This window comes from Parus major, chromosome 4 (assembly GCF_001522545.3).
Source record: "Parus major isolate Abel chromosome 4, Parus_major1.1, whole genome shotgun sequence".
Lineage (NCBI taxonomy): Eukaryota > Metazoa > Chordata > Aves > Passeriformes > Paridae > Parus > Parus major.
Genome location: NC_031771.1, coordinates 63,284,726 through 63,427,157, shown reverse-complemented (window position 1 = coordinate 63,427,157; position 142,432 = coordinate 63,284,726). Strand labels below are relative to the sequence as shown.

The 142,432-nt window shown below is 42.3% G+C and overlaps 5 protein-coding genes and 4 long non-coding RNA genes across 18 annotated transcripts in view; 6 read left to right on the top strand and 3 right to left on the bottom strand.

Annotated features, from left to right (window-relative positions):
• LOC107202900 overlaps positions 1-2,165 on the top strand; it is a 4,909-nt gene extending 2,744 nt beyond the window's left edge. The window contains exon 4 of the long non-coding RNA XR_001520902.2: positions 1,287-2,165. This is a non-coding gene — a long non-coding RNA (uncharacterized LOC107202900). The remainder of the gene's footprint in view (positions 1-1,286) is intronic.
• Positions 2,166-4,667: 2,502 nt separating this feature from the next.
• Positions 4,668-7,029, top strand: CD8A (CD8a molecule). The gene is made up of 4 exons (XM_015623933.3): positions 4,668-4,822; positions 5,386-5,748; positions 6,336-6,425; positions 6,877-7,029. Exons 1-4 carry the CDS (start codon positions 4,777-4,779, stop codon positions 7,020-7,022), a joined length of 645 nt encoding a protein of 214 aa, XP_015479419.2. The 5' UTR covers positions 4,668-4,776; the 3' UTR covers positions 7,023-7,029.
• Positions 7,030-12,588: 5,559 nt separating this feature from the next.
• RMND5A (required for meiotic nuclear division 5 homolog A) lies at positions 12,589-37,902 on the bottom strand. The gene is made up of 9 exons (XM_015623930.1): positions 37,649-37,902; positions 32,989-33,131; positions 26,638-26,772; positions 26,369-26,469; positions 21,542-21,708; positions 20,690-20,855; positions 18,023-18,125; positions 15,820-15,974; positions 12,589-14,324 (listed from the first exon to the last, which is right to left on the bottom strand). The coding sequence occupies exons 1-9, from the start codon at positions 37,788-37,790 to the stop codon at positions 14,261-14,263; spliced, it is 1,176 nt and encodes a 391-aa protein (XP_015479416.1). The 5' UTR covers positions 37,791-37,902; the 3' UTR covers positions 12,589-14,260.
• A 127-nt stretch (positions 37,903-38,029) lies between these two features.
• LOC117244267 lies at positions 38,030-40,553 on the top strand. Its single transcript, XR_004497018.1, has 2 exons — positions 38,030-38,188; positions 39,491-40,553. It is a non-coding gene; the product is annotated as an uncharacterized LOC117244267 (long non-coding RNA).
• A 2,158-nt stretch (positions 40,554-42,711) lies between these two features.
• LOC107202897 (charged multivesicular body protein 3) lies at positions 42,712-77,492 on the top strand. Of its 7 annotated transcripts, XM_015623928.2 has the most exons (8): positions 42,875-43,355; positions 43,691-43,946; positions 46,024-46,163; positions 67,954-68,014; positions 71,380-71,559; positions 73,958-74,079; positions 75,859-75,973; positions 76,959-77,492. In XM_015623928.2, the coding sequence occupies exons 2-8, from the start codon at positions 43,721-43,723 to the stop codon at positions 77,096-77,098; spliced, it is 984 nt and encodes a 327-aa protein (XP_015479414.1). In that variant the 5' UTR covers positions 42,875-43,355; positions 43,691-43,720; the 3' UTR covers positions 77,099-77,492. The 7 variants fall into 7 exon arrangements, with proteins under 7 accessions (XP_033369679.1, XP_033369678.1, XP_015479411.1 ...); XM_015623927.2 differs by lacking the exons at positions 42,875-43,355; positions 43,691-43,946; positions 46,024-46,163 and adding an exon at positions 63,165-63,295 and having other exon boundaries at positions 76,959-77,491; XM_033513786.1 differs by lacking the exons at positions 42,875-43,355; positions 43,691-43,946; positions 46,024-46,163 and adding an exon at positions 66,462-67,604.
• LOC117244269 lies at positions 60,576-61,972 on the top strand. The gene is made up of 2 exons (XR_004497019.1): positions 60,576-61,036; positions 61,651-61,972. It is a non-coding gene; the product is annotated as an uncharacterized LOC117244269 (long non-coding RNA).
• A 1,850-nt stretch (positions 77,493-79,342) lies between the features above and the next one.
• On the bottom strand, positions 79,343-108,537 carry KDM3A (lysine demethylase 3A). The gene is made up of 26 exons (XM_015623923.3): positions 108,520-108,537; positions 107,810-107,998; positions 105,174-105,323; positions 102,924-103,034; positions 101,333-101,435; positions 100,603-100,727; positions 100,061-100,133; positions 99,895-99,983; positions 97,594-97,745; positions 96,034-96,605; positions 94,590-94,791; positions 92,998-93,212; positions 90,236-90,388; positions 89,924-90,019; positions 89,468-89,595; positions 87,672-87,858; positions 86,923-87,092; positions 85,914-86,150; positions 85,347-85,518; positions 84,326-84,416; positions 83,644-83,774; positions 82,664-82,783; positions 82,438-82,577; positions 80,513-80,689; positions 80,297-80,431; positions 79,343-80,087 (listed from the first exon to the last, which is right to left on the bottom strand). The coding sequence occupies exons 2-26, from the start codon at positions 107,978-107,980 to the stop codon at positions 80,007-80,009; spliced, it is 3,981 nt and encodes a 1,326-aa protein (XP_015479409.1). The 5' UTR covers positions 107,981-107,998; positions 108,520-108,537; the 3' UTR covers positions 79,343-80,006.
• A 17,284-nt stretch (positions 108,538-125,821) lies between these two features.
• Positions 125,822-142,432, top strand: part of REEP1 (receptor accessory protein 1) — a 65,389-nt gene continuing 48,778 nt past the window's right edge. Inside the window, exon 1 of one of the 4 annotated variants that reach the window (XM_015624238.3) lies at positions 125,822-125,986. In XM_015624238.3, coding sequence (XP_015479724.1) covers positions 125,955-125,986 — 32 coding nt within the window. In that variant the 5' untranslated portion in view covers positions 125,822-125,954. Of the gene's footprint in view, positions 125,987-126,007; positions 126,169-142,432 lie in introns of those variants that run through there. The other 3 variants (XM_015624239.3, XM_015624240.3, XM_015624241.3) reach the window with 3 other exon arrangements.
• Positions 129,977-142,432, bottom strand: part of LOC117244266 — a 41,477-nt gene continuing 29,021 nt past the window's right edge. The window contains exon 2 of the long non-coding RNA XR_004497017.1: positions 129,977-130,188. This is a non-coding gene — a long non-coding RNA (uncharacterized LOC117244266). The remainder of the gene's footprint in view (positions 130,189-142,432) is intronic.

Below are 142,432 nucleotides of genomic sequence, written 5' to 3'. Positions count from 1 at the left end.
TTGCCAAGAAACTTTGGAACAGCATGTTCACACCTCTGGAGCCTCATTCTTTGCCAATCAAAGCATCTTTAAAATCAGATAAATTCCTGTTCCTTGTTATATATCCATGGGGTTTTTAGTACAAGAGGTAACTGCCACTTAGTTCTCCAAATTAATACCGACCTTCCCCAACATTAGTAGGAAATGGATCCCTACAAATTTATTTTTCTTTTAAAGGCAGGTTGCATTTTTTTAAACTCTCTGTTAAATGGAACAGACAGTCATTTTCACAGGGGATATTTATTACACCCAGTGCTTTCCTCGTCTGCTTTTCCAGGGGAGAAATGATAAGGAAGAGCTCTTCGAGCGACCTTGTTCAGCAGAATGTTTGCATTTCTCATTTATCTCAACCCCCTCTGCCAGCTCTGTGCAGGGATGTTCTGTCCTTGTGGGGAGAAAAACACCCTGCAGAGCGCTCCCACTTTGCCCTGATGCAGTGGTTTTAATACAGGGGCCTCAGGAAATCACTTCCTCAAGGATGGCTCTCCTTCAGCAGCCCTAAACTTGACAGAGCTCTGGTTTTAGCTATTGTACCATATTCCAGTTTTGATTTAGAGAGGAAATTCCTGCTGCTCTGAGCAGCTCCTGCTTAGTGAAAGGAAGCTCTTTGGAAGTTAACAGCACAATTCACTCCCTTAAAGAGCACCCCAGGATCTGGCCTGCGATCATTGCTGGCAGCAGAAGGATTCATTTTCCACCACCAATTAATCCTCCCTGAAAAGGGGTGCCAAATCCCCAACTCATCAGATCAGCATAAAACTCCCAGTTGATGGGGACAGTCATTTCTATCATTTTGGGTGCACACTGGCTGTCTAGAAAGCCTCTTTTCAAACTTCTCTGCAGGCAACACGTTGCAGCAAGAAAAAGTCTCTCTGAACTGATAAGACCCTGTCTAATTAAAAAAACACTCTGCAAACCCTGAGCTCTTCTTTCTTCATTCCTTTTGGAATGTAGAGGAAGGCTTAATGAGAGGACAGGAGTGATCAGAAGTCAGAGGTAAATTTAAAAAGCCCACTTTATTTTTTAATCAATGTTAGATTTGACCACCAGTGTATCTTGTGACACAACCTTCTTTGGTCAGTCACTGCTTGAAATGGTGGCAGATCATTCACTTGCACAAACAGGATTTAGGAACACTTTGCAGCCTTCTCTGGGAGTTCCCTGGCTACAGCCCAAGGCTAAAGGAGCTTGAATTGCCTTCTTGCTCCTCTCCCACCTGAGTAAACCAAACTCACTTCTCTCTCCAGACCTGCAAACGGAAAGCCCCCCATGAAACCCAGGACACCAAACTAACACAGATCAGCATCTGCTCCTTCTGGCTTCTGGATCTTCTCCTGGGAGCTGTCAGCACAGAAATCCATCTCCCACATTATCCACAATGCCACTGCACCTCACCCACTCTGCCCTGACAGATTTGAAGAGACAAGAGGGAGCACAGACAAGAAGCAGCACTTCCCTGGGAACTGTAAAGCACAACTCCTTCCAAACCCCAAGCTTCTCTGGGCAATTCCTAAGGCCAAAGGCCACCTCTGTTCCCAGGGCACAGGCACAAGAACCAGACCAGTCCAGGTGCTGACATGCCTCAGTGAGGAGCTGATGAGAAATAAGGACGTGAGCTGGACCTTTGCTCAAGGCTGTGTGCAATTTCCTCCCAAAACGCAGCCAGAGGTGGAATTTGCTGCACAAAGAAATAATTATCCCCACCCAACACATCTTGTTGTGGTGCCTCCCTACTAGGGCTTTTACTGTTTCATGTAATGGAATGCAAGACTACACTGAGAAGCTAAATATGGATTAAAGGGCCTTACTTTTGAGGTTTTTACAGTTCTGGGGGCTAAGGTTCACTGTTGCCCTCACACTGTCCTTGTTCTGCTGCTACCCCCAATCCACCTATTTCTGCAGGAGTTTGGCCTGAGTAAGGAAAGTGGGATTTGCTTTCTTTCTGAGGGAAATGCCTGAGTGATTTAAAAAAATAAATAAATCTTTGTCACTTGTTTTGGTTAAGCAAAATATTTAACATGTTGATATTCTGGGGACATGTTATGGACTACTGTAAATTCTGTTTTTTTCAGATCTGTATTTCATGTAAATATTTCCTTAGTATACTTAAAATTTAAGAACTGAGACATAAAATAAAATTCTTCTAGTCAGATTCATGACCATTATTTCATTCTTTCTTCAGTTCCTTCACAAAAGCTAAAATCCTTCAGGAAGGTAATAAACAAGGGGTTGAAAATGTCTTGGCTAAGGCAAAAGCCAGTGATTTATACACCATTCTGAACTTTAGGGTGCAGACTTCAGCTTCCAGCTTAGCACAGTCTAAAATCATCTAAAGGTATCTTCCCAGGGATTTGCTGATGGGCCCAGTAACACTCCCACATCCCAGGAAACTACCAAGAAGGCGCCTGAGATAAAGAGTCTGGAATTCTTGTCACAGGGCTGATAAAAACCTGGCAAAAAAAAAAGAATGGAAGAAACTTTTTGATAGTCTCCTCCTCTGTAAACAAGATGGGAAGGAGAGAAAATCAGAGAAAAACAAAAACTTACTTGTTTGTAAGAATTAAAAAAAAATAAAAAATGGGACTAGGTAAGCGTATCTAAACAATAGTGGGAAAGTACTGGACGACAACTCCACAGAACTACACAAATTATGAAGAAAAAAAATAACAGAAAAGCCCCAACATTGAGGCCATGAGATCAATTTAATTATTGGATGGTCTTGAGTTAGTGTAAGCTAAAAATTTTCACTTAAAAAGGTATTACTCAAAATGTTTCTGCTAAAAAGCTATAGGTCTTTCCTCATATTCTCATATCCACTTTTTCACATCACACAACACACCACACTCCTGTAGCCCAGGCACAAGTGCAGTGTGCTCCTGCTCTGGGACTGACCCACACACACAAATCCTCTTCCAACAGATGAAGAAATGGAAGCAGGATCTGTTTGCTTTGGGAATTTTTATTTGGTTCAGAGGGCTTGTTTGCTATTTCAGAACACACCTGATCATTTTTAAGTCCAGTGCCAAACTCAGGAGGCTCTGGGATGGCTCCTGCCTCCCTCAACACATCTTCACACAGATCCTCCAGCCCACACTCTGCAGGGCACAGCTCACACAGCATCAGTGACCCTCACACATCTCAGCAGCAGCTTTCCCCACTCACCAACACACTTTGATGGCCAGTGACATAAACACAGTTCCTAAACCATTTTCCATAACTCAGCTGTCAGTAGCAGCACAAACAGCAGCACCTGTATTCTGACAGACCCAGGAACCAAGAGGCTTCTTGGCAAAGTGTTAGTAAAAAAAAAAAATAAAAGAAATTAAACCAAAAACTTTACACAGAAAGATAATCAACAAGAAAGGCTGTGTGTGCAAAGTTCCAGGAAACATCAGCCATTCCCCCGTGCCAGGGTCACCCAGAGGCAGCAGCAAGGGCCCTCTCCACTGGAGCACACCACAGGGCAGGACGGAAGGAACCTGTGGTGAGGCAAAAGAACCACAAGTAGATAAAACAAAGAAGCAAATCACAAATTCTGGACTGGAAACTCATTTATTCAGAAATTCTTTTTTTTCCTCAATATTTTGCCGTGGATGCCAAGAATTGTCATTTTACCCAAGAGGGTCCTGATGACATCACATCCCCCCAAAGAGAGACACAGCCTCCCAAGCCAAGGTAAAAAAAAATAATCTCAATGTGCTTCACTGTCCCCAAGGACAGACACACCAGGAGAAGATGGCTGGGTCATCTCATGCTCTGAGTAGCAGCCCCAATAGCAACGGCATCAAACTCAGCAGTGCCTGGCCTCTGACAGACCAAGGAAGAAAAGGAGATTCTTTGCAAAGCTGTAATAAAAAAAACCCTCACACAGAAAAGAAATCAACAGGAAAGTCAATTAGAAAGAAAGAAATCAAGCACCAGCCCAGCCCCTGGCACTCTAGTGAAATGCTTCTTTCCATGCATGCAAAGGTCCAGGAAGCATCACCCATTCCCATGTGCAAGTGGTCAGTTGGAGGCAGCAGCAAGGGCCCTCTCTGGTGAAGTATAAAAGGGTTTTTTTAAAGAGCAGAATACCCTGTGGTTAAAGAACAGAACCACAAGTTTTAAAGACAAAGAAAAGGCAACACTCACTTGTGCAAGGGGCAGTCTCAACAGGTCCCAGTTCCTAGACCAGCAACCTTGCATGAAAAGGCTTTTGCTGTGCAATAGCCATGAAGAACGGAACAAAGTGCAATGAGAACAATAAAGACTCATCTGTGTGCCAGAAACCTGTGCTTGAAGACAGACAATACATGTGGATCTACACCATGAGCACCTGTGTCACTGTGGCTCTGCCATGCACATGACACTCCATGAATGTGCTCAGGAGAAAGAGGCAGAATCCCTGCCAAGAAAAATGTTCTAAAGCCTGCACCAAAGGATGGGGCTGGTCTGTATCTTCTGCACAGAAGCTGTGGGGAGGGAGCAGCAGGCTGTGGTGGCTGATCCTACCTCAACCATGAGCAGCACCTCTCTGGATCTCTAGGGAAGCCATCCAGAAAAAAAATCCTTGAGGCATTCTAAGAAATGATGAGGTTAAAGGGACCCAGATTCTGGACTTGAACGGAATGCATCCTGATGTTGGGGTCCTGCTGACATCACATCCTCCCCAAAGAGTGACACAACCTCCCAAGCCAAGTGACAAAGATCATCTCAGCTCTGCTGCACCAGCCCCAAGCACAGACACCCCAGGAGAAGATGGACACGTCTCCTGCCCTGCTCCTGCTGCTGGCTCTGAGATTCTGTGAGTACGGACACGGGGCTGTGCAGCCCCTTCACCGGGAGGGAAAAGCAAAACCCTTCCATGGAATCCAATGCATTGGCTGAAATAATTAAGGCGGTAAAAAACAAACCAAAAAGGCTGACTTGGAGCTGTGCTCAGTGAGTTGGGAAGGAAAGGCGGCATCAGCCCAGCCAGCAAAGGGCAGCCAGAGGGGTGGCTGCAGCACCACCTGCACTGGGAAGGGAGATTGATCCGATGAGCGCCTCTGGGAGGAGGGAGAAGGGTGGGAGTAAAGGGGCCCTGCAAGAAGTGCAAAGGCAGTCACTTGAGAGAAGCTGGGAAGGTGTAATGTCCCTGAGAAGGTGCTGGAAGGGCTGCACCCATCTTTAAAGCCCGTGTGGCTGATTGCTGAGCACCCTCCATGCACCATCCCAGCAAGGACTCCAAGAAAACCTTCACACCATCCACACAGCGTGGCCCTCCCTTTCCATTTCTCCTTCCAGCCCATGGACAGGGAGGGAGCTTTCCTCAGAGAACCCTTTGACTCTTCCCAAGTGGTTGCAGCAAGGATTTCTCTCCTGCAGGCTGCCCTGGGATTTTTGGACAGTCACTTCAGATAAAGGTCACATCTCCCAAGGACATCAACCAGCTCCGGGTGGGACAGAAGCTGGAGCTGGAGTGTCAGACTTACAAGGACAGTGGTGCATTCTGGATCCACCAGGACAAGAGTGGGGCCCTTCACGCCATAGTCTTCATCAATTCCATTTCTCGAGTCACATTTCAGGGGAATCAGAAACAGTCATCTCGATTTGAGGCGAGCAAACACAACACAATCTATCATTTGGCAGTGAAATCTTTCACGCCGCAGGACCAGGGGAAATATTTCTGCGTGATGAATTTCAACCAAATGCTGCAGTTCAGCCCTGGCCAGCCTGTCTTCCTTCCAGGTCAGCAACACCTTCACCCAACCTCACTCAGTCCTGCCAAAATGCCCAGCACCTCCTGCCCGTGCCCTTTTCAACCAGCCATCCCTCCCACAAACCCCATTTCCCTGCTTGCTTGCCCAAGGCATCCTGTACCCAACCCACTGGTCCCCCTGCCAGAGGCTCCCTGCTTCCCACCTCTCCTCCTGGACTGCCCCTGCCCAAAGGCAAACATGTTTGGGCAGACCCAGCATCATCTCCCCATCCCCACTGCTCCAGCCCACCCATGTGCTCTGAAGGGAGAAGACTAAAGCCAAGTCCACCACCATCCTCTCCTTCCTCAGCACACACAGCTCCCAAAAGTATTACCAAGCTCAGGGGGCTCAGGCTTTGTGAGGATGGTGTCAGAAAGTGAGAAACAAGGAGGCTGCAGCTCCCTCTTGGCTCTTGGGAGACCCCATCCAAACTTGGCTCCAGGAAGTTCCCCCAGAGCTGAGGCCTTTGCTGTGCACAGGAACAGCTGTGTCCAGGCAGGAGAGCAGAAGGGCAGCAGAGATCTGTTTTATTCTATTTCCCTGAATTCATGCTGAATTCATCCATTTCACTTACAGCCACCACTGTAGGAGAACCCACCACCCAGTGGGGCATCACCGAAAAGGATTTGTTCCTGAAGTCACCAGATCCAGGTAGCCTGAATGCAGGTAGGAAGAGGGGAAGAGCTAGACCCTTGTCCACTGATAGCAAGGAGAATCCTGCAGATATTTCAGGATGGGGGGAGAGTGAAAATCCATAAAGCTTTAGCAGAGTTGGTAGGATTACATTCCATTATTTCATCTCCCATAGGAAAGGCTAAGGATGATGTAAAAAGCATGAGCAGATCCCATGCCTGGGCACACCAGAAACAGGGGGAGGGAGGGTAAAGCCTCAGGGCCCAGGTCTGCTTTTAGCTTCATCAGAGGACACAGGAAAACATTAGGACATGTGTCCTCCAGTTCCCAGGAAAATGCTGGCAGCAGTAGAACATCACTGCAGGCCCAGGGGAAGCTCTGTGCCTCAGGCACACCAGGCAGGGGCCTGAGCAGCTCCCCTGGCTCTACCAGAACTGTAACACCAGCTGTGAGCACCTGCTGGACCTTTTCTCCATTCCTGCAGGCAGCAGAATAGAGGAAGACCTGAATTACTTCTGTCTTGTCTTCATCTGGGTCCCCTTGGCAGGCCTCTGTCTCCTGCTCCTCCAGCTCATGGCTGTCACCAGGATGGTGATGTGTCGACGTAAGGTTCACCACAACCCCCTCTAGATGTACCTCCAGCCTGAAACCACAGCCCTGTCCCTCAGGGAGATTGATGTTCTGGCTACTTTGGGAGGTGTGGGATAACCAGGACACAGTGCAAGAGAAGGATCCCTGTTACAGCCACTGTCTGGGTATCTTCTAATAAATCATCTTTACAATTTCAGACTTTCCCTCCCACTCCAGCTCTTTCCAATGATTTTGTACAAAGGAGTTTCAATGATCTGACTGCAGCATCAGGGGCTCTTTCCCAACAAAAGGCCATGTGTTATGCATGGGAAGCATTGCCTTGAAAATGTATTTTCTCTAGTCAATGTCGTTGAATGTGACAAAATTCAAAATTCACGTGACAAAAACCAAAATTTAACATATGAACATTGAACAGAAAGCTGTTCAGAAAACTGAGCAAATGCATTCTTCTGTGTTGCAATCTCTGTAAGCTTTGTTTTTCTTCCAAATTAAATTACTATGTCCTGACCCAGAGATTAATTATTTATTGCCCGTTCTACTGCTTGGGACAATCCTGTGGGGAGAAACAGGACATGGGCATTTAAATTCAAAAAAGCATTTCAATAATATGAACACATGTACAACAACTGCATGGAATCCTAATGAAAGATAAAGAGAGGAAGAAAAAAAAACAACCCAAGCAATAAAAAATACATATATTTGGGCATTATTACCTGACATTACTAATAGTGATGCTCCACCGTGCACTGCTGCACTAATACCCCACTCCTGAAGCAATATTGATCCAGGCAAGATTGAAGCAGTAAAGAACTGGGAGTAGGAAATCTTTGGAGTTCTTTCACCATTTTGTTGGGTTTGCTTGTTGGTGCTTTATCTGCAGTCTTTTATTTGCATGTTTTCAACCTCTAAAAAAGAATTACAACACTGACAGTGGTAATTGTCCCCCTGAACACAGCTCCAAATCCATTGCACAGTGGAATCCTCCCATTTTTGGCTTCTAGTACCACTGTAACAGATATCATGAGTTAGCATAGGCCTATAAGGGAAAGGAGTTCAAAAGCAAATCCAGCTCTCCACCTGGGGATTTTCTGTGAGATCCTATCTGTTCGTGGACTGGTGTCCATCCCAAGATACTTACACTGAGTGTAAGTGGTTTTCTATCACTGAGCTCCTTATATTTTAGTATGTTTTACAAATACACCCAGTACACTGTCCGGAACTGCTCTGATTCCATCTGTGCTGCAAAAGCAGCACAATCCTCTCTGCAGCAGGTCAGAATGCTGGGAGGGCCAGAACAGCTTGAGGTGAGCACCAAAACAAACCCTTTTGTAGTGACTGCCCCAGTTTCTCACTGAATTCCCCAAAAATGACCAACTTCACCACAGAATCCTCCAGCAGAGGCAGTGACCCAACACAGCTCTCCAAAGCAACGCTGATTTGCCTTTGCCAGCTCCTCCTTACACAGAGTTCCTTGGTCAGCTTGTGCTCCAGCAAAGCTCAGCTGCACCCAGCACTGCACCTTGGATTTAAACCCATGGTTCAAAAGAGCCTGTAAAGTTTTCCACAATATTCTTTATAATCCATTTACAATCTGGATTTTCTTTAGAACACCTTTGCACTCCTACTACTAAGGTACCAGCAGAATGCAAAACCAAAACTGCATCTTTTGCACTAAAATATTAAGAAGCAATTGCAAGTATCAGGGCAGCAGTGAGAAGGGAACATGCCAAGAGCACCTCCAGCCCTGCATGCATACACCTCTAGCAGATCATGCAAGTTCAGGGCAAACTGGCTGGGTTTGTGGTTGAGTGGCAATGTCTGGGCAAGGAGCCTGGACCGCTGCTTGCACCAATAAAAAGAGGAGGATTGGCTGAGCTGGAGCGCAGAGAAGCAGCTCAAGGGTGCTTGTTTGTGCATGCAGGAAGCTGCTGCTGGGCAGGCCCTACAGATCTGACAGCTTTTGGTTACAGCACATGGAAGAGGCTCTAGTTCCACAGTGAGCTGAGCAGCAGGCAGAGGCACAGGCTGACACAGAACAAACTGGAGTCTGGCATATGGAATGACTTTCATAGAGGAGGAGAAGGAATGCTTTTGTTCAGAGGTTGACAGTTACCTAATTGCACACTTGCTCCAAACTAATAACGGAGTAGCTCATAACTCAGAATCTGATGGGCTAAAGACAAACAACACAGGAGTTAACACTTAATGGTGGGGAGAGCAAGAGCTGTTGAACAATTTAAGCATAACCTCAACTAATAAAGGAAAAAAAAAGAGTACAAGATGATCACTGAAAGCCTGTGAAGATGAGGAAGGCATCAGATGCCCCCAAAACACAGAACATCCACAATTTGCTGATAAACCCCTGCTTTTAGCCCATACAAAGCTTCAGTTATTCAGTGAACTTTTCTGAGTGAGAAAGGATTTTGATAAATAAACTCCAGATACACAGTACAGCCAAGATGACCCCACCAGAATCTGCAACTGGACTGGTCAGTTAAAGTCACTTTGTCTGTCCAAGCCTGTACTTGACAGATGACCTGTCACAGGGAAGTAACCTAAGCTCCTCCCAGACTCCTCAGATTAATTCTGTGGTGCATTTTGTGCAAGTACTTGGAAGCCACCCCCAAAACCATCCCCTTGCTGTTGCTTCTGCAGCATTCAAGACAGAAAAGCAAATTAAAGCAGGGAAAAAAGAAGAGAAACCTCTGGAAGAACAGCAAATAGGCAGTGAAACATGACCTTCCTGTAAGCAGGTTTCTTCCTTCTGATTAATCTGACATCAAATGTGTTTGACACACAGAGTCAGCACAATCTAATCACCAGATTCCCATTCTGAGTTGTGCTGAATAAATTGAATAAGTGTAAATTTTTGTCACAGGAGATCAACCACATCTGTTTGTGTTCCACATTCCTGGAAACCTCCCACATAACTTAGAAACCTTGGGAAATACGAGATTTGCTCTCGTTTCTGAGGAGAAAGAATTGTCAGTCAAAATAGCTACGTTCATATATATTTATTTCCTCTCCCCACGGGTAAATGTCTCATGGATGATGCTCAAGACTTGAACTGAAACATTATTTGCACCTTCCCCATCCCCTTTTTTCTCTAGCCAAAGGAGAAGTCCTAGCCATAACCTGACAATAAGAAGAAAGAAACCAACAGCAGCGTCACCAACTCTGAAAATAAACACAAGGCAGAGGAAATGCAGGAGAAAAAGGGATCTCCTTTTAAAGGCTGAACTCAGGGAAGGTTTGCTCACTGCAGCCTGGGTCACAGCACCCACCAGCTTCAGCTCTGAATCTGTGTTCCAGTCTGCACAGCTGTTTTAAAACACCCTCCAGAAAGTGAAAAGTTCTGAAGTGGAATAGGAACCGGACAACACTTCCAGGGCTTTTGTGTTTGAATACACAAATACAGCTTCCTGTAAAAATTAGTACAAGTTAGTGTGATCTGAAACACCAGTTCCTATAGCCAGACCCAGCATGACTCAGTAAGAGCTTACAGGAGGCTGTCAACAGCTCCAGTTCCTCTATTTCTCTACAGGGCTGCTAATTTAATGCAAACTTGAAGTCATAAAGATTAAATCACTCATCTCACGTATGTACATTTTTGTAAACCACTCTTCTTTTTTACATATTAAGCCTTGAATTAAATTCAGAGTAGTGATATACCACCACATTGCAGCTTTACTCACTATAAATCACTGCTGCCAAACTATTATTTTTAATCTCTAATTCCAAAAGCTTCTTTCCCTGTACTTCAGTCCCTGCTATTCACAAAAGGAAAGGAGTAAGGGCTGGGATAGATTAAGGACCATGTTATCCCTCCCTGGCCAAGAGACAAATCAACCTCTGAAGTGATAAGCACAGAAAGAAAAACTGTATCTTGCAGTGAGCAAACAAACCTTGCAAGGAAAATCTAACCCAAACTTACTGCCTTTAACTTGGCAAGTTGGCTCCAAGAGATAAGTAACTTCAACTTTGAATTTCAGCAACAGCCATCCTGTAAAGTGTCAAGAAGAAAGATTGAAAGCAACAGGATGGATACACGTCTAAGCTAACACAGATCAGAAGCTCTGACTCATTACTGGTAACATACAGCATCCACTTCAGCTTCTCCACACGTTAATTAACCTCACAGAGAGGAGACTGAAATCAATAGTGTTTCCACAGAGGAACACTGCTTTTAGGAGGGAAGATTATTAGCTGGTCCATGCCTAGTTGCAATGTGCAGTGCTGAGGTCACAGCAGGAAACGACTTAATTAAAAAATCCTTCAGAGAGCAAACATCCAGAGTACTAACAGCAGATGAGGACATGAACTTTCTGGAAATGACAACCAAAAATGTACAATACCTTTGAAGTTTAAAAAGGCTATGTGCTACTTTCCTTTCCTACTCTTTTGAAGTTTTGATAATGCTTTGTAACACAAGTCAGCACAAGAACATATCGCAATACATTTCCCATTTCAGGCATTCACAAAAATAAAATTCAAGTCTATTGTCAGAGATTGAACTGACACTATGAACAAGCCTCTGCTATGAAAATCAAGTTTATAAACATCCATTACCTTCAGAGGACCCTTAAGTTAAACTTTATATGAGCATGGTCAAAAAATTCTTGACTTGATGCCCATCCACCCCACTAACAGGTACACTTGCTCAGAGCTACTGTTCTGACAGTTTGCAAAGGGGAGAAGCACCAGCTGCCAGCCCAGCACAGCCCAAGGAGTGGCACGGTGATCTGGTTACAGACACAAACATGCTGAGCATCTTCACTTCCTGCAGCATGAAAGGCACTTGGGACACACAGGGCTACTTTGGGGACTAGTTCAAGGCTTCACAATCTGCTCCAAAAATGTCATAGAGACAGATATCACTGTAGCTTCAAAATCAAACACTTATTTTACTGTGGATATTCCCACCTTGATAGGGACAGTGCACACACAGCAGATGCCAATTATACTTGAAGTATGGAAACCACAGTTTTATTCACTTTTCCCCTGCAAGCATGTTCTCCAGTTACCAGAAGCATAGCAGGCACTAGCAGGAGAGAACCCACATCACTTCACAGGGCAACCTGGATTATTTGTGCCAACCAAATTGCAGAACTGCTTCCCAAATGCCCAGCACAGCCTGCTGTTGGGGTGAGCACGCACGCTCACAGTACTGAACCATGAGCATCATCTGTTGGTGGAGCTGCACAACTGCAGCAAGGATTTTTAAGTCAATGTCCAGGCAGGGAAAGAATCATCTGGTGAAAAGAGCTTTTGAATTATCTATGGATCCATAAGATGCACTAGTTAAGGTGATATTTAATAACCAAGGTGAATTTGCACCCAATTTCCATTTAATAACTGTTTCATCATTGGGCTCTAAGCTATCCATGTTTACTGGTGTTCACACCAGAGCTAAAATACCATCATGTAACAGAGGAAGAGGCAGCACTCATACTTCAGGCTGGTTGTGTGAGGGTTTGTTATTATTGGCTGCATTTTTTGGGTTTTTAATTACTTCATATGCCCTTTCTTATAGATTCAAAGCATTAAGCAATTCCAGTCAGAAAAAAATATTAAAAGCAATTTCAGCAAGACTAGGAAACCTACATGGAAAATAATATCCTCACCCGTTTATTGTTGATTTTACCACTTGGTAACGCGGCTGTTTGGAACTCAGTGTGAATACAATGTAAATTTTGCAGAAAATCACACACCTGTATTTTTTCACATGTATCAAATACATCTGACATTTAAAATTTGTGTGCCTTGACTCGCTCCTCACTTTATAATGTCTCTGTAGGTTTTCCATTGTCACTGATCCCATAAGAGTCCAACTCAGTCTCTCCAGTCAGGTACAAATTCCAGACAAATTCAAAAGGTGTAGATTTCCCAAAGACGGTCTTCTCTGTAGTGCATTGTGCTAGTGCATTCAACCAGTGTGCCAGTGTTCAACCAGACAAGCTTGGGGTTGGTTGGTTGTTGTTTTTTAACTACACAATACAGAAATATAATTTTACATGTAGCTTTGCATGCCTTATGGCTGCTTGCCCTACTATAGGACAGTGCAATAAATACAAATATATGCACACTAAAAAAGATTTAACTGCCATGATCTATGTCTCCTTTATGAGTACAAATTTACCTAGTCAACAATATGACAAATTTAGCAGAGAAAGTGGCAATGGCAGTAATATTCTACTACAAAAACAAGGCTAGAAGCAGTGTTCTCAAGCTACAGAAAACTTGCTACCTCCTAATATATGATGTAGGGCCCAGTTCTGCCAAGTGCAGAGTCATGATCAGTAGATTGCATCAGAACATGCTTTTCCCCCCATTTAACAATGAATACTTCTACAATTTATTTGGTTTTGATAACTGTTTATAAATAGCACACTATAATGACTAGTAAACTATACAGCAACATGACAGTTATAGCCTAATCCTGAATACAAAGTTCAAAGAACATGACTACAAAGGCCAGAGAGCAAATGTCATCAACTAAAAGCATTTCCACTTCAGAATTTATTGAATGGTCTCTTACACAAACACTTTTCCATCATGAAACCAGAGGAACAGGATTTCCTATTCTCTCTCTGCCCCAGTAGTAGATTAGCCACACATCACCCTTATAAATTAGTGATGGATTTCAACAGGTAGCCCCTTGGGGCTATATATTTTATATACTTTATATATATGCACATTTACTTTGAATTCTATGTAAAAGTTGAAAAAATGTTTAAAAGAAAAACTCAGAATATATCACAGCATTTTCAGCGAAAAAAATACAAATTAGTTTTATAACGACTATTCAATTTATCAAACTTTTTTTTTCTGAAGTATTTACCTTTAATTATGTACACATTACAGGAAATAAAACTTTGTCCACAAACATTCTCTAAGATGACAGTTATCAATAAAATGATAGAATAATAGCAGGAAGAATATTAAACAAATGGGGGTGATCAATTTCTGCTTTTAAAAAGTAAAAATTCACCATATAATTAAGTACAAAAACCTGCATTGAATGACAGCTGCTGGTGTAGTAACTTGATCAGGTATGGAGACCAAGAGTATAGTAAAGCCCTATGGTAATAATATTTCTGTAGCATTTCCACTTGGTATGTATATACTAAATGTTGGCAAAGTTTCTGTAGCATTAGCTTATACAAACATAGGAGTCCTCAGTCTGCTGCATAAAAGGGAACAAGTGTGTTTTAATTCTCCTGAAATGCACCTGAAATCCAGAGTGTCACTTACAAACTGCATAATGAAACTTTTCTTCAGAAAAATATCTGTTTGGCATCTCCAGGGCTCTGTTCCATTGGACAATAGGGGCATTTTAATCTGGGGACAAAGACAATGTGTTAGAATTAGGGCAATGTGTGACAACAGAGCATTAAAGGTACTGAGTTTTCCCCCTGTAGCAGGAAACAACTGCACTCTTAAGCCACAAAATTTTACTTGGCTCCATTAGAAGTCAGGTTTAGCTGAGAGAGAACTTACCATGCTTTTCCTTCTAGTTATAGTCTCCCACCCTTCACCCACAAACCCCTGAATTACTAGATTATCATAAAGAGCAACTTCTCTGTAGTTACTATTTCTGGTTCTGGATTTGCTTGTTCCATTTTAGAATCACAGAATGGTTTGGGTTGGAAGGGACCTTAAGGACCATCTCATTCCAACCTCACTGCCATGGGCAGGGACACTTTCCACTAGACCAGGTTGCCTGGAGCCCCATCCAGCCTGATCTTGCAGAAATTTTAAATCAGTTAGCAGCTTTCACTGTGGCTTCCTCAATATCGAGTTCATTTTAGTGTCTGTCTCCCAAAATGCTGTGATTTTCCAACCCACTTAGGTCAGCTCCTGCAGGTTATGACTGAAGGGTCAACCTGGTCTCCCTGTTGAGGTCTCCATTCATACAATCCACCAACTTACAATATTTCTTCTTTTCAAAGAAATTGATTCTTTTCTCAAGTATTGATCCTTTTTGTCCCCCATCTCCTATATTTGGGCATTTTACCTTCTCCCCCCAGCCCTCCAGAGTTAATATTGTCAGAACTGTGCTGCCAGTAAAACTGATCAATGAAAGCACTAGGAATGAGTTATCAGGGACAGGAATGATGTAGTAGCACATTTACTGCTTAAAATGGCTAAAGTCACCCACAAAGGCATCCCTTAAGGCTTTTCTAACAGAGCACAGAATGCAAACATCACTTGACATTTTCATTCATAGCCTCACTTATTTTCACACTGGATTTCCCAGAATGACTTACAGCTCTAAATTAAGCTGACAGCCTCCACAGAAGCTGTATATATTCATTCCAAATAACCACTGTTCTTCCTCAAAAAAAATCTCTATAGATTTCTCTCTCCCATTTCCTGTGCCCCAAAAGCCTGAAGCACCCCACAGATATCTAAGGAGGAGTTTTTCCACAGTTACATTTCCCCTCCTTGCTCAATTACTAAGCCATATTTCCCTCAGAGGTTTAATTTTATTTTTCAAGAGATTTTTCATGCATTACTAACCTTGCTCCCAAGGAAAAACTGTGTGTGTAAAACCTTCCAGATTGAATTTAAGACAACACAATGGTGGTTACAATGTGAAAAATTACTCTGCTCACTGCATTCCTTCATACAAGCTCACTTTCAACATCAGAGGGTTTATTATGCTTTTCTCCAGTGCATCAACCCAGCTTACCCAGCTTTCAAGCCATTCTCCACGATTAACAAGCTTCCACCAACCACCTAATTATGGACTCAGTTTTCCCAAAACACAACATTCTAGACTTAAGATGTGTCCTTGTCTGTATGTTGTTAGAGATAAAAGAATGGTACTTACTTGCTGCCATTAAACATTTTATTCAAAGCATCTCTGGATATAATATGACCACAGACTAATTTCATAGGTGGATTATTATCTGTTGTTTGCTGACGAAGGATGGGACAGGCAAATATTGAATGATACCAGCACTTTTTACCGAGGTCTACTTCAATCTGTGGAAGAAATTAACATAAAAATTTATCTTGGGAAATTACATTTCCAGATAATATCCCTTTAGGTCATGGTCCTTACTTAATAGCTTTCACAATTCAGCTGTGAAAGCAACAAAATCCATTGTGTGGATGCCTGACAATTTGCTGGACATAAATACTTAATTGTGATCTTAAAATGGTTATTTATTGGGGATGGAGAGTAACAACAACACAGCATATTCTGCCAAGGGACAAGTGCAAATTGTGTTGCAGATCTATGCCCTAGCAGGAAAACTGAGCTGGTGACCCATCAAGACTTTCTGGAAATCATTGGCTGGGAAATTAAAAATTTACAGATTTCATTTTAGGGGGAAATTAAAAAAAAAAGAGAAAAACCCTTGTATTGATTATATTCATGTTCTACAGATTCTTAAAAGGCTCTACCAACACCTTTGTGTCACATAAATAAAAAAGTGTATCACAAGCACTTATTTTCAGTACCAACACAAGATATGTGCAGCACAACTCTTGCCATGAGGACAAAATTATTTCATAAAGGGACATATAACAGAGAAGAACAGGTCTGTGACTTTAGTAACTAAGAACTGCAAAAATCACACCCTGTGTACCTAAAGCACCTGGCTCTGACCAGTCCTCTGTTTCAAAGGTTTAACCTTCAACAAAACCTGACAATGTGACCTTTTGATGTCTTAATCTGGTACTTAATCTGTCTTTGCACAATGAAAATAAGGGTTCCCAGCCCCATACTGCCTTAGCAGAACACACCAGAGACCCTTCAGTTTAGAAAATGCCAGGAGACAAACATGTATTATTAACTGATTTGCATCAGACAGCAATCTTTTTCCAAATGCTCCCTAGGAATCCATTCCTGGCTGGACAGCAAGGCAGGAATCTGTCACACTTGGAGGTTACACTCTCAGCATTACAGAAAACACAGCTGGGAGAAAACTCAATACTCATCCTTACTCTATAAATGAATCTCTTCCAGCTGCAATTGAAGAGGCTAACTCAGTTCATGCCCAGTTTGCACTAAATAAGTTTTCTTTCCAAATCAGGAGCAGGTCACTGGAGAGCTGCTCACACTCGGTAAGAGCTATAAAGGGAAACTGGGGTTTCATAACAACTGAACTTCAATTCAACTGATATAAATGAGATGTGCTGGAAGCATAATGCACTGGATCCCAATTCCTGTGTCCCCAGATGCAGCACTAATTCTTTCATCTCCTGTCTGCCTGATAAAGAGCCAGTGCAAAGCAAGCCCTGGACTGAGCTCAAGCCTTGCAAGTGGAAGTGAGTGTTCCTCTGTGGGATCCATTTTCTTTCCAGTTATACAGAAACATCTCTGGGTAAGTGGATGGTGAGAGCATCAGTTTCTTTAAGGTCATTTATCAAAGACCTTTTCAATGCAAAAGCAGACAAGTGAAAGGGGGAGCAACAAACAAAACTGAGAGGTACAAATCTGATGGACAGAAATAATAGAGATAATAACAAGAAACAACCATGACAGGTCATCAAGAAACTGCAACCAAACCCAGACTTTGGAACAGATACAAATCTAAACCCAAGGGTCTCTGAGGAGAGGGGGTCAATAGAACTATATTAACTGTAGGAGGAAAGTGCAGGGGAAGGAGACTGCGGAAGAACAGCTGGACAATGGTTAGGAGGGCCATGCTGTAATTTGGGATCCACAAGCATGTGCTTGCCTGTGAATCTGGAGTTTGTGCTTTCACTGGCAAATGTCAATCATTTCCAGCCAAGGAGAAGAAAGAGATCTTGGCTGTCTGTACTTATGTTTTAGGTGAGTTCTGTGTGGGAGCTGCTGAGGGCAGTGCAGTGTCTGGGGCAGCCTGTGTGGCTGGTTGGGTCAGTGTCTAGCTGTGTGGGGGTGTCTGTGAGCCCCAGGGCCTATGCAGCAAAGAGCCCCAAGCCCCAGAGCTGCTGGAGGTGGTGGCTATGTAAAACATCCCATAACATGCAGCACAAAAGAAACCTGAAAACAGCATTTGCCACTAGAAATCTGCCCCAGGGATAGCTCAGCACCCACTCACCGGGAGTTCGTCCTTCTGGTTCCAAACCCCTGTGCACTGCCTTTGCTCAATAACTGCCTTGATATTGATTAGAGCTGGTAATGCTACACAACCTGCCGAAAAACTGCAGAAAAAGGACACGTTCAGAAAAGGTGCATGTTAGGAAACCAACACTTTTCACATTTCTATTTTAAAGGTTAACTGGGACACAAGGTTTTGGTATTTTTTAATTTACATCTTGTTTTACTTAGAGGGAGTTTAGAAGTACAGACAAGCAAGGGTTTTGGCGAAGATTATCAGATATCCACGTATTTTAGGCTGGGGCCCTCAGGTACTACATTCTAGACAGAAAACAACAGTTAATCCCTCTCCTGAGATTTGTAATTAATTGATTTCTTCTACCACCTACTTTGAGCTGTACAGGAGAAATACATCACATTAGTTTATACAGGAGCTTGCCCTCAGCTGTGGTGGAGTACGTGCAGCCTAAGAGTTCCCATGTAACCCACACATACACACACCCCATAATCCTTTAATTACATGTAATTACCATGTAAAGAAACGTGTCTTTCCACCTTCACCTTAAACCAATAAAAGAAAGGTAGAAAAAGCAGGTAGGTAAGGAAAGGAAGGACACCAGGGCCTGTGACAGAAACAGCAGTATGAAACTACCTGAAGTCTGTGTTCCAACAAACAGTTCAGCCTCCTCTGGGATTTACCCATTATCAGAACTTAACATTCTTAACATTAGTATTTGGAAATACTTCTGTATTCTATGAAAGAATGTGTGACACAGCTTCCACAAATTAACAGGTGATTTGATGGATTAAAGTCTAATGACAATACTGGAAATCATCAGCAACATGATTTGACCTTGCTATCAGCCTGCTCTGTTTGTCTGGCAGATTATTTTACTATTTGTGCAAGTTTTACTGTCTACATAAGCCATGCCTTTCCTCTACCTGAAACCTGTGGATCTCTTGCCTAAGCTAAAATATATATACATACATATATATACATTAATATATACATATATGTATAATTTTATCTCTCACCTCCAACTGGCCATTTTAACCCTTACACTTAATTTCTTAATGCAGCCCTAAGTGTAACTTGTGTTAACCCTGTGAAAAGTCTAACATATAGTATTTGTATAAAAACATCTTTGAAGAGTCCTTTCAGAATATAAAAACTCAAGTAAATAGTAAATTCAAATTCCTGTAGTCCTTCAAGACCCCAAACCACAACCTCCATAACACAGGAGTTCTTCCACTGTCTCCACATAATAACTCAGACCATGAGTTATCCTTTACAGGATTAGATAAATATTGGAGAAGCCAATCAGCATTAAAAAAGTGCCCACTATTCATGTTCTAGGAAGCAAAATATTTTACATCAGGGACTTCAAGCTTATTTAATTCCTAAAGGATCTGCAGCACTCCAAGGTCACACAAGTTTGTAACAGTCTTGTTTATGACAAGACCATTGATACCACCTATACAGTAAACAAATTTCAGCACAATCAATTCCACACCAGGAGCAAAGCAAGTGTCCAACCACTCCAAATATCAGTAACAGGGATTTTCCACTTCACAAAAAATCTCTTGACCATTTGCTCTGAAAACTGCATTGCAGCATCAGTGCATGAACAATGAAAATCTAAAGGACTGCTGGCTATTTGAATGAAACAAGAGGAAGATGAAAGTAAAAACCCAGAGATTTAAGCTCTAAATACCTATAAAACACTCAAACAAACTTGGAAGCTTATTGTAGAAAAACAATTAGTCGGAAGTGCTCCCTTTGCTGTTTCTGTTGTATTTTGTGATTGAGGCACAGAGAGGAAAAGCAGAAGGCTTAACAACGTAAGAGCTCTAAACTAAGTACAGAAGTCTAACAATAGTGAATGGAAATAGTAAAAAGAAAAAATAAAGCCAAAACAAACAAAAAAAAGAGGAAGCAGTGAAGCTTCTGCTAAGTACCAAATCCAGCCCAGAAAGATACATATTATTTATTTTTTACTTAACATCTGAAATGAAAATGAGAACATCGGGGAGTATACTGGGGGAATTGACATGCAAAGGCTAAATAGCAGCTAATCTGTTTTATCTTCAAAGAAGCTAGAAGGAGATTAAGTTGGGTTTTCTTCATATTTCCAACAGCCTCCAACAGATTTCCATTTTGTCAGATTAGCTACTGAGCTTAAAAGTGCCTCTTTCTTCTTTGCAAAAGAGGCCCAGGAGACAATTTGGAAATTTTAGCAGCTGAAACACAACATAACTGTTAAGTATTCTTCTAAGAAGAAGACCAGTAATGTGTGGATTAAAAACCAAAATTATCAAATGCTGATAGAATTACGGCCACATTTTCAGCGTTATTTTTCAGTTTAACAGCAGGGACAGTTGTCACACATTTGTTGTGGGAATAACTGGCTGATTGCCATCCTCATCTTTCACAGTTATGTCTAAACTATGGAATATAAATTCCATCCAGGAATGCTTCCTCTTGAGCTTTGTAGTGGTACAGGGTAAAGCCTAGCACACAGGAACCTCTGGTTTTTAATCTTTGCAGATCTTGTATTTAATGCAAGCTAGATGAGACTACTCAGAAGTCATTTCTTTTGTCCTCAAAAAGAAACAGGAACCAAACCACAAAGTACCTGGTCTCAAAAGCAAGAGAAAAGTAGCATACCTAACACTGAGAGGAGATTCAACTGAGAGGCCCAGGAGAGCACATGCATCCCTTGTGAAGATGTCACAGATGTCAGCCCACTGGTTTGCATCCAACAGGTGAACGTACGGGGAGTTCTCGATGCCCTGCCGCAGGTACACCAGGCTGCCCATCAGAACCTGGATATCTGGGAGGGACCAGGAACAGCAGAGTTTGTACAACAAACAGAAGGTTCTGTCTCCAGCTGTAGCTTTCACATGGAAAACATCCTCACCTCCACAAAAAACAATTAGAACCATGACAGCCAGAAGAGCTCCACTCCTGATACTTTTTTGGCTAGGGAGTTGCCAGGGTGTGCAGCCTGGGAATTTGCTTCTAGCAGGTTTACTTTTTTGTGAGCTTTCTGACACACACAATACCCTAAAAAATAGGCTTTGTTGGATTCAGCTTGAGATGGCTCATTTAACTCACATGTTCTCCATTTTTCAAAAGTTTAATTTCTCTTTGTATTACCCCACGCAGCAGAAAATAGCAGATGACTATTCCAAGAACATTCCTCTGCATTTTTAGCACTTTACTCTGGCAGCAGGCCTATTCTAGATGTAATCTCCATTTTATTTAAAGAGTCAAAAACCTTAAATTTAAGCAAATGTGCAAACATTCAGATATTATTTTTCAGCCCCTCTTAAAAAAGAAAAAAAAAAGGTAATTCTAATTGTAAGGATTTGGGTTATACATGATAAATCCAAAAAGAAGAAGCCTTTAACAAACTGAAAATAATGGAGTAAAACATACTTGGAACATGATTTATGTTTTACTACAAGGTACCATATCCCAGTGCTTTAAATCCCCTTACAGTGACCAAAAATTTACCTTTCTGATGATTTAGAGCAAACGGCTGGAAGTTTTTCGCATACTGAAGTGCTTCTCTTTGATTTGCTGTTCCACCCATCAATAAACTAATGAAATATAACCTGTGCAGTTTAAATTCCAACGAACTGTTCTGTGCCATGAGCATCTCTCTGTTGGATACCGCCCACCTGGAAGAAGCGAGGAGGTACAATGGGATGTGACACCAGAGTAATTAAGTGTCAGCCCACACCACATGAAATCATTGCAATTATCTATTATCTACCATCTATTTCAAGGAAAGTGTGACTGTTCCCTGAACTTCTGAGAGCCTCTACAGAGCACAGAAAATGGCAAGGCCCTTTACAAGTAATGGAGCTACACAGGGTGCACAAAATGTGGACAATGTTAATTCTGGTGTTGCTGTGGAGGTTAAGCATTGCAAAATCCAACATTCACTGGCTGAAAGACAAGACTAAATTAGGCACAATGTAAGGCAGAAATAGCTCAAGTCTATTGTATTTCAATTAATAGCACTCTGAATCTTAACAATTACTGACAGCTCTTCAGCTGCATGTCAAGAAGTTTGACCAAGAACATTTTCCAGTGTCCACATTCACCAAACACGTTGTTCAAGCCACTATATTTGTGTGTGTGCATCTGTTACCCTGGAGAGGGGAACTGCATCTCTGGGACCTCAAAAACAGACATTATCAAGATCTCACAGTGGGGGAAGGGAGATCAGTTTAAATATCATACTTCACCCTGTTTAAACTTTGCTTTCTGTGTTATTTTCAACTTGGACAATAAAAATATTTCTCATTTTCTGTGTCTCATTCACCATGACAACACTAATGTTTGGCTCCTAAATAACACAAAAAAATTCTTTAACATACATTGAGTAAAATGAACTGAAATTTGCAAAGCATTTTATACAAGTTTTTCTTTATCATTTAGAATTTATCAATCCCTTTCTTGGTTTTTTTGGAAGGTTTTTTTGGTGCCTTTTTTTTTTAATTCCATTTAGTCAGGCCTAAATCAATCCAATCGTTCTCTTAAGAACCTCAAGTTTCAATGTTCTCCAGTACATCTGTTTCTCATTAGTGTTAATTAGTTCTACTATTTTCACTGTGGGGGCCCTATTAAGCAAAAAGCTTTTCACTTTTTAGCAAGGAAGTGAGGAAGTCTGTGCTCCTTAAAAAAAACCCAGAGTATGTGAGGCTTCTTTTCAATCAATACTAAAATGAGAAAATTAAGCATTCTTACTGTATTGGGAAGGCTTTCAAAGCAAGTCAGCCTTCTGCATTAGGATGCAGCATTAATGAGCAAGTATCCACTTTCAATTTGTTGTGGTGGAAGTATCAGGAGTCTGACTTCACTGGCAAGGCTTTGTAAAGACACAGTAACCTTTCAGTAGGAAACAGTGAAAAATGGAGCCTTTGAACTAAGAACAAGCCCTACTGTCCCAAATTTCAGGCAGTTTCAGATCTTCCTGAATCTCCACCAGGAAGGAGTGAAGAGCACACTCACTATCCATGGGTGGTGAGTGGGTTTTAGGGTGGTTTCCTAAGTTGGGGTGGGGGCCGGGAGTTTTAATTGTATTTTTATCATCAGTGTGTACAGTTTAAACAGGATATTATGACAATGAAGTTCAAGCCCAGCTACAAAAACATGAGCCTGAAGTTAACAACCACAGACTAAGAAGCAGATGAAGAACAAAAATGTATTATAAATAAACATTACAACTAGTTGTCCCCCTAAACTAGGACACTAGTCAATCAATGAGATATTAATCCCTGTAGTATCTAAACAGCCTCCATCCTCTCCCTGCCAATATTTGCACCCACATGACAGAGTACTTCATCTTGCTGGGGTCAAGTATATTTTTCCAAATTAGCTTTTAGGCAGGCTTTCCATTCTTAGGTCTTTGAGTGGCAGCACAGATTTGTATCAAAAGAAAGCAACCACAGAGGCAAGGCCTGAGGTGCTCTGTCTGGGACATGCTGTTCCTATTTCCAACAGAAAAACAAAAAACCAGCAAGGGAGGTTTAAAGCACTCAACCCACATATTCTCTACAGCTGCCCAAAATTATTAGTAATCACATCACCTGTCTTTGTACCTCTTCTCAAAATGACAGTCAGTGCTTTCACTTCTGAGACTCAAACCCATCTGAATTTTTTTTGAAGTTTACACTATACTTTGCAAACCATGGGTACACAGGACTCTATTCAGCTCCCACATGGATTTAGATGTTAAAATGAATTTAACAAAGCCTACTAAAGATTAAATTACGTTTAAATCATTCCCCCAGTGACCCAGCAAATACCAGGACCTGTGCAACTTACTGTTTACAGGCAGAAGAGAACAGAGTATCTCTTTTCCAAAGTACACCCAAATTGAACCTCCAAGTCCTTTCCACCAGGACCTCACACGGAGGCCCAACTTAGGCTCTGAAGGGCCAGAATACACCCTGAAAAATAACTAGATTTTCCTTCCCATCACCAAACTAGTGATGAAATTTCCAGTGAGAAAAGTCACTGGAAATTACTGGGATCTTGCAGGCATACAGAGATTACACAGCTCAGAGTGCAAGGCCAGACTACGCCGCTACAAAAGTCAACTTTCATACCCCACAAGGGAAAACAAAAAAGTTAGGGTCAGTCAAATTCTATTTAAATCTGAAAGGTTGTATTTTTAAGTGTTGAAATTTGTATTAGAAAGAAAACCTGGACAACAAATACAGTTAGGGCTTTTTGTTTTTTTGAGACACAAGTACTAATTTCCATCACCTCAGCAGGACTTTGAAAGTCTTTTTGGAAAGTCATTAATCTGACAACTCCCTTCCCACTGCAGCGACCAGGAGCCACCTGTGTTTGTTTTGTTTCCAACACTGAGTGAAGTTGAGCACAAGCAGAGAGTGCTGGCAGAGCTAGAAAGACTGGCTGCCTTTTAATCCCAGCTTTTCACAATTTTGCATGGATAAAACCTGCTATACTCCACTTCCTGGTTCAGGAGACTGTAATTAATCATCCTTGTGTGACACTTTACTTCAACACCACTCAGCAGCCTGACTCTGCAATGGGGCTGCTTGATGCTGAAGCTTTATTCACCGATGCCAATTTTAGCCCAAGGAGCACAATGCTACTTTCTCTCTGTCATATGGAGGCCATTCACACAGCAGTGTTTCTATCCCTCCTCCTGAACACTTGTGTCTGCCAGGAAATAAAAGAGAAATACCTTCACAAGCATCAGCAGATCTGTGGGACAACTGGGCAGTTAATGCATTGGTTACCTCCTCAACCAGAGAATTCAAACCATGACATTTTGTCACATGTTGATCACCCTCCCCAAGAGCCACAGTTTTTACATCAGCAGCACCACTACAAATAAGACCCCTCTGTGCCCAGCAGCAGCCAAGAGAGGCAGACAGCTTTTGCACTGTCTAGTTTAAACAGAATAAACATTATACACAGAAATAAGACAGGGAGGGGGGAGACCAACACACAAACTGTGCTGACAATACACCCTATTGTCTGCCCATTCAGCTGGAAAATAAGAATTCCTTTGAGGGACGACCATGCCTTCTCCTTTGTTTGAAAAATATTTAACACATTGCAGAAACTACATGATACAACTCAGTAGCAATGAATAAGGCCTAAAGCACTGCAAACTGCAGCTGAAATGAATTTAGAGATTTCAAGGGAACAGTCATAATGCAAGTTACAGTTCCTCAGGGATTATCCTTCACAACAGTTCTGTTATTATTTGAACTACAAGATGTATGTGGTGTAGCTGACAGTAAATCTTGTTTCAGTTGTAATATCAATGTTGCTTCCCTTCAATTAGCCAATTCAATAGCAATAAACCACCCTAGCTTTCCACCTATGTACCTAGACTCAAAGACCAACTATTTAGGTCAAACTTTGCATGACCCAGAGGCATTACCCAGGATTTAGTCGATGAACACCAGGGTTTGAATATCAGAGTGCCCCTGCACTTAGTTCAGCTGCCAGTAAGTGCTCAACTGACACACCCATGTTGTTTCATGTAAAAGGGAAAATACAACATTGTTAATATGAAAATGTATTGAACTGAAAAATGCAAATAATTCTATCTCAAGTATATGATTTATGCTCTGGAATGAAAGACAAATTTTGAATTTGTTTTGGTTTCACTGTGGATTTTATTTTTAGAAGGCCCCTTCAAAGTTCACTAGGTTGTTTTGTTTGGTTGGTTGGTTTCTGTGTTTTGATTTTTTTTCATACTTTCGAGACCAACATAAGCTTAGAAAAGTTTAAAAGAAAACAGGATGAGGGGGTTTCTTATTATTCTGTCAATGAGAATCTCATTAACAAGTGCCACCGTCAGCCCCAGGCTCTTCCCACCCTCTGATCCCTTGTCTGGAAAGGGAGGGTGACTGGAGGACAAGTGAGAACTTTGATCCCAAGTCAAGTTCTGCTCACCCCAAAGACTTCACGGTACCCAACACCTTTATTAAGTCCTGGTATTCTTCACAATGGAACCTCTTAAAATTGGGTTCACTAATGATCCAGCAGAAGGTCACCATCATTGGCTAACAACTTTTCCTCCAAGTGATGTTTCTTCCTTAAAGCAGTACCAAAGTGATTAAGTGAATCCTTAATCTAAGAAAGAGACCCTTAGTTAATCACTTCCCATGGGGAGTGACACAGAGGGGATGGAAAAGGAAAGATCCATTCAGTAACTAACCCTCTCAAAGGACAAGCAGGGACACATCAGAATATACTAAAGAGAGTATTAAAAGGGAAAAACTATGGAACTGTTAAAAGCATTTTTTAAAAAAAGTGAGGAAAAGAAATAAGTAGACTCACTCTAGTGCAGGTCTCAAAACTCTAACTTTTAATGCTTCCAATATTCGATTTAATTCCACAAATGGTTCTTTTTGACTTTGATCTATTGATAGACCAGATTCCTGAAAAGAAAAAAAACAAGGCACTTTTTAGTTAAAGTATGGAAAACAATGGGTTATCTGACAGTTTAAATATTCAGCTTAAACTGAGTTGAAATGAGGAAGCTAAGACAAAGCTTTATTTTCCTCAGTGGATAACCCTTAACCTTCAACACCCACACTTGTGGTTACCTGACAAAGCTCCTCGGCTACATCCAGCATTCCCTGCCGGAAGAAGTGCTCCACCATCACCTCATTGAGGATCCTCTGGCTGTCAGCCTGCCAGCACCCATCTATCCCCACGCTGCTGATGTCCGAGTCAAAATTCTGAAACACACAAATTAACAGTTAATAGGCTGGAACAAATTACACCACATCATTTTTCTTTAATTATGCAGGACACCTGTGTCTCCACCCTGATGCTTTCTGCCTGTTACTCAGTTGGCCCTCAATTATCTCCAAAGTGAAATAAATAAGTCAGCTTCCTTCGTTACCTCCTGTGTAGGAAGGAGAAACCTTTTAGCTTGCTCGTTTCAAGTCTGAATATTATTCACTACAAGGAATCACACCAACAAATTACAAGTCTAGCAAGAAAGTTATAAATCTAGTTAACTAATAAAGGAGTTTCGAGCCCATGATGCATTTCTGACGGAAGTATCAGTAGAAATGGCATACATGAAAAGGGAAAATGTTTAGAGAACAGAAAACAAAATCACCTACACTAGAATCAAGACAGAGTCATCAATGCATCTCAGAGTCATCAATAAACTCTGCTGTTTGTACAACACACCAAATTACAAGTTTAACTCAAGGAATTTTTACATATCTGGCAGGGTGAAGAATGCTGAAGAAGCAAAGAAGTCACTTCTTCCCACACCCAAACAATGAAATTCAGATCTCTGATGACCCCAACATCCCAACAACAGGATGAGCTTTGAAGGTCCAAGAGATCTTTTTAGATCTACCCCAGATGATCCCAGTGCCACGTATTTTTAGGCCAGTGGCCTGTGGACATATTCCAGGAATAACTAAAGATATTGTCACACTGACTCCTCGGTAACACTTGGCAATGCTTGGCACTTTGCCTCTTGGCAGCAGGAGAGTAACATTTATTCTAATCCAATATATAAATCAGGATTTTTAACTTCTAACGTGTTTTATGATCAGCGCAAGCAGGTCAATTTTAATAAAAATCCTCACCCACTGCTCAAAACAAGCCTCTTGCATAATAAAGAGTCTAGAAGTCAGTGCATTGCTTGATGCCTGATCTGATGACTACAGCTCTCTCCCAAGAAGGAGCGTCAGAAATCAGAAGTTCAGTGAAAATAGCAGTGCTTCAGCTGTGGCTCTGTGAGGATCCTGCACAACATGGGAATACCAGCCTCACACAAATGCAGGCTTCTGTCCCAGCAGGCAGGGCAAATAACACCCAGCTGGTACTAGCTATCTCCCCATGCACAGCTCAGCTTCACACTGCACCTTCCTGTTACTCACCACTTACTAATTTCCTTCATCAGCACCTCCATATCCCCTTTGACGCTGCTCTGTGTCATCATGAAAAAGGGGCAGCCCTTTCATCCCTGCACACACAGCTCCAAAGCCACAGCTTCCTTCAGGGCTCTCAGCAAACTTTCAATAAAACATTAACCTTAGTCTACCAAAATGACTTTTCCATTTGTCTGAGATGGTGAAGCAAGGTGAGCATTTAAATTATTGCCATTGATTCATGTCTCACATTTAATAACATTTTCACTTGAGTGTCTTAACCTGTAAGCTCCTTGTCATGCTGCTCACCTCTAAGCTGTACCTTGAAAAACTTAAGCATCTCGAAGACTAAATAATTATTTTGTTCTTATTTGTGCCAACCATTTGACTCCTTAAAGGTTCACCACCATCACTGACTCAGGTCTCAGTGTACAAGCATCACCAGTAGGTAACACAAATCCATTAACAAAGCACTAAAGGATTTGAGACAGGATTCACAATGCACAAGCTTGTTTTTGTCACCTAGCTTCCAGAGTGGAGATTGTCATTAATCTAAAAATAACCGACTGTAAGTTATTTTTCATGCAATTCCAAGTCCTAGCAATGATACAACCCCCAAAGCAGAAACTGATCCTTCTGGACAGTTACCAACCAGTAAAGCTGCACCTATGCCTCAAACATTATCACATCATTCTCACTGCTTGGGGGCAGAGATGGTGGAACTCATTACCTTAGTGCTCTCACAAAATGCTCATTTTCTTCTGGAACAGCAAACCTACCGGCCTTGTGAATCTTTACAAAACCCCATTAGATCTTTTAAAGTCACATAAAAGTTATCAAGTTCCATCATTCAACCTCAGGACCTCAGTCATTCTTTGACCTACCCAGTCTCGACCAGGTTCTTATTCCAATAATTTTTAACAATTCCGAGGTTTGTATTCTGTGTGGGATTCTACAGCTCTGCCTCCTCTGGGTCCCGAGGAGCTTCAGGAACTGACTGCACAGATTACAGTGAGTGACTGTCACATGTCAGAAAAAATTATCACTTGCCTTTGGCTTATGTATTTCACAACTGTCATGCACGCAGGATCTGCTAGTGACTATAACCCTCGGTTTTGTTTCACAAATGCTAACAGTATGCTAACTGACAGCACGTGGGGTTTAATAAGATTTCAAAAGTTAAAAGAATTTCTGTAAGTTAAAAACATCAGAAAGCTTAAAACCTGAACAACACAAAATAATCTATTTGTTAGCTAGTATTCGTGAGGAACATATCTTTTAAAAAGCTTAATTAACAAGCCTAGAGCCAAAATGTACAGTATTATGTGCTAAAAACACCAATGATACAATATACAGCACATTAACAATAATTACTAGAATGTGGTGACTCCAAGATGCTCAGAAACACAAGATGGACTTTTTAACGAATTCACAACAACAGGAGAAGAAAAATTATGATTAAGGACAGTTTTATTCCTCAGTTACCCAGTTGAGACTACTTTGTGCATTCCTTCCTTCTGAATTCTTACCCAAAATACAAATAAAACATTTATCTTCTCTGTTCAATCAGTTTACAAATAATATAAAGCTTAACTTGAAAAGAGTCTGTATTTATGTGGCCCCATTCTTCACAGCAACACAATTAAGTGATGTTCAGTAAAGGTTTTTAGTATGTTCATATAGAAGTTCTTACATGAAACAAACACCAACTTAGGCAAAAGTTTGCTTTCCCAAAACAAAGACTGGATTAAAATGTTGGCCTTATAACAGATATAAAATTCAGGGGGGTAATGGAAGGAACTACCCTTTACTCTATCTGCTTTCCTGAATGAAGGCATTTAACCACTCAGACAGATTGCTCCTAGACTGAAAACATTCACCAGCCCATCAAACATGCTTTGAGATAAATTAAAATCATTCCATTGATTCACAGGAACTCTGATGAACGAGCTACCTGATAACAACTTGCTGAACAGCAGCAATATGATGAGTTCTGGAAGCAGAGAAATTGCCAGTACAAAACAGAAAAAACTGGATGCAAACATTTCCTTTCAATGGAGAAAATGCTCTTTGGAAGAAAGGGTAGCCTTTTGTGGATCAGAAGCATGCAATCCACGTAGGACTGCCATGAAAAAAGATTTAGCTTCTAAGATAAACGTTACAAGCAACACACAAAGCTCTGGCATTTCATACTTCAATGTGTTTGACGCCGAATTTTTGCTCTAAGAGTTTCTGTTCTCAGAGTGAACTGCAGGCAGACAAGTCTAGGGCACATTCAAGTTCACAAGTATCTTAAAAACTGACCATACTAAACTTTTTATGTAGGTATAACCCTATATAGCCCCAATACAGGAAAAAAAAAGAAATTTAACCTGAAATTGCCACTGGCAGAAAATACAGCAGGTTCTTTCACAATCCAAGCTTGCTAAATAGGAAGTCTATTGATTCTACATGCAACAGCAGCTACCATTTGGCTGTGTCACATGAAATGGGTACCAGTATTAGCATGTTTCCCAATCTCAAACCAGGCCATTTATCTGTGCCTGAGCACACAGAGTTAGTAAGACCATAAGCAGTATTTTGGAGATGTTAATCTGTCTGTAATATAAGTGAGGACTTACATGTGACAGAAACAAAACTCCAGTCTCATGTATCAAGGCAAGGGCTGTGCTTCCTTAAATTCTAATGACTCTTATTTTGGAAGCAGCAGTATTTTGACCAGAATGCATTGACAATCAATGCACTACATCAATTACACTTAATTACTTCTATTGGTTTAAGATAAGTATATTATTGTGAAGGGATAGGAGAGGGCAATTCCAGTGTGGGACTCTGGTGCCAACAGAGACTTTGCTGGCAGGTTCCAAGTGTATTTTCCAGCAGCACAGGGAAATTTCATTAAGTACATATGGAAGATTTGCTTCAAATGTTACAGTTCGGGAAATGCTGAATTTCACCTGGATTTAAACATTACACATAGTCATCTGACAAAAAGGCACAGACTTTGGGGTATATTTTAAAGTAGGCCTCTTAAGATACTACAGTTGGTGAAAATTAATCAAAAAAAAATCCACCAAGGACATATTTAAGGAGACAATCCTAATTTGTGCTCTGAACATCATAGAATGACATCCTTTGTTACAAGCAGAACTGGGGACTTGTGCAGTTCCCACTGCTTTTAATTTTTTAATGCAAACACCACAGACAATAAGTGGGATTGAAAATACAGAGGAACAAGCACACTGCACACAGCCAGTTGAGCTCATTTTAGAAGACCTCACTGAAAAAGCCCTTCTGACACTCAACAGGAACAGAGCAGATTAATGGGATTCTTTCTACTATTTTTACCAAGCAGCATATTTGAAATTTAAAAAATGCTTTTATTTACATCAATTACTTTTTAATTTAAAACACTACATAAACTTAAAACAGCAGGACAGAACACTGGAAAAATTATTCCCATGACAACTGAAACAGCAATTTGGAGATTAGACTCAAGCCTAAGCTTCATTATGCTCACAAGCATTTTCTTTGGCTTACAAGAAATACCATCACCTATTTCCACTGAACACTTACACCCTTCTCCATACAACCTAGGGCTGTTCTACCTCAGAGGATTTAAATAAAAAAAGTATGGCTAAACCTGGAAGTGTGTTTGCACAAAGTCAACTTGCTAATGCAGAATTGGAAAGTTTAAAAACTTAGGACAAGATTACACAGATTTATTTCAGGCTTCAAGCTGGTAATAAGGATGGAATTTTACTCTAGTTAATTGGTTTAGATACAGCAGCAAGGATTTGAGACAGATGCATCCTTAAGCTTTGGATAAAGTGACGTGTGGATTAAAGCTATTAGTACAAAGTTTGAACTCTCCACAATGGTCAGTCAGACATAAACAAAAAATATAAGTTTCGTGGACATTCAGTCTAATAAAGCAGCATTATGTACTTTGTTTCTTCATCACATTATTGTTACATTATGCTTTAGCAGATTATCATTACTGCCAAAGTTTAAATGGAATTCCCAAAGAATAAATCAGTGCTGTGTACTGAACAAATGTTTAGACCCTGTCGGAGTCACATTTTCCATAACAGCAAACATCAGACTCCCTGCACACAGAACTACTTTTATATAAGAGAACAGAGAGGGAGAAAAGCATGGCCTGAAAGTATACATGTAGCACCATTTCAGTATCATTTCAAAGAACTGTTAATATTTACCTACAATAATAGGTACAAAAATATTATAATACCTACATATATATACCTATATATACCTATATATACCTATATACCTACAATAATAGGTACAAAAATATCCCAGTTACTGCTGAACCTGGAATTCAGATGTCTCATATGTAAAGCACCAAAGACAAGCTGCCCTATCTTATCATTGAGACACAGAGCCTGTGAAATGATCAATCTCCTCTATTACTCATTAAGAGCACCGCTATAAAATTAACTTCCCAAAACCAGTAACATCCCTGTAAGAGGTACAAAATATCTTTCTTTAAAAATTCTCTGGTCTTACAGAATCATCAAATGTTTTAGGTTGGATCTTAAAGACACTTTGCTCCAACCCTCAGCCTCGGGCAGGGTCTTCCCATTGGACCAGATTACTCGAAGTCACCTTGAACACTTCCAGGGATGGGGCAGCCACTTACACTGCAAAATGGCATGTCAGAGTTACCTGCTACTGGCAACTAAAAATATATATATATACAGATATAAAAACCAACAGTATTTCTTACTGACACAGATGCTGAAGAAAAGATTTAGCTAAATTGGTTAACACACAAAACATTTCTACATCCTGTAGTATCTACAGGGGTATGGTCTGTAAGAAATTAGGAGATCTGAGCTGTCCCAGAAGGAATAGGCTGTCTGCAGTAAGTTCTGACAGCAAGTACCTTGCTGCCCATTGGCTTGCCTTTGCTTCTGCAGCTGAGAGAATACTTAATTCAGATTAACTGTAGCAAAAAGCTAAATTTTGGGAAGCAGAGAACACATCAGATGTGTATTATAATGTGATAATGCAGACAAAGCACAAAATTAATACCTTATCAATGGCTTTTCCAACTCGGGATACACTGCTGTGAATGTCTTTGTGATCCGAGGCCAGTTTTTGGACTGTGTCTTTTATTCTTTTACAACACTGCGTCATAACAAGTGAAATCGTCCCAGACAAGTCCCCATCTTGATCTAGATAAAAGAGAGGAAAATTACCAACTTTGTTACAAACAAATGGTAGTATTAAATCTCTTAATATGCAACAACATAAGCAGACAAAAAGTGGTATTAAAGAAATGCAATCTAGAAAGTATTTGCAAAGCAAGATCAGCTGAACTGAAGGCAGATGTACAGGAATCCATCTCTATGAAAACCCCCATGGAATTAGGAATCCAGTCGGGTGCACAATAACATTGAACAAGTTCAACAGTTTAAAAATTTAATGTATAGGTCTCATGTGTCTCAGTCACAGCAGATGAACAAACATGTCACAGTAACACTCAGTTCACAAATCTCTAAGGACATAATAGAAAGATACTGAAGCTACTACAGGATCAGTTTTCTTTTAGATAGTCCCTAAAGGTACATGAGAACATGTTTAACTTCAGCAGGGTGCAAGCAAAATGTGGACTAATGATGGCCCAGTTAATTCTAGCCCCACAAGCCACCCACTGCTACTGGACTCAGTGTTTGAGCTGTGGGAAAATTCTGCTTCCTGACTTGTGGCAGTAGTTCTGAACAGTCTCCAATTCCCCTCAATGGACAAGAAAAGTCCATGGAAGATCTGGGGACCTTGTTATGAAATTTATTCTCTAGAAACAGTGACATTTCTTAGCTGATGTCCAACAAGTTCACTGCTGTATGACCCACTCTGTCAAGAAGATAAACAGGAAAGGCTTACAGGCCCCTGACCACATCACAGCACTTCATAGCTTATACCATTTGTGCCTTGATTCAAACATCACTCAGAAGCTTGAGTCAGGAAAAAAAAAAACCAAAACATTTTTTGGTGCTTTACTCCAGTCCTTTCTTCCTGCTTTTGATTTAAAAACACAAAAAAATCTCCCTTCCAGTCTTACCTCTGAAGGTCTCTCTCAAAGTTCATTTTAGATGAAGAATTTTTCCTTTAGGGACACAGACTTAGCAACCTTCCACTGTATGGGAAGACTAATTTAAGTGGGAAAGCAGCTCAGAAATGTCTCCCTAATATTCCAGACCCAAAGACTTCAGATAAAAAAACAAAAACACCAAAATACCTCTTTAGAGGTATTTAAATAAATCTTTAGAAGAAAGATTTTATGGAAAACGCGTTCGCTTTTTAAGTCTGTTCCTTTTTGATTTCATATTTTAACACATCTTTGCTTTAGCACTGAGTTAAGAGCCCAGTTTCAGGAGAGAGCAAAGGGTATCCAGAGAAAAACTGCAATCATAGGGAGTGGATAATACTTTCACAGCCACTTTTTCTATGCACCTTCCCTCTTGCACCCTCTGAACGCTGCTGCTGACACTGTCACACACTGAGCCACCTCCCCTCTGACCAGCAAACAGCTCCTGTCCAGCCCCACAAGCCCCAGCTGGGGAAGTTTCAACATCATTCTTTCCAGCAAACATGTGTTTTAAGAACAAAAATAAGCTTTACTATGCTTTTTTCTCCCTTCAGTCCCATGAAGCCAAGGATCATCTCCTGGGCAAAAGGCTGATGGGGCTCTGTGTTTTTTTCTAGAAGATGACTGAGGAGTAATTGTGTAAAAGTGAGGAGTCACTTCAGTGATTCTATACATCCCAAATTAAAACAAAAAATTCCACTTAACTATCTGAAAATGGTCATCTCCCCAAATTATTTCAAGAATAATCATTATTTCTTAGTTGCTATTTAATTTTTTATGACAAACACTTAAAATAATATGAAGCATCTTTAAATGTTTCATAAATTTTGCCATGGCAAAATGACTGGCCAGAGATTATGCAACAAGCAAAATGGAAATACTCATTCCCCAACAAACACAAAGGCTAAAGTGCACTTTCTGAAAGCCATTAAGCTAAAATCCAAACAATTCACATGGGTGCCTGTTTTTACCCCAAGCAAAGCAGTGAATTATTGGCCCCTGACACTGTAGCAGAAACCCAACTGCAGAAAAGCAATGAAAATGTCTACAGAGGAAAAGCCATCTGAGCTGTAGAAGGTTTCCCCTCTGCACCCCTCTCTTTCAGCTCCAATCAAACTGTGAGCTACTTGCACTAAATCAGCAGGAGAAAGTCTGCAGCCATTCCTCCTGGTAATTCAGGGTTCACAGGACAGAGACAGCTTGTCATGTGTGTGCACAGACACAATTAAAAAAAAGAAATTAAATATATTGGCCCACAAACACTGAGCACACAGTCCAATGCCAAGTTTAGTCAGCCAGACACACTTATACCATCCAAGAATATGCAATCCTTGGCTACTCCAGAAAGACAGATTTATTAAGGGAACAGAGAAGAAAAACAAACTTTGTCTTCCCAATCACAGGCCTGAGCATAGGGTTGGTCTGCCCTTAGGCTTTAACATGAAATCAGCTCAAGACATTTTAATACACTGTGTGAGGGGGGAAGCAGAAAACCAGTTTAGAGGTTAAAGCAGTTTCTAACAGCTTCTTTTTCTCCACCCACTTCCTTTTTTATCCACTGCTATTTAAGGTCTTTTCATACATCTCTGCCCTCAGATCTTGTCCTAACCTCTTCTTCAGCAGTGAGGGCTTTCATTTCTCTTTCTTTTTTCCTTTGAAATTACATCCAGGAGCCTGTTTCTGCAGTTCATAGCCCTGAATTAGATTTCCACATTAAGACATCTGGCTGCTTTCAATTCCATCAATTTTCAAAAAACCTCAAGACAGTGTATAAAAGCTGAAAATACCTGATCTTTTTAGAAAGTTACAAATAACATGTTAAAGAAAAAAGAAAATAGTATGAATTCTGGCCCCTATGAATCCAACTCATTCTCAAATGCCAAAATTGAAGAGTCCCCAGATGTCTGAGGGTGCACAAACAATGTATTGGCTTCATTCTAGACCACTTACTAAAAGAAAGCTCAATTTGGGATGTGCTCTCTGGGACAGCATCCTTTGGTAAGTGCTGAAATTATGTCGAAGGCCTTCACTGTACAGTGCAAAAAACTGCTAATCCAAGCTTGGATGGAAAACCCAATGAGGATCCTGAAGGAATCATTACAAAGAGAGTAAAAGCTCTGGAGCTGCAACAGGAATGTCACAGTCAAACCTTCACAGCCCAACAAAGACCAACACCAGTAAGAGGGTCACACACACAGCTCTCCAGGCAAGGTCAGCACCTCAGTTTGTGAAGACATAGATTTTTAACGACTGTCCTCAACGCCCGGACTATTTCATACAGCACAAATAACAGTCACTGAAACACAGTTCAAAACAATGCCAGAAAGACCAAGCCTTATTTCATCCCAAATAAATGCCTCACAATTGGAATTCCATGTTTGCACTCTATAGAAACTTCTGGGTACACACAGAGCAGCTCCAGCATACTCATGCTTGTGTTCCTGGAATTATCCATACTCCTGAGTGAGCTTTGCACCACAGGACCACGGCAAAGATGTTTCTGTCCAACTAAACAAAAACAACGGAGCAGCAGCACAGCTGCTCTTAAATTCGGTCTTAGAAGCCTGCAAGTTCCTATTTTTAATCCCTGAGCCACCACTCGCTTCCTGCATGGCCTTGGGTAAATCACTTCAGCTGCCTCTCCACTCCCTCCCACTTCAATAAACACGGCACTACCTCCATCTCCGGGATTTCGCAAGGTTTAATCGCCCCGTGTTTACAGCCCTCACAAGTGCCCAGCATCAGCTGTGACACAGAGACAAGGTTTGTTTACCTCCTGCTAAGCGCGGCTTTACCCTGAACACCGCCAAACCCAGCCACAGCAAAGGAACACAACTCAGGGACGCAGGAAAAGAGAGACAAAAAAAGAAAAGAAATGGGGGCGGGGAGTGGAGGGGGAAAAGCAAACAGGTCAGCTCTGCCGTATTTCCTCTCTATTTCCCCTGGGGTGACCAACCCCTCTGTAACCCAGCACAAAGGGTTATGAACACACTGGCCAGGGTCACGCCAGACCTGCTGACCAGGAACAAACGAACCTCTCCAGCAGCACACACGAGGCAGGAGAGGCCCGGGAGGGCCGGGACTGGTCACAGAATCATGGAATAGGCTGACTTGGAAGGGACCCACCAGAACCATCGAGTCCGGCTCCTGCCCCTGCACAGGACAACCCCAACAATCCCACCATGGGCCTGAGAGCATTGTCCCAACACCTCTTGAACTCTGTCAGTCTTAATACTGTGACCACTTCCCTGGGGAGCCTGTCCCAGTGCCCATCCACTCTCTGGGTGAAAAACCTTTTTCTGATATCCAACGTAAACCTCCCCTGCTCCCACCTTTTAAATGTTCCCTTCAGCAACGCCCCCAGAGCTCCGAGGGGCGAGGGGGAAGACCCCCGGCCCAACCCCAACATAGAACCCTCGGGGTGGGGAGGGGGGTCTCTGGAGCAAGGGCTCTCCTTAGGGGGAGGTTCCCAGCCCACAAAACCCGAAGTTTTGAGGGGTGTCAAGCCCACAACGCCCCAAATTTTGGGCTCTCCCTCCCTGGAGGGAGGAGCGGGGCCGCGTCCCCTGGGCAGAGGGGGGCGCGGGGGTGGTCTCCACGTACTCTCTGTCTGCAGGATCTCCCTGCGCAGCCCTCCCGCGTACTGGATCAGCTCCTCCAGGCTGCGCTCGCAGAGCTGCCCGTATCCCGAGAACTTCTGCAGCACCTTCTCCAGCTCCCGCTCCACCGTCACGCACTGGTCCATCGCGCCCGGGCCGCGCTCCTCCTCCTCCTCGTCCTGCTCCTCCTGCTGCCCCGCGGCCGGGCCCCCCGCGCCGCCCGGGCCCCCCGCCAGCCCCGGCCCTCGGGCGGCCCCGGCCCCGCTCCCGCGCGGCACCGTCGCCTCGGGCCGCCGCACTTCCGCGCAGGCAGCGCCGCGGACACGCGGGGACCTCCCGGCGCTCCGCACAGGCAGCGCCGCGGACGCCTCAGCGAGGGACCTTCGCGCAATGCAGGGCGGAGCGGCGATTTTCAGTCAGGCGGCGCGGCGGGCAGCTCCGGGCCGCCGGCGGCGGGGATGGGCGGGTCTTTTTTCCGGTGCCCCGGCGGGAACAGGAAGTGCTTCCCGGTCAGGTGGCGCGTGGGAGTCTGCCCGGAGAACGGGTATCCCGGGGGTGTTGCGGATCAGGCAGGGAGATGGGCAGCTAAGCACGGGGGCCTGAGGAGCGCTGTTGCCATGGTGACGCCGAGGCCTGAGGGGCGCCCGGCCCGAGGAGGCCTCGGGGGGCCGGGACGGCTCCTCCGAGTCTCGGTTTAGGGCCGTGGGGTGGGTGTGGTGTCACTGCTGGGGTGACCCCCGGGTGGTACTCGGGCACAAGGGGTTCCCTTCCGGCCAGCCTGCGGGGAGCTCTTCTCGCAGCTCAAAAATGTTTTGTGCCCCAAACATCGCACAGGTAATGCTAAGCAGCGTCAGGGCTGAGTTAAGGAGCCCGACGAGCCGGAAACGGAGTATTTAACTTGTCGTTGGGTTGTTAATTGGTCGGTAAACTTCCTGCTGGGTGTTGGGTCGGCCAACAGGCTGAAGTGCATTGGACTGGCAGCAGCTCATAAAAATGTGTTCGAAGAGATGCCTCAGAACTAATTCCACTTGGTTAACACCAGCTCCAGGCGAATTCAGAGGAGACCACCAAGTTGATGAGAGGGATGAAGCACTTCTCCAGGGGGGAAATGCTGAGAAAATTGGGACTGTTCAGTCTGGAAAAGAGAAAGCTTTGAATGACCTAACTGTGGCCTTCCAGTACCTGAAGGAAAATTAGAGAAAAGATAGGACAAGACTTGACAATGGCTTATAGTGACAGGACAAGGAGGAGTATCTACAAAGTGAAAGACAGCAGGTTTAGACTGAGTATTAGGAAAAAAATCTTCATTGTAGGAGTGGGGAGGCACTGGAACAGGAAAGGCACTGCCTAGGGAAGCTGCAGATGTCCCATCCCTGGAAACGTTCAAGGCCAGGCTGGATGGGGCTCTGAGTAATCAGGACTAGTGGAAGGTGTCCCTACACATGGCAGGGGCATTGGAACTAAGTGGTCTTCAAGGTCACTTCCAACCCAAACCATTCTGTGATTTTATGGTGGTGGGTCTGTGAGCTTTGGTGTTTGGAGGCAGTAGCCCAGGACACACAGGACTCTGTGTTTTGTGTAACACAAAAGCTCCTAATAAATTTGGCAAAGTTAACTGGAATATCAGCATTTGGTCTGAGTCTAGTCTTGCTTCATCTGTGTCCACAGTGCTGGTCAGGATGGGAAAATCGAGAGTTCTGTATTCTCACAACAATGATGGACTTGTGTGATGTGTACTGTCAGTAATTGGGCAGATTTTGGCCCAAACAGCTGCTTTTCTATGGTTTTGCTCTTTATTTAATCACAAATTATGCTTAAACATAAGCACTATCTTCTGGTTTCTTAGGTTACCAGCACAGGGGTTTAATTTGTGAAGTTCTTCACTGCTGGGTTCCTTGGTCATCTCAGCACACTCAAGCAAGGACTCCTTCTTTATTAATTTATTTTGGATGTTAAACAGAGCTGGTCTTCTCCAAGGATGCAACAAATAGTTTTTCACTGTAACAAAAACAGAAAATACAAACTGCCTAGGAAAAAAAGAGTCTTTATTTGAAGCCTTAGTTATTTATTCTGCTCCTGTAAATTGTTTTCCCCTGATTGATGTCCATTTTTGTGCCGTTAATCACTGTGTGTTTATAGCAGATCAAATGCCCGCAGGGGGTGACCATCAGATCCAGCTGTGGCTGCAGAAAGCCCTGATCACCTGCCCCGGTGTCACAGCTGACCCTGAGCTGGGCGTTAGGCTTCAGAGCCTCCCGGCGTCCTGCCCAACCTGAATTCCTGTGTGAATCACCACCTGACCGCTGGGACTGCCTCGCCCAAATGGCAGGGGGTGGAACAGGATGGTCTTTGAGGTCCCTCCCAACCCAAACCATGCCAGGATTCCACGGTTAAACAGCCATGGCTTTAGCTGAGCTGTCAGTAGTGGTCACTGTGTTACACATTCACAACTCTGTTAAACCAGCTTCCCGTTGGCCACCTGTACAAAGCAGAAAACATCTTCTGATTTAAAATTCCCCTGCCTGCAACACAGTAATGTCTGGGCTGCTGCCATCTTCCTTTGAGACTGTCACAGAAACTTCTTATCAATTAAAGGAGGCACGGTTTCGTATCACACCTAAAACATGTCAAAATGCATCCATGTTGATAAAGAAGCACATCAAGAATTTCTGTGTTAGTGAATTCCCAGAAACTCACAGGATTGTAGAATATCCTGCATTACAAGGGACCTACAAGGATCATCAAGGTCCAGTTCCTGTCATCAAAGTAAATGGTATTTGCAGACCTGGCTCTTGGGAAAATTGTCTTTTAGGTTGTTTGAATGTTAGTTTGCTAAACTGTTGTCTTGATAAACTCATCAAAAAATGGTGTGATGTTATTTTAAAATGGTAAAGAATTAAGATGTTTAATTCTCGGTTTTATGGTTAATCTTCTGGTTTACTGATTTCAAAACGACAGTACTTTTCTTATGTTCTCCACAGAAGTCTGGAAAGTGGATTAATGTCTGTATTCCCAGGCTGCACAGTCAGCAACTGCTTGTAGGAGAGGATGGGGGAGGAGAGGGAATCCTTGCCGTTCACCAAGGGGCAGCAGATAAAAAAGACTGCAGGTTTGGCTGTCTGACAAGGAAAGGTGGCTGTCCCAGTTCTCAGGATCTGGGCTCATTAGTTCCTAAATTATAATAAAATATTTTTGCTGCCAAAATTATTTAAAAGCAGATCCTTGCTTTGGGCTTTTGTTTAAAGGTGGAATTTATATTCTCCATGCTCTTCACATTTGTAATATTTGCTCTGTGAGAATAGGACTGACTGATGACTGTTTAATGCTGTTAATTAAGTAGTGTTAACCCTGGGGTCTTTAAAAATGCCAGCGTGTGTCATCTTTTTTGTTCAGCCACAATGAATTTCAATTCACTCTTAAGATATTTAGATTTTCCAGATAATTAAAACTCCCTGAAAGATTGTTTGCAGGTGACATGTCAAAGACATTCTGAGCTGCAACTGGAAACCAAATGACAGCTACTTTTAGAAAATTGAACATTTTATGGTAGGGTCAGCTTAGGGCATCAGGGATGAAGAGGTGGGGAGGGAAGAGAGGACCAGAGAGCTTGGGAGAGGAGCTGGATCCGTTTAGGTTGGCTCTGCCAGACCTTTGGTTAACTCATCACCTGCAATTCTTGGTTGTACCGGTGCTTGAGTGTTGGCAGCTGCTTTGTTTTGGGTTGTTTTGGGGGCTTTTCAGTACTGGCTTGAAATACCATTTGTACTTTTCTGAAATGACTCCAGGGCTTTGAGTTCTGGCAGATGATTGGCTTTGTCTCTGCAGGGGCCTCATTTAGCTCAGCCCATGAGCACTCGGAAATGACACGCTGGTGACAGCCACCCCAGCAGTTGGTGTTACAAATAGTTTAGCTGTGAGCGTAGACGAATAATTGTTGTGAGGTGCCTCCCTGCTGGGGGAAATGAGGGCACCCCGAAGAAATTACAGGGATCTACTGGAGTAGGATCTGAGGTGCTCATGTAAAACAAACAAACCAAACCAAACAAAAAATCCCATCCCAACGGTGTTTTCTAACTAAAGTTAAATAAAGTCCTTCTTCAAACTCCCGCCCGTCACTTCACACGGGTAGGAGTTACTTCACACTCACTTGAAACAAAAGGCAGAGAAATCAGGCAACTTCTTGTATGAAACGGGTCTTCAGAAAGCTTCTGGGAAAGAACCCTGTTCCTGGGGCACTTCAGGGCTCAGAGCTTGCCTGAGGCCTTCTGGCAAGTGATGGGAAATGTGTGTTTTATTGACTGTCCCCTGGCTTTACCAACTGCAGGGACAAAGCCACTCCCTTGGTTTTTGCCAAGGGCAAAGGATTCATCTTACTGATGCTTTGTCACCTGCTTATTAGGGAGATGGGCCCTGGCTTCGGCAGGGGAAGTTTCCCAGGCTGCAGTGGCTGTGAAGGGGAGAACAGCACTTGGCCCGGCCTCTGTGAGCCCCTCCACCGGCTTGTGCCTCCGGTACCTTCTGTCCCACCCGGCCACGCCACCCGAGGCTTGCTGCAAACCCCGTGGAGCTGCCGAAATCCCTTTGTATTTAACAGAGTAGCACCAGCAGATACAAGGTCTGCTGTCCACTTATATCTTTTCCAGATAAAAATGTTGAAGAATGAAGTTGTATATGGCTCCCAGTGGAAGGGAACATTTACCAGCGTTTTGTGAGCAGCTACATCTGCAATCTCTTCACTCTTCCCCTTTCAAAAACCAAAATGAGCCCATCCCTGAAGAACATAGTGTCATGATTTTTCTTCTGGAAGAGGCTGTGTCGGCTGTGTCACAGAACAAGCTGAACCTGGATTGTGGACTTTTTTTCCTTTTTAAATCGTATCAGCACACTGAGAAATCCGTAAAATGTATTTTAAAGGCTCTGAGGAGTACAGTGATCTAAATGCTTTTTTTCCAGACCAATATTAGTGTGCCTTTTTGAAAATTGATAATACAGAATTTCAGTGTGTACACTCTGGGGGGTTCTCAGTGCTATAGCTAGCTAAGCTGCTATTTTGGTGCTCATCTGTATGAGCTGCCAATTTTCATGCAAATTATGGATTCTTAAAATAACTAAACATTCAGAAGCACTGTTGAGTTTCCTTCAGAGGAGAGCCTACATCTCAACCTAGCAGCTTGATTTTAGTACGTTTTTTGTAGCAGTCTAAATTATATCGTTGCAGGCCAACACTTCTCGTGTGAACCAGGCTCGGATGGTTCTTCAAGGCTCTGATTCAGCGGGGATCCACGCTGCGCTCCAAAACGCTTCCAATGTGAGCACAGGCCCAACTTAAACCCTTGTCCGAAGTCGGGGTGCAGCTCACGCTTGCCTTTGGCTGTCGCTTTGGCACAAGCTCTCAAGGCTGGAGTGCCGAGACAAAGCTGCAGAGTCCGAGCTCCGACCCACGCAGATGAATTTTCTCAGTGTGGAATTTGCTTTGGCGCCAGCCGAGGGCTCGGAGCGGGGCTGGCGTGCGGGAATGAGGAGCGGAGGGATCATCCCTACACCCAGCAGCCCGAATCCAAATCAGCTGTGTCCACTAAGCTGCCCTAAAACTGCCCGAACACATCGGTCCTGCAAATATCGGCCCCCAGTTCTGGCTTTGTAAATATTTTTCTTTTCATGAAAAACGTCGGCCAGGTCGGATCCCGCCCTCTCTCTCCCCGGTATCCGAGGTATTTATGAATTATTTTTCTCGCAGCAAGCGCAGCCGCAGGGTCCAAAGTTGCAGCCGGGGGCAGGGTCGCGACCGCCCCCCGAGCCCGGTGATGCGGGGTCGCGCCGCAGTGCTGAATCACGGCGGGGGGGAAGGAGAAGGGGGAGAAGGGGAAGGGGAAAAGGAGAAGGGGGGAAAGGGGAAAAGGGGCAGGGGGGCGGTGCCGGCTGTTCACGTCACTGTTATGTCTCCGCCGCTCCGCCGGGGCGGGGACAGCGACAGCGGCGGGCGGGAGGCGGGGGGGCAGCGGCCCCGCTCCCCTGACAGCCCCCGCTCCCCTCCCTCCCTCCCCAGCCCGGCCTCCGGCTCGGCGCTCCCGGGAAGATGTGGGTGAAGCTGTGCTGTTTGCTGCTCTACTTCCTGGCGCTCTTCGTGCTGGCCCGGGTGTTCGAGGCCGTGGCGTGGTACGAGAGCGGCTTCCTCGCCACGCAGCTGGTGGACCCGGTGGCGCTGAGCTTCAGGAAGCTGCGGACCATCCTGGAGTGCCGCGGGCTGGGGCACTCGGGGCTGCCCGAGAAGAAGGATGTGCGGGAGCTGGTGGAGAAGTCAGGTACGTGGGGCTCCCCCGTGACCCGGGGGGACGGACGGAGGTCGCTGCCCGGCCACCCCCGCGTGGGCTCCGGCCGCCCTTGGATGGAGGCGCGGGCGCTGCTTCCCTTCTCAGGGCGGGTTTGGGGAGCGAGCTGTCTCTCCCCAGCAAGGGGGTCCATGGAGGGAGCCCGGGGACCTCGGGGGGTGACGGTCAAAAGCCCGGCGGCGTTGTGAGCCCGAGCGGGCTGCGCCGAGCGAAAGGCCTGCGCTGGACGGGGCACCAGCAGCGGCCCGGCCCGGCCCGGCCCTTCCCCGGGAGTTCCGCTGCGGGCGGTCGGGTCAGTGCGGGTAGTGCCGTCTGCCGTGAAAAACGAGGAGGAGAGACTTCAAATAGCTGCAGTAGGCTACTGTTTACTGCTGGGGCCAGCTTGTTCTCGTGTATTCCCACCCGTTTGCGGGGTTTATTACAGGTACGGTTATCAAGATGGGCCCCAAGGAAAGCGATGATTTCATAGCTGAGGAGCAGAGGAATGGGTACCCAGGGCTGAGATGGTTTTATACAAGGGGAACGGAGCTAGTTCCTGCATACAAAAAACCCGAAAAAAGGAAGGGAGATATTTTGGAAGTAAGGAGAATCAGATGAAGGAGATGGACTTCTTAGGACTGATAAAGAGCAGTGGAGATGTAAGAACGGCAGAAGTGTCCTGAAAGTAAGGATGCTCCCTGGAGCATTCAGAGGGAGCTGGCCCCAAGAACTGGGAGATGGGGCTGATGTAATAGCTGTAGTGCCAGCCAAGCAGGAAAATGTGAGTCGCTGCTTTTAAATCAACGATGGAAGGGCTGGTGATCCAGGAGAGAGAGAAATCCCAGGAAACGGGATAGGCAGTGTGGGTCTCTAATGTCTGGACAGGGAGGGAGAAGGATTTGTATGGATGTAGTGCCTGCCATATAACCTTAAAAATGCTGGTTTAAATAATTTATATTAATCCTTGGCATTTAAATCTAATTTGCTGTTACTGTTCATTGTTTATTTATGTTTTTATGTTGTTTATTGGCTTTGCTGCTCCACCAGTGAAAAGCATTAGGCACTTTCACTTTTGTTTCCAATCACTTTCACTCCTTGGCTGTCAGGTACTTTCATGATGTCATGATGTTTGGGTTGCATATGCTGCAGGGAAGTGTTTAACTCCAAACAAACTGTATTAACCAACTTCTTCAAATGTCATGGAAACACTTCTCATACCAACAGGCTTTGCAGCATTTTTCTGTGGTTGCGTTTTGGTTTTGTTTTTTTCCCCCTCTACATTTTACGAATATTTTTGCAAACCCCTCAAGGATTTCAGCTGTTGAACTTATTTTTGTATTTTTAAAGAAACTGGTTTTGGACAAGACTTAATTTCTTAAAGCTTAGTAGATTAGTTACTAGAATGAGGGTTGTCAGTAACAGTGTTTGTGATGATTGTGAAGCAAAACATGAGAAGGAAATGATATTATGAAGGAAACAATCAGATGATTTTATTGTGAGCTCTTTACGTTGCTGCATTTGGAGTTCATGGGAACTTTTCCCAACTGTGCAAACAAAAGCCAACAGCTAAATTATTCTGCCTGAGATTTTTACTAGCAACAGGACCACAAACACTGGTCCAGAATTTTGGTCCAGAATTAATGATTGAAATTTTGGAAGTCTGTTCGAATTATCAATGTTAAAAAATTGCTTGCTGCACAATTGCAATCCTGTGAAACAGAAGCAAAGATGTATCAACTAAAATTGCTGTCAGCCACTGAATGTTGTTATTTGCAGAGAATGAGCCTTAGAAGATGTTCTTTTCCTTTGTGCACTCATGCATGTGTGGTGCATCTGTGTAATCAGAAACAGAGCATTCATGTCTTCTGTGGTCTGACTGAAGTCAAATTGTTCACAGTCATGTCACCAGGGATAGAATTATAGTAACAACTTAAAGTTTAGCTACCTTTGTACTGAAAAGGTTCTCTGAGGAACCGTGTAAATATAGTTAGTTAAACTGTTACTAGAATTTGTGAAGGAATCTTTCTCCAGTGCCATTTTAATTGAATTTCTCCAATTGTCTCTTTTCCAGGAGACCTCATGGAAGGAGAGCTTTATTCAGCTCTCAAGGAGGAAGAGGCCTCTGAATCAGTTTCCAGTACAAACTTCAGTGGTGAAATGCACTTCTATGAGCTTGTAGAAGACACAAAAGATGGGATCTGGCTGGTACAGGTATGTGCATTTGACTTCTGTTTTTTATATATTTATCATACCCAAAATGTGTTTCAAAGGAGGAGTTTATGGGGATAGTTAAACAGAAAGATGGTAACAAAGATAAACTTCATCCAGGAGATAAGGAATAGAGAAATAAAACAAGAAAGGCTGGAAGTGTCAGAGTTCCTATCCAGACAGGAAGAAAAAAAAGCCTGTTATTCTTTGGATTGCTTTTTGAAAAGCAGGCACTTTAGAACCAGAAAACAAACAGAGCAGCACACACTGAAGTGCACAGAGTATATGCAAGTCCTTGGCCCTGGGTTTGTAAGAGCCTTGTAATGTGTGAAGTAGGTGCATTAGTACAGATGCTCCCAGCAGGCACGGGCTCCTGGTGCTGCTCGTCCTCTTGGTTGCATTACATGCTCAGACCCAAGCTGTTGAAGTTGCTGCTTCAAGGGGTCTGCTGTCTAAGGGGCTTAGAGCACTTGTAAAATTTCTGTTGGCTCTTCACAAAGGTAGCAAGGATCTCAGTCTGCCAACTTCCCAGGCTAGCAGGCTGTTTCTACAACATATTCCGGTAGCTTAAAGTTAACTTTCTCCCAAATCTTTTGTGCCCAGCAATTTTAGATTCTGTTTCCCCAGGGTTGCATGAGAACAAGAGATCATTTAGGAAAATAAAGACAGACTTTTTCCAATAGGATTCTGAAGCAATTAATCATAATTCCTGAGAACATAAGTAGCCTAGACCAAAATGTAGAAATTGTTTTTCTGTGTCAACTTCTCTGTTAATAAAAGGGTGTTTTATAAGGCACAATTTTCTTCCTAACAGCCACATCAGGTGAATTCCCCACCAAGCAATTAACTGTTCCATTGACAGCTCCTACCTGGTTTGTCTGGTCTCACTTCATGTTTTCTATTTAACAGGAAGTCATTAAATCTTCATAATCTATTTATTAGACCTGCACTGTCACCTCATCAGGTCTCACCCCCAAAATAGACAAGAGGAAAAAATTACCTTCAGACTTGGAATGGTATTTGTGTTTTGGGAAAGATATATTTGGAGTTTATTGAATCCAAGTTTGAGGTTTCAGTCATACAGGAGAGCATTCTTCAAGCAGAGAGAGAGTGTTGAAAGGCAGTTTACATGTCCCCAAGCTAGTTGACAAATACAAGCATGAATATGCTGTGAAAAACCTTCTCTCCTCCCCATGCAGCTCAAAAGAGTGAAATATGATAGTTCTCTGTTGTTCCTTGCTTGCAGAATTTTACTTGTAATGTATTTTCCACTGGCATCCTAATAGCAGGTCAGATAGGCTGTGTTTTGGTATCTCCAGTGTGACAAATGTTGTCATCATTCTGGGAATATTTGCACAGCTATTCAGTTGGTCACAATAGCTGCGGAAAAAAAAAATTAGTGGAATTTACTGAATAATTTACTTGCTGAACACTATTTGTCTGTTTCTCTACAATAAAAACCACAAGAGATGTCGAATTTATATTTTTCATTCTTGCTTTTGGAGTTTTCATCACTTTGAGTTTTCATTTGCTCCATTCCCCACCACAATTCCTATCTGGGTAACTCCTGTGCTGGGTTCCTTGTGTCCTTTCACAGGCTTTCCCACACTCTTTTCTTAGACCTCATCCCTGCAGAGCTGGTTTTTACCATCACTTCCCAGTTCTAACTCTTGATTCCCTCCCTTGCCCGTCCTCCTTTGCCATTAGGAATCCTGTGGAAACTTTCCAGCTAATTAACCAGCTCGATGCTCATGCAGGGGAGCGAGGATGCCTCATGGGTGGGTTTGGTGACCATGGGCAAGGTTGGAGATTCCCCTGCTCTGTTGCTGCTGGCTGGGAAGCAGAAAGGATCTCCAGATTCTTTTCAGTATCCTGAGCCCTGAATCCCTGTTCTGTGGGGGCTGCTGGAAAGGAGCAGAGGGAGAGGAGCCAGTTCTGCCTCAGCTGGCTGAGTGGCTGTCACTTGTTGGTTTGAACACTTTGATGATGTATGAGAGGACTGAGACTTTGAAGATGATTTTTATTTTCCAGTGCATATAAATTAAATTTCTGGTGTGGTACAGGCTGGGCATGTGATAGCCATCACTGTCTGCAGAGAATCGAAGGAAAAAAAGAGGAAACAATTACTATTTCTTGTTATATTTGACAAAAATTTAGGTGCAAATTTATGATTTAGAGTCAGCAAGATGAATTCCTTGAAGAAATACATAAGGGATCAGTGTTTTGTGGCTTTGTTTCTTTATTTTCTGGAAATCCACATGCAAAGCATCCTGGTCCAGTGGTAATTTGTTTACCAGTGTAGCTGTTCACAGCTCCTGTGTGGTGCTTCCATAGAGCCACAGGCAGCAGCATGTTCTTTCTCCTATTAGCTCATGATCTCATCACCTTTCCTTTTATGTTGTTCTTCTTGCTTGCCAGATGCTGTTGTGTACTTCTTTGGCTGGCAAGGAGGGTGGCTGGTAGTTTCTGGAGCTGCTCCTCTTGTTGTTTGAGGGAATTATATGTAACGTTCTTACTTTCTCAGGCTCTGGTTAGACTCTAGAAGCCTGTCACATCCAAAAGTATTGTAGTGATTATGGCTTTTGAAAATTATCTACAGATAAAAATCCTCTTTGAATGGAGTTAAAATCTAAATGAATGTATATTTTTATTTTAAAAGTCTCTACTATAACACAGTGGCAGAGAGAAGTAAAGGCAACTTTCTTCCTGGCATTGAAGTACAAGGACAGACATTCTGATTGTGTCTGGTAGAGCTGCAAAGGCATTATTATGGATATAAAATTCTGCAGTCTATTCTGCATCTCAGTTTCTAGTTCAAGTGGTGTAGTCACAGGGCAAGGGATGTGCCTACAGCATTTTGGTGGTGATGGTTTGTTTGTTCTTCCTTTTGCTTGCATGTAGGATGAGTGATTTTCATATTTATTTGCCTTCTGAATTTTGCCAGGTGATCAGCTGTTCTTGCTAAAAAGAAACAAAGCAGAAACACTCAATTCTTTCAAAATACATAATTCAGTATTTGTGTCTTTTCCAATAGCCCTTCAGGATCATTTACCACAAGATACCTGATTTTAAGTTTCAGTTTTCTTCTTTAGAGGTATCATATCCAGTCAAGGGTGCAGAATACCATCAGCTGGAATGTAATAGTCCTTGTATTGCCTGTATATCTGTATGAACTCATTGCAGAAACTCATTTATTCTCAATATCTGACCTAGCTGACAGCATAACTGACTGTCCAGATCACCTCACCTCCTTGGAGAAACTGCATGTAATTTTGAGGTGGTTAATTTTTGAGTGCTGTGATGGATGTAGTCTTTGCCTGTTTTGATGTGATTTCTCACAATCTCTTTCTCGGAAAAGAAAGGCAAAAAATCTCCAGATATCTTCAGTCCATATGGGTGGATTCTGAATGAGTTGTGAATTCTTAGGAAAGAGAGTCTAAGTGGAAATTCAGTGCCATTAACACATTGTCAAATAATAAACAGAAAGTGAGATGTCTCAGAATTAATAGAAGTGCAGACATTCATGTAGAAACTTATTGACATTGTCTGGAATAAATGAGCTTTTTTCCAAGCTTCTAATAAGTAAATTACCAGTCCATTTATAATTAGTTGTATTTTTACTTCTGTTTTATATATACAAGAAGAGTTTGCAGCATAGTTGCTGATGAAAAAGGGTTCTATGACTACAGTTTCTGAGCCTTTTTATCTTTGTGGATACCTAAAAATCTTTCAGGGCATGCATGGATATTTACAGTAATATTGTTTCCCCTGCTCATTTACTTTCTGCAGGCATTGTGGAGGAGTTCATGGGTATCTCAAACTGGAAACCACTGAAGCAGACAGACAATTTTCACCTTCATACAACCTTACCCGTTCATTAAATGAGTTAGAAATCAGTTTTGCCTTTGGCAAAATTACACAGGTTTTTTGCAATTCAAACGTCTGTATTCATTATGTGGAGAGTGACTTGCTGAAGTTGAGTGAGGACTGACTGAGAGAACTACCTGGATGTGTGTGTGTGCAGCAGGGAATGGTGTCTCTTACTTAATGGGTTTTGTTCTTCCTGATGGTGTGAAGTCTGTCACTGTGCCCTAGTGCCCAGATTTGAGGAGCACTTGGAGTCGTTGTCTTTGTGGCTGAGCTGTAAAACCAAGTTGTGACTATTACTGTGTGGCTGAAATCGTGTGCTGTTGGCATGAGCAGGTGTGCCTGACACCTTGCTATCCCAGCTAGAATTGGTTAAAATAATGAGAGCTGGAGTACATGAGGTGTTTGTTCTGCTTTTGCCCCTCTCTGACTCATTGTCATGCCTTGTGATACTCGAACACTTATAGTTGTGAGCGAGTTTCAAAACTTACTGAGAACAAATCTCATTCCTGTGACCTGCTTTGAGATCTCTGCATACCTTCTGAAAGAAATTGAGCAAAACCTGATTTAAATGCACGGAGAACAGGATAATGCTCAAGTGAGGTCATTATCATGTCATGCTCAAGTACTTCAGGGATACCAGAAGAGGAATCTGTCTTTGTATATTGCATTTCTACAGCAAACTCTAACATCAGCTGTGCTTCTTCAAGCCTCTTCAATTTCAATCGTATTTTTACTTGTATTTTAAGAATCTATGTTTCATAAAATAACCTTTAAAAATGCTTAATGATACTTGGAAATTAGGGAGCAGCTGGATCTGTGATGGTTATAAAGTAGCTCTTGCAATATTGATGCACCTACCCAATATATTTTGGGTTTGGATTAGGCAAGAGAGGCAAGTGCCTTGCTGACTTAGTCCTCTTTTTCCAAGTGTTTGTATCTTTCTGGCTCTGCGATTTGCTCCTTAAGTCTGTTCTTTAATGTCATAACTATGACTACTTTAACATATAAATCAGAATAATTCTATTTTTCTAATTGCTTTCCTGATTGAACTCTTTGGAGATAATTCTGTGTAATTCAATGTCATGAGAACTCCTCCAATGCAAAAGCTCCCTATTCAACTGTCTTTTGAAATCATGAGAATCTCAGCATTTTCAGTATTAGAGATGGTAATTCAGACCTTGCAGTCAGAGCCAATCTTCTGGCCTGGGTTAGGTGTGGGTTAGAGGGTAGATCCATTCTGTGAAGTTGTTAAATAGCAGGGTTACTGTGATCCTATTGGATTCCCTTAGCCCATTAAGATGATTAATGGATTAATTGAGTTACCCTCATTGTCTTACTTGTCACTCTGACATGTGATATGTCACAGATTGTGAACATAGCTAATAATAAGCAAAGCTGAGAGGGTTTGTGCTTCTCCAGACCTGGTGTTTGTTTCTATCTGTGTCAGCTGATCTCCTAAAAGGTACCTTTGCTTATGAACTTGGGCTTTATTTCTGCAACATTAAATAGAATTTATGATTGCAAGGGACCTTTTTGATGAGCTAGTTCAGCTTTCTTCTAGACTGTAGAATACGTGTTTAGAAAATATTTTGCTGTCTCTTTTACACTGTAAGTTGTTCAAATACTCCTGTTGACTGTTTTCTTCTTGGAAATGTGTGTCTGACTTCTGGCTTGGATGTATTCAGGGCTAATTTGTTCCTATTTGGGCATAAATTGACATTGCCCTTTGGTTTCACCACGTCCTGATGTCAACCACGTTCCTCCCAGTAAGTGAGGTCAATCAACCAGTTTGTTTTGTCAGGTCTGATATATCCTGGGCTTTGCTTGTTTTGCAGCCAGTTAATATTGATGGCTTGTGTTTTCTTGTGGAGCAACTGATAGCCCCAAGCGTTTCTTCCCATCGCTGTTTCTAACTGATGAACTCCCCAAGTGTCCTGTTCATTACTGAATTCAATTTCACATGTGACACTCTGCATTACAAGATTTGTGCAGCTCTTCCTGCATGGCGTTATAATCCTCTTTCCCACATAGATGTGCTTCCCAGTTTTATGTCTTCTACAAATGGCTTTGGGAGACTTCAAGTTCCCACAGGAAGGGCATTAATGGGAATATATGATGAACTGAGCTCTAAGGTAAATCTATTAAGAAGTCTGTTAGCACCTTTCTGGTATTTTGATGTCTTTTTGCTGTAGCCAATTTCTTGCTCATTTTAAAACTCACTTTTTTTTCCACTCACTATAAAAGCCTATCTGTAGCTCTCATGTAAATTTTCCATGTGGCATGATACATGATACGCTACCAAACTACAAACAGGGTACTACATTCCCTTTTTCTCTTGCAACTCAGTCCTTTTCCTTCAGGGAAAGTTTCTCCCAATCAGGAGTGATACAGCTTTAGTAATTGCATGCTAGAAAGAAGTGGAAAATGCAATTATCTCTGCACCTCTAAAACTTCTACAGTTTTACATTCTGTTGAAATCAAAATAGTGGAATTTTTTTTTCATTTACTCCTAAATATAGCTGCAAACTTGTTACTGTCCTGACAAAATGTGAATTGGTCTGATGGGGGTTTGCAAGAAATTTTCACAGGTTCATCTGTGATATATTGTGTGCCTGTGCTACAGTTCTAGGATGGAGATATCCTGCTTACTCTGATTTAAGTGCATTAAGTAATTTGAGTTCTCCTTTCACCTTCAGTTGATGTAGTTTCTTCCCATAAATTTGCTAACTGGTCCATGGCCAGCTACCCCCCCTTCCTACCCCCCCTTCACTGAAAACTGAGTCACAGTTTTAATTTAACTTTAAAAAGAAAATTATCTTACATTTTTATCCTATCTTCATTGTTTGGTGATCCTGCTTCTTCTCCCCCTGTTCTATTCTTATTCATATGACTGAAAAACCTTTTGGTACAACTTGTAATAGTCTTTGTATGGTCTAACTTGAATAGCTCATTTTTCCTTACTTTTTTCCCTTGCATATCTTTCTTTGATAGCTCTTCCTTTTGACCTTTTTTCAATTCTTGTAGATTGTCAAACTATTTCTAACCTCTCTTTGGATGTGCTTGTCAAATCCTGCACTTCTTCCTAGCAACCTTTTTTTTTTTTTTTTTCCTTATTTGAAATATAAAATCCTGATAGTTTTAACACCATGGGCTTGAAGAACTTCCAGGCCTCTTCCACATTCAAATTCCCAGTCTCCTCAGTCACAGGTTTTTAAGCTAAATTTCTTAACTTATCAAAATTCACACTTCTTAAATAAAATCTGTTACAAGTGTTTGCAGGTTATTTTTAATTTAAACTGAAGTACATTTTGATTGCTTAACCTGCAGTATTTTCTTGGACTCCCTCATGCACAGAGGTGGTGACTGCTTTCCAAAATACAAAGCCTTGCCTTGGCATGGTGAACTCCCAGTGCTGTAAGTGGGTGTTGTCTGCAAGGAGCAGCTGCAACGGACATGTTTATTTGGATTTTTTTTCCATAATGACATAAAAAAGCATGAGCCCAAAATATTTTACAAAGCTTCAGTGTGCAAAACCAGAGTAGGATTCCTCTATGTAGTTACAAAATACAGATTGCTACTTAGGTCTTTGTTCTTCAGTACAAAGAACTTTCTCTGTGAGCAAAGACTTTTTTTCATAGGCAAGAAATTAAGCAGGTGTTAAAAATTCCACCAGTACAGGCAGGTGACAGTAAAGTAAAATGGTGACTGTATTTGCAACACATTTTTGTCTTGAGACTTAAAGTGAATGTTGTGGTGCCAGGCAGAAGAAACAGTGAGCAGAATATGTCCTCCTGCACACAACATTAACATTCTCTCATCACTATTTCAGAATGTGCACACAGAGTTTGGAGGAAGCCAATCTCTGAGTAGTTGTACCAAAGAGTAATTCAGTCACCAAAGTTTTACTTCTATGCTTACTAATATAACATAGTGGTTCCTTGCCATGTTGGATGCATTTATCATGCCATAGTGGCTCTGAGGATATTCTGGCTTTTAGATGTCTTTAGGAATTTGGTCTTCCTTGTTTGAAGTGCATGAAAGGAAGAAGTTTAAAATATCCAAAACTTCAGTCACATTGGGTGATGTAAAGAAGGTTCAGTAATACAGCACATTTCCCAGCTGATTGTTTCAGTGTGTGATGGTTACATTTATGTATTCAAAAAGGCTTTTCTATGTGATAGGTGTGTTTTAAAAATAACTTGAAGGATTCTTACCTAGATCTTTACCTCCAGTGTTATTTAAACATTTTGGGTTTAGTAGAATGGGAATGTAATCTGTGACTTCACTTTGTTTCCCTATGTAGAACATTCTGCTTGGTGAATTCTATTTTAAGATTCTCAGAGGCTGCTACTTACCACAAAGCAGATAATATTTATGAGTCTCAAAGGCTGGACACACTTTCTAGGTTGAATCTCAGCATGTCAACAGAGAACTGTTAATCATGGTGACAGCCCAACTTCCAGGGGCAAGCTGACATTTGAGGTTATTAAGTCAGAAAATGATTGGATAAGTTTAATGGCGGGTAAACAAATACCTAACAAATGGAAGTTTCAAGATTTAATTTAAAAATATATTTTAAGTGGCTGCCAGTAAGCCTGCAGAAGCATGTGAGGCATTTCTAAAATAGAAAATGCTACGGCTCGTGGAATAGTGCATGATCAGTCATGTCATTCAAAATTACCTGTCAGCTGCAGGCAGGCAGGGTTCTCTTTTCCTTGTGGGTTTTTTTTTCCCCCTCCCTGTACAATTATAAGTCAGAGGATGAATGCTGCTTCTTTGTCATCTATGCCAGCAGAAGCTTACAGTGAGGTAACCTGAAGTACAACTTTAATATACTGAGCTAGAACAAATTAAACCTTGGGATATATCACAGCAAGTGATGCTCCTGAAATGGCAGATAGGACACTGGAGTTGGTGGAACAGTCACATAAAGTTACACGAAGTGTACATTAAGTGAGTCACGGGCAAAGCTGGAAGGAGTCAAGATTCTCAGGCATTATCTGGGAGTTTAATCAGTAGTTTGCACTGCTCAGGAATGGCTGTTGGCAGTTTAATCTGGTACCAGGTACATGCATTCCTGCTCATATTTGCTCTGAGACGTTTCTTTGGTATGTTGTATGTATGTTGTATTGTATGTTGAGGGAGAATTGTAATAAAATGATGGTCTTTTTTTTATTGCAGTGAAGAGGAACCTGCTTCCCCCTCTCCTTTTTCCCCTATTATGAATTGGTTAAAGATAGTTTTGGTTTTTTACCAAAGTTTTTGTCAACTACCACTGATTTTGGTATCTTAACATGTCATTAATACGATGGTGCACTTCTTTCTCTCTGCAGAAACCACATTTCCATCTTAGAGCTTCACTCTCCAAAGACATTTACCGTAACTCCCAGTTGTACATTCAAACTCTGTCCTAAAAGAAGGGGAAGGAGTATCAAGCATGACCGGCGCTCTGTTTTCTTGAAATTTGCTCTTTATTTCAGGAACCAAACTGACTGTGAAATACTAAACTAGTATTTCCTTTTGGCAATAGGTCATAGCAAATGACAGAAGCCCACTGGTGGGTAAAGTCCACTGGGAGAAAATGGTGAAGAAAGTCTCAAGATTCGGCATACGTACTGGCACTTTCAACTGTTCCAGTGACCCCAGGTATATCCTTAAAGGATTATCTAAATCCCAAGAATATCTTAAGGCTCAGCTGTGTTCTAGCAGCAGGGCTTGCTGTCTTGTAAAAGTAGCTGTGACAGAAGGTGGCTTTATTCATGTTTTTATCTCTCCTAAAGTCTGCTCAGAATGCTCCATTACATTATTTATCAGCTCTGCAGCTTCCTAAAGCGTTGTGTGGGAAAGGCATGATTAGACTGTGGAGAGCATAATACAGCAGTGGAGAGGAATAAAAAGAAGAGTTTGGCCTTCCAGTCCAGGTATTCAGGGAGAGGAACTGTGCTTGCTTAGGACAAAGCTGAATAATATCAGTTTTAGTGTCATTATATCACCATCTGGAAGGGAGAAGCACAGGTTAGCATGAACCTTGCATACATTGCCTGCCTCCTAAAATTACTGACAAATCCTGTTCCTTGATAAATGTATGTTTATATATAAACTGGCACACACCCTTGGGCAACACACAGTGTGCTGTACAAGAGTCATGATTTTGAACAAGGAGGAAGAGCAGAGCCAAAGAAGCTATTAATAATTCTCTGCTGCTGTAAAAAGAGGCTTTTTTTAAACATTTTGTTGGAGGCGTTTGCTTTACATGACAGGAGACTTTGTCTAGAATTCCAGTGGCATGTATGGATACGCACATCTTATACAGCTTAAGTCCTAAATGTTTACAGAAATCTCAATGTTAATCATAAGAGGAAATTCTTAGGCTTTGTAGTGCTTATGCAAAATAATCTTGTGTTTGAACATCTTAAAAATTTGGCAGTGTTTCTCTTTGCATAGCTCCTAAGTAGCCTTAATGTTCTGATCAAATACCATGTTTTAAAAGAATTAATTTTTTTTTTAATACAAGAAATGTTTTGTCAGGTAAACCCTTGAGAATAATTTTCATCAGGTTGCAGCTGAAATTCAGAAGAATACTACATGCTGCAGGAATCAGGATACCTTTATTAGTAGGGTAACATCTTATGGCTCTTTCTAAAAATGCTGCATTCAGATTCCTTGGAAGGGGAGTTGCAATTGTCTAAATACACGTAATTGTCTAAATACATGTTGACAGACCAAAACCACAGAGGAGCTAGCTAAGATGGTTGGTGAATGAGGCTGATGGTCCCAATGTGCAGGGTTCTCAGAGACTGTGTGCCTGTTGGCTCAGTCATATTTTGATTGTTGAAGCTGCCAGATATTTTTTTAAAGGAGGACGAGATAATTGGGTGTAGTGATATTGGTAGGAAAGATGCACGAGAGAAGGGATCTTGTGAGTCATGAGATTCATCTCAGAGTTACTGGACTTTGGATCATGTCTCAGGGTTCAGCCATGAAGAGCCTCTTCTTTTAGTTATGGATTTGGGGTTCATCCCATCTGCCTCCCAGATAATGTGGGTATGTTTTTAGCCCAAATCATCCAGCACCATGTGTCTGCTTCCTGCTCTGCTGGTTTTGTGGCCAGCTTTCTCACCTCACCCCTTAGCCTATCTGCATCCTTCCAAAATGGTCCCAGTAGGAAGTGGATGCTTGTCAGCTTCATTAAAGCAACTGCAAATGTCTGTTCAACTTCACCCCACAGCTGCTTTGCAAAACCAGGATGGAAGGAAGCACTGGGAAAGCTGTGGGATATTGTGTTACACTGGAGTGGTTTTCTTCTTGGCTGGATGGCCAAGAAAAAGTAGCTTCTAATACTAAAGCTCTAAAGTAAAGAGTCAGCTTGTGTATTATTCAAATCCAGATACAAAGCATGAATGGCTGCATGGCCTTGTTTACTTTAATGACACGTGAAGATTAACACTGTTCCTTTTCCTGATTTATGAATGCATATCTCTTTACATTATTCCTGTAAGATATAAATGTATTTAAAGAATAAATATGCTTTGCCAGAGAATATTGGGTGCCCTTATTTCCTGCTATTATATTATAAGCGTTCCCAGGTGCTCAGCATGTCTCATTTTTGGGCTTAGAATAGAAATGTAAGGACTCAGTTCTGGGGTTATGAAACTGTAATCTATCATACCGTTGTCTTTGTAGATACTGCAAGAGGAGGGGTTGGCTGAAATCCACCCTCATTATGTCGGTTCCACAAACCAGTACCTCCAAGGGAAAAGTCATGCTTAAGGAATACAATGGGCGCAAGATTGAAGTGGAGCACATCTTCAAATGGATCACAGCCCACGCTGCCTCTCGGATCAAAACCATCTACAACTCCGAACATCTGAAAGAAGAATGGAACAAAAGTGACCAGTACCGGGTGAAAATATACCTGTTTGCCAACCTTGACCAGCCTCCAGCATTCTTCTCTGCACTAAGTGTAAAGTTTACTGGAAGAGTAGAGTTTATTTTTGTGAATGTGGAAAACTGGGACAACAAAAGTTACATGGCAGAAATTGGTATCTACAAGACACCATCGTACATACTTAGGACTCCTGAGGGGATTTACAGGTATGGAAATAACACTGGTGAATTTATATCACTACGTGCCATGGAGTCCTTTTTGCGCTCATTGCAACCAGAAGTTAACGATTTATTTGTTTTAAGTTTAGTTTTGGTTAATCTGATGGCTTGGATGGACCTATTTATTACACAAGGCGCTACTATAAAGCGTTTTGTGGTTCTTATAAGCACTTTAGGGACGTACAATTCACTATTAATTATTTCCTGGCTACCAGTGTTAGGTTTTTTGCAACTACCCTACTTAGACAGCTTTTATGAGTACAGTTTAAAACTCTTCAGGTACTCTAACACAACTACTTTGGCTTCTTGGGTAAGGGCAGACTGGATGTTCTACTCTTCTCATCCAGCCCTCTTCCTCAGCACTTACCTTGGCCATGGTTTACTAATTGATTACTTTGAGAAGAAGCGAAGGCGCAATAACAATACGGATGAAGTGAATGCTAATAATCTGGAGTGGCTGTCGAGCCTGTGGGACTGGTACACCAGCTACCTGTTTCATCCCATTGCTTCTTTTCAACACTTCCCTTTTGACTCAGATTGGGATGAAGACCCGGATTTGTTCTTGGAAAGGTTGGCCTTCCCCGATCTCTGGCTTCACCCTCTGATACCAACTGATTATATAAAAAACTTACCCATGTGGAGGTTTCAATGCCTCGGTGCCCATTCTGATGAGGAGATGCTGGAAACCTTTCCAGACAGCGAAAGTGACTCTGACAGTGAAAACAAAGAGGTCCTCAGTAGTGACAGAGAAGTCTCGGAGGACGATGAGCTGAGCACGTTTCACAGGTGCAGCGAAGGAGAGCGTTGGTGCGGTGTTGAGGCCTGTTCTTGTGCCAGCCACTATTGTCACCACGAGCCATGCGAACGCAAAGCCAGGTCGTACAGCTCCGCAGGTGACCTGGAGCCAGACTGGTCAGCCTGGCCCTCCGACATGTTGCACTGTACAGAATGTGTGGTGTGTCTAGAAAATTTTGCAAAGGGCTGCCTGCTGATGGGCTTGCCGTGCGGCCACGTGTTCCACCAGAATTGCATCGTGATGTGGCTGGCGGGCGGGCGACACTGCTGCCCCGTCTGCAGGTGGGCGTCCTACAAAAAAAAGCAGCCATACACACACCCGCAGCCTTTGTCGAGTGAGCCCCCGTCTTAGCTGTGTGCCCTTGTCTTTTGTAAGCTTTCAGGATATTACTGCTTGCCTTTTAAATGTTAGTCACTTAAAAGATTACGTGGTTTGAAGTTTTAGTTTAAATGTTAGTGCAGTGAACTAAAATATACATGATGCTAACGTTAATGACAGAATCATTTGGTTGCCTTGTATGTTGAACTGAATGCAAACTTACCATACAAATAACTTGTTCTCTTCAACATCTGGAAACTTGATGCTGTTTTTGTAAGCACAAAAATCAAGCCTACAAGAGAAGCGTATTCCAGCAAACATTTACAAGTTGGGATGTGGATGAAATTGAAATTCTAATCGGAGACAATTGCTTAATTTAAGTGTTTCTTATTTTAGAGTCTGTTCTGCACATCTTTGTTGAATAATGTATGTTGTAAGACAGTACCATTTAAAAAGAAATCGGTGAAATAAATTATTTTAAAAGGAGATTTGTAACATTAATTGTTTTGATAAATATTTTGTGTGTATGGTTACGGATGTCTTGCTGGCCTGATTTATCTGTGAAGACAATAAAAATATAACACAACTCTTGTGACTAATAAATCATCTCCTAGGGATGCAGGAATTCAGTGCTCCGAGCCACTCGCCAAGGAGAAGGCAGTGGTGTTTCACTGAGAACTGTTTCCTTCATAAGTCTGCTCTGTTGAGGTGCTTCTCTGCTTGATCAGTGGTTTTCCAGTTGATTCAAGGTGCTTTTCCAGATGGAGACCTTCTTCTAGCTGCTGTCTCTCCAGTACCTTCATCTGAAGACATGTAGGAAGACTTTAGGGTAGCTCCCTCTACAGCCTCAAATTAAACTGTTGAGAAGGAGCAGAATCTTGTCATGCAGTGACAAAAGTGGCTCATAAAGGTAAAAATTGCCAGCTTCCAACTGTGCTGATATTCCAAAGTGATTTCTGGTTTCTTTGATAATTCTTTGGTGCCATTAAAAAATTGAGTCTGTTGTTTACTTTATATTTCAATATGAAACTCTGATTTTGGTTGTACCTTTCAGAAATTACCTGGCTGAAAACAGAGAGGAATTGTTGGTTGGAAAGAAAAAGGGGGGTGGGGGAGAAGAGCCAGGAAATTATATGAGTAGAGGAAAAGGCTAAACTAGAAAGATGAGTCGATTGTCTTATTTCTTTCCTAAAGAAAAGAAATGATATGAAAGGAGGATAATGACATAAAAATTATGATAATAAATACAAACACAGCTCCCCATTGCAGTTACAACCCATCTCACAGTCTTTACATATAGAGTTGGGAGGCTGGTGCTTACAGAGTATTTGGCATTGTTTTGTCTGTCCAGGGTACCTGGGCATGCTCTTTTTTATTAACAAATGTTTCATGGCTCTGTCACCAGGTGTGTTCCCAAGAGGATATTCATGTAATTAGCAGAAGAGCTGTTTTTAATTTACTGAGTCCTTTTTTCTCTCTAATTTCCTTTTTCCCAGGGCAGTACTGAAACAGAGAGGTACAAGGGGCACAATATCAGCAACTCTCCTGTGGTCCAGAAAGTAATTTTTATTCCAGTTGAGACCTGCCAGTACATGCCCTGTCTCTGTCATTACAGCCTCAGCGGAGCAGCAGAGAGGCATAATGAGGGCAAAGATCATTTCTGCTTCCAATTTGTGCAGCAGCGTGGCATATGTGCTTGTCATGAGTAGCTGAAATCCACATTGTTTCAGGACTGTTTTGAAACCTGCACTGAGCTGAGGCCTTGCCAAGGGAAAGGAGAAATTTTGTGAGTATAAATAAGGCTGTAGCTGAGGTGCTGACACACACAAGTGAGGTGCTGTATCACAGCCCGCCGTAGCCTTTTGCTGCTGCCAAATGCTGTGAGTGTTAAGCTGGAGAAATGCTGTGTCCTTGGAGCACTGGATGCTCGTGGAGTGCAGCTCTGCTGCTCGAGGCTGACCTCCTCACCCTCACACACAGCCCCAGCAGCTCTGCCCCTGTGCACAGGCTCAGCCTTGTTTGCAAACCTGTGTGCACACCTGTTTCAGCTGAAGACTTGTTTTAATGGCCTCAGTTGCTCTACTCATCCGGTTCTTTTGATGGATGACCCAAACTACTGTTTAATTAGCAGGAGAGCCACTGAGGGCACATCCACAGGAGTACGTAATTATGACCAGTAGGTAGCTGTGGAGAAAGGTTTAGTCCCCTCGTGTTTGGGTTATATAAATTGTTGTGATGCAGTTCCCGGCAATGCATCTGTTACAGAATCTTGAGCAGCTGGCATAGTGTATTGAGAGTCCCAGCAGGACAGAAAAAGCAGTTGGAGGTGTTTATTTTATGAAATGCTCGTGTCAGTAGCAGCAGAAGCATCCAAGTAACATTGTTTTCTGCCGCGTGCAGGATCTCAGACAGCCCTTCCCTGACGCGTTGACAGTTGAACATCCGGAGAACGGAGCAAAGAAGCAAAGACTGTGCCGGTAACAAGGTCAGCAATTTCGCTGCTCACATGTTTTGCCTCGCAGGGCTTCATTGTGCTAGTACTCGTGAAGTGTCTTAACTGAGATGCTAAACATTCCTAAAGTGGTGTTTTATTCTCTGATGTCTCGTGCCTGGAAGCTGGAGACCAGTTGTGAACAGAAAATACCAAACCACTGAAGTGAGGGTATTCACTTACTTGTTAGGTTTAATAAAGGTGATGGATGTTTTGTGCTGTTATTACAAAGGATGTATTTAAATAATCTCTGAAGCTCTTTGCCACTCTCAATTTCATCAATAATTGTTTTGTTAGCACTGGCTTTCCCACTGCTGGTGTTCTGTCCAAAATGAGAGCTCTCTATTCCAAGATCTTGTTTAGGTCTTTTTCCTGCATTAGATTCTGGAGGGAAAGATGACAAAGGTATGTTTTTGTAACTCATTAAAATGTCTGTCTCTGGTAATTAAATAATGAGGGTAAGTATAATTGTAAGGTATTATGTTAATAGCACCTTTTTCTTCCTAAGCTTTTGCACTCTATGCATCACTGATTTATTTCTAATGCTCTCAGTCTCAAATTGTGCACCAGAGCGTGGAGAGATGGAATGACTTGCTGGAGCTCCAGCAGAGCAGCTCCAAGCTGTCCCTTCATTTCAGCCAGGTTACCCTGCGGAGAGGAGGATGAAGATGAGCCAGGCCTGCCTGCTGGGACTTCTCCGAAAGAGCCCTGGGGGCGGGGTGGCCCTCGACTTGTGGGAGCTGTGCCCTCGGGTGTCCTGGGGGCCGTTCCAGGGGAAGGACCGGAGAGGGAGTCAGCCCTTGCTCCAAGAGGTTATCGAGGTGCTGGAGTTCCAGGGAAGGGTTGGAGCACGGTGTGATGAGCAGCTGGAGAGGCTCAGCCTGGAGGAGGCTCACGGGGGCACCTTGCTGCTCCCTACAGCTCCCTGACAGGAGGGTGCAGCCAGGTGCAGATCAGGCTCTGATCCCAGGAAATCAGCGACAGGACGAAAGGGTGCAGTCCTAAACTGGACCAGAGGAACTTAGGTTGCGCATTAGGAGGAATTTCTTCACAGGGTGATTGGAGGTTGGAATGGGCTGCCCAAGGCGATGGTGGAGTCACTGTTCCTGGAGGTGTTTAAGGAAAGACTGGACGTGACACCCAGTACAATAGTGGTGTTCGGTCATGGCCGGACTCGATAATCTCAGAGGTCTTTCCCAGCTTGACTGGCCCTGTGAATGGGTTACAAACAGGCTAGGTGCGCGGGGCCGAGCGCTCCCGCCGCCACAAGCGCCCGGCCCGCCCTGCGCCCCTCAGCGCCTTCCCGCCCCTCCGCGCGGGGTGGGGCCGTGCGAAGCGCCGTGCGCAGCACCACGTGACCGGCGGAGGCCGCGAGGGGCGGGGCGAGGCCGTTCGGCACCGCCCCTACGCGGAGGGGGCGGGGCCTGCCCTGCCGGCGGCGCAGGCGCAGTGCGGTCTCCGCCCGGGCCGCCTGTGGGGAACCCGGAAGTGCCGGGCGGTGCGGCCGCCATGGGGCTGTTCGGGAAGACCCCCGAGAAGCCGCCCAAGGAGCTGGTGAGGGGCCGGAGCCGCCGAGGCGGGGCGGGGAGCGGCGGGGGCCGGGAGCTCGAGGGGCGAGTCGCGGCAGGGCCGTGTGGCGTTGCTATGGCGTCGGACGGGAACTGCGGAGGGACCGGGCTCGGCCTGGCCCTAGCGCAGGCTACACCCGGCCCGGGACTGGACTGGACTGGTGGAGACCTCACAGAACCTTCCAGTATCTGAAGGGGCCTACAAGGAAGCCGGAGGGGGCTTCCTGTGAGGAACTGGAGTGGCGGGACGAGGGGGAATGGGTGCAAGTTAATAGAGGGGAAACTTAGGTTAGATACCAAGAAGAAATTCTTCTCTGTGACCGTGGTGAGATACTGGAACAAGTTGCCCATAAAGGCTGTGGCTGCCCCATACCTGGAAATGCTCAAAGCCAAGCTGGATAAGGCCTTGAGCAACCTGGTCTAGTGGAAGGTGTCCCTGCCCAGGGCAGGGCACATATAGTTGGAACTATGTGTTCTTTAAGGTTTCTTCCAACCCCTTAGCATTCTATGATTTTAGCTCCTCTCGCAGACACAGCCTTAACATTAGGAAACAGTAGCTGAAATGTTGGGACTTGTCGGGTGAAGATGAGTCTGTAGATAAACTCTGTTTCTATGAACAGCTTTCTGTTGTCACAGTGAAGTGAAATAATCAAGACATTGGTGGATTTCATTGTTGCCTTTCATAAGTAGCTTCAAATGTGTTAGTGAAAAAATCTGCTGTCTGGCGAGAGGAAGATCAGATACCTTAGAAGTACAGGAAGATCAGCAGAGAGAAGGAGGGCAGGCACACAAGTTAAAGGCTTAGACAAGCTACATTGTCACAGATGTTCCCGGGTGCTTTGTAGCAGCTGAGTCCCAAGGGAGCAGGTTATGGTTGTTGCTTGTTGGGTGAGAGAATCACATGAGGAATATTCCTTTGGGAGTGTCCTTTCCCTTCCTCCTCTGCCTGTGTCAGCTGGGCTGGGTCACTGTCCTGTGTTCCTGAGTGTGGTACAAGAGACCACAGGGAGAGCTGGGGTTGGGGACTGCTGCTCTCGAGGGTGAGGTAACACATCAGACAACTGTGTAACCCACACATCTGGTCACGTCTCCTGTCTGAGGGCCGCTCTTTTGCCTTCCCTACGTGATGAACTTGCTGTGTTTTCCAATAGCACAGAGTCTGTGGGTCATCTTGGAGCTCCTGGAGGATGGTGACATCCATCAGAACCTTCTTTTTGGTGGTGCACAACAACAAGACAAGGAGCAGTGACCATAAATGAAACCTTTACATGAGGAAAAACTTCTTTATGCTGAGGGTGGCAGAGCCCTGGAACAGCTGCCCAGGGAGGTTGTGGAGTTTCCCTCTCTGGAAACATTCCAAACACACTTGACATATTCCTGTGTCGCCTGCTCTGGGTGACCCTGCCTTGACAGAGGGTTTGGACTGGATGATATCCAGAGATCCCTTCCTAAGCCAATGATTCTGTGATTCTTTGCAGAAAGCCCTGCAAAGGCAGCATGTAACAGGTGAGGGAGAGGTGACATGAGTCCTCTTGCTGTCATAAGCACTCCCTTGGGGTGCAGGCTGGCATGGTGACTTCACAGGCTTAACACTGATATTGAGAAACCTATTAACAGTTAAAAATTCCTTTCCTCATGTACCTAACTGCAGCTTTAGAAGGAAAAAACAGTAGTTATTTTTGCATCCTAGCTGATAGGGAAACAGCACCGCTTAGCTTGTGTCTGCCAGTGGCTGTGCACAAGATACAGTCCCTGAGCAGGGCTAGAGGGAGCCATCCAAGCACTGCAGGAGGTGGATGATGATGGGGAGGGGTTGAGATTTTTGTGATGGTAATGATTTGCCCTTGCTTTCTTTGTCTGCCCACTCTATTGATGTGAGATAATTTATTTATGATCAATTCAAGACAAATATCTTCAGTCCTTGTGAATAGCTGGTGATGCATTTCAGCCTGTCTAAATCTGTATTATTGTATTTTTAATACCATATCTGGATTGTCTGAACTTTAAAAAGTGGGTTTTCCTCCAGTGTAGTCTGAGGTGGCTCTTTTCAGCTTGAGTGTTTTGCTGGCTGACTCTGGCATGATGCAGTGCTGTGAGAGTGATGTTTTTGTTTAGATCAGGAGTGGAAGCAGAATTGCTTCATCAGCATGGAGTTGTGCTCAGGGTAATCATCTTTGCTTAGCTGAACCACATACTCCTGTTCCCAGTATTGCTGCCCTGTGCCATGGCTTGTGTCCCCATGTCCTGTGTGAGATAGGCAGTGTGGCTTCTTTACAGCTCTACAAATTGCTGTCTCATGTAACTGGGACTAGCCTGGATCAGAATCAGTGGGATTTGCTCTTCCTCTTACACAAAACAGGAGATGAGTTGGGAGCAGGGAAGGCATAAGCTCCCAGCTCTGCCTTTAGTACAGTTGAGTGAAGCAGCTGATTCCTGTCAATGCTAGGGATTCCTGTCAATGCTAGGGATGAACTGTGAAACAGTTTTCTGCTGTCAGAGTAAGCAGGGATTGATGATAGCACACAACCAGTCTTGATCTAATGGTGTCATTGTGTTGGGTTGTGCATCCCAGAGACAGAAGCTGCAAATCCTGCAGTGTTTATTTGACAGTTGCTGATTGTGCTCATACATGAAGGCTTGTTGTGTGTTGGTTTGTTCTAGAATGCAAGTTGTAGAGCAAATCTCTGGTAGGTGTTACATTTGAGACAGGATAGTTGGCCAGCCAGAGCTCTGACATGTTTTTCTTCAATCTCTTCTCCCTGCTTTTTTCACTCTTATGGAGTCCATACTCAAAAAAGGGACCTTCTTAGCTTTCTGTCAGGCTGAGGAATGACTCTTCAGGACATATTTTCTGCTGTGAAGAACAAGAGGAGAGGCTGCAGTCAGTCTTGCAAGGGTTTGGGGATTTTTTTCCCTGTAAACCCAGGATTTAACTAAAGGGAGCTTTCTAAAAGCTGTTAGAAACTTCTGTACCTATGCAGGGCTTTGGGTTGTGTGTGTGAGGTTTTAAGCTGATTTTGTGCTTGGGCACCTCAAATGGTGGATTTTGTCTGCAGTCAAAACAGTCTTTTTCACCATGACCAATTGAGACTGGTGGAAGTCTAAATCTGTTGCTCTGCTGGGCTTGTGCACTGAAGAGAACTTGCTTTACAAGTTTTCATTGCACAAGTTCTCTTTACTCTGCTTCCCCAGAGGGGTGGTCAGGGCAAGTGGAGCTCCCCAGCTCCTGGGCGAGCCAGAGGATCTGGAGCAGAGAGATCTTGGCACAGGAGGGAGCTGTGGAAGGAGTGGCTGTGTTTGAACCCCACCAAAGGCAGGGGAAGGGAAGTTGGAGGGCAGAGCAACCTGAGCACGAGGTAGGACACTGCAGGAACCTCATGATGCTGAACAATGCAAGATTGTGCAGGTGAGACAATCATCCCTGCACAGAGATGTGCAGCCTGGGGCTCTGCAGGAGCGGATCTGGTTTCCCATGGATAGTAAATGGAACCAGTGCACCTTTGCAGCAATGAAGGCAAACAGGGCTGTGTTAGGAAGCTGTAGTTGCAGTGTTGGGTTAGGGTTAGGGTTAGTGACTGAACACTGTGCCAGTCAGCAGTAAAGAGGCCACATCTGCAGAAATGTCCCAGTGTGGGCACACAGTTCAGGAAGGATCTCAGCAAACTGGGGAAGTGTGACAGAGAGCCATCAGGATGGAGGAGGGCTGGAGTCTGTGATGCAGGAGGAGTGGCTTAGGGAACCGGGCTCATTTTGGCTTGGAGAAGAGAAGGTGAAGGAGGAGGGGTCTAAAGCCTCTCAGTGCCTCTGGTGGGGTTGTAGTCAAGACAGAGACAGGTATTTTTGAGGTGTATCCAGTAACAGGAGGGGGGCTACAGCCACCGTTGGCCAGAGGAGAGTTTTGAATTGAACGTGAAAGGGCAGGTTAGATCGAGCTCTAAACAATCTGGTTTAGAGGAAGGTGGCCCTGCCAACAGCAAGGCATTGGAAATAGGTGGTCTTTAAGGTCCCTTCCAACCCAGACCATTCCAGTGATTCTATGAGGAAAAGTCTTCACCACACAGGAGTAATTTAAGTGCATTTTCTCAAAGTGGCTGTGAAGTCTCTGCCCTCAAACAGTTATCAAAAGTCAATGGATGAGACCCTGAACAACCTGTCTGAAGTCTGAACTTGATCCTGCTTTCAGTATGAATTGGCTTGGAGACCTTCTGGGGATCCTCCTGACTGAAATGGGCAGTAGCACCCTTGGGGCTGTCATCCTGTGCCAAAGTCTGTCCCTTCTGCTGAAATCCCCTATGGCAAGTTCCCTCTGTACATGGCTGTGATGTGGGAAGTTAGCCAGGCAGTGAGCATCTGACTCACAAATCGCATCACGGAATCATTGAAGAGTTTTGTTTGGAAGGGATCTCTAAAGGTCCTCCTTAACTCCTTGTCTGAACATTAGGAGCAGTGCAGTAACTGATGGTATCTCTGCAATGTTTTGGGGGTTTTATTATTTGAATAATGAAATATTTTAACATCACTCATAACTTGAAGCTCGTGCATTTTGAAGTGCTGCTTTTGATACTGAATGTTTAAGCTACATGAAAGTATAAAACATAGTTTTAAAGCTGGAATTTCAAGTAACTCTCACTTTCTCTTTTTAAGGTCAATGAATGGTCCTTGAAGATAAGGAAAGAAATGAGAGTGATTGATAGACAGATCAGAGGTTTGTACTTGTGTCTCATTTTTTGTTTTTACTCTCCTTGTGTGCTTTCAAGTTTTTTTTGCTTTAATTGACGTAGGCTGTGAAATTTAATAACCTGGGGTAGTCTATGACATCTGGAGTAAAGGAAGATGAATGTGATCCTGGGGCCAGATTTACTCTGTGTTACAAAATTATGTCACTGTGAAGTTATGCAAGTAAAATTTTCAAAAGAACATGAATATTTCATGCTCCCAGTAAGACATAATGCTCTTAAATCCCTTTGGATAACATGTATTAGACTTATTATCCAGAATTTCACCCACATTGATTTAATGAGTAGTATCAGTGTGGTATATAATTCCACGTGTAGACAGTTCCACTGGCATGTATCGGTGTGAAAGTGCACATGCCAAGCAAAAGTAGCTTGCTGTCATCCTGGAAAAATTACAAGCCTAAGAGAGGAAGGGGAAAAAAAAGGTATTTTCTCAGTGGGTGGTGTTTTGCTATTAAATAATGAGCATTACACTGCTGAATGTATCTTGAAAAGCAGAGGAGTTGCTTAATATTGCACTGCTGTTAGTTCAGAATCTGTTCTACCTGCCTTCCCTGAGCCTGAAAATAGGTTTGGGACAAGGTTTTGTTTTCCCCTTTGTTATCTTCTACCCTGTCCCTGGGATTTTTCCATGGGATGTGCTGGTGAAGGATATTTTGTGTCAGCATCTGGTTACTAGGCAGGTGCCTGTTTGGAGTGACGCCTTGAGGACTATGTCCTCCCTTGCCCATTCTTCCCCAGCCCTGGGCCTCTGGAGTGACCTGGCAGGGTTTGTGTCTTCTCCCTCTTGTAGTCTGGGGAAGATTGCTTTTGCAGTACAAAGTCTCTCTTTGTCCTTGTCTCCAATATGAGGAACAGAGTTTGTCTTTCCCAGGAAGACTGATGTACAGGATGTGAATTCTTTTACTTTCTCCAGGGCACTTTATGTGGCTGTATCAAGTACAGAGGAGCTGCAACTCTGATCTTGCTAGTAACATATGTTTAGAAGTTGCATCTTCCATGGAAGCAAACTACCCACATGTTCACTACTGATGTTTCTTGAAATTTCAGTTTTCTCTTTTTACACACCATAATACTTTTAATGGCCTACACAGATACCAGGTTACATGGTAGTGTGATATTTTGATGTGAATGCAAATCTAATAATTTTAGCAGCGCTAAACATGTCTGTGTTTCAGAATCCTACATTCAAAGAAATACAGTTCAGCACTAACCACCAACCATCTGCTATACTGATAATTCCCCTTAAAATAAAGTACAGAATATCTTTGTGCCAGGATTTCACATTTTACCAGGTGTCACTTATGGAAGTACAAGGTTCTGCTGGACACTTCCCAGGCTAGCAGGTTGCTCCTGAAGGATGACAGCCAAGTGCTACTGAAAGTTTCCTCAAAAATTACCTGCTGTAGTTGGATTCTGCCATGCTTTCTTGTTTCATCTGAGCCTTACACAGGAAATCACTGCAATCTTTAAGTAAGGATGCTAAGCTGGAACCTGCCTTATTTTCCTTGGGGAAGGCTGTGCTAGATGTGTTTGAACAAGGCAACACTAGATCCACCTGGAATGAACTGAGTGGGCTTGGATCACTTGAACACTTGGCTCGACCAGTCAGCACAGTTACTAAAATAGCAACGCATTCTTTGAAACCATCTGCTGTTGGACTCTTGCTGCTGTAGTGATTTCTCTTTGGGGCAGGTTGTTTTTCAGGACTTGGAAGGATTGGAGAAATGAAAGGTATCCTTGCTGCTTTGGGCTGCTTTATACCTCTTGTGCTTGATAGTGCTGCAGAAGGACTGGGGAAGTGCCTTTGTCTCCCTTGAGGAGCACAGCCGGCACTGACCTTCAAAGATGGAGTTGACTGTTCTTGCATACTTGTGCCACTGATCTCATACTCAGCAGTTCATGCCAGTGAAAGCATTCACTTGGGTGCTGGCTGCCTTGCACTAGCCTGGCTGTAGTAACACAATACTTGTGGTTGTTTTCAGCCTGACAAAGGGAATGTTGTAATTCCTCAGTACTGCTGGAGTTCTTCTGGTGCTTTCTGTTTCCTGCTGGAGCACTTCAGCTCTTTCTTACCTGGGGCTCGGCTCAGTCCCTTGTCTGATATATAAATGTCTTCAAGTTTGTGGTATTTCTGAAAATAATAGTGGGAAGGCAGCAAAGGTATGTTTTTCTGATTATGATCCTACAGCTTTCTGCCAGTCCTTGAAGGTAAACACCTCAGTGAATGATACTGAGAGAATTACTGGTCTTGAGTACAGGGTTCATTAACTCCTACCTGAGAAGCTGTGTTGAAGTCTCCAAGTTGGCCTGTGCCAGAAAGTGTGTGTGGATGCCTTTGTTTTTATTAAAGGGCAGCTTCTGATTCTTCCAACGTATAACTTTGTCTGGCATAAATCGAGAAGACTCAAAGCTAAATCTGAACAGAGGCACTCCTTGAAATAATTGTTCTTGTGATCATTTCCTTTGTAGGCAGATGAGGAACCCTTACTATCTGAATTCTTTATTTACTTTAGGATCATTTTTCTTGTGGACTCTGAGATCTACATTTCATCAGTGGCCAATTTATTGCTGAGTCTGGAAAATGAAGGAGGTTGATATTGTCCCTGCTTACTCTTACATTTTTTACTCTGGGCTTTTTGGAGTATCTGGCTCCTGCTGTTCACAGCCAGTGTTACCTGGCAGGGCAGAATTGTGAACAGTCACATCAGATTTTCTGGAGAAACCAATGGTATTTAAAAAGGCCCTTTTAGTGTTTAATCGTTCAAATCCAACTACCTCTTTGGTGCTCATGCTTAGTTCAGTATTCCCACTTAAACACACTCATAAAAAAAGCTTTTCAACAAAGCTGGATGCCAGGAGAGTTTGAACAGGGTGTTTTAAGTTAGATGTATATTATGTGTATATATATTTGTATCAGATCAGTTTAATAGTCAGGAAGTTGTTTTGAAGTTGTAAGTCAATTCATCCTCTCAGAGTGCTTTGTTCTTCCAAGACTTTTTTTTTTTTTTTTTTTTTTTTTTTTTTTGCTTTGTAAGCTCTTAGTCAGCTCAGCATCATGAACTAATATTCTCAGACAGTCCTTTAGAATACTCTTGACTGCAAAGGAAATTACAGAGCTGGATGTTCAGTAGTGAGAATTTTCCTGTTAAGATTTAGCTGAATTAATCAGCTGACATGTAAATAAGCCTAAAACAGTCTTTGAGTAACAGAGGGAATCTGAAATCAAGCAGAAACAATTCTTTGCACTGGAAACACACCCCAACAAATGACTGATTTCTCTCCTATATCCTTAGGAGTTCATCACTATTTGCTGTGTTTTTCTGTACTCCAGATATCCAGAGAGAAGAGGAGAAGGTGAAGAGGTCAATAAAGGATGCTGCCAAAAAGAATCAGAGAGATGTGTGTGTGATCTTGGCGAAGGAGCTGATCCGTTCTCGGAGGGCCGTAAGCAAACTCTATGCATCCAAAGCTCACATGAACTCTGTTCTCATGGGGATGAAGAACCAGCTTGGTAAGAATAAATTCTGGGCCCGAGCACAGTGACTGCTCTGACAGTAGAAGTGAGGTCTGAGGTTTCCTAGTCCAAAACCAAAATCAAACATAGGCAGAGATTGAATGTGGGAGCAGCCATGCTCCTGTGGAAAGCAGCTGATTCCAGTGGGCTTCAGGAGCCTGGGAAGATCCTGCCATAGCAGGCCCAGAGCTTTGAGGCTGCTGAAGTTCTGTCCCCTAATCTCAGCAGGTACATGCACCCACACTCTCACAGCAGAGCCTTTGCCACCACCCCATAAACACACGCAGAGCTTTCACACACTTATGAGCAACTCCATCCTGCTCTTCCTCTTCAGCTCATGAGGACTGAGGTCCAGAACACACATGTACACAATAGGTTGGTTGTTCCAGGAACTGCTCTCAGATGCTCTATCTAAGCTGGCCAGGTATCTGGTACCTGGCCCCAGATCTCCTGCTCTGCCTGAACTGCTGGTATCTGGTTCTGCAGGCCCCTGAGGTTTGTGTGTTCCCTGATCCATTTCAATCCTTCCCCAAACCACCTTTGGTTGTTCCCCTAAGATTCAGTTATGTTCCTGTAATCCCCTTAGAAGATCCACTGTAATTTTTCCCCATGTCCAAACATGCTCTTTTCCCCTACATCCCTGTAGGCAATAACCCCCCTCAGTCTGCAAGATGTTCTGAGGCTGTTTCTCCAGTGCCCTGCCTGGATGGGTGTCCCACCCTGGGCTCTGAAGTAGTCAGGGAGCTCCCAGTTTTAGTTTCTTTGGGTTCCTGCCCCTTACTGTTCCCTGCATCCTTGCTGGTTCCCTGGTTCCTGTGACGAGCTGCTCAGCAGATGATCTAATGCCTGAGGGTTCCAGTGATGTGAGAATCACATGCTCTGAAACAGAACTCACAGCAATTTGGAGCACATTCTTAGTGTCCATTTCTAGACAGTTGGAATGCATTCCTAATATCCCTGTATCCTAGTGGAGCCTGTGTCACTGATTTTGACAGAATCTGTCTCAGGAGTACAATTCTCTTCATCTTGTAGATGGTTGCTTCCCTAGCAAGAGGTTGGGGGCATTTACCAATGCCTACTTTGGGGGAGCAGTGTTTGATTTCTTAGCGTGGATGAATCCTTTTGCCCCTTGGTTTAACACCCATGTTCTGTAAACCCTCCTTGGTCCTTTGTGTTCCTCCAGCATGAGCATATTTCCCATGTTTCTTACCCACATCAGAAATCTGTTGTAACACACTTCCTGTGGTGTTTTCCATAACTGGAAGCAGTCCAGCCTCTAACAAGCAGAGCAGAAAGCTTTAAAGATAGGAGAAGACTTGGTGGAGGTCAGCATGCTGCTGAAATGTCAAAGCATTTCCCCCACCCCAGCATCATCCAAGTAGATTTTAATGTTGGATGAGTGATAAAACAGGAAGTCACACTGTGAACCTTAAGTGAAATTTTATTCAAATGTGGCTCCCCATGCATGTCATTCAGGAAAGGAAAGTGCATCCTTGCATCTTAAGGTGTCCCTTAAAAGGAAAAATTCAAAACAGCCTCCTCCTCATTACCACTGCCAGCATCTTCATCATCTTGGAAATATTCTGATACACTTAGATAGGAAGTGTGAGGGAATCTAGAATTCAGTCTGGGGTCTGTAGTAACTTGAGAAATGACCACTCAAGGCAAGGTTTCTGGTAGTTACAAATATAGGGCTCTTAAAAGAAATTGTTAAAATGAAAAATAATACGTGCTGTGCCTTCACATTTTGCTTTGTTAAGGAGTGACCATTTTATATACCAATAGATAAGTTCTCCATGTCCAGGAATCTGCAAAGTTAAATGGCAGAGTTCAAAACACTTCAAAGTACCCTTAATTACTGTATTTTGATCTTGGTATGTCAATACATATGAGAGCTTATAAGTTAGAATAGCCTCTGGAAAGCATATTGTTAAATTCAGTTTAAACAAGCTTATTTTTGGCTTCAGTATTAATGTTATAGCTTACTCTTTGCTGTGGAGCTATTGCAGCAGAACTTCTGCCAGGATTAGTTTCCAGTGTCAGGCAGGAGATCCCTGATTTCAGCAGTCACTGCAGCTCTGCTGCTGAGGGGCTGGGCAGGAACAACTCTGTCCCTGTCTTTAATGAACTCATGCAGGTGGGTTGAAATCTCTGCAGACCACCTGGGTTCCTCACTGCACAGCACCAGTAGTTTTGCTATAAATGTGACTTTTCCAATGTGCATGTAAGTTGGGCTTTTCCAGGAATTTAGTCAAGGATGAAGAAGTGCAATGCCCATTTATTTTTTAAATTGAATTGCCTAAATGTAAACAAATTTCCATGTTGGGAGGATATAATTTCTCTGCTTTCAGCAGTGCATGCATTGTTCAAACTCTTCTGTGCCTCTCTTTCACAGCTGTCCTCAGAGTAGCAGGTTCATTGCAGAAGAGCACAGAAGTCATGAAAGCTATGCAAAATCTAGTAAAAATCCCAGAAATCCAAGCAACAATGAGGGACTTGTCCAAAGAGATGATGAAGGTAAGATCTGGCACATAAATCAGACTTGGGTGAACACGATGTTGTTACTGAGCCTGTGCAGCTGCTGGGGTGGCCCCTTTGTCATGGGGCTGGTGTGAGCTCAGGAAATTCTCTGACTCTGTGGCTAGTCTGATACTGGTGACACAAAGAGTTTTAAAAATCACCATTCCAAGTAACAGTTTTCAGTCAAAATTTGGAGCATATGGAGAATTTATTCATCATAGACATGTTCAAAGAAACAACAATTTTCAGGCATTTATATACACTATAACAGCCAAGATTCTTTTTAAGAGACACTCCCAAAAATCTGCCCAATTTATTGCATCATGGTAGAGGTGTTTTGTTTCTTTTAATTACTACCAGAACATCTCATCTTTCTTTGTTTAATGGATAACCCGAGTTTTATCCAGCTAACAGTGCTTTATTAGATGTGTTGTCCTGCTTGGACAATTGATGTTGATTAAGCTTTCTGGGGAGTACAAGCCTATGAAGTGGCTCCCTTACTACACCTGCAGTGTATTAATCAAGTTTTCTGGGATTGTGTAGGCCTTTGACTCTTTAACTTGCAAGATACTTTTCTTGTTCTGTGACATCTAATTCATCTCTAGTTACATGATAACCATTAAACAATTCTCTATTGAATTTTGTTCTTCAGCTATGGATTCTCTAAGGGGTGTGGGTCCATGGAGTTCCTTTCTGTAGATGCAGTGAGGTAATTTCTCAGGGTTTTCTACTGACACTTAGCCAACACAGGTCTAAACCAAAACCAGCCAAAATAACACAGTCAAACATTCCTTAACTAATTAAATGTAGTTCATTACAAGATTTTTAAAGAATTACAAAACTCCTGGCTAATTCAGATATAACTCACTGTCACTGGTTTAAAGCATCAAGCTCAATGTCTCCATGTGATGAGAGTGCTCTGATTTGAAAGTATACTAAGTCTCTGTTATGACTGCTACATTTTCAACTACCAAAGTTGTTTTGCTTTTTCCCTCCCTACCACTCTAGATTGTTTAGTTCAAATAAATTTATTTCTAAATATTTTTTCCATTGTGCACCAGCACGGTTTGGCCATATCTGGATTGTAGGGCCTGCAAAGGAATGTTTTCAAATGCAGATGGAAAAAATAAACAAGCTGTGTCAAAGTGCAGTTTTAGGGTGTGCTACACAATTCATGCTGCATGACTGAAATTTACACTTGTATTTCACATACTTGGAGCAGGCTGGGTTCTTGGTTTAGACATGCAACAACACTAAATAACCACAGAAGCATAGAATGGTTTAGGTTGGAAAGGATCTTAAAGATTATATAATTCCAACCTCCCTGCTATGGACAGGGACATCTGCCACTAGACCAGTTTGCTCAGAGCCCCATCTAACCTAGCTGGGGAACCCTTCCAGGGATTGGGCATCCACAGCTTCTCTGGGCAACCTGTCCAGTGCCTCACCACCCTCACAGGGAAGAATTTCTCCCTAATATCTAATTTAAATCTCTCTGGTTTTAGTTTAAATAACTTGAGGTTTTCAAAGTGAGAACAGGTGCCTTTAATCCTCAGTTTCCTTCCTGCTTTTCCTATGCACCAGTTGTAGAGGTGTGTGCTCACGCTGAGGGCAGGGGTGTTGGCCACCCTCCCACAACAGCCTGGATCTGGAACCCCCCTGGAGCAGGGGAGTTTTAAATGCCTGGATAGGAATAACCTCATCTCCCAAGTCGAAATGTCTTCTTCCTCTGCTGTTTCCAAGCACATCACACACTGCCTTGTTTTTTTCTGCTAGGCTGGAATTATAGAGGAAATGCTGGAGGACACCTTTGAAGGCCTGGAGGATCAGGAGGAGATGGAAGAGGAAGCTGAGGCAGAAATTGACAAAATCCTTTTTGAAATTACAGCTGGTGAGTTTGTGAGTGCTGCTGAGAGCCAAGTCCCTGCTCTGTTCAGTAAGAAGCAGCAACTGAAATCTTCATCTATTCTGTGCTCTCCCAGTGGCATCTCATCCTCTGGTGGTGGGCAGAGAGCTCTGACAAACTGGTTTCTCAGGGAATACTGGCTGAGAAGGCCAGTGGAGCTCAGCAGAGCAGAACTAATATCCATCAGCTGCTGTCTGTGCAGTTATGTAATTGAGGCTCTAGCAGATCTGTGTTTGTCTGTGCAGTAAATCTTCTTAACAATGTGAAACTTACATGATTGATCAGGTATTATTATTAATGAAACCAAGAAATAAACTCCACTGCACTGCCTTGAGTATGTGCTGTGTTGTGAGTCCTGGCAGTAACATGCTGTGTCTTATTTGGGGGGAAAAAAACCCCAAAACAAACACAAAAACCCTCTTAAAAACAAAATCACAGCTTCTGCCTTCCAGTTCATGCAGTAATGATTTGCTGGTTCAGTTATTTGACTTGGAGAATGCTTAGCATGCTCCTTTCACCTGGATTGCTTGTGATGTGGTGTGACAAAAACAAGTTCCAGGACTGCATTCAGCTGTACCATACTGGAAGTGCAGTGCCCACCCTGCTGCCACCTTGTGCCCAGCACACACACACTGCCCTGTTCTTCCTCATGTCCCAAGTTACTTTTTCCATCCTGTTTCCTGGCTGGAGCAGCTCTCCTGCTCCTGAGCAGGCAGGGGGAGCTCCCAGACAGGCAGCAGGGCTTGAAGGGGAGCTGGGAGCCTCCTCCCAGAAGGGACGGAGTGCAGAGGCTCAGAGCTGGCAGGTCAGTGCTGCTGGGCAGCCAACAGCCCCCGGCTGGCCCTGCCACAGCTCAGGGGTGTGACCTCCATAGGAAATGACTGGTTGGGTTATTTTAGATGTCCCTGAAAGCCACTCATTATTAAATGAACACCTGACACTCACTAATGAGCCTGTTTTGTCGTTGCAGGGGCCTTGGGTAAAGCACCCAGTAAAGTCACAGATGCTCTGCCAGAGCCTGAGCCCATGGGAGCAGCTGCTGCTGCTGCAGTGGATGAGGAGGAGGACATTGAAGCAATGCAGTCACGGTTGGCCACCCTGCGGAGCTAGGGACAGGATGGATGTGTACAGTTTGCTTTATTTTATTCTGTCCTACCTTCAAAATGCAAAACTTAATGTATTCTCACTTATGTAATATATTTATATTTTTTTTTTTCTTCCTGAGGATTTTTTTCTCCAAGACACTACTGTAATATACTGCTTGGGGAGTGCAGTCTCTTCCAGTTTTCTGTTCAGCCCATGTTTCCTGTGGTGACATGGCAAGGGTGGTGTAATGTTATGTATTTTTAGACATAAAATCCTGAAATATATTCTCATCTTCAAGCAGCATGTCTCCTTAACAGGCACTTTGGTTTTAAAACTGCTACCAAAAACCTCCAGCACTGTCAGTTCTGTGTTTTCCTGAACCAGTACAACTTTTATTAAAGCTGCTTCTACCAGTCACTGCCATGCTGCAGTTTAGTTTGCATCACTTTAGCCTCTTTCACAAACAATACCCACCTCTAACACCTCCCTTTTAGTTTCATAATACCTTTCTTTAGCACATTTAGGGCCTTCACTGCATAGTTAAAGAGTTTTCAGTGTTCCAGCTCTGTATGATCACAGGAGAGCTTGTTTCAGCCAGGGCAGTGGCACAGTGAGGGCAGGTCAGTCGGCAGCAGTGGGAGGGGGACCTTGACTCACCAGGCTGTTGGCAAAGCTTCCTCAGACCCTGTGGCCATGCTCAGGCCTCTCTGCTGCTCCAATAGCACATTCCAGGGTCAAAGGAGAGTTGTGTCTCCTCCCAAGGAAAAGCTTCAGGCAAAACACATGTTATGGCTCCCAAAAGGCTGTTTGCAGACCAAAAGCTCTGACCCAAACCTGTCACTGCCAGAGCAGCTCCCAGACAAAGGCCAGAGATCTTCATTTTAAGGAAGACTTTCTCAAAGAAAGCCAAGTCTAAATAATTGTATCCCAACTGTAAGGGTAGAAAAAAGACACAAGGCACACACAGATAGCTGGACAGAGTCCAACACCTCCCATTCTGAGCCATAAAAGTGGGGGAGGGGGGAAGCAGGCAAGCACTGTTCACCTTTGTGGCAAAGTATCCCCAGTGCTTCAGGGCTGTGCAATTCAAGTACTCATCTCCACCCCAAATGTAACAAAAACAGGCAAGAGGGACAGTTTGTTTCTTGTGGTCTTAAAAATCCAGAAAGGACAGATAGAAACAAAAGTGAATGACAGCTGCAATAAAACAAGATTGAACAACAGCACAGTGGTAAGACCTCAAAATCCAGCTTCAACAATGAGTCTTTTCAGAGTTACGTGCACACACACAGGGTGTATCAGTGTGACTCAGCTCCCTGGGAGGTACCTGTACTCCAGCTGCCCACAAATACTCCAGCTGGCTCCAAGGAAAGCAATTAACTTCCTTTATGTCATCTACTTCAACTTGATAGTTCAAGGGAGAAGGTTCAGGTGTTGTTTTTAAGCATACTTCACAAGTTCTGCCAAATCAAGGCACCTGAAGTGACTAGAACAAGTTATTTACTGTCAAGAGGTGTCAGCAAGTGAAGGTGGAGAAAAGCTCTCACTGAATACAGTGAAGGGCTGTTGTGTAGGCAAACCTTTCGTAAGTCAACTTCACTTGGCTCTTACAAGAGACTCCTGCTCCCTGCACGTCACTGCAGCCTGTCCCCACTCCTCAGGGAGCAATCAGAGGAAGTTTCTCTGAAGAAGAATCCTGTCACCCAAGACAAACTCAACAGTTGATGCTGATCACAAACAGCAGGTGAAGTACTACAGGGAGGGGAATTTGCAGAGTTCAAGTTGTTGCATAAGCTAAGAAAAGTGAACTTGGAGGTTTCCTCTCGTGCCTAACTGTTCCGAGCAGCCATTCTGCAGCTTTCAGTGCTGGGAAGGAACTAAAAGGTTAATTTTGTCTCAGGGTATCTCATCAAATGAGAGATTCACTTTTCCCACTCATAACCTCTCTTCCTGTTTTAAGTTTTACGATGTTTTCAGTGTTTCTCCAAATAACCCTGAGTTCTGTGTGTACCATTTCAGATGGCAGCTGCAAAGCTCATGTCGTACAGACCTGGCAGCAGTAATCTGTCAGCCAAGTCATGCTTGGGTTAACCAAAAATAACCATAAATGGATCTGCTGCTAAATTCCATACCCTGAGCCTTCAAGCACTTCAAAAAACAGTATGAACCATTTATGATAAACAGTTTTCTTTTGCATTTCAGAGCACTGCATCAAACTAATTACATTTTAAACAGTCAATTGAAGAAGATAAGTCAAGGAACAGTATCTGAAATAGAAGAATTTTTATGTAACCATTCAGTGTTAAAAACAAGAGAATCAAACATCAGTTCAAATTAAAGAGCAGTTTTGAACAGAAGACATTTGATTAAAAGTTTCTTTTAACATTTAGAAATTTAAATACATTTACCTAAAGATGGTTAACTCCCATCTCTATGTTACTATACAATAGCTTAAAGCTACTTTTAAATGCTAGTTCTATGTTAATGTGAAATTCCAGAACTGCATTCTTAACATTTTATGTAAATTGGTTATTAAACTGAGCAATTCCATACTTCCTCCCACCCTAAAATAAATTTTAAAAATTGAAGCTTTACAATGCCTTGAATAATATTTTTCAAACGAGTAATTTGGAATAGTTCCCAACAGTTCTATAGGAGGTATTTTGTACAGTTTGGAGAGCAACTCCATATAAAGTTCTATTGCAACTGAGCATTCACAGTATGCCACAGTCCATACATATTACTACATATACATATCAGGTTTGTAAACATTGGAAGAATACACAGAACATAGTACCACGATCCTCTGGTACTGCTGAAAGGAAGATGAGGTAACATTCATATAATCTCAAAGTCCACAGAGGTCCTGACTGAGTAGGTAAAACAGCTGCCAATGCTTCTGTTTCATAGTGTGTGGTTAAGGCGCTCTACGTCACGGTCTGCTAAGGCTGGATTCGTTAGCTCTCAGTATCCCAACTGCATCTTTAACAGCGTGGTATATGACATTCTTCACCTGCAGGAGCAAAGGAAAAGGTGCTTGGTTTCACAAGCAAACAGCACAGTTTTCCAGCTTTCCCACTTACTTCCCCTCACCCTGTGCAGGCCAGTTTGAACACACTCATCTGCCTGACCTTCATGCAAATCACAGACTTGGGAAAATGTCTGATGTGCTTTAGTGGTTTTTTTGTAAAGGGTCAAGAGTACTGAGCATTGGGAAGTTACCTGCAATTTATCTTCATGGTTTGTATGCGTATGTGACAGATATCTAAATTCCTGAGTGAGCCAGAAGCAGTGTTTGACATGCTCTGGGGATACAAAGTCTTCTGCAACTTTAATACAACTGTACAAATTATGAACCTAAAAAGAACAAACAAGCATTAGCCACATGCTCAAAGAGCTGACCAAGCAGTCAGGCCATTCCATGTCCCTGGTGCTTGCCTGGTGTGGAGCTCCTGCTGGGATGAAAACTACATCTCCTAGAAACTGTACAATAGCCCAGCCTTGAACTCCGTACTCCTGATGAAGGCGTTTCCTCAGCGGTCGGTCCAGGTACCAACTCTGATCGTGAATGGGATCATGATCTACAGGGTTTTCTTGGCCTTGTTCTTCTGCAACCTGGGAAAGTCACAAGACAACAGGCATTTTAACACACCAGTCTGACAGGACAGTCAAGTTGTACCTGTGGTATTCCATAGAAACATGTGCCAGAGCAGCTTGCATCATGTGTTCAGATAGGAGAGTAACACAATGAAAGTTTGGGTCTTTACTCAGACCTTTGTCAAGGATTCAGCGTTTCTCAGGTCACACTGGCTTCAGATGCATTGCAAATGTGAATATGGAAAATGCAAGTAATCCCAACTCACAATGGCAAGTGAAGCAACTCGTGTTCACATTGGGAACCACTGTCACACATGGAACCAGCATTCTGACACCACTAAAGCTGGAGAGGGACTGTGGAGAAAGGTGTGAAGTGACAGGACAAGGGACAATGGTTTAAACTGAAGGAGAGTAGGTTTAGCTTGGAAGAAGAAATTAGGAAGAAATTCCTTCCTGCAAGGGCAGTGTGGCACTGGCACAGGCTGCCCAGAGAAGCCCCATCCCTGGAAGTGTTCCAGGCCAGGTTGGACAGGGCTCTCAGCAACCTGCTCTAGGGGAAGGTGTCCCTGCCCATGGCAGGGGGCTTGGAATGACGTGGTCTTGAAGCTCCCTTCCGAACCCAACCATTCTGAGATTCTGCCTCTATAGCCTGTGACTGGAAGACACTGCCAAGTGTGGAATTCAGCAGGTGTCTGCCTTGAGGCCACAATCAGTCACTGTGTGCTCACTGACCCAGAAGATGCAAACCAGATTTTCAAGAGAAACAAGACTGGGAGGCACAACAAGCACTTCAGGACAGAAATTTGAGGGTTGTGGGGAGAAAATTTCTGCAAGAAGTTGCTATATAAATCCAACTTGCTGCAGCAGCCATTTATACCCTCAAAAACTCTTTTGGGAGGAGATAAACAGCTTGGTTCTAACTCCACTAAAAGCTGCTGAAAGCCCCATACCTGCCAGCAAGTGTGATACAAGGGACTGAGGTGTGAGACAGATGTCAAGACTCCAAGTGTTAATGCTTATCAAACCCAGCATCATGTTTTATCAACCATAAGATTAGTTCTTTGTTAACATTAAGTAAGTTTGTTACAGCCTCTCCCAGCTTCCACCACAAAACCCATAAGCCTGACCAGGCCAGGAGTTGTCTAGATCATCCCATTTATTCTTTTAAATATCAGCATATTGCCTCTTTCCACTACTAGAGCACCAAAGTTTCACAATTAAAACCACAAAGAACTCTGGATCATCTGATGTAAATTTAAACACTAACACAAGCCCTTTTGGATGTGGCAGCATATCTCCACTAAACCCTTAACTCCTGTGAAAGCGTGACACACAAAACCTCATACTTTTCCCTTAATTCAGACCTCATCAAGGTATGGGAGGAAGAAAAGGTAGTTAGAGAGAGAAGAAGGAAGATCATTATGTACATGTATTGCTCTGACACTTCTCAAAAACATCTCACATTCTTCTAAAATAACCTAATTAAACTGCTTTAATCCTTAAATCTAAACAAGCTATTTTCTTGTTCACTAGGTAACGAGAAGAGTGGGCAGAAGAAGTATCTGCATACAAGGTAACTTCAGGCTTCAACTCTCCACCCTTTTCAGGTCCTACAAGACTCATGGCACTGGCAAAGTTTTGTCTTGGATACAATTCAAGCTATTTGTTTCCACAGTAACTAGGATAGGAAGGAGGAGAAAAGGCAAAGGATAGAGACTTGCAAGCCCACACAGCCAGAAGTTCAATTTTTAAGATTAACAGCTTACCTTCTTAAGGAACTCCCGGATTTTCTCTGTATCTTTGGCAGCATAAATGTGCCACAGAGCTCCAGGCTTTTCTCGGCTTTCAGTAAAACGCTTAATTGTCAGTTCATCAGAGTCACCATCCTGGATGGTCTTAAGCACTTCTGTGGAGAGTCAACACGAGCTGTTACACTACAGGATCTTCCCTCTGGCAACAGAAATATCCCCCCAGACAGCACTAACACTTCACCTTCTTCTTGATCAGCCTGGCCTTTGGGGATCCCCACGTAAACCATGACGTTGGCTGCGTCAGACACATCCAAGTGGAGGTTTGTTGTGCCGTATTTTCTGTCCTCTGGTGTTATTAAACCTGAGGGAGGAATGAAAGGGGGGAAAAGGAGTAGTGGATCCATCAGTAAGACAATGAGTAATTTGGAATAGTTCCCAACAGGAACAATTTTGACACCATTGTCAAAAGCACTTTCTGAAAGGATTAGAGCACTTTCACTTCTCCCAACAAATGCTTCTGGAACAGCAATATGCTTTCAATCCAGGACCTTGCTCCATCTTGTGGCTTCCCAAGTGATCTCCTGACAGACTGATACAGATCAGTGTATCTCTACCTAACCTGTATGATATACAAGTCTGTCCTGGTCCCTGGACAAAGTCATGTTTAAGTCCTGTTAGAAAGGGGCTTCTACAGCATTTTAAGATAAATGATGCTTTTTCATTAATAGTCATGTTTTCACTCTAAACAGCAGCTGATACAGGATTTACTGTCCACAATCTCTCTACTGGTAATGATGCTGCTCCATTTTAAATGTCTTTTGAGTGACAGCAGATGAACCAGACGTGGAAAAAACTGCTCAAGGAAGGATTAACAGCTAAATTATTCAGTGCAAAAAGGAGAACAACAAAAGCAATACAGCCAGAAGCAGCTGAATAACAAATATATGTTGTCAGCTACAGGAAAAGAGGCTGTGGAACAAGTTGATTGGAAGACTTGGAATAACTACTGTTGGCTTGAAACCATCTGGACAAAAAGATGTTTAATAAGATAAATCATATCATGCTCTGGACATCATTGATATCCATAGGTGAGCCAAACACAGGTTTTCTGATCTATGGGATTAATCAAATTGTCTACAACAGCAAGGATTCACATAATTCACATTAAAATTTGATAGGAAAATGTGGTCAATGTGACCTTTAGAGTGAAAAATTCCTTACCATATGCATTGTACATCTTGGGGCCCAAATCCGGTCGCACAAAATAATTGGGAAGTCGAGAGGCGAGGTTGAGTTTGCCACCTCTCCTGGTGTATTCTGGCAATGGGATATTTTTCATCAAATCATCAAACCTAAGATAATGCAGCAGAATTTAACATTAGGTACTGATAAAACCCAACACAGACTGAAACAGACTGCAACAAAAGCTCTCTCCAGTCAAGGAAATGTACTCTTTCCCTCAGGGGGTTTGCTGGACATCATGAAAAGGAACCAAACAAACAAGGCCCAGAAATACAGCAAAGAAATTTAACTGCTCTGAAGTAATGCTATTTTGTTGTGTTATCATCTCAAGGAACATCAAACAGCCTAAGTCCTAATACTTAAAAATATTTGGCCAAAAAGTAAGCTTCAACTGAACTTCAGATTTCAAAGTGGTCCAGGCTTTTAGGAGCAGTTTCAGGTGCTCACTTTACTTAGCAACAAACACAATGAACCACATAAAAATTACCCTGAAACTAGTACAGGATTTCCATTTATGTAAGGCATCTCTGAGAAACAGCTGTTCACATGTCACCAACTGCTGCTCAAAGCTGAGGCAGGTATCAAAACACAAAAATATTCCTACAGTCCATTATTTTGGGGATATACCACAGAAACAATGAACATTTCTGGAAATTCATACCGAGAGGGCATCATATCTCTGAAGTCTTCTCCTGGAGGCCAGTCCTTAAGCTTCAATACCATTGGCTCTCCCTCTTCTGTTCTCAGGCGACCTAATTTGAAATATTAGCAAGTCTTAGTTTTTAATAGTTGTACAACTCATAATATAAATAACTAAGATAAAGAAATCCTTATCTCAGGTTTAAAATCATGTTCATTCCACAACTTTTCATGTAGAACTAAAGAAATACAAGTTCTTCTGACACCAGAGTAGAGTATCACTCATGACAAACATGTTACAACAGGAGATGTCAGAGACAAGCAGCCTTTACTGCTTCCCTGCCTGAGCACTTCCTACAATTTAGCTCAGAAACTGGTTTGTGTTTGAGGCCAAAAGTAGCTGATGAAGCCAAATGTCTTCAAAGATAAAATAACAGAAAAGAAAGGTGTGAGTCTTCCACCTCCCACTCTTTTTGCCCTAAGTATAAAACTCCCTAAGTTTACAACTGATTTAACAGTAAAGCAGATCCTTAGATAAGGATGTGTAACAAACAGATGAAGTAGAACTCCAGATGCAATGGCAAGTGTTAATTCTCCTGGAACAGCTCCAGCTCATCTCCTTAATCTATTTTTATACAAAGTAACCTCAGTCTCTCAGGACTCGAAGTACCTTCAAGTTAAAACAGCAGAACTCATTTAACCTGTGAGCACCACCCCTACATGTGTGCTTCTGTTTCACTCAATTGGAAAAAAAACCTGACAGGTGAACCTACTTGCTAGGAAGATGTTAAATTTCCTCAGAATGTTTCCCCAAAAGACTAAAGGCAGCAACATACTCCTGAAGGAGTACAGGAATTACAGTTTTTATCTAGTCCATAACCCTGTGAGCATAAGTGTCTGCAATGTATCCTCACTAAACTGTCCAAGGTGAAAATAAATCCTTGAACATGTTGTGAACTGCTTATGGATCACAAACCTGTGCTAGGGAAGAATTATTGCTGCTGAGTGTTTTACCTATTGGAAAAAAGATTCACAGTACTTACTAGAAATATCTTCAAAACCATCCCAGAAATCCCCTACAGTAGCTCCAGTGATGATTTCATTGGTCCTGCAGTTAACCAGATCTACTTCCTGTTGGCCAAATTCCTTCCTAAAGGACTCCGGTCTCCAGAGGTCTGCATTTAACTTGTGGTGTACTCCTGACACCATTACAGGCTAGAAAGCAAAAGAATATAGCCTGAAGAATTATTAAACACCAAAAATTCTAACTACAACAGGATAATACATAAAATACACTGAGCATTTGAATGCAGGCATTTTGCTAACTAAATGCTCAGTATGCCCTATCTGAATTCTGCCTTATCATGCATCTGAGCATTCTCTACTTCAAACTGAGGCAGCTTTTTATACAGAGCCATAATTTCAGCTCTGTGCTTAGAAACAGATTTGAACAGTAAAACAGGTCTTTAGGTAAGGATGTGTAATAGTGCTCATGACACACATTTGATGAAGGTTTAATGTTGCTGATCACTATAGTGGTTGTAGCTGTGCTTCAACTAAAGGACAATGTACATGAATTGCAAATGGAAAAAGCAGGAAAATGAAAATACCTGTCCCTGCTTCCAGCACTCCCTGAAGACATTCCAGTTGCTTTCATTGTTGGGATCCTGAAGACACAGCAGGCGGTTATCACATAACCAGTAGTGGGGTGTGTCAAAGCCCATTATTGTGGGCTTTATGGTCAGTCCTTGAGGTTTCTTAGGCAAGTCTGTAATGGCTCTATTTTGCACCAGGGAAGCAAAAATGTCATCAAGGATTTTGGGTGTACTCTTCAGTCCATTGTCTGTCTGATAAAACACATGAAAGAACAAGAAGAAAAAATTAGTGCTCTTTTCTGGTGCCTTGTTCTGCAAGCTTTACAGAAAGTATTTGCCACTTCCATAATTTTTTACTTGAGATCAAATCATGCAGACAAACAAACAACTGCAGAACTTTGCTATCTAGAAATGCACCATCATTAGACGCCAATGCCATTTCTTACACTTGGTCTACAGAATTCTGGCACAACAATTTCTGCTCTAATTTGCATCTCAGCAACACTGCAGGAACCTAGCATATGTAGCAGGGAACAGGATTTACTTTATATCAAAGAGCAGAAATTCAGCTTTAGCAAAAAACTCTCAAGGCCAGTATTTTTCCCCACCACTTTGAAGTCACATCTGCAAGGTCAGACAAAGCCTAGAAACACCTGAAGTGAACCAGTCTGCAAATGAGGTATGGGGAACACACCACAGAAGGTTCTCCATCTGCAAGTTTATTGGTGCTACTTTTTGAGTCTAAAAGACATCCCAACCAATGCAGCTGCCAGACTAGCCTAAGGAAACTAATCTGCTTTATTCCTTAGCTCCCAGTTCCTCACCAAGACTTGCTGATAGTACCACTAAACTACTAACTGAGCACTGAAACACAGAAACTGGGTTTGTCCCTTTTCCCAAACAAAGACAAAGTTTTACTTACTGTGACAAGAAAGTAAACTGCCTGTGGCAGTTGTTCACAGGTTTAGAACTGATTCTAAGCCTGGGATCAACTCAAACCTGAAGGACAGAATTTTTCCTCTACCTTTCCTGCAGAAGAGTTCAACAGGTTCCGTAAGAAGCCCGTGTTGTTGTTGCTCACAGGGGTTAATATTGCACTGTTGAATGTCTGCAGGGCTGCAGCTGGCTTGGCTAAGCTAGGGAGTGTCTGGAGAGGTTTATTTTCATTCTTTGAAATTGGTATGAGAAGCTTCTCTGAAATGAAGAAAGAAAAAACATAAGAATATTTTGAAACCATGGAAATACTCTGAATTTTTTTTTCAAGACAATATCCTCCTACATGCATATACATATATATATATATGTATGTTATAAGCACCTATATACATATGTTATATACACATATATATGTCTTATATACACATACATATATGTTATATATATCTCCTCCCAATACACACAGATAAAATATTTCTTTCACTTAACTTTCTTCAATAAACCAAAGTTTTTTAAATCCCATGTTCCAAAAAGAAAAAAAAAAAACAAAAAAAAAAAACCAAAACCCCCAAACAACAAGAACAAAAAGTATTCTCAAACTGAATTTTCAAGAATACTTGCATCAGTGGGATTTTAATCCAATTTTTCAAACAGAATATGCTAACTCTGCCAGGCTTTACTCCAAGCCATTGCCATAACCAGTTCTGCAGCACAGGCACTGAACATCCATCCCAGCAGGCAGATAACATCACTCAGCACAAGATATTGCTGGGTCTGACCTAAAGTCTTCTGAAAAACAGCCACAAAGGCTTTACTCTTCACTGGTTCTGCACATACCTTTGTTTTCTTTATTCACGTTTCCACTTGTTAGGTTTGAAAACCAATTTAATGAAGGAGAAGTATTTACAGAAGCAGTTTGTTTGCTTCCAAGTGCTGACTTTAGAGGAGGATCATGTGTAGGGACTTGTGGGCTCAGGACAAAACTGTTGTGTTGAAGGCCAGGCCTGTCTCCGGATGCCAAGTGCTGAGAAAGCAAAGCAATAACTTGTTTAGACACAAACACACTCTACACAAAGGGAATACAAGCAACAACATGTCCAAACTCATCCTTTGAAAAGTAAAATGGTTTGGCCCTTCAAAACATGTGCTGTCCACAAGAGGTCAGCATTGCAGCTCAGGATCAGGAGATGACAGTTCAGCAGGATTTCAGAGAGCCAAGCTTCCCAGGTGCATTTTCTGGGATTGCTTTGGGAATTTGAGTTTTAACAGCAGTTCTCACATTTCTAGTCATAGCTGATGCTCAGGCTGGAGCTAAGCTGGAGCTCCAGTTCAGAGAATTAAAACAGATATGGAACATTCCTAAATTTTTCTCTTAAGGTGGCAGCAGAAGGTCTGCCAGGTCTGAGCTACACCTGCCTGAGTGCAGCACTGGCCTGGCCAGCACAATCCAAGCATAGGATTGTCCCTCTTCTTTGCAGCTGATTTATCTGATCATTTGGAGGTTCTAGGAACAGACTAACCAGAACCTGGGATTCCTGTGTGACTGGTGATGTTTCCTCTCTCTGCTCAATTTTCAGATATTATTCTGCTCTTTTGTCTGCCTGCTGTTACATTCTCCATTTCATCTCTCACTGGCTGCTGATGCATGCCAAGGATTCTAAACGTGACATAATACAAATCCCTTCAACCTTTAATGAGCTTATCCTTACACAACAAGTGTAGTAACTAGTTCTATAAAGATGAGTAGATAAATTTAATGCAGCTCTTTGTCCAGAATCACAGAAGATCTTAATTCAGAAGACCGAAGCCAGGCCAGTTGGATACTAACTTTTGATTCACATAACTATCTTCCACACTTTTAACAACTGAAATATTTTTTGTCTCTTCTGTTCATTACTTACAACAAAATCAAGTCCGACCTGCTTCTTACACTTAAGGTAAGGTTTATTTTCAAGATAAGGCTATGATAAACATCTAAAAATTAAAATCACTAAATTTAGCCCATTTCCTGTGAGATACCGCCAAACTAAGCTATTAATTTGTGCTCTGTTTTCAAAAGCAAAAAAATATTACATCCATTTATAAATATATGTATCTTGTGGGGTTTCCTTTGTTTTGTTTTTTAGTATACAGAGAAGCAAAACTACCAGACTGCCAGAGAAATCAGTGATTCTCCACACTCTAAATCTCAATTTTTTTTCATGTTTAGTTCTTTTATGCATCCCAGTGCTCTTCCACCTTACTAACTCTTTTAGATGCTGCATGTATTATATCTCCAGGACTCAAGGAATAGCCTACACTTCAAAACTGTTCCCACTTGTCTGTTCTTCATATTCTTCTCTTAAGGGATCTCTCAATCTAATTCCATTTTCACTCTAAAAATCCTCACTGAGCCTTTTTCAAGGATAGGTCAACTACTGGGGCCTCAGTGTCAAAGGAACACAATGAGATTTTTCCCCCAAAACTTCAAGAACTGAACCAGAAAGATGAACAGTGAATACAAATTGTCCCTATGTGGTGGGGTTATCATAGAGGTCAGGGCTGGCATCCTAAAAGTCAAATTAGCAGTGGCTTCAAGAACATGCAATAGACTGACACAAACTTAACTGCACAGACAGAGGCAGTAACAATACCTGTTTTGAATCCTCCTTTAGAGCTGGCTTTGATAGTGCTTTGAACTGCTTATTTGCACAAGGACAATTTGCCTTTATTCCCCATTTTGTTCTTACGGAGTGAACAATGTCACCAACATCGTAGAGAGCTGAAGGGAGAGAACCATCAGTGAGCTCACATGTAATCACAACATCCAGCAGTCACTCAGACTTTCTAAGAAATTGTGTGTTGTGCTGACAAACAATAACGTGAAAACCGTTCATCATTAAACAAGAAGTTCTGCTATTTCTTTGTAAAGGTCAAAGATAATAAAACAGTATTAAACACACATGCTATTCCTGTCTTTGGATAATAAATTTTAAGTTTTTACTAACTTTACTACTAAAATCAAACCTCACTCACTACAATATCAACAACACATGAAAAACAGCAAAATCCTACAGCACATTTTTATGCAGATGAAATATTTCCAATACCTTTTCCAGGAATTATTTGTGTAGGCATTAGATTCTCTGGTTCATGTACCTGCCCCTTCACACATTTAAACCAAGAGAAAGTATCTGAGTCATCATCTGTAAAACAAAACCATTACATTTTTTTGTTACTACTCTGGAAAGCCACATATTTTACTATTACTGATGTACCCAAACACAGGTCTACAACATTTTCTTTTGGTTGGGAAGGCTTTTTTTGGTCTCATTTAAGGTTGCCATTGACTTCCAAGTTCAATACAGAGACTTTATTTCCCTTCCTCCCACTTTGTTTCAGGTAGCAATAAGCACTCCCACCTTCATGTGAGTTTTTCTTCCTCATCCTGTAGCAATCCACACACACACCAAAGCCACACTTTGAGCAGACCCAGTGCAGGTTGAAGATTGTGGTGTCACAGACATCACACATCTCACGAACGCCACGAACCGCACGCTTCCAGGCCACCTGTCCTGTGGGCAGCAACGGGACAGTCAAAGTGTTAGTGCAAACAAATCCAGTATTTGCATGTTACCTACAGTCACTTAAAAACTACAGTGATATGACTCAGACTTGGTTTTGTATTGAAACTCAGAAAAATGCTTTTGTTCTTACACAACAGTCCAAGCAATTGAGATCAGTTTGCTTCCTCCTGTGCAGCACCAACCACAGCTCTTATTCCTGACATGTGTTTTCCCAAGTTAACAAGCACATTCCTGACATTTTCCTAAGTAGAAATACCACAGTTACTCCAGGAAATAAATTCAGGTACTGCTGGCAAGCTAAGCTTAATGTGTAGCTTGCCAGCACCAGCTCGTCCTTGTTCTCTATTCAGTAGCATGGTGGGCAAGTAGCTGTCTTCCTTTTGGGAGGTTTTATGTGTTTGTGTTTATCTGACCTTCTCAGAATGGTGAATTTTTTTCTCTGAAGCACTGACTGCTGCTGTTCAGATTTCCTATGCATCCACTATATTCTCCTTTCCTCATCCCAAGCCACTTCTTCAGTTCACTCCAAACATCCCAAACACTGACAGTATCTTGCAAAAAATTGCAAACCCTCCCAGAACTGCATTCTTTTTCTGTGAATCTGTGATTATGCAAGAACTATTTTAGCCCGATCTCCATTTCCTTATGTTGCCAGCTAGGAAACTAGACAAGACAAAAAGCACACACACCTGCCTCCTCCTACTACCTTCCACACTTGTAAATTCTCTGAAACTTTCCTGCCCACAATGTTTCTTAATTTTAAAAGCAACTTATGAGAGATCATGTCCTAATACATGCTAAAAAAACCATACCAGGATCCAAGACATCTGTTGCTCTTCTTCTGAATAATGCCCATTGACTATGTATGGAACAACACTGGAATAGCTTAGCACACTTTGTTCTTTAGGAGGTAAAAATTGTTTGACTACTTGCTTCAGAATTCTTCCAAGAGACACAGGTCTAAATATCACCAGCTCTGTTCTTCTCTGGCTTTTAAAAACATGCACTATATTTATCATTTTCTAGGTCAACTCTTCAATTTCCCCCAAACAGGATGAAGGTTTCTTATCTTCTGAATGCCATTTCCTATCTTTCCTGAATCTTTTCCCTTTCTACTCCTTCTATTTTTTGGTTCCTCTCTGTAATTTGATCTTGTTTCCTTTTGGCACTTGGTGGCCAAGGAACAACATGACCTAACAAGCTGTTCTTTCTACACTGGTCAATCTTATACTTCACATGGATAATACACTTTAATTTACCATAACTTCATGTCAGGGTGGCAAAAGAATCTCCCTTTTTCTTGTGCTGAAACTCCCACTGAACTGTTCAAAAAACACCACATATCCAGATTGTAAATTACTCCTTTCCTGGCATTTAAAATAACCCCCATATTAATGAAAGTGAATTCTTTTTATTGCCAGTCAGGGCAATAAAATCAAAGATGAATTAATTAGATTTTGCTCCTTTCAAGCCAATTCCAGAACTCACACATATCTGTCTTTTTTAAGCAGAGGATGTTTCTGGTAGCTGTGCCAACAGATGCATCCTCTTATTAAGAAACACCACAACTCCCCTTTGTTTCATGAATTCACCCAAAGCTTCACCCTCCCAAAACTGTTTCTCTATTCCAGTCTATACATCTCACTCCAGTTACAGATAACTTGGTTCCACAGGCCTGAACATGCTGCACGTCAAGAGAAGAGCAAAGCTTGCAGATTCCAAGCAGCCCAAGGTAATAGTCCAGAAATACTCGCTGTGGGGTATCTCAAGTCTTCCCCTTGCTTTTGAAGGGCATTCAAGCTTGTTCAGCTTTTTTTCTTCTTTCAGAGCAGTGGAGTGACTGCCAAACTGAGAGGATCTTTATCTAATGTCAACACTCCCCAAACACAGCAGACAGTGGCAATCTCCTAAACTGTGCTGTACCCTGGTCATGCACTTAAAATCCAGAAAACAAATACAGTTTTAGGAGTCATTCTATATGCAAGGTCACAGATTTCCCCATTTGTCTGGTCACATTTGCTACAGAAATATTTTGATGTGGCCAAACCCCTGTGTTTGTAACTTCCCCAATCAGTTACCCCATCACCAGCACTTCTCTGGTCCATGCCCAGTCAGGCTGCACACAATCACTTCTAAAAGTGCTACTGGAAACTTGCAAGTGGAGGAAAAAGTCTCTTTAACTGACAGACAGCATTAGGTCCATGATGCAGTTCCAATAAAATAGGACCAAAGCAACCTAACAGAACCTGTGCAAAGTAAAATCTTTATTTCATTTTTATGCCAAGAATAGATTTTGTTGTCAGCTACCTGGTAGCTTACTTCATTTGTTTTTTTTACCACTTTGTAACAGGAAAAGTAATTTGATAAATTGAGAAACAACTTCTGACCAAGAAGGGTGGAATTACCTTTCCCTTCCCCCCGAGGAGCAAAGAGTTGTTGACACTAGTTCACAGTGGCTCTTAACCATTCCCTCTCTGAGAAGAGAGACACTCAAGTCTTATACGATATTTTCAAATAGACACAATTTTCATACAGAAGCTTAAGGTTTCACATAAAGCTGTAAAAACACAGATGATTTCAATACAAGTTGATCTTACTGTGTGGTTCAATTGTTGACATGACTTCCTTTTCAGATATCACCAGCTGGCAGAAGTGGTCTCCAATGTTGGCGAGGATGTACTTTGCTGTGTCCAGATCTAGACCCACAACATTTTTGGATAAAGGCAGCCACAGACTAATAGCCTCAGGGTCATACTTATTTGGAGTTAAGAAACCTTCCTCACGCAGTATTCCATGCTTATTAAACTGCAGCCTGATGAAAAAGGGGGAAAAGAAGAAAAAGCCCTCATTGTGTCAAATGCTGTACTGGTTTAAATTCATTCCAATTAGTCAATGCTTGAGTTGCAAATACATTTACCGTATGCCAGTGAATTTACTCAAAGGTTACAACAGACATGGGTAAACATATCGGTCACTAGCATTAAGGATGTTCAACACACTGCTTGTTTTAAAGAAAAAAAGACTAAAAACGTCCAGGTTTTTAGTTAGGAAATCTACCTTACAACAAGTGGCTTTTTATTCACACAAAACCAAATCAGGTTTACAATTTTTAAAATGCACTAGCATTAAGGCCACATCTAGAGATGGCAACAGCAATAATTTTATCGAGGACTATATACAGCTCTAAAGAGAAGTTAGAATGCCTTAAATATAAAATGTATTTCAGTAACAATTCATTTGGAAGTAGCTGTCAAAAAGCATCAAGCAGTAAGAGTAAGATTTGAGTAAGACATACTCTTGAGTGATTCTGAGTAGGTGGAAAGAATGAGATCTATATTGTTAGTAGTTTCTTAAATAGAAAATGAGTTCTGCTCAGGAACCTTTTTACTAAATGCTGTAGAAGAAAGGTGACTTCTGATGACAATGTGTGCTCACTGTAGTGTTAAGTGTGGCATGAGAACAGTGCTGGCAGCTGCTGTCATCAGACAAATGCCATCTCCAGATTTGGCAGATTTCACATTCAGTAAAAATGGATAATTTCATCAGTTTCAAGTTCTAAAGCAAAGGATTCATCTGATTTGAACTGCACTGCAAATCTGAATTGTTATTCTGAGAGGATGAATTAGCATAGTCTGTTGTTACTTTGGTCTTACATATCAGATTATACAAAGATTTACTACAGTAAAATCTCTAATCTAAGGATAAACAACAGATTACTAGCACATCTGTATTTTTATATATGTTTAGCAACAAAACTGAATTCTAGTGGGTGCACAGATTAAATGTTTCCATGGCAAGCTTAAAATTTCAGGTGTCCAACCACTAAACTTTGGGAAACCTGCATGGAATCTACCCTCTCATTAGTATCTCCAATTCTACTGAGCTGTAGCACTCGAAGTAAATTCATGTTATCCGACTGGCACTCAGCCCAGAACAGCAAAATAAAGAGCTCTAAGTCCTGCCAAAATATTTTCTGCTCAAATGAAGCAGTTGTATCATTTCTAAGGGCTAAAAAAAACATAGGCAGCCATTCATTAGCTGGGTATATTGGTCTTATAGCTACACACCAGCATTAAACAGCTTTGAAACAGAGACCTACATGAGACCATTCTGGCCAAATAACTGGGTTTTTTTTCACATTCCTTTCACATTTAAGGAATTCCAAGGTGTTTATCTAAATTGTTCTTACCTTCTGAAGTGAAAGAATCGGCAGAAGACGGTGGAGTCTTTCTGCTCCTTGTTCTTGCGGTAGCTGTCCAAGCGGCACTCCCTGCACTTGTGCAGGTGAGGGGCGATGTTGTTGCAGGAGCCATCCTGCACAAATGCCTCTCCACTCTGTTGCAGCTTCTTCACTTTAGCAGCATCAGATAAAATGGACTTGCGAACAATTACTGCAGGGAAGAGCAGCCAGGATTAGAAAAGCCTCTGTTTTTCACACGCAAATGCCAGCAAACGTATTTTAGTGAAAGATTCGTGTCAACTTTTCCTATAAGATTCACATTACATTGAAACAAAGTTATGCTAAAAATATTTGTAGTTGGCAAAAACCTCTTCTCCAGTCAGCAGAACAGTGTCAAGGTGCAGTTCCAGTGGAGTCACACAGTCTGTGGACCTGAATTTAAGAGCTCCTTTCACTTTCTCACAGAGGTGCATTTTGAAAGACCATCTGCTTTTAAAGGAAGTTCTTCAGACAGAGCTGGAGCCATGAGCAGATTAAGGCATGAAGCAACCACATTTCACAAGAAATGGGAACAGAGTACAACCTGGCCATTTCTCAGTCCTGTTTTCCCCCTTAGTGATGCAAGAGCTTTCAGCATCTTACCGTAACAGATGCCAAACATTTCCCTTCCTCCTACACTGCCAGTGAGGCCTTGCAGGGGACACAACAGTGACTGCTTGGCTGGCTCTGTATCCAGGCTAATTATGGAATAGCACATGGTAATCCAAGACCAAGCAACAGGAAATATATATATATAAAAAAAAGAAAAAGAGGTGGGTATGTAGGGGGATTCCCAGAGTCCTGAACAATCAGCAATACCACCTGATGCACAGCAGGACACATGACACCAGGAGTCCAGCTCCTGAAACCACCACAGCCTTTCCCCTCCTGTCCCATGTGAAAACCTAAAGAACTCACCAAGTGGAAAAGAGGAACAAGGTTGGTGGTTTTGGGGTTGAGTGGTTTTGGTGGTGGCAGGTGGATTTTTGTTTGTTTTGCTCTCATGACAGTTTTTAAATAAAGCCCCTCTTGAACAGAGCTTTGATGAGGACAACTTCCACCCCTCACCATTTTTGTGAAATTTAGGACTGTTGCTAAAAGGTAACCTCATTATGCCATCAGCATCTGTATTCCAAACAAAACCTTACAGAACCTCTTTTGCTGTTCTGTCCTTGCATAAATTTTGTTACAACTTGTTTCTAGAAACTAATTATTAGTTCTTTTCCTTTATCAGTAAAGGGTGTTTCTCCAGTTTATTGCATTCCCATCATAAAAGAACATACAAGTGACTCAAAATCCTGATTTACTCACACAATTTAAATTACTAATTTTGCATGCATAACAAATTACCTACTTCTAAGTAGTTAGAAAATACAAGGACTTTCAAATGACAGGAAGTTTTAGAAACACTTACTATTATCCTGGATCTTGGCACTTCCAGTCCAAAAGCTTTCACTCTCACTTTTGTCACAAAGAATCTCATTTGAATTTCTTCTAATAAAAAACTCCATGTCTGCGAGTTCATCAGTCTTGTTTCCTTTGTGGCAGCTGTGGCTGTTGCAGCTGCTTTGTGATTTAACCCCACACTCATTGAAGGACAGAAGATGAGCATCTGAGGTTGAGGGTCTGCAATCTAAAGTTCGCTGCAGTTCAACAGTGCCACTGCCTCTGGGTACTGCTATGGAAGGGTTGGGATGCTGCAACTGTTTTACGGAAATGCATTCCTTGGGAAAGTTTGTTGTGGCCTTCATAAAAGGGTCATTAGTACTCTTCAGGTTAGTTCCCTTTTCATTAGCTGAATCAGTCAAAGGTGAAGATCTTGAGGTTTTCAAAGAGGTATATTTACCATTTTGATCACTAGGATTTTGTGTTTGCTCTTTAGACATAAACCCCACTTTAGGAAAGGCCATCAGATCTTCTGTCAGTGGTTTAACTCCAGTATTAAGACAGGAAGGATGAGTTTCCGGTAAGCTTCGTCTACATGAGCTGAAATAACACGCAATAATTAGGGAAAAAACCACAAACACATCAAAAAAATCAGAGCATCAGCTGCTCAATCTAGCCACACTTAAAGCCTGAAAGAAGAAATTTAGTTATTTAATTATGTGCTTTGAATTTCTGATGTTTGAGTATTTTAAATTTTGTGTGAGGCTAAATAGGTTTGTGTTTTTCAGGTATTTTATCTGGGTTTGATTTTTTTTAAGAGTTAGAACAATAAAGCTCTACACCCATGTAGGCACACACAAATTTGGGTACTGCTGCTACTCCACTACCTTCTCTCACGATTAGATAGTTGCTTTCTCATTTTCTCCATGCAACTGCTGAATAACCAAATGCATTTCATTTGCATGTCCCTGGTAAGATTCTCAAGGAACTTCTGACTGGCAGCCCAAGTCAGTATGCTGGAGACTGTAAAACCTCACTCACAGAAAAACCTTTTAATAAATTTATATTGTCCACATTCAGCATAAAACTAGTAGAAAAACCCCTAACAGCACTTCAAATTTGGGTTTTCCTGCCACACTACTTCTACCGTTACATCCATATTGTCACATGACTGGGGGTAACAGAAGTTCAAAGGCACTGGTGTTCAACAGAAATATAACTGAGAACCTGTAGCTGATCTGCAAGAAAGCAGACACCTGCCTGAACAAGCTCTGGGTTTTCTTGGGGGCAGGGAAGGAATGCATTTGACAAAGCAGACACCACACCTGTATATCCACTTACAGGTGAGTACAATGAAGCAGTGACACTAGCCTGGCACATTGGGCCACTTCCTTAAAGATAAATAAGAACACAGCATTAGGAAGTAAATTACATATCCAGGGCAAGCAAGTCTAACACTTTTCTATGCTGGTATTACAGAAGAGTAGTTACTACAGCTCTTTAAAACTACCTCAGAGTTCATTGTGCTAAGAATCAAAATTGTTTTTGGAAGTAAAATGTCAGTATAAGCATAAAACTGTTTCCTTACCCCTGAGGAGTTTCTGCACCAAGGTTGGGTGGTGAGTTGGCTGGCAGAGGCAGGCCTTGGTGCCTTTGGTCTTTATTTGCAGGAGTACATCCCAGCAGTGCTTCACCCAGCACAGTTGGTACTGACTGCACATGTCCCTGGCTGGGAGAAACCTGCAAAGGAGATTTTAACAGTTAGAAAAATTCAGAATAACAAATTACAGCTTTGCAGGGTTCAGCCTGAAATGAAAAATATATTAATACTCTTCCTACCATGTTTAATAAAGCCAATTAAAGAGTCACTTAGTTCATGAGGTGGAAAGACTTTAAAGTGTCCATTTAAACATTAAAGTTCCATGAAAAACCATTCATATTAATTAATTTCCCTTCAATTAACAACAAACTTCTTGGGCAAACTGTATTAAGCAAGTGGAAAGGAAGACAAAGTTCTGTTCTCTGTGACTGCCAGTGCAACAGTGTTTCTAAAGTAATTGCAGTAATTGGCAGTCAGAAATAAATTTCTTAGCTCAGCTGAAAATCCCATAGAAAATCAGAACTGTGAAGTCTGACAGCATTACCAAAGATCTGAACTTTCTTGTAGCAAGAAAAGCTTTGCACCAGAACTCTAGAAAGTGTTAAGTAAAGAAATCCTACATTGATTAAATCACCGTCCTAAGAAATCTGTAATTCATGTAGGAATACAACAGGCCTACCAAATTAGCAAGTGTCTTTAGAAGAGTAACTTTTCTGTGGGGGTCCTTCCCCAGCTCCAACATCCACATTTTGCTCCCACGTGTTCCACTTACTGCTGGGAAGTTACACTACAAGCTCCTTAGCATCAGCTCCAAAATACTTCCTTTTTGCTTTGGCATTACACAGCTGTCAAGCTCTTAGAAAAATGCTGCAGATAATTAACTCCACACAAGAAATCAGTACTATCACACACTTATTAACAAAAAATATGGCTTCAACTAATCACTCCCACATACATCCACCAAAACCAGAGTAACAAATAGATACTGGTTTCCTTACTAGAAAGCACACTCACTGTAACCACTTAGAAAAAATGGTTGCAAGGCATTTCCCAAAGAGTACAAAAGTGATAAATGATCCAGTCCTTTCAAGGAAGGCAGACTGGAAAATGAGAAGTAAATAACTTCAGTACTTTAAGAAAAAACTATGGCAAAACAAGCTATGAAGTCAGATCATGGTAATTCTTCAGCAGGGCATTTGGAATGTGAAATACAGACCAGCTTTGTGTGTGTCAAGCAGGCTGCTCAGTGACTGAATTATGCAGAAAGCTGAAGAAAGGCAGACTGAGCACCAAAAGCTGCTAAAGGTACCCAAGCACAAGCTGTGGAAACACAAAACCGCAATCCTTTGCTACTCCATGCTGCCCTGCTGTAATGCTCTTCCTCAGCAGTAAATACAGGACAGGAGAGTCTCTTCACTGAGGCATCTTACCCTGTGCTTGTTGCCTTATGCTGGTTCTCTGTCAGGTTGTTAAAGATTGATAATGACTACACCCAGCCATTATCCAGATCTGCACAGCTGACTCCACACAGGACTGACTGCACAGAAGCAACACAATCCCCTCCCTCCCATTCCAGAGCTTCCTGAAGACTGGCTACTCCTGCCTAAAATGCAGGTTTTGGTCTGAAACACTGGGGCAAAATTACAGGGGAAGTTCGAAATACTGTTTTTCAGCCAAGCCATGATTTTTCATTTGCATTTCTTCACTTAAGTTACCCAGACTGTCTTTTGACCTTGGAGAGTTTACTTATCTCTCAGTGATACCTGGCAGGTCACTCACAAAAAGAAATAAAATCAGACAGGAGTACTAGAAAAGTCACATTCTCTTTCTGTACTGAAGCAACCTTCAACTGCTGCTTGTGTAGCTTGAATCCTCAAAGCATCCAAGTGCAGCTGAAGGTTTTGGGTTCAAGTACAAAATACTTAAAGAAAGAACATGAAAAGCAAAGGTTATGAACTTGAGAATTCCTTTGTGTTTTCTCCCACTGCAAGAATATATGACCAGGCAGACCAACTCCAAGGCAGGAGGAGGGTGGAAAAAACACCGTAAAAAAACCCCAACAAACAAAACCCCCAACAAACCACCAACATTCAAGGCTCAGTAGCTTTTGCTCCAACCACCACAAGGCAAGATGTTCAATTCATGCCCAGACAAACTTGAAAGAACTCAATACACCCTCCAAGAGATTATATTTATCATTCTAATTTCCAATCTAATCCTTATTTAAGATGTTTTGAGAAGCGACGTAAGCATTATGTAACAGCCATATATAACAGAGCAAGACATTACCTCAGGAGAAGATTTTGTGTATTTAGCATCAACATTTCCACTGTTCTCAGTTGACTTCCTTTTCACACCCCCAATTCTTTTTGATTTATCTGAAAGAGGTGATCAAGATTAGTCTATCACAATTAACCTACTTAGTGTTTGAAGGACAAAAAGTAATAGGTCTTACCACATTTTCCATTGTTGTCATATATGATTTCAACATGAATTAATTCTGGATCAAGAGTTTTTAAAGCTGGAATCTTGAAAAGGACAGGAAACACAGAAGAAGCCATTTAGAGAGGTGAAACTATTTGAGTATATTTATCTTAGATGTGGTGGTATGGACTAAGCTTAGACACTTAACTTCTAGGTTGTCTGAATACCAAGCTTAATTTAACAACATACCATGTGACAGTGTCTCTGCATAAAAACAAACTGTACTTGAGAGCACTGTGTGCACAAAGAGCAAAGAAACCAAGATCATGTTTGCTTCACTCTTGGAATAAAAATTGCAGGTCTCCCTCATTTTTCATAGAAGGACATTTGTCATTTAATAATTTACCAGCAGCACAAAGAAACACTTTGGGTTACATTGTTCTGCACTACACTGACACCCATGTTTAAAGATTGCAGTAAAGACAGAAATAAAAATGGTGTTGCTGGAGATATAAACAAAAGTTTGCAATTATTCCCCGTATCCATTTGTAAACCACTGCAACTGGTTCCTACCTCCTGACAGTTGACTTCTAGAGTTCTTGTAGCTGGATTACCATTGACAACAACTGCTGTGAACCACTGAGTGGAAGGGTCCAGGCTATAAATCCTAATTTTTGAACCAATGATATTTTTTCCACCTACAAAATTGGGGGAAAAAAGAGCTTAAGACAAGGGAGGCATGAAGATCACCACAGTTCTCACAACGACTTTTCCTTGTCCTTACAGTATGGGAAATGAAAACTGTAAGCTGCAATATTTACCCTTCCATAAAAGTAATTCCCTGCATGTGCAAACACAAAACTACAAATATGCTAGTATAAACCCAGTAATTAAGAATTTAAAGCTGGCAAATAAAAATAACAATTTTAAATCTGACTAAAAAATGAAGCCTCTATAGAACACCTTGGAAGTATTCATAAACAAACAACAAACTGGGAAAAATTAGGTCACTTGAAACAATAAACTCAAAATTTTTGAAAATTACTGCAAGTTTGATCGATTTCACAAGTACCAGGCCATCTATATGTGCCTGAAATACACACTCTTAAAAAATAAATACTTGAAACTTAAACATCTACAATCCTTCACATTTTGCATTCACTGCTGAGACAGTAAAATCAGTATTTTTAAAAAGGTTTTATCCCCTAGAACAGATTACCAATTAATTAAACCAACACTGCAAGGATTTCCCTTTGGACCTGAGCATTTACTGCCAGTTTTCCGCTCCACAGTATGCTTGTACCTTGGACCAAGCGTGTCTCATCAAGGTGTTTCTTAACCAGAGCCTGAATTTCTTCATTTACATTTTGATCATCCTTAAGAGAAAGCCTGGAACTGTCCACATCCTATTTCAGGAGAAAAAAAAAGAACAGAATCTTGCATTTAGGATAATGCTTTTAACAAAATCCCACAATATTTAAAAACAAGATGGCAGCAATTCATACAAATCCAATTCTCATTAATCTGTTGCCCATCAGTTCTAGGATGAGCAAGACAGACTGAAGTGAGTTCTCCATGTCTACTTCAATATTGTTCTGAAAATAACCCAGTTTTATTGTACTACATTGCTAACAGCAATAAGTTTGAACTGTCCATTCTTATCTGAGGATTTTAAGTTCTCAGAAGCAGCAGAAAATTTGTCCTGAGCAGACACAAATGAAAATATTTTATGTTTCTATTTATGATAATGCCAGGATCCAGTCTGTCTCAAGACACCATTATAAAATGTCTATATGAATGAAAACAGAGTCAACTACATCTAAAACATTCATAATTCTTCAGCATAATGTATGTGTATTATTTTTTCCTTTTGAATTCTAGAATGAGAATTGACTCTGAAATGGAAAGGTCACAACAAGTTTCCACTCAAGGCTCAAAGAGTGCAAATAAGAAAAGGGTTTGGGGCTGGGTTTTATCTTTTTGTCCCAGGCACTGCTCTGATATTTTTAAGAAGACCGAAGGAGTAGAAGTCAGTAAACTGTTATTCAAGATGCCAGTAAAGCAATCTTTTCCACTGCAGTGCTGAGATAAGGCTTCTGCATAAAGAGATCTCAACCCTGCTGTTGAGCCAATATAAGCAAGACAACCATCTACAACTCAAATTTGGCTTTTAGTGACTCTCTTGTCAAGAGTCTAAAGGACTTGTGTATTTGCTGACTGTTAACAAGTCAAAGTAGAACACTAACAATGACACTACTTGCAGTCTCAACATGGGACAACAATTACTACTTTTATTTCAGATTGTTTACTGGTCTTGAGAAGTTTCTCAAAAAGGGTAAATCCTTTATCTTTAGCAGATATTATTCTTCCAAACACCTGCCCAGGGACAATTGTTTCAACCCATGTCTAATTTTCACTAAAACTTTCCGCTGGTGCTCAAGAAAGGGACTGTAATTCAACAATCTCATTTACATTCTGCCCAATTCCTCATTTGTTTAGGATTAGCAGTAATGTGCTTCTGGTAAACAGCAAGATTTATGCCAGACATTCCTGCAACTCCTTGCAAAGTAATGACAGTCATGTCCAAAAAAACAAAAGGGAAACTATTCCAGGTTATCCCCAAAAATCAACATGCAATTGCAGTCACCTAAGCTGAGCAACTGTCCTTGCACAGTCCCTCATCCAGCTCTCCCAAGTGACCCTGTCCTGAATCAGCTCCAGAAGGTTTTTAATCAGACACATTACATTCAGAACTTATACTTATGAGTTACAGAAATAAACACCTCAAGTTTTTATCCATCTGAAGTTTGCATTTCCATTACATTACCCTGATGCATCCTAAATATCAAGATAAGAGATTCATCTTTCATCTCTACAATGCCAGTCAAGGTTACCTGGATGGGCGTCAAGAGGTCTTTAGAAAGAAAAACACATTTCTCTTCACCCAGGTAGCGCACTGAAACTAGTGATCCCATTCCAGCTTTGTCCACCAAGGACTTGTAGGTCTAAAAAGAGCAATAAACAAGTCTCAGAAACAGAGTAAGAAGATCTCATCATTCATCATTTACATTAAAAAAATTAATTTTGCTTCTATTTCTTTGTTAAGTTACTACATCCAGAGGCAACTCCTGAAAACAAAGCTAGTTTCCAAAAGAATTTCTAATATACACTTAACAAAAGTTACTGGACGCCACTCAAAATTAATTATATTAATTTAATATAATTAATTAATATCAGTGTGAATTAGGAATTCAGTGCAGGTGACTATCATTAGCAAGTAATCATTTATGTCCACATGAAAATTTTATTAATGTAATAATTCCAATTGTTGATATATTACTAATCAATCAATCTCCTTATGGTAGACTGGGGAAATAACTAGCAAATCAGTGAATGTCTGCAGCATAGGTTATTATAAAGTTCACAAAACTTGTGCAACACTCGTAATACACTGAAAACTTAATTTAGGCACATGTGATGATTTGGACAGCCTCATAGTTGTAACACTGCAGTGCAACAATGAAGTTGTGTTCAGGTATATCAAAGGCTTTAAGAACAGACAAGAAACAAAAGTTTCCTTTAAAAGCTTCTGAACACTTCCTAAGTGTTCAGAAGTGGCAAGAGTAACTCCTCTCTACCTCAAAGGTATAACTGTGCCCCACTTATAAAAAGGAAACCATTCTGATTGGAGAAGGCAGCCTTTTTTTGATCAGTCCTCCAAAAACCCAACCAGATACTCTTTCTCGTCTTCACCTCAGTTAGGACAGCACTGGCAGAGGGACAAGATCCCCACAGGAGGAACTAGTCTCTCCAGGAGTAACTGGGCATTACAAGATTCCTACAAAGCTACTTGTCAGAAACACACTTTCCCATATACTTGAACCAGTAAGTTGTGATCAAGTTTCAAATGAATTAACCCACACACCTCTTTTGTGACCTCTGCTTTCCTGCCCCATGTAAAAGGGAGAAAAAGTCTTTTTTTGCCAAGGCAACATCCAGGACTGGCCTACACTTTATACTACATCTTGCTTGCTAAATGAGCTTTGAAACATGTACCCGGCATGAAATGACACATCAAACACTTCAGGAGGAAAACCTAACGCCAAAACTGAAGACAAGTCTCCAGTAAAAACTATTCAGACACTTGGAAATGGACAACAGCTAAGTTTAAATATGAAGGTTTTCAGAACAGCAAAAAAAGGTTTTCTGTTCAGCAAAATCTAACAGAGGAACTGCTGGTATTAATGCACAGCCCAGGAAATAAAATTAAGGATTTATATTTCTACTTCCTCTCCCACTCTATTGGGTCCTAGTTCCAGTAAGTATCTGCTTATATTGACTTTGCTTAAGAAAGACCAACTAAAATGCAGCAATATGAATTACAATGCACTCTTTATACCTAGCAAAGTTAATAGTATTGAAGTAGTATTGAAACAGACTACAACTTCAGCATAACTCAAGTTCAGCAAGCTTACAGGTTCACATCTTCACTTATCTCACTCCTTTCTTGAGCAGCACTATCCAAAATAGTCAAGTACAACTATACTGGCTGAATACAATAAAAAATATTCCCTGTTCACCTCCACTGGCTAATTTGCCTATTCAGCCATGCATGGCAGGTACAGAAAGCTTAGTTCTCCCCTTGTACAGTATAACTCAGCTTTTTGTATGCAGAAAAGCCAAATCTCAAAAATCATTCATGTGAGGCAGGCATCACATAAGAGTAATCTCACTTATTTTTGTCTCAGGATCAAGAATCAACACAGTATTAACTTGAGGCAGAATCAAAAATTTTAAATAAAAATGAAGGCTATCCTTCAAAACCTATTTATTTACACTTTTTCTCTCCACTCTTAAGAGGAATTTCATGGAAGGAAAAAACCATAAGACTAGAGAGAGAATGAATTAACAATGCACAGAACAGTGGCTTGAGAGAGAAGCAAAGTCATAAAAAATACATCCTTGTGTCCACCAACTTTAAATGCTGATGAGCTCTGTCAGCTTGAGCTGCACAAAGATTTTCTCCCTTCCCAAGACACTCAGAAATGAGGCTGGGCTTGAGAAATTCACACTGGTGACAACACTGTCCCCAGAAGGTGGAACTGCTGCAGAACCAAGGTGAGTCAAGCCAAGGGTGTACTTGCCATTGCAGGCCACTGGACAGGAGGCATGGACTGGGTTTTTCTTTCAGCCAGAACCAGCTTTTGCTCCACCAGGAATGCTATCATCATCCGACTGTAGACTTCTATCCATCTCCGCTTTTCCCATGGTTCATCATCAAATTCTACACAGATCTACAGAAAGGAAGCAAAGGGAATGAGTGACCACCTGTAAAATTCAGACACATTCGATATGGAAAAGATAAAACCACCAATTTACTCAAAAATAGAAAAAAAAATTAATGTACTTATAATTCCAGCATGATTACTGCCACATAACTGTCACATAATCAAGCAATCACTAAAGCATCCAAGGCTGACCCAGCATTTTATAAGTAACACTCAATGTTAATTGGTTTATCATCATTACTGTCACATAACATTTACATTTAACTTTACAACTTCCCATCTCAAAAAAGTTTTATGTTACTCAAGGATAGTTAAACATGTTAACACTGTCACTGGTATTTACAGGCAGGAAAAATACACACACCCCCCCCTAAAAAGTCCACTAAAACCCAAAGGACTGCCTACAGTAGTTGCATGTGGTTTTACAACAAACTCTAGAGCACTGGAATAAACAAGCTGGTATTCTTTCCAGAAACATTTTAAACATACCAATCCCAAAAAATACCTTCAGCCAATTCATTGAAAGCACAAATGACAGTAGGACAGTAAAGGTGATCAAATTATGTAATGTTAAGAAGATCACTTCCTGACTGCTTTTAACTGCTATTTATCCTTATAAATTTCAGGAACAACTACGCAGATTTTTCAAAAGAAAAACTATTTAATGGCAAAAAAATGATCTATTTGCCAACATCTTTGGGATCGCTTTACCCTAATTTCAAAGGCAAAATAGGAGATCAGGAACTTGTTGGGAAAGACCACAAATACAACTTGGCCTGAATACAGAAATTAGAACATCTTGGCAGAGGACTTCAGTCTTGGAAAAAACATTTCTCTTCTGAAAGAATACAGCAATCCAGCCTAAATACATTTAGTAAACAGCACAGAAATCTCAGAAACAGTTCCTGGTGTTTTATCATCCCTCTCAGGGGAAAGGCAAGTGAAAACATGCACACAAACAGCACTACCACAGCTAGGAGTCATAGACCTAATGGGTACAGAAATGAACTTAGTAATTTTGAGTTGTACAGAAACAATGAAAGCGATAAGCAAATAACCTGAACCAGAACGGCTTGTTTTGTCTACTGCATCAACACTGCACACACAGGAAATACAGCTGAGAAAATAATTCCCACAGCAGTTGACAGTCCTTCCATAGAAAATAAAAATCGAAAGAAATACTTCTACTCTTTTACAGGAGAAATATTTATGCTCCCTCTCAGTTATTATTCGGGTCTATCATGCTTGCACAGAGCTCCAAGAGGAAAGGAGATGGGGTGTGTTTTGGGACAAAGCTCTCCACGCCTCCACTGCTCACTCTGCAACTTCTTTAACGCTTCAGCTGGGGAACACATCAAGTCAAACGCTTCTGGCAGAACCATAATCAGCTACAAAGCTCACAAAAGAGTCCCCAGAAGCGCCTGCTTCTTCTCTTTTGCAGAGAAAGTCCCTAAGAGTTTTCTGCACCAAGAACCTCCTCCTCACTACCAGCACGGCACAGGGCACAGCCCCGCGCCCGAAAATGGACAAAGCTCCACCCCTGCCGCAGATCCACAACAACAAGCTGGTAACAAAGTTTACGTCTTCAAGAAAGAGTTAGAAACATAATTAGAAAAAAGTTTCGTTTTGTTTGACAAGTGCTTCTTCAGTTAATCGGAGGTCACAAATTCGCATTACCAATAAAAGAGGAAAGGAGCCAGTTAAAATTGAGAGATGGTGCTGTTCTTACTGTCACGGGACAGCCATCGATGTCCTCTGGAGAAACAAGCACAACGTTCAAGATGCCGCTGCTACAATGGAGTTTTGTCCTTGGGGAGTAGGCACTCAGTCTATACTCTAGTAAGTGCCCAGACATAGCTGAATACTTTTAATGACTACAGTTGTGAAATAAAGCCCCTTAACAACTTCACAGCCAAGCCGTAAACATTGCCCGACTTCCACACAAAATACGCTAACCAATTACACCAATCTTGCAATAACTCTGTGCTCAAAAATCCACTTGGTAATCATTAATAAGAAGAGGCCACCATGCAAGAAGAGTCCATGAAACCTCCAACACCAGGCATAAATTTGGTATGAGTTTAAAACCTAAGCACTTTTTCATGACCAAAGAGCAGGAAAGAAAAGGCACCAACCCCCAACAACATTGGAGGGTTTCGGTTTCAACTCGGGGCAAAAACCTGTTCACAGCTGGCAAGACCTTAAGCTGCCTTTAGGAAATAAACCACAAGCGCAGAGTGGGTGCGGTAAAAACCTGCTTTTCAAAATGCCGGTGGAAGAAAACACATTTATAATTAGTTAGAGATAATTTGCGGCATTAGTACAAGCACATCGGGGACTTGGGCAGGGGTGCACGTTTCCTAATGTGTTGGTCAAGTCGCCGTCTCCTTTCCCCCCGAAAGCAGCATGTGCACAAACGCGTACACACACCCACAGCAACTTCCCCGGTCACACTCTCGATTTAGCAGCTCTCCCTGGAAGTTCCCGGTTACCTTCAGGTCTTGTTTGGATATGTCCGTGTGTGACACAGCCCGGATCTTGCCCGACTTCCAGGGCCATTCCGAGATGAGGCTGGCGTCCCACGTCCTGTCCTCCTCCTCCGACAGGCAGAGGAACCTCTTCCCCACGAGCAGCGACCAGCTCCCCTCGAGCCTCAGCACCATTTTAACTCATCGGGAGGCCTTCGGCGAGGAAAGCGACGGAAGGAGGAGAGAAACACACAGGGCAGGGCGGTGAGCGCTTCCTCCTTCCTCTCCCGGCCGCCCCCCCCGCTTCTCCAAGCAGCTCCAGCCGGACCCCCACAGCTCGCCCCCTCCGCCCACAGTCCTGTTAATCACTGCTCGGCGGGGGTGGGTGGAAGGAAACACCACAAGGTATTTTCAGAACGACTGCAGCGCAGCTCCCGGCCATTCCCACCCCCGCCGCCTCTTTGTTTCCTCCTCTGAGGAGCCAGAGCGCCGGGCGGCAGCCGAAGGGAGGGAGCGGGCGACCAGGCCAAGCTCCTTCCGCCTCACCAACACCCTGGCCTGCCCACCCGGGCAGACTTCCAGCCCTGCCCATGCCCTCACCTGCTCCCCCCCGGCCCCGCAGCCGGCGCACCCCACAGTCACACCGGGCACGGGTCCCGCTCCCCTCCACCCCCCCGCCCCGACTGCCGCCGCGGCCAAGCGACACTGTCGGCGCCGCGCTCACGCCCCCTCACCCGTGCGCGCGCCCCCGTCCCGCGCCCCTATTGGCTGGACCGCGCCAGCGGGGCGGGGCCGGCAGCGACTCTCCCGCCGCGATTGGCCTGGAGGGGCGGGGCCCGAGCGCCCGGCCACACCCCCGAAACCGTTGCTCAGCAGATGGCGGAAAAAAAATAAAAAAAAAAAGATATATCCTTCCGCTTGAGCTTCGAGAGAAGGAGTCCCTCGGGGCCAGCCCGCGGAGCGCTCACAGCCGAGCCCCAAGGGAGGCACGAACGCCCTCTGGGCCGCGGTGCCTCTCTGGGTCCGTGTTCCCTCCTCGGGAGCTCCGAGCCTCCAGCTCTAGGAACTGCCTTTAGGGGCGGCGGAGGGATCGAACCGAGGGCAGAGGCCGTGATACGGCCTCTTATACGTGCGGCTCTCGGCGTACTCAGATATAGCACAGGGGGCGGTGGCACCTGCGGGGCGTTTCCGCGCATGCGCACGGGGGCGGGACCAGCACCTGCGGGAGGCCCACAGGCCGCCATCTTGTTATGCTGAGGGGAATGGGGTTAGGTGGGTCCTGCGGGGCAGGGCACAGAGCACAGGATGAAACATGACAAAATAACAATGTGTCCGACGTTCCTGGGGAGGATGGCAGGCTGTGGAGGCACTCTAGTTGTGCTTGGTGGAGGTTGTGTAGTTGCATCTAAAAGCAAATGGCTTCCAGAAGCTCAAGCCTTTAACATAAGCCATGTGTGTTCTTACAAATAACAAGGCAAGATGACAGAATCATAACTGTTTTGGGTTGGAAGGTTCTAGTGCCTCACTTCCCTGACAGGGAAGAATTTATTCTTTAAACCTACTGCCTTTCAGTTTAAAGCCATTCCCAATGAGAACCAAGGAGTTAAACAGAGAATGTGGTGTGATCTGGGAGATGGTGTTTGGCAATGACCCAAAAAGACACACGTACTCCTCTGCTGTAAGGCTTTTCCACCAGAGCATGTGGGAGGAAAAGACCAAAAGTGCAGAAAGTACCCAAGGCAAAGAAGCTGTTGGCTCATTTAGTTTACTAAAAACTAATAGTGCTCAACTTATGCTTTCTCCAGGGCTCATTCCACCACCAGAAATGTCTGAACTTCAAAAACCCCCATCAGAGTGCAGTGGGATATTCCTGCCATATTGTGGTGTCATCCTCCATTTCCTCCAAGAATCCATTTCCACACATACGTTAAATGTACCTTTAAAGCCTTTCCCACTAATTTCCCTCCATTGGTCATTTATGTACTACATTTAAACAAACACATTCATGCATGAAATCAAAAGCCACAAAAAATTCTTCACATGCCATGATGAGGAAATTGCTGTCTACTCCATGGAAATCAGAAAGATATGAGAAATATGTAATTTCTTTGATAACTGTAGGGAATCTCCAATGGTTTTTGTCAATGAGAAGATCTTACTAATTCCTACAATTTTCAGCAGGGAGAAACAAAAGAAATACAAGTGAATAATAAAAAAATGATGGATCAGCAACCACGTGCAGTCTGAAGAGCCACTCCTTAAATAGCACTGAAAGAAAAAACAGGTACGTTTGCTTCTCAGATTTTAATATTTACTATATATACACCAGGCTTGCAAGGTGGAATTTGTGATAGCTATCGTATAAAGCAAGCTAGATGTGAAACTACCAAATTATTTGTTTCATTGTAGACTTCAGGGTTGTGTAGCAGCAGCTGTACAATTGATACATCATACCATGTAGGTGTTGCATAACTTCATTATTTAAAGCCCTTAGATTTTCTGCAGAGAGAACACTGCCTCAAAGAGTAGATGATTAATACATGCAGGAAGAGGGATGTCAGGCTATAATGAAGCAATATTAGTCAATGTAATAGATCAAGCTGTTGGTAGCACTCCAGTTGCCTAATAGTATTTTTTTTTTTTCCCCCATTAGCATCAGAATAAAGGAAGGCTTTAAGGAGAGATTTGAATGACAACAACATGAGTTTAGTGAATGAGCAGCTCCCACATGCAAAAAGTGGCATGGAGGTTGGTCAAATGTATAAATAAAAATTTAATGTTTTGTGTAGGTCCTGGCCTAGAAGGCTGAGAGTACCGGGTGAGATAGTCTATGAATGCCCTTAAAAATGAACTTATATAGGAAAGGATGCTAAAAGGTGATGCAATCAATAAGGATCATTCCAAATGTACATAAAATAAAGTGAATTGACAGAGGCCAGAAGAGAAGATGGAGATACAGACAGAACACGAGTTGACAGAAAACTGGACAAAGCTCAGTCATCCAGGGTACAAACAAGCTTTCAAAGTCCTGAGAGAGTAGAGGTATTCAAACCCTAGGGGCTAAATAGAAGCCACATAATGGAAGACCTTTTACTTTTGAAACAGAGGAGGTAATTAGGTATTTGCTTCTCTTCCTTAGGATTCTTCATTTCTTGGCATTAAATAAGGACCAAATATCTTTCTTAAATTATCTAGCATCTTTAAAAGTTATAAATTAAAAGCAACCAGTAAAGGTAACCAGTAAAGTCTTGGGTCAAGAAGTTAAATACATAAAAATTAAAATTATGACTCTAAACACCTCTGAATTTGCTGCATCGTTTTAAGAACTTGTTTCTCTGTGTTACAAACATGCAATACAGGAAAAATATACTGTTGTTTTTCTTAACTGATTATTTTATCTCCACTCACAATAGACTCCACAAAAACTAATGTCTGGTAGAAATATTTTGTATGTATATGCCCACCTTCAGTGCGTCAAGAGAAACATCAAAATGTTCATAAACAAGTTTCAGGCTAACCCTATGATAATGGCAGAGTGCAACTGTCTCGCTCTGCATTATTTACCTCTGGAAAACACAACGTTTCTTGAAGTACCTGCAAAACAAAACAGTGCAGTAAATAAGCAGAACTGATTGAACCTCAAAACAGCAGGTTTCAGCCTGTTCTTCTGCCTGCAAGAAGTCTTGAGCATAATTTTTTCCAGCTGGCCGTACTTACTGGGTTGAACTGGTAATAGGTAAGCCTTTAGCTCCTACATGAGAAAGGAGTAATCTCTGTAAACAGGAGCTCTTTAAACAGTAACTTCAGAACACACTTGAATAAATTCTTCCTTTCGGCCACCATTAAGTAACAGAAAATTTCTCTTGTGCAGGGTATCACTAGGAAAAAAGCAGAAGAGGCTTTGAGGTTTGAATTTAATTTTTTGAATTTAACAGTTCAGTTTAAATTGGAATTTAGCAATAAAAGTCAGTAGCAAATTTTATGCCTAAACAATTGCACATTCAAGCATTTACGCCTACCACTCTGCATATAAAATCTGGATGTGCTATTCAAATATTTGTGCTTGAAAATTGGCCTCCCACTACCTAGAAGTATTTGATGTCACAGACACTTTACGAGAAAGGGACATTTCTGTCAGAGAAGGGGCTGTAGGTAACATTAACTGTGCTGGCACCATGTTCTCAAAGATGTTTTCCATATGAGGGAGCAGATTGTATTCAGGGCTCTCCTGCATTTCCACGTTAAACCTACAAGTGTGTGTGCAGCTGCAACAAGCAATGATCAGTGCAGGACATTATGGACCTGGTTTTTAAAATCTCTACTGTAGCAACATTTAAGGGTCTCCATTCTCAATCAAAGACCCTCTGAACAGGGGGCTGTACAAGCACAGAAAAGGGACGTGGAGTCCTTTTTGTTCTAGTGGTTAATGATGAAGGTGTAAGGATGTGTAGTCAAAGTTGGAAGTGGTTTTGGTCAGGCTATGAAGCCACTAGCTGTGCTGCCAATAGCACGAGGGCTGTGGGTTTGATCCCTGTATGGGACATTCATTTAAGAGCTGCACATGGTGATCCTTGTGGGTCCCTTCCAACTCTGAATATTCTGTGAACTGGAAGCAGAGTTTTGGGAGATAACCCTTTAGCTCATTTCTGCAGTATGTCTTGAGATGTGGTGCTAAAGAATGAGCAAAAACTACCAGAAACTTTCTTATTCAGTAGCACCAAACTGATGTACTTAAATTACTCCTTAAGTAGCTAATGTAGATCAGTCACTACTCATATCCAACCCAGCTCTAGTTACAGCAGGAAAAGACAAAAGCCTGCAGGAGCTCCTTGCTCAGGTACAGCCTCGTTACCTCAGCACACCTCACCTGGATCAGCTTTGCAAGAGTGACAGGACTGGTTCCAGGTCCTTTTTTTCAGTGATTATCTCGTTACCATAAGTTAAAATTAAATAATTAATGTCTTACATTCGTTAATATTTTCTCACTGTCTGAAGCTGAAGGAAGCACATATTTTGATACAAAGTACATTTTAATTTTATGCAATTAAGTTTAGTTGCTTTGCTCAAGGGAAAACTATGAGAAATGCTGACCTACTCTCTTCCACTCCCTACATATTCTGCAGCAGGGACTGTCTTTTTCTTGTGACAAGTTAATAGGACTTCAATTTTTTATCCCCACTGTTGAAACAGGAAATCATGAGAGGACTCTTAGGTTAATAAATCAGGATCAATTATTAAATTTTAATTGACTATTAATTTAACATTTAATTATTTAATTGTGTGTTAAGTATTATCTGGGGATTGGAATTAGATATTAAATTTTGCAGATTAATTCTAAAGTTAAATTAGTATTTATAGCTAGAGCGATGCAATAACCTTTGCAAAGTAACCATGAACAAACATTAGACATAAAATGTGGTGTTTAATTCCATGCTGGTTTTGTTTTTCCTTGATTGCTTCAGAGGAAGGAGGCCTGTTGTGGAAGAAAAAAGCCCTTTCCCCTCAGGTATTAATACATTATCAGTTAATAATTCAAAGGGTTTGGGGTGTCATTCTTTAATAAAAGAACGCAAATCAATATTATCTTGATGGATATATTTGAACCACTTTGTAGAAACCACCTGCGCAGCAAGAATATCTTGGTGATGTACAAAGGGAGACATTGAAGGGTAGGTAAAGAGATACAGTGAACTTTAAAGCAACATTGTTTAATAATCTGACAAAAGTTGTTCTTTGATAATTAGCCGAACCTCCAGATATCTCACACCAAAGCTGCAAACAGAACATGTTACTATATTTTGCTACTTAATAATGTCCAGGCTCTTCCATCCAAACAACATAACCTGGCTTTGGCAGAGCTAGACTTTACACCATTGCCTGCTAGTGCCAGAGAGATTCTTATTGCTTATTTCAAGACCCTCCTGCTCTTTATTTTAAGCAGATCTGTTTTGTGATAGAGTGTCTTTCCTTGGGAGAAAACTTACACCTTTCTCTTGTGGATCTGACAGATTTCAGCAGTTTGGGCTGCTGGGCATATGCAGGTGTCAGGTCAGCAAGTCCTTGGCTGGGGATAGAAACTGTTCTAATTTTGAACTTCCCTGCTACATACTTTTCTAAGAACATTCACACTGCTGCTTTTGATTATTCAAATCCACATCTTGCAAGTTCTCTTTCAGCCTCTGAAATTTAATGCAGTTTTTGACAAAACAGTGAACATTTGAGAAGCAGTGATTGTAGAGTTACGAGTATGTGCAGTTTGGACAAGAACTCTGACTGTTCTTGAATGTGTATTCACTTAAAAAGAGGCTCAGCCTTTTGACTGGAGGGAGGACATGCTGGAGAGTGATCTCAGTTGTACGTGCATGAATCTTTTTGATGGACTGAAAATTCTTCCACCCCCTGCAGAGAACACCAGCTCTCTTGGCTCTAGTTCTTCTGTCCTGTCACTTACCAACTCGCCCTTGAACTGGAGCAATGGATATATTGTGTGCTTCACCTGCTACTGCAGTAATTGATTCCAGTGGGAAAATGTAGTAATAATTCACATCAAGGGTCAACTGAGAAATAATTCCCTTTTTATTTTTTTTTAATTCTGTATACTGCGCTGATATAATGTTAACAAAGCTGAAGTAATGTATCACTGAAGCTGAAAAAAATAATAAATTGAAATATTAAGAAATATTAAGATACCAAATATTGGTGAATATAGAACTGGGAATATTTAAAAGTTGTATATTGCTAAATGTGACCTAGTTGGTACAGCACAGAATTGGAAGCCAGCTCTGGAATCTAACATTAAGTGTGTCATAAGGAAGATCATTTAATTCACCTCATTTCTCTGTAAGATGAGAATAATAATAATCATTCTTATGAATTGCTTTGTGTTGTACACCTGAAAGATGAGTATTATAGCTACTAATTAAACATTATTTTAATCTTCAAATTTACTTTCCCTGTTAAACTTTAATAAGTGTTTATGCTCCCTTAATGCCAGAGAGGAAAAAAAGCATGATTGTGAAGCAGCTGCTAAGAATTTCCCCCAGAAGTTATTTAATATTAAATTGGGATTGAGTCATCTGTTTTAGATAAAGGTGCAATGCAAGAAATAATATGTGAGAGTTGAAATTGTGAGTAAAATATATTCAAAGCAGAATCAGAGCAGCTAACACCCCAGTTCCATCAAACTGGCTCCCACCCCCTGGTACCCTGTGTCCAGAAATTGGAAATAGGTGTTGTGATTTCTCTTCAGCTTAGAGCAAATGTAACAGTATTTCTTTAAAATATTACAGCCATAGGTTACAGATTGTTCCTGTTGTTCTCTCAGTGTCACCTCTCCTGCCATCTCCACCCAGCCCAGGAGAAGGGGGCACTGGGCAGTTCTGGGGCCACTGGGATTGCAGTGGACTCCAGTGTAGCTGGGCATTGGTACTAGCACTGGTAATTATATCACTCTCTGTATTTGTCATTGTAAACCACTAAGTGATTTTCTACTCCTCTCTGTAAAGTTCTCTAAGCTATATGTCAGTGAAACTTTAGAGTGTCTTTTCCCTGGTCTCTCTTCACAGCTGTCAGAGACTAATGGCTGCTCTCCAAACCCTAGGCTTTGATGGTAGGGGTTTGTGCCTAAAATTAAAACAGTGGTTCTAAAGCAGATTCCTAACTCCAGTGAAACTAGGATTTTCATCCACTGATTTAAGAGATCATATGTCAGCCTTGTCTTCTTGTAAGAGGAAGATTGCAATCTGTCCTGTCTGTCATCTCTTTTGAAAAGCATAAGAAGGTAAATTTGAACTTTTCCTGCTTCCCAATATCTACTGCCCTAAATAGCATAATGACATTTTCCAGTTTCCTATGCAGAGGAACTTCTCCTGTGGCATAGATTTCTACTGCTGCTTTTTACTCTTATTTCCTATGCACAGTTTATCACATAATAAAATCTTCAGCTGTAATTTTCTAATGAGAATATAAGAAACACAGCCAAGTTACTCCAGGCTGTCTCTGTTGTGCAACAAACTTGGACACATAAACAATGAGGAGCAGCTTAAAACCTGCATGTCTACAGGGTAGGGTAACTGGAGATAGAATTGTTTCAAAAACAAGTAGATAAATACTCGAGGTGATTGAAACAGTGATTGAAATTAGCAAGGCTGAAAATGATTTTATAAATGTGGTATTGAGAAAAAAATTTAGCAGATCATCAGAGGACTGAATTTTAGCAGGCATGGTTGTATGTTAGTGTTGGGTTCCCTGACTCACTCCATGAAATTATTAGCATCGTGCCTCTGGTTGCAGCAGAGGTTGGATGTACCTCACTTTGTATGACATGAAGGTCACAATCTGCCAGCACAGAAAATATGCATTTAATGAACTTCATCCACCAGCAGGCATCTCATTGTCTAAGCCTACTCTACAGGGAGTGAAGAAAAACATCTCCAGAAGGAGATTCATACTAAAATAGATGTCTAGAATAAGTGGGACAAATTATCCCTCAGAGATGTCTGATCTTCCTCATTTGCTGTAGAGGTCTCTAATTATTGACTTATGTTCTATCCTTTCTGCTAGAGTAAATGCTGAACTAGATACAAACATGAAGTAGGGGGGTGTCTGTGCTACTCTGCTTTACACATTGTTGCCCAAATTAGGCAGGCATTGAAGTTCTGGGTTTTTTTCTTTGTCAGGAGCTGCAGCAATGAATGTTGGTATGGGGCACTAATGAGCTAATGAGGAGTACAGTGCATGCTCAGCTCTCCCAGGTTTCCTGTGGTACAGGTGACCTTATGATCATTAGAAGAATAAGGTCTATGGACAGGAATCACAGGAACTGGTTGTGGGTGTAAACCATCTTTTAAAGAGGGAGAAAAATGAAAGCTTTATTCTTCAAGTTCATTATTTTATCAGACTCTTTTGAACCCATGTATTGTTTAATACACAAAGAATTCAAAATAATCACAAGCACAAGCTATAAAAGATATATATAAAAGTTACAGATGGTTCAGAATGTTTACATTTGACTATTCCATAGCAGTGTGTTAGACACACTGCAGTGCAAAGGAAAGTACTGTTGGCTTTTTTGCTCCCCAAATATATTTGTGTAAACTCTTTCAAAGTCAGCAAAATATGAGTAGTGAAAATGGAGTTTTAACTGGCCATAGGAATGTTGCTTTATAGGCAGACTGTTAGCGTGGGAGAGGAGGCTGTGCTGTGATTAGGACTTTTTGAGCAGGTTGTTCCAGCCTATGGCTCAAGGAATGCCATGTTAAAGCATGTCTGGGAATGGTGCTACTGGTTCACTGTGTGGAACTGGTGTTATTACTTAGCCTCTTTGCACTTACATTTTCACCTCTGGGACTGACAAATATTTACCCATCTTTGAAAGGTACCTTCTGTTCTTCAGAGAAGTGCTGAATAAATACAGGGTAGTATTACCCTCATCAGCAGGTAATTCTGTTAATCTAACATACTCTCTGACCATGTTGAATATGTTACTTGATCATTGTAGTTAGATTAACAAAGGGTATTACAGGGATTAACTCTTAAGTAGCAGCTGCAGCTGCCCACCATGTGTGTTTGCTAAAAACCAAAGCCAAGGTTAGAAATCCTCTTGCCTATAGCAAATAGAAGGAATGCACTTGACTTTTGCAGAACAAATTTTCCACCCAAGAGAGCAACGTCTTAACCTAAGAGGTTGTAACACAGCTGTTTGCACAGAGCTCTGATAGCTGCTGTGCTGCTGGCACCAGGGGAGACAGCTTCGGTGCTGAGACAGCTTCAGATCTCTGTCCAACACACCACTTTTACAGAGTTGTTGTAAGGGTAAAACTGTCTCATTTTTCATTGCACTGTAACTGCTACCATTTACAAATTCATGTCTAGACTATTTTTTAAAATATTATTGGAGATGAGATCCTCCACAGTGTAACACAGGCTCAGAGCTGGCCCTGCTTTGAGCTGAAAGTTGGACACGATTATCTCCATTGGCTACTTGTAACTGAGTTGTTGTACAAAGTCAGGTGTAGCCTCAGCAATGCGGGGCTTGGCATGAGCAGAAAATCATCCCCAGGGCTCCTGAGGACATTCCAGTGCCTCGGAGTAAGCTCTGTGTTGCTACAGCAACACCTTTATCAGCAGCACCCTGCCTGGTGTCAGGGTAGTTCTGGGAGGACTTTATGATGTGATGGCACACTTCCCATGGGATAGAGATACACCTTCACTGCTGTTGGCAGTGCTGGTCACTGACTGTATTTTGTCCATTTTGTCAGTGGCACTTGGAGAATCTCTGGGCTCTTAGAGATCTGGAAACTATTTTCAACAGGGGATGGCTGGGCTGGTGTCTGAGGGAGAAGGGAGCACAGAAAACACTGCATCACCTGCATGCATTGCAATTATGAGTCTGTTACTGGAGTATGGAGGGAGAACATGTATTTGAAAATGCTTCATTTAGCAACTTTAGGGGTTGGAACTTGCAGTTTTCTGGCTGGAGACTGATATGGAAAATGGGGGTTGAGCACATATGTTATTTTAAAATTATGATGATGATGTTTTTTAAGCAATTTTCTTCATTAGAATTTCATTAGAATAAGCAAATTTCTTCATTTTCTCTTCATTAGGGTACATTGTGATATTGAAGTATAGACTGCTAAGAGTCCAAATTTCTATTTTCAGCTGTAGCCTTTTCAAATCTCATGGTAGGCACATGTACTGGATCACTATTTGTAGGGAAAAAACTACTGCTAGTGCTCCTCAGTCAGGCATGCATGTTTCAGAAATGTATTAGAATACTTTCAGTAGCCACATGAAGTGTTGGGAGCTCTTTATATGCGATGCCCTCAGCACTCACTTTGACCTTTGTGAGCTGTAAGTGGGTACCAAACCAAGGAACCATTATCTGGTTTCATTAATAATGGCATTAAAGTGAGATATTGTAAGGCTTTAGAAGGGAGTAAAGTTTATAGGGATGGGGAACCTCTATAAATAGCCTGTAGAAGGTAACTTGAAAACTCTTATCACAATGGATGTAGTTTTCCTTTGTATTTTCTTTTTTTCCTCTGAAGCCTCAAATTGTTGTGTTTGGATCCTGGATTTTTTGTGTTTCAGTTTTAGAATGTAGCCTTTTTTGTCCCTGGGAAGATGATTAATTCTTGTTCCTACTGTCACACGAGAGGGAGAGAAGCAGGATGATGCTGCAAGTTTTTCATATATCCTGACTGCAGAGAAAAAATTTAGTTATATAACTTGTCCATAAAAAGCAGCCTCTTTTCCCTATCATCCTTTTTACTTTTTGCAGAATGTAATAAAACCGAAAGTAACTTAGTGTGGTGGAATTTCACGTTCATGAATATACAGTGTATGAGAGTTGGTGTCTTTAATATGCTCTGTGCTTTGACATTCAGCATTTCTCTTTGCATTTTTAACTGAGGACAGAACAGTAACAAGGCAGTGAGTGGTTTACATACCTTGAGAGGAGCAGAACAGGACACACATGGGAGATGCAGGTGTGTTCTGGTGTACTGGAGGAAGAGGAAAATCCTGGCAGAAGTCTGAGAAAACCCCTGGAGAAATGAGTGTTCTCACAGCGAGGTTGCTGCTTGCCTGCAAGTTCCTCTGAGCAGCTCCTGTGGGAAGGCATCTTTGCCAGCTGTGCAGGGGCAACTCGTTTCCATCTGACTCCCTCAGGGCTCTCCACAGAATTGAAACCATATCCTGGTTTGTGCTGGGATTTAAATTGATCTGGAAGGTCAATAGCAGCCTTTTATTAAAACTTAGCATTAAGTAGTATTCATACAGTTATTAAAACATGTTTTTATATTGCCATATTAGTCTAGTAATTGCTTGGGTGATTTCTTCTATGTGCAGGATACTGCTAAACAGAGCAGTGCCTGGGATACCAAATTAGTTGGTTAAAGGTAATTCAGCAAGGGATGGTGAGGAAGCCCATTTTGCTTTCCTCTCTTATTGCCTTCAATTCTTTTATTACATCAGTCTGTGAAGATAGTCTCCAGAAACTGCTAAGACCAGTCTGCAGCATTCTCCTGATGTAATTAGGGCTATGGATAACCTCCTGCACATTCCTTCTCTCTTTCCTTCTTTTGCTCATCAGAGGGGCCCCTTTCATTATTTACAGCTTCTTGTTATCATTTGCATTCCTGTTTGCATGGTGTGGCGCCTCAGTGAAACCTCAAGGCCGTGCACTGACCGTATTTCTCTCAATATCTCTCTTGAGCAAACATCATGTTCACACGGGCACTTAATTGCTTGCCTCCTTTCTCTCTGTGTCTGCTTTAGGGTCAAGAGCATGGTCATGTCATCCTTCAGTACATTCACTATTGTTACCATCGTTAAACACTACACAGTAATAAAATACAGAACAATCCATCCTTCCAGAGCAAGAATGTGAGGACTGACTCACTGGATCAAATCAAAGCTCTGTACATCTCAGTATCTTCCTGGAGGTAGCTGATAATAAGGGCCCAGATGGACACACATGAGCAAATTTAAAGAGAAACCTTCCCTAGTCTTGACTCAGTGTGCAGCATCCACAGAAGCTTGCCATGGCCATTAAATGTCCTGTCCTAAAGCCAAGATAGGCTTGGTCTTTCTACTGGTTTCAAGTTTTGACATTACACCTTATTATTGAAAGTCATTGTTGATAGGTTTTTTGGGTTGGTTTGTGTTGTTGTTTTTGTTTGAGGTAGGTTTTTTTGCTTATATGTAGGGGAGGTTTTATTGAACTGTTTCCATTCTTTTTACATTTCAGTTGTATGCTGTCCATAGCAGGTTGCTTAGGACATAAACAGTGACAGGCCAGTGGAAAGATGGTAGCAGCTAAAAAGGAGAAAGGAATCTAATCTGAGTGTCAGAAGTACTGTAATAACAAAGGCAATTTATTAATGTCTTCATTGACTTTTAAGATTGAAAAAGTAATTCCCAGTCTAAAATACAGTCCTTCTTTCATCAGTTTATAAAATACTGTGAACCAAGCATTTTTTTTTGTTCCTAATATGTTGCTTCTATCTCAGGATTTTCTATGATTTTAGGATTCTGAAACAGTAAAATGGAAAACATACTGAACTAAGATAATTTCTCGTGGAGCTGGAGGGTCTGCAGATACCTCAGAACCACTAATGGATTAATCTAAAACATGGATTTATTCCAAGGCAGAGACATCTTGTATCATGTAAGTTACAGAAGAGGACATGGAAAGCAAAGAACAGACTTCCCAGAAGATACTTTTGATACACGACCTGAGGTATTCTGATCTTAATATCTGAGATACTGAGTATCAGTGGCTGCACTTTGCAGAGTTCTGTATTTGGATAATTGAGGCTAAGCCCTCCCATTTTGGTTACTTGAAGCCAAATGGTACATTCAGATATGCTGGTCTCCATGTTTTCCCCAAGCTCTGGTAGTGAGTCACTGAAATGAAGAGTGTTTCTCAGAAATCACAATTCCCAGTGCAAATGCGCCAGACCACACCACTTTTGAGACAAAATAGGCATTTCTTAATCTCTTCTTGCTAATGTCTATAGCTCTGAAGCAGTTAATTCAATAATAAAGATGGAAATAGCAGCCAGGAAATGCTGAGTGTCTTCCCATGCTTTAACAATTCTCCCCATGAGTCGGATTAACCTTTTCCTGTCTACTCTCTATTTGTTAGTAAAGCTGTCATTTCAGAAATGGGCATTTTTCATTACTGTGTTCAGGAGCTGCATTCTTCTTGGTTTTTCACTTTAACTGTCCCTGTTACCCCATTAGGTTTTAATTTATTTGTTTCTTTTGTTTAACTTCCCAAGTAGAAGTCAGGAGATAAATGCAAGGAATCACCCATTGTTTTCCAGTGGGTGGAACAGCAAACATTTCTCTTTCAAGAGGCTGAGTATATTTACTGAGTATATGTGTGTGTGTGTGTGCGTGTGCGTGTGTGTGTGCATGCATTCCTTGATGGGATGCAGACTATTTATTCCTGATAAAACTATCTCTCTTCTCCTGATACTTTTTAGGTGCTGTAACAACACTGCATGATATATGTGTGCACTATGGTTATGTGTAGTTTATCTATTTTTATATTCATGTTTCGTTGTGCCACATGAACTTCAGCACCCAACTATCACATGTTTTCTGTCTGATATTTTTCTCTATTCCTGGGTACATTTCTTGGCTGGGTTGTCTGCACTTCAGCTGTTCTTAAATGCCTCTGGTGTAGGTCTGATTCATTGGAGGACGTAAGAGTTGTCTGCACTTGCTACTTTCTGACCTTTTCTGGATTTGGTAACAGTGCCCTGTGCATGTATGTCAGTGACGCTTTTGTTCTAAGAAGCCCTGGCTTGGCAGTTGTTGTTCAGCTGTGAGGCAGAGATCTCCTTTCCCTGGCGCAGAGAGGAATGAGTCCGATTATAGTAGAGCTGTTGGGGGGTCTGACTTTTCCATGGCTGTGAACTTTTTGGGAAAAGTAGTTGCTAGGAGAAGACTACATAGTATTTAGGGCAAGGGTGGTGGATCTGCCTTCAGTAACAAAGCTGATTTATTTTATAATTTGGGAAACAGAAATCAGACCTTCTAATGGCGCAATCTGTGTAGGACTTTTCACTGCCAAATCTTCTACTGCTAAAGCAGTTCCAAAATGTTCCATGAACATTGGATGGCATTTCTGCTGAGCTGGCTGTATAAATTAATTCATATCTCTTCCTACACTTTAACCCTTCTTTTATCTCTCTGTTTTTTGGGAGTCCGTTCAGTTTGGTTTGGTTTCTTTAGACTGGATGAGGTGGTTTAACAGCAAAGGGAAGGCTTTCTTCAAACAAAATCTCTTTCCAGGATGCTTGGGATGTCATGTGCAAAGCTCATAGGCACAGAGCTGTGTGGCCTGTCCTAAGACACAGCCCATGAGGAGTAGGTAGGGGGCATTGTCACCCTTCCACTGGTGACTCAGTGGAGTTGAATTTCTTTCCTTCACCCTCTGTTTACCAAACAGCTGTTTCAGTAAAGCTCCCTGCATTCATAGTCAGGCTCCTTAGGTTTGCCATCACCAGACTACCTCATTAACTATGTGTGCATTTGAGGCTTAAGATCAGTCATGAGGTGGTTTTTCCAGTTGTGTACAAAGCAGCAGCACAAGGAGGGTCCATGCTCTGCTTACCCCTGGCAGAGGTTGCTGCCAGCCAGAAAAAAAAAGAAAAAATCCTCAAACCTTTTTGAGGTTTGCTGCCCAGAAAAGAGCAGTGGGGTTAGTAGCAATGGCAACTGGCAGGAGTTGCAGTGAACATGGTGAACCAGAAGAGGCTGGAAGGAGACAAGAGTGAAAGGAGTTGACCAGTAATTAACTCATGTAAGCATGAGTTGACTATTAAGAGTCAACAAATATTAATCACAAGCTTAAGAAGCAGGATGCACCTTAGCCTTGTCAAGGTAAGAGAAACAGAATTCACCTTGCCAAGATAAGAGGAACAAAAACTGTTGTCGGCAGAAAATGCTGAACCAGCCAGTGAAGGACTGTGCATGCTTCAGAAAGAAAGGTGAAAAGGGCAGAGTGAGGAAGACTCTGGCCTTCATCAGAATGATGCCCAAGGAAGACTCGAAGCTGTCCTCAGTGCAACCACCAGAGTACACTGCTCTTGTGCATCACATATGCTAACGATATTAATGATTTCCGAGAGTAATTTGTATAACCACTCCTATCCCAAGGAATGCAATGAATATGCATGAATTTAATCATAAATTGTGCTGTGTAAAAGTGCAGGATGCATGTGTTAGGAGGAGCGATCCCCCACATACTTGGCACTGAATAAAGCAAATACCCACCTCACTGAGTCAGTCTCTGAGGTGACTCTTAGCTCAACGTTGGAGCGAAACAAGAGGACATGAGGCTAAGTTATGATTTGAGCACTAATATTCTGCAGCTATGGGTGTTGTCCTCTGTATTATCTGTCTTTATGATCCAATATCTTCTCTTGTTGGTCCAGGAAATTTGCAGCAAGTACTAAGTTTTGTGTTCTGTGGTTGATAAAACAAATATTCTTGCAGAGAGATCTGTGCCTTGTACTTGATAATATCCCATCATTAATTGTAGCAATGTTATGGATTGTCTGCCAACGTGCAGTCTAAAAGCTCACACTGAATAATCCTGACACAGGAAAAAACTTGGATAACAGATTTCCAAGTACTTATTTGGCTACGATATACAAGCAAGACAGCCACAGGATGATTCACTGCTTTAAGAATTTGGGCTGGATGACCTAATGGCTTCTTTTGGAGAGAAGACAGTTCTCGCTCAGAGCAAGCACGCCTGGAGAAGACGCCTAATTTACATTGCTTACTGCAGCGCACCACCCAGCCCTGCTTTTGTGGTGCCTTACAGCAGCCAATGCTGGCTGGAGCGATGCTGCTACTCTCGACCCTTAGAGTCCCTGAGGAAGGAGTGTGTGGTGGCCCCATACCTGCAGCCGTGGCTCCCAGCCCGTCTGTAACCCAAAATTGCGACGCTGGGAGCAGAAGCGCCGCTGTAGCGCGGCGGCGGTGCGGAGGTGCCCGGTCCGAGCGCGGCGTGGAAGTTCCCCCTGCTGGAGGAACAGACCCACTGCGGCCAGCTGAGCAGCGCAGCCGTGCGCATCTTCCGCCGAATACCATTTCTAGAGGGGCTGAACTTTAATTACGTGTCTCTCTGTGCCTGCAGCTTTACCTGAAGGCTGTGGGTTGTTGGTCTGTCTGTCCCTAGACGTATTGGTTTTCTGGGGAGCAGATCCCTAGAGCCAACAAAAGAAAAGATGATCTTTTTCTTATGGAGTTATGGAGGACTTTTGAGCTCAGCAGGGGAAAGGTGAGGTGTAAAATCAGGCTGGATGGGGCTCTGAGCAACCTGGTCTAGTGGGAGCTGTTCCTGCCCATGGCAGCGAGCTGGAACGAGATGACTTTTAAGGTCTCTTCCAACCAAACCGTTCTATGATACAGGCTGGATACTGTGGACAGGGCTGTGAGGATGTTTGTGGTAACCTGGGACTAGAGAAGTCTGTGATCAGCTCCTAGAACTGCTGTGTCTGGTTTGAAAAGTTCAGTCTCTCCTCGCAAGAGTTCTTCTCAGGTTACTCACAATACATGAGAGTTTTTCAGCATCTTTCAGCTATGCTGTCTCAGAATGATGGGGACATTTTGCTGCAGATGCCCATCTTCAGAAAGAACAATGTGTGTGGCATGGAGGTGAGAATCCTGCAGTGCACCCAGGGCCAGGGGTGGCTGGATCTCTGGACCTAATGCCAGAAACAGACAAGCTGCTCCACAGACCAACCTCTAAGTACAGATTGGGGCTGCTCCGGTGGCAAGCTTGAGATCTCAGGATTACTGCAAGACAAAACCTCATCATGAATTGCCATGGGCATGTGTGCTTTCAGAAGAAGGGAAAAACCAAAGCAGGGGAGATGATTTCAGGCAATCTAACTTCATTTGGCATGTGTCAGTGAAAAAAAGAAACAGAACCCAAAGGAAACTTAAAGAGAACAACCTGCAGGTCAAGAAAACATATGTTGTTTTGTATGTGGGCAGCTGTTCCTCATGGAAATTGGACTTGACAGCCGTGAGACCCCCTAATGAAAACTGATGTTGAGGAGAGATTGCTCCCTGTCATCAGTGATGATGACGAGAATTTACCTGTATCGTGTGGCCAATACCCTTGTCCGTTGTACCTGGACACTTGGCGGGGTGTGGGGAAACAGGGAAATCTTTCTCTTTGTGTGGATCGAAGACACCCCTCTACCCCGAGCCTTAGCCTTGCTTTTCCTTTGATGTGAAGTCCGTAGGGTTTCCTTCGTGTCCTGCTCTGCTGCGGTGGTCCAGGAGCGCCCGCGTACCTGCCCGGTGCCGCGGGTGGGGCAGGGACCCCTTCCGCAGCCAAGAGCTCCGCGCACAGCCCGGGGTCTCTCTCTGGGGAGTCCGGCGGCAGCGGGGAGCGTGGGGGGCTCCTCCTCCCCCCGCGGGGGGCGGCTGCGGGCCCTACCCAGCGTGGGCGGCTGGGCCCGGCTGCGCGTTGGCTGCGGGCGGTGCCGCCAGTGAGGCTGCGCTGAGCTGCGGGGCCGGATGGCCGAGCCGCCCGCCCCGCGCACTCGGGCGGCGGCCGGCAGCGGGCGAGGACACCGGGCGAGCCCTCCCTGCCGGGAGAGCCAGCCCTGCGGCACACGGCAGCGCCATGGTCTCATGGATCATCTCCAGGCTAGTGGTGTGAGTAGCTGCCGCTCGGCACCTGCCGCGTGTGCCCGGGGTGCCCGCATGTCTGCGCGTGTGTGCGTGCGGCGGCCGCGCCGCCGGTCCCGCTCGCCCCTGCTGTGGATACTGGGCTAAATTTAGCAGGTTGTAGTCGGGCCCGGGGCGCTCGGCTGCCCGGCGGGTGAGGCAGGAGGCAGGTGGGTCAGATGGGATTTTCCAGCATAAGAAAATCAGCCGGGGGGTGGCGGGCAAAGCGCTGCCGCGCTGTACAGCGCAAGGTGACAGGGGAGAAGGAGAGCGAGGGACATCGCCCGGCGCTCGGCCGTGGCCGGGCTCGGGTCCGGAGGGGGAACGGAGCATCAGCGGGTGGGAAAATGGACACGGATTTGGGCAGCGGCGCTTTGTTACCGGGCTCGGCGCGGCTGGGGGCTCGCGAGGGGGCGTGGGAGAGGCGGCCGCGGGGTCTCCCGGCCGCCGCCACCGCTTTCTTCTTCTGTTTTGTAAAAGAAATATCAAATATTCCTTCCCTCTTTGCAACTTGCCGCCCACCCTCTCAAGAGACGATCTCGCTCTCCCTTTAACCCGTCAGCCTGGGGAGAAGAAACATGTGGCTCTTTACACTTGTCCTACAGCTTTTCCGTGGCTGAAACTGCTCTAGGTGGGAATACATGTAAAAATTCCCTGAAAATTATTCCCAGGCAACAGGGGAAAACGGAGCAAGCTCCATATGTTTATCTGCTCCACCTGAGAAGAGGTTTAGTGAGAAAAAGGAATTTTGATGCCATTTGGAAAATTCGTGGAGGACGGGGATTACAGGCTTAAGGTGGGGCAGCAGGATGGCTGATCTCCCTTCTGGAAATGTGACTGGGGAGGGCTAATATATGGCATCAGGTGAGTAATTTGCCAGCTTTCTCTGTCATGTACATACAGATGTGTCTCCTGCAGATTCAGGAGGACATCTGTTGTGCTCTTAAGTTATTTTAGAGCGTCTGCAAGGGCCCGTCACTTTCTTTGTCTGAAAGAAATGTGCCATGATGTTGCACCATCAGCATGTTTCCAGAAAATAAATTTCACAGTCTCTTTTGTCATATGAGATGAAACATCAAAAGGAAAACTCACCTTCATCCTGGTTATATTTCTGTATCAATAAGACATTAAATGTCAGATATGAAGATTTTAGTGGGCTCTAGAGTTGAATTTAGCCCCCAGAGGTCTGTCATTTGGATTCAGCTGCAGCTAGCCATTATTTGGCTTGCACTTGATTCTGGGAAAGAGTGTTAAATATTTAAAAGATTTAATGTGAACAGTATAACTGTGCAGATATCTCTGCTAGCAATGTGAGATGTAGCATGTATTGTCTAAGGCAGCTTTCCTTTCTTCTCTATTATACTAATTTCCACTTTGAAAAAAACCACATTATCATGTAACCCAGCTAATCCTCAAGAACAAAGAATATCTACACAGAGATGGTAGTTTAACTTACTTGTCTCAGTACATGCACATCTACTCAGATGATTTCATCTAAGACACACAGACTGGGTAAAAATGTGATGGGAGCAGGACCTGGAGCAGTTGACCAGTCAGGTAATTAGCTGAGCACACAGACCTTCCTGTTCTCTTCAGTGTTATCTGAATAACATGTCACAGCATGGAATCAGCTGTGCAGAGGGCAGTACCAGTTATTTGTTACACTGCATTTTCAGTAGCAAATAATGAATATGGAATGTAAATATTAATTATTTAGCAGTCATAGTAATAAGTAAGAATATTGCAAGGAAACCTAGGGCAAGCCTAGCTTGGTCACTACTTTCTTTCCACTGCTGAGTGTACATCCATCCTTTAAGAATATTTTGCACCAGGAAGTGCTGGTTTGTTACAATCCCAGGAAGAAACTCAAACTCTTTAAGTATTGCTTAAAACACCTTTTGCTAGAGGTAACATTGCAAAAAAAAAGAGGAGAGTATAAATAATCTTACATTCCATCAGATCCTGGAAACCCCAAGGTGTCTGACATGGAAGAGCTCTCCAGTCTGACACAGCACACTATGCAGATCTGTCTGTGGAAAGGTTCTCTTACACTTTGATCTTTTCAGCTCTCAGAGCATTTTCTTTTTATTTCTAAAGATGTTTCCATTTATTACTTCTACTGCCAGATGAAAAGGATGTTCACAAGAGACCTTTTTGCCACACTTAGATGAAGATGGGCAGGTGGTTTAATGTCAGGTGATGAGCAAATTGCTCCTGCATCCAAGAGGTATGTGCATACCAGACAGGATACACCTGCAGCACAGTACAGGCCTGCACCCATTCAGAGTAACTGTGAGTTGGATCCCTGATTCCTTGGTTTACAGTGGTCTTCAGATTAGGATCATGGCAAAGATTTAATCTATCTAATCCAGTTTCCCCATCTCATTATGAATCACTAGTTGATCCATCAGTACAGATAGCTGTGCTTTAAGTACATGTTTAAGTAGAATGACCACCTGGTTGGGGTTTTTTTCCCCCTCTGCTTGTATCTATGTAGCTGCTTTTTCATTAAATCCTATTAACTGATGAGGATTATGAAGAAAGTGGGGTGGTGTGGTTTAGTCACACTGTGAGTGTTGATTTGTGCTCTTATGACTTCTGCTGATCCCCACAGGGGTTATGTGTGATATGACTCAGCTAACAGAAAGGGCTTTAAAACAAAAGCAAGCCTTTGCTTTGTCTCTTTGGTGCTTTGCTGCTTCCACTGTCTCTGATTTGGTTGTTACTGGTTCTGTCCTGGTAGTTTCTATTTCTAAAACATTGCTGAAGGAGAACAACCTGTGAGCATTTCTCACCTTTTTCAGCAGGAAGGCAGCTTACTGAAAACGTTCTCTTACCTCATTTCACCTTTAGTGTTTGGGCTTTGTGTCCAGAGTTCTGGCTGGTTCTGTTCTGCCTGCAGAGCTGTGTGCTGGAAACCCTCAGAAGAGAAATGATACCTTCAGAGCAACATCTCTGCCATAGCTATGTGTTAAAGATATTATGTTCAGGATCTGCCCTAGGTACTGTACAAATGCGAAAAAAAAAGATAATCATGTCCCTGGATATCTTTTTCTCCTAAGAGCTCAATTATCATTTTCCTGTGGTACTACTCCCAGGTAGTTTTTTCACTCATCTCAGTGAGAACAAAATCAGGATATTTCTTTTCTCATGGCAGTGGATTACAGATGACTTTTCCACCAAGGGGTGCTTGTGATCATTGGAACTGCAATTGTTGCATCTTGGAGTGGCTTGTTCCTATGTCTCTCACAATAACTGGAATGGGATAACAACATTATTTGTGGGTTAATTACAGCCTTTTTTTATTCTTCATCTCTGAGTACATCTCAAAGGACATCCTGGAGCACCTGTATCTCAGTTTCCTCATCTGTGAAGTGTAATGAACTGTTGTGAATTTATCTTCCCTGAGGCAGACCAGAAGGGACCATTGGTCTGTCTCACCAACTACAGGTTATTGCTATCCATTTCAAAGGAGATTCAATTTGCCTCAAATGGCAGAGGCCTCTCTAGGAGAAGGGCTTGGGATCTGTCTTTGTCATTGCAGACCAGTTCAGCTACAGTGCACAGCTCTGGCAATCCTGGATAGCTGCTTTTGGCTCTTGTCTGCAGGCACTTTGAAGTTAAAAATGGTGTATGTAAATGCTGCCTATTGTATTGGTAGGGCAATCCTGTCCCTTCTCAGAAACATGAAACTTTGTTTGTGTGCTTGGGGTCACACAGAACAGAAATAAAGGGTTTTGGCTCCCGTTCTGGAGGTTAGACACATCACACTGCCTGTTGAAAGATTTTAGATGTGGAACACGTGGCAGAGGAAGGAAATGTCAATAGAAATGAGGCTGGGTTAGACAGGTTATCAGTAGATGATATGATGCTGTGTGATGACTTAGGCATTTGAATTCCTCCTGTGAAAAGCTTAGAAGTACATTGCAAATTAATATAAAATTGTTAAATATGTTCTTCATGGTGAGAATCCACAGCCTTAATTATGGGGTTTTTTTTGCCTCCATTTATTTTCTTTTAAATCAAAATATCATTAATGGATTCTCTGATCTCTTATGTTTTGATGTGAAAGAGAATGGCATCCTTAGATATGTTCACTGGGAATTCCCATCCCTGTGTAGAAGCATCAGGGATTTGGAGATCTGTAAGAGGCTTCCTTTCTTCCGGCTGTCCCTGGAAGCAGTTGGATTCTGAAAAAAAGTCAAAGGGGGAACCAAAAAATTATTTAACCTGCTGAGTGAAATTTCCTTCCCTATCACAGTTTGTTAGCTTTCTCTTTCTTGGTTATTGTGATGCTGTTTTAGCAAGACTGTGAGATTGGCCACCCCCAACCTCATCTGGTGTTAATCTCAGTGCTACTGAGTCAGACATTGATTTCATCTTTATATCTGTAAAGAATTTCCATTTTAGAGAAACTTAGCAGATCCTTCCTCCTCCTGCTTTTCATGTGTATGGGAAGCCTAAAGAAATTTGTGAATGAAACAAAACCTGAAAAGTCTTATAGATATTATCTGAAGGTAGAAAATGATAACTTGTGCCTTTGTGAGAGGCAGATCCACTCAAGCAGGCAAGGACTGCTCTCATAAAAGCAGAGTGCAGCTTTAAGCTGCTGGTTATTGATACATCAGCATTAGCATTTCAGTTGATGTAAACCACCTGATATATATCATGTATTGGTTATTGATACATCTGCATTTGCATTCTAGTTGACATGCATCATGTATGTGAAGGTCCTTCATAGCCTGCTTTATTTACTTGGTTTTATTTTCATGGCAGGTGACATGAAGGATTCAGGTGTTTGTCGCTCTCTACAGTCCTCACACCAGCAGTGTAAAATTATCTGAAAATACAGCAAAGAACCCAAAATGCAGCTTGAGCTCCCAGCCAAGGCTGTGGGATGAGTTTGCAGTAGACTCTTCTGTGCTCTGGAGCTGGGAAGTGGGAAGAACAGACCACCTGCCATACTTGCAAAGTTTACTGATACACTTTACCTTTATAAAAAGTGATGTAATCTGTCCAAAACAGAGACTGCAGCCTTGCACTGCTGCTGTCCTTTGTGTGAAGAGCACATGGTCTCTGTGCCCAGCTTAGTTTGTGTGCATCCCTGCTGCAGCCTTTGGCTCAGCTGAGGGGGCAGAACCTGTTGGTGACAGTAAGTGACAGAGGAGCACCCAGCGCAGGTGCGACATTTGCCGTGCCCTTGATGTGAAATGTGAGCGTGTGATCACGCTGCAGGGGACAGCACTGCCTGCTGCTCTGGCAGCCATGACCCAGATTCTCCTGCCCAAGCACAGATGTGCTGGAAATGCTCCTGGCCCCAACGGGGAAGGTTTTCTGGTGTGCACATCACAGATCTTACTGGTTCTGGTGTGGTAAGGAAGGATGTTTTACCAGCCTGGCAGCTATGGAATATAACCAAGGGCCTTGGCCTTTGCAGCTGCTTTTGTACAGAATTTTTCCTTTGTGGGACCTTTTGATTCACTGTATTTAAGCAGTTTGAAGCATTAATTTAGTGTTGTGTCATTAGAGGGATTTTTACTGCCATTGTATGGGTAAGGGCACCAAGACACATGGAGATCAAGTGATGTGTCCAGTATTTCACAGAGTAACAGGTAACATATCTCCTCCAGGCACCTTGCTCAACAAATGAATAAAAGGGAACCTGATAAGGGGAGTTGGGGAATGTGTGTGTGGCTTTTCTATGGATTTTTGGTGGTGTGGGAGAGATAGAGCAAAACTACAAACTTAAATAGATGCTACTGAAGCAGTCAAACAACCAAAGGCTGAAGTCTTTTGAATCATGACCTATTCCCTTTCAGATCCTCAGTGCTGTCCTTAGTGTCACAGTCAGCAGAAAGCAAGAGTCAGACTGCTTAATACAGTCTACTAAGTCAGGCATTACAGTGCCTAAAATTGGTTTCCTAGTCACAGGAGGGAGATTTAGATCCCAGGTACTTGAGCTGTGGTCTACAGATGGCTGGCAGTCCACAAAACATCAGTCAGTGTTTCAGCTCTAAACCAGAAACCCTGATATGGGCAGTTATATGATAACTGATTTATATAGAAGATACCATTTTTTAATTTTTTGTCGTTACAAGTTTTGTAATTATATCTACTGAATTGCAGTTTTGTAAAATATTAACATTTCAACATTTTTCCAATTCTATGTGACTTATTATTTGTCATCTATCCTTAAGCAACAGCAGGATATAAAATGAGTTGTGCATTTCTTCCAAGGTATGGATGGTCCACTGATTAGGAAAGGTTGAGAAACACTCTTACTTGCTCTTACTGCAGTTAACAGAGCAAGACTGGCATCTCTAAGGAGCTTCTATCAGGGGTTGTGTGTTGCATGGAGAGCTGTTGGTTCAAGGGCAAATACTTGGTACAAATCAGATGAAGGAGGACACCATACAATCACATCTCCTACTTCTTGGGCAGTTGCTTCTGAATACTGAGTACTGCATTTGTCTTTCTGCTTCTGTGTCTCAGCAGACAGAACTGATACCTTGGGAACTTTCAGGCCAATCAGGCAAAAGGTGGATAAAGATCTGAGTGCTGCAGAAGTATTGGCCAGTTTGGATTGCTGCAGAATCTTTGTATGACAAAATTTCTTCTATGTCTTCACTAGGCAGCAAGGATCTGAGTCTAGATTTCCTTTTGTTAGCTTGTCCACTTGGCTGGATTGGGGCCACTCAGATTTCAGGTGGGTCTTGTGAGGTGAAATGGCCTAATGAAGGGATGCATCCAGGTAATCAGGCTCTTTGCAAGTAAAACACTCATATGGCAAAATCTTCCTCACCTGTATGGTTGACGTTAATCACATGGTGCTTTTTGCAGGGAAGGTCTCACATACTTTTGTTATCACTGGTATGCTACTTAGATTGCAAGCTCTTTTGGGCAGCAAGTTCATGTAGTATTTTTTATCTTACAACACTTAGTGGGGATTAGTCTCTATCTGGTTCTTCTAAGTTCTATAGTATTTGAAACATAAATAAGGTATGAATACATGCAATTCTCCATTCTAGGTGAATCATTCTTGAGACTGATCCTGTGCTCCTCAGTAATTTCTCTGTGACACTTGCTGGTACAATGTTCATGCTCTGATTTGGCATTTCACATGCATGTAGTAAGACAGAATTTAAACCGATAAAATACAAGTAAAACAGCTGGTGAACAGGGTGGTGAGAAAGAGCTAGAAGAAGTGACAAAATGAAGACTATGTTTTATCTTTTCATGACTTGAATACTTTTGAAGAGAATGACTGAGATAACAGGACACACCTGTTCATTCCACAGGTAGGACTTGGGAAGACACTCCAGACCTGGAGCACCATGCCAGAGCTAGAAACATGAGTGGTGCTTTCCCAAGATTTGTACACAGAACCACTCCATCTTTTGCTATGAGCCTCAGAACAGGCCTAACTCCTTAGCAGAGTACCCTTCAAACAAAGGTGTTTCTTGCAGACACATTTTGCAAGAGAAGGGGAGAGCAAGGGATTTTAATTTACTCTGGGTGATAAAGCAGTGATCTGCAGGCTGGTAAAAGTGGTCGCAGAGTCAGAAGCAGGGCAGGGATGGCATCAAAGAGAAGCTGTACAGTAAGTAGAAATGAAGAGCAAGGATTATGTTTCAGAAGCGACACACATTTGTATGGAGGCAGAGGACTGGGTGTCAAGTTGGAGATTTACTCTTGGCAGTGACAGGGGGACAGCTGGTGTCATGCTTAGGAAAGGCTTGTTTCTTCAAATGCTGCTTGTGCATCCCTTACTGCTCATGCACTAATTGCTAATAAATAAATATCCACTTTCAAAGAAGGAATCAATAAATTGGTCAGCAAAGCTGCATTCTCTCTTTCCCCTTTCTTTCTCTTGGAGCCAACAGTAATATTCTGCTTTCCAAAAATATCAAATTTTACAAGAGAACAAAACTAATTTTGCAGAACCGATTTGTGAGGGGCTACAAAGAATGCCCCTCATGTCTGGAATGCTGTGCCTTTTTGGACAGATCCCAGGGATGCCAGGACCATGTGTGTACCTGCCTGTGAAGTTTCCTAGCAGTCCAATACTATCAGCATTAGTGAACAGTTGCAGCTCCTGTAGAAGAAACACTTCTGTTCTGTTGAGTTCATACTGCCACTTCCTTTCATTCAGCTCATTTATTCTATTTCTTGTTTCCAGCCTATAAATAAATGTTTACACAGGAAAGCCAAAAACTGACAGGCATTTCTTGCCTCATGTTTTGAGGGAGGCTTATAACCAATAACCAGCTCCTACAAGGAAAGTGCTTATGCTGCAGATTTTATATGAGAATACCAAGAACCTGGATTCACTGCAGTGCTGTAAATTCTCTGTGGGAAGAGGGCAAATTGTTTATTCTTTCCTGATTTGGTAACTGTAAAATAGTCTTAGTGATAATCTCTGTCCATGTAAACTACCAGTACTGTTTTTCACATGGTAGAGCCTGATGTGGGTATGAGGTCCCCCCACTGGAGCAGAATTGGAGGGGTGAGGTAAATATGAATGCTGAGCTGAAATTTCCAAGCCAATGGTCAGAAGTCATGGGGTTCTCTGGGATGCTTTGCATAGACAAATTCCTTCTGTGGCAGACCTCTCCTGGCTGTCAGTCCCTGAGGAGCCCTTATGGAGAAGTAAAACCAGGAATCTTGTGTGGCATTTCAGGAAGAACACCCTTGCAGGGAGGAGAGGTGGGAATCACCTGGTGATGGTAAAGAGCAGAGCAATCACAGGAAGATGACCTTCTCCATTCACTACAATATTTCATGGTCACCTTTGTCTTGGTGTCTTCAGCACAAATGCTGTGTCACTTGCTGTGAGCATGTGAGGAGAGCTGCTCTCTTCAGCTGTAAGGCACATCAAACACCCCTCATGATGAGGTGGTTGTTCTAGTTTGGGCAGTTCCCACAGGACTGCTCTGGGTTGTGCTCTGCTTTAGCCCCTTTTGAGGATGAGCAGATTGGAGCTCTTGAGCTTCATTCTGCTCATGGAAGGGTTCTGCTTGTCCTGCTGCCTCTTCTGCTGTGGACTTTGGGGGACATGATCTGTGCATAACTAAAATTAGGCCTATGAGCTACTCAGATTATGTGATCCACAGGAAACTATGCCTGGTGTTAGATCATGTTCAATAACATCTGGCTTCTAAATCCACCTGCAAAATTCATGGTGACATGTGAAAGAGAGAGATGGATGCTGGAGCTGCCCTGATGCTAAAAGGCTTTGAGTTTAGTCACGTATTTAATGGAAAAAGATTGAATGGTTTGACTTGAGAATGACTGCAAGACAGGTGGTTATATGAAAATGAATTGATGATCAGTGTTTAGATTCCACTGAGCATATTCCTCTGCAAAAAAAATCCACTATCCTAGCTGGTATCTTTTGCTGGAAATCACAGCAGAAAGGCCAGGGGCATGATGGACAGAAGCACTGAATGAGACTTTCTCCCTTCCAAACAATTTGTCTAGGTCTGAATTAAAACACATTGTCAGGGCAGCCTGGAGGCTGTTTGTGTTTTCCCTGGCTTAATTGTACCTGTTTTGTAGCTGAACAAAAGACTCTGCTTTCCAGGTTTATTGTTTTCATTCTGCTTATAAGGATTTCAGTCAAAATAGAAAGATGTTGCTGTTTAGAAAGAACATTAATAATTAAATTGAGATACTCTGGGGAATATACCCCATAAGACTAGATTTGTTGAATTTAACTAGATCATAATAGTTTCCATGGTAACATACTCTGCTGTCCTATATACAGGAAGGGTCTTTCTCATAGGATCAAATGCAGAGAGGAAGCTGCTGTTTTAAAATATACCTTAAAAACACAAACACTGAACTAAGAGTAAATGGTTTCCTGCATAGATGATGTAGGAATTTTCTCATGCTTGTTATACTGTACTCACCTCCTTTCTTAGCTGTCAGAGTGCAATCAGTCAAACCAGTCCCCTGCTGATTCTAATGATTTATGGAGAACCTGAGGTCTAATGATTCTTTCTCAGGATACAATCTATCTCATAGATACAGCCACATCTGGATATTTATAAAGCTGTAACTGTCATGAGCCTACCACAGAGAATTCTGTGGCCCTTTTGAACAGGTCTGCAAAAATCCTTGTGTTCTACTGCCTATCCTGGTGTCTGCTTGTGATCTCCCATCTCACTGTGCTGAGTAAAGCTGGTTTCATCAGTATTTGGTCAGCATTGAGATCCTTGTGTATGGTGTGTTCTGTGACAGCTGATTACAGCTGGCTCTAAAATGGAAATTCATGGTCATGGCTTAGCACCCAAACACTTAGAGATAATTGAGGAACCACACATTCACTTAAAAGATTTGGAGGTACTTCAATCCATAAGGAACTGCACAAACTCTTTTCCTCTAATCTGTCAAATAGGTGTATCATGTTATGTGTTTAAAAAGCCTTGCAGCCATGTGATCAGTTACAAAACCTGTGTTGAAATGAAATGGGATCATCCAAACAAAAAAGATGGAATTCAATAGAAAGCTTCTGAATGTAACTTTCTAAGAAAGAAGTCTCAGTACATGAGGGGAGAAAAAAAGAGTTCATATCTGGAATAATTACAGCTTCTTTATTTTGCCCTTATAAGTAGGCTAAGGGGTGCATTGCCAAATTTTAGGAAGAATTGCTGCAAAAAATCCCAGTCCTGGCTTGTGGTAAACTTGAGGAATTAAGGCTGGATTTTCTGGAGACAAACTAAATAAATAGCTGAAAAATGCTGTTTCAATGCAAATGTTGATAATTTCCTTATTCCTAGGGCAATACCAGAGCTTCAAGTTGTGTCAACTGGTGCTACTTTTCTGAGGTCAGTGAGTGGTGTAAATCTGCCCAGGTGGAGGACCTAAGTTTGTGTTTGTAGCTCAGAATGGTGAGGGCCTTGTAGAGGGTGCCAGCTGTATCCTAGAAAATTGAATATTATGGGACAGAGGTTGGCCAGTTCGATGGAGGACTTGTGTTCTTTATGAGCTTTGGGTTAAACTGCCCTTTGAGTGGTGATAGACCAAGGATAGAGGGCTCCTAAAGGCATGATCCTTTCATTTTAGTATTGGGAATTTCATCACTAAATAGGAATATGGCTTTACCTGCACTTCAGCAACCAAAGTCAATCAAATGGGCCATCCCAAAGCCAGTAATCAAGACACCTTTGACCTCACCTCTGTAGCTCTGATGAGCCTCACTATCAGACTTTTCTCTAAGAAGTGGTAATACCCACTGAAAGCTGAGGGTGAAGAGCATGACCACCTTCTCTTTAGATTCAATCTAAAGAATCCAAATGCCTTTTTTCACCCTAGCACATATATTTTTCAAGCTACTCTAATCACATCAGGCAGGTAGAAACTATAATCTCTCATGCTTTGTGTCTGTGCCCTTGTGTGAAGCTCTGTTACAGAGGGTGCTGGCTAACCATGGCTGCAGCTCATCCCTGATCCTGACTGCCTTAAACCAGTGCTGCTTTGCTGACTTTCCAGAACCTGGAATCCCAGCAGCTCACTGACAGCCATTTTCAGGACCTGAGGGGATGTGACACATGTGATTGATGATACACACCCTCTGCCTGTTTCTACAAGTTGTTCCTAGATCACTGCAGAATCAGCAGAGCTGCTCGAGAGACTGCAGGCAGCCACTGTAAGATTCTTGCCTGCTGTCCGTGAAGCAGGACATGCATTTTAAGTTTATAAATACTATGACTAATTTTGCATGGTACTGGAAAGTGAACCAGTCTGCTTTCCATGTAGTTTGTGGCAATTCATATTCAATCTTGTGTAAATCCATTCTGTAAAATCATACCCCCCACCCCCAAGGACTTACTTATAGATGAGATATTTTTCATCTCTTTGATAAAATGTGTCCTGAGCTTTTTGCATTCAGATGTGTTATACAGCCACTGGAATAGCTCAGCATTCTTTTTCAATTATTATTCTGCTGAGGTCTGCAGATACTTGGCTGTAACAAATCATGTCCCTATTCAAACACTATTATAATTTATGTATATTCTTGAAACCAAGAAACCTCACTCTGGGCAGTCAGGCCATAAATGGCTGAAGTCTGTGTAAATTCAATTCTCCAGACACATTTTATACAGATACATGTGTTTGAAACAGTTTAATCATTTCATTTCAAAATAGCAAGGCTTTATTTAGAGTGGCACTTGCAACATTGTCATCCCTCTGTGTGAATCCCCTTTCCTGGGAAAGAGAACAAGCGCTGGACTGTGGCATTTAAACCAGCAATATTAATGAATTAGAAATGGTGGAAAAGCATACATAAGATAGCAGGCAGTGTGGGCGTTCTCACAAAAAGTACAAGCTGCCTTCTCAAGCAGCTGCTTATTTAGAAATCTCTGAAATGGTCCTTGAAGAATTGGCTGTCTTCCCCTTTGCTTTCCTCTCAAGTTATTTCTGTGAAGTCTCCATCTGGCTCCTAAGCCAATCCTAAGTTTATATTTTATTTTATATTTTGAGTAGCTGCCAGCTGAAAGGTATATGTGTGGGAGGGAAGGTGAGAATGGAAAAGAGGTGAAATTGCTAAGCCAAAAGAAAGAAGAGAGGCAAAGCCTTTTCCGTTCAGAATTGTGCAATGCACTGGCTCCTTACCCAAGCCAAGACAAAGTGGCATTCCTCACGGTGTAGGGATGGAGCTGTGCCTGTGTCACAGGCTTTGATCTGAACACATTTGTGTTTGGGGAAATGCAGAATAGAAGAGAGCAGCATGACTTATCCCTTTTACTCTCTAGGGCTCTCAGCTAAAGCTTGAAATTCAGAGACATATGAGAAGTGTGTGAGAGATCAAAATTGAATGCAAATGGGAACATGACATCTTCTGTCAGAAGGAGGATTGAGTATCTGGATATCAATACTGCTGTCTTGAGGCTTTAAAAAACCTGATGTCTTTTGTGGAACTGGATTTTAAATCCCAGCTTCTATAATCTGTGTGTATATTGCATGGACCTGTGGGCATCAGATATTTTGATTTGTACTCTGAACCTGCAAGGCTGTGTGCATGCTCTTTTCTGAGAAACTATTGTCTGATACTTTATTTTGAATGGGAATGTTCCTGTAATTACTTCCAAGAGATCACCTGATGAGAATAAATGAGCAAATGTGGGAATTGGTGAAATGTGCTCACAGTGAGATTGTCTCACTGTGTGATGATGGGGGTGGCACAGAAGCAGCGCCTGGAAGCTGTGACTTCTCTTTCTAGATCTCACACTGCCTGGACTGTGACCAAGCTGCTGATTTCCAGTGGTGAAAACCATTTATTTTCCAGCATGGTCAATGGAATGTATAGATATCTGTCACCTCAGCCTTCTCTGGAAGTTTTTATCCTAGAGATAATCCTGAGATTTTTCCAAAATCTCAGATTGCCAGATGTCATTGTAAAGGTCTCAATATGAGCTGCTGTGCCGTGAAATGCTTCAGTAGATACCTGTCCTCACTAGTGAGTCTTGCCTGCACTTTATGTAATAGGTGGTTGTTAAAAAAACACAATGTAGGTAAATAGTAGTCATGCTGTAAAAATCAATGGAAATAAAAAGGAACCCCTTTCTCTCTCCTACCTTTAGTTCAAGACACAAACTTCACTTTCTAGCTATAATATTACAGGTATTAAAATCTAGTCTTTGGTGTAACAGGAAAGTGTTTAACCTCTTAAGCTTCAGGGAGAAGCTATGGTAAGATACTAGAAATTTAAAAAGAAATTGAATATTGGTCAAACAATACAAAACCTGGAGGTACTTGAAAAGATAAAATTATTTGGGAGGAATAGGGAAGGAATTGTCTTTTTCAGTGAGGTGAATCATGGTGTAGGAAAGTTAGATGGAGAGAGATTTCCAAGTTCAGAAGAGAGGACTTGCATTGTAAAAATCTTCCCAGAGTGGCTAAGGAAATGTGTGTAAGTTTCAGTATTTCTGTCTTGATGCATATATACTTGTACATATATACTCTTTGCTGAGCAAAACCAAATATATTTTAGAATGCTCTGTACAAATTGCATGAGATGTATCATGTATCACCATGCACCTGCAAAGTGAATTGCAAGTCAGAAATATTTAAGTTCAGCTGCAGTTCTGAGCAATATGCAAGTGCTAGTGCAAGTAAGGGGATGGGCATGAATTTTGGAGGCTGGGAACTGAATTTCCACCTGGGGTATTTTAGCCCACCCACACTGTCTGCTGGTATGCTCTGAGCCAGAACAGTGACAATATCCTGCCCAACCCAAGCAAGTTAAAGGCACAACAGGTGCAGCTTTTGTGTGTCAGCATTGTGTGATGGATGTCCAACCAGGGGAATGCTCAGCTGGGCTGATGTGGAACCAAAATGTTCAAAGGGGATCTGAGAACTCAGCTATTTCTCAAAGGCTTGGAGAGAACTAATTGAAAATGGTGAAGACTTACAGAGGTGCTTGTATTTCTGTGCATAGGGTACTGCTGTGTCCTCAGGTACAGTCCTGAAAAGCCTTTTAGAATTATTAGATCAGAAAAATTAAAGATTCCTGGGCCCTGGAGTATGAATTTGCCCAGCTACTAACATAGGTCAATCCTTCAACAGTGCTGAGTATAACTTTTCTTAGGATCAGTTTCATGTAATCTTTCTTCATTTAACCTGAAAATACAGATCTCCAGCTTCTAAAGGATGAATTTAGGGGCTCTGGAGGAGATTGTCATTTAAGAAAGCCCTTGGAATCAATTTTAGTTTGATCAAGGCTTTGCAGCCCCTGATCCTTTTAAAAATTACCATAGCATGACTATTAGCTATGTATGGGTAATTTACTTTCCCTGTGAGGTTCCATGCTCCAGCAGAAGAAAGGATGTGTCATTTTATCTCTAGATATGTACCTTGGGCCATGGTGTTTGGCATAGGGGTAAATAAGCTGATAATGACCTCCCTACTCAAGGCTCTGTGTAAGAATAGATCATGCAACAACATTACCATAAAACCGTTATAAGTAAACTGCACAGTTAATGACACAAAGCCTTGTCTGTGAGTATGTGGCTGTGGAGATAAGGGAAATCTAACTGTTCCTCTAGCTCACCGAAAGTGGCTAAGCAAGAGAATTAAAGCACTGTTTGTAAATATTCATTTCATCTCCCTACCCCTTTTTTTTAAGCTCTGCTGACAGCACCCATTCTATATATGTCCCAGAGTTAAGACAGTGTGGTGCTGTTTTTCACATGCTTCCCTTAATAATCAAGTAGGTATTCCCCAGCTTAGCTCCTTGGGGACAGGACCAATTGCAAGGGAAAGGGTGTGGTGGGGCTGGGAAAGGTTCTCCAAGCAGCAAGGCAGAATCTCTTCATCATTCAGAGAATGGATGTGCTGTACCTGTGATCATAGGAATGATGTAGTGCTGTTCTCTTCCAGATCTCTTCCAGATCTTGACACAGGGTTGGGTTAGTTAAGAGGAGTAAAGCAGGTTGAAGAAAATTATTGTTCCCCTCTATTTTGCAACTGTGAGGAGATGTCACAGCTGCTGGCTGGAGTAGAGTATCCCATTTGAGTTTCCCTGGTAAAAGGAGGGCCTTGGCAGCATTTAGTCCAGTGGAAGAGTGTCGGAGTTCATGGTGCACCAGGACAGATGAGTGAGATGTTTGTTCAGCCTTAATAAGAAATGGTGAAGGGGAGATGCCATTGATGTCTTTAAAAATGTGGAGGATTGTTACAGAGAAGGCTTTTTGAGGAGGCACAGCAAAAGAGGGAGAGGCAATGGAAGCAAGTTGCAGCAAAGGAAATTCTGATTATATATATAAAGAAAAGAATTCTTCAAAGCAGGGGTAAGCAAACATAAACAGACAGGAGTCCAGAGATGAAGATACTGAAAATTTGACTGGACAGGCCCTGGGGCTTATGATTTATCTCTGGCAGGAGATTGGTGCTGCTCCTTTGTTCCTAGGTTAGTCTGGTTCCTCCAGGGTTGAATCTAAATTCAACCATATTCAACCCTGGAGTAAGTGCTCTTGCTCTGCAGTGAGCATTACCAACAGAAGCTCAGAAGCCAAAGTGCTAGGTGCTGGCTGTCCCATGTGTTCTTAAGGAGAACTTCAGAGGTTCAATAGGTATTTTACATCATGGCTCTTGTGGGTGAAGATGTGAAACAAGAGGTGCCACTGTACTGTCATTTGGTGTGCTTTTCATTCTGTGTGTGAGCCCAAGTCCACTGTCTGCCCGTGCATCCCGTAATGAGTCTCATACCCCTGCAGGTACTAACCACCCCCAGACTGTGAAGTGCTCTGGTGTCACCCCTGTGGGGCTGATGCTGCCCTGGGACAGCCCTGAGAGGTGCCAGGCCAGGCTGTTGTTTAGGCTCTCCCAGCTGCTGTTTTGTACCACTTATCCTAACACCATGGTTTAGGATTAGCCACTAAATGGTCATTTTTCTTCTAATTTATTTTAATTAGTGGCAAAGAGTTGTCC

What these genes read in the sequence shown, in the direction of transcription:
- CD8A (XM_015623933.3), top strand. Translation starts at nt 4,777, where the DNA reads ATGGACACGTCTCCTGCCCTGCTCCTGCTGCTGGCTCTGAGATTCT. An exon ending in CCAGCCTGTCTTCCTTCCAG is followed by an intron (nt 5,749 to 6,335) that starts GTCAGCAACACC and finishes TTTCACTTACAG; the next exon opens with CCACCACTGTAGGAGAACCC. An exon ending in TCCAGGTAGCCTGAATGCAG is followed by an intron (nt 6,426 to 6,876) that starts GTAGGAAGAGGG and finishes CCATTCCTGCAG; the next exon opens with GCAGCAGAATAGAGGAAGAC.
- RMND5A (XM_015623930.1), bottom strand. Translation starts at nt 37,790, where the DNA reads ATGGACCAGTGCGTGACGGTGGAGCGGGAGCTGGAGAAGGTGCTGCAG. An exon ending in TAGCCGAGGAGCTTTGTCAG is followed by an intron (nt 26,470 to 26,637) that starts GTAACCACAAGT and finishes TTTTCTTTTCAG; the next exon opens with GAATCTGGTCTATCAATAGA. An exon ending in GAATCTCCTCTCAGTGTTAG is followed by an intron (nt 18,126 to 20,689) that starts GTATGCTACTTT and finishes CTTTTTCTGCAG; the next exon opens with TTTTTCGGCAGGTTGTGTAG.
- LOC107202897 (XM_015623925.2), top strand. Translation starts at nt 43,721, where the DNA reads ATGTGGGTGAAGCTGTGCTGTTTGCTGCTCTACTTCCTGGCGCTCTTC. An exon ending in GGAGCTGGTGGAGAAGTCAG is followed by an intron (nt 43,947 to 46,023) that starts GTACGTGGGGCT and finishes TCTCTTTTCCAG; the next exon opens with GAGACCTCATGGAAGGAGAG. An exon ending in ATGGGATCTGGCTGGTACAG is followed by an intron (nt 46,164 to 55,560) that starts GTATGTGCATTT and finishes TTTTGGCAATAG; the next exon opens with GTCATAGCAAATGACAGAAG.
- KDM3A (XM_015623923.3), bottom strand. Translation starts at nt 107,980, where the DNA reads ATGGTGCTGAGGCTCGAGGGGAGCTGGTCGCTGCTCGTGGGGAAGAGG. An exon ending in CCAGGCTGATCAAGAAGAAG is followed by an intron (nt 82,578 to 82,663) that starts GTGAAGTGTTAG and finishes GACTCTCCACAG; the next exon opens with AAGTGCTTAAGACCATCCAG. An exon ending in TCCGGGAGTTCCTTAAGAAG is followed by an intron (nt 80,690 to 82,437) that starts GTAAGCTGTTAA and finishes TGACTTTCCCAG; the next exon opens with GTTGCAGAAGAACAAGGCCA.